Source organism: Lepidochelys kempii, chromosome 1, assembly GCF_965140265.1.
Source record: "Lepidochelys kempii isolate rLepKem1 chromosome 1, rLepKem1.hap2, whole genome shotgun sequence".
NCBI lineage: Eukaryota > Metazoa > Chordata > Testudines > Cheloniidae > Lepidochelys > Lepidochelys kempii.
The window spans coordinates 319,833,318-319,977,496 of record NC_133256.1 but is presented as its reverse complement, the minus strand read 5'-3'; positions in this window follow the sequence as shown (position 1 = coordinate 319,977,496).

Here is a 144,179-nt window from a genome sequence, read left to right as displayed (position 1 = left end):
TAAGAGTCTGGCTTGGATGGCCAAGACTGAATATATTGCAACACTGCTCTAAGCTTGTGATCAGAGAGGCAACTTAAAAGCAATGACCTAAACTGTCCAATGATGGTATGAGGTTGCCAGGTCTCAGAGTGGCTGATAAGACCAAGTGCTGTGCCCTGTTTTGTGTTTTTTCCAGCACTCAGACTGCAAGTGAGAGTCCACAACAGAGACAGAAGCTCAATTTTCTATCTTTGCTGTTTTTTCCCCTCCTCAGTTGTGTTTACATGTCTTGTTTTGTCCTAGGGGGAAACGGGATTGGAGTTTAATAACAGCAGCAGCAATACCAGTCCATCTCAACTAACTTCTTTTCTTTTCCTCCAAATGACAGTGACCGCCTTTAAGACCATTTCTTCCTTTCTAAAAACTCTCACAGGTAACAGGAAAGGGAACCAGGGATGCTGTTAAAATGAAAGGGTTAATCTAATACTTTGCATTTCAAATGCTTTAGCTGTTTTTCCTTCTTTTTTATATCTTTAATAATGGGTTAAAAGGACTTTCAATGGTGTGTATGACATAGTAATCAGGCTTAGGTCTCTGGGTATGTCTACACTACACTACAAACCTAATTTGGTCTATATTAGGTCGACTTAAAACCACCACAGCAGTTACTGCAGTGGTGCATGTCTACACTACACTCTTTGGGTCAGTGATGTGTATCATCATCAGGAGTTCTTCCACTGACCTCAGAGGGGCAGTGTGGGGAATTGAGAGCCTGGTCTCTCAGCTCTGCCGGCAGTTCCCTGCTGAGAATCTGGCTGCATCACAGGCTCCAGGGCTCCCCCTGTGGCTTCTCGCCTCCCTGTTCCCCAGGGCTTTTGATCTACTTTTTGGGGCCGAAGGTGAACTTGATGGCTCCACTCTCAATCAGTAAAAACAGGGGTGACTGGCTGGCACGTGGGAGCAATGGTATGATTGGAAAATCTGGCCACAACAGTGATAAACCGCAGCTGATGATCTCTCTCTCTCTCTCAAACATCATGTTCATGAAATACATGTGCATCCTACTTCTGTAGGGAATATTACAGAATCACAGAATCACAGAATATCAGGATTGGAAGGGACCTCAGGAGGTCATCTAGTCCAACCCCCTGCTCAAAGCAGGATCAATCCACAATTTTTTTGCCCCAGATCCCTAAATGGCCCCCTCAAGGATTGGACTGACAACCCTGGGTGTAGCAGGCCAATGCTCAGTATAACCACTGAGTTATCCCTCCCCCATTAGCCAGCATTCACATCTATGAGAGCAAGAACAAGCATACCAACAGCAGTGAGATCTGTTCATCCTTCAACCACCTTCTCCACCTAGCATGGATGGGAAGTGGGCTGCCTCATGGAATCCCTGCATGCTATTAAATTGTCTCTTTCTCTGCATGTATAAAGTTATATATTGGGGAGCCTTCCTCACCATGGCATTAAGAAAGTCATCTAACTAGTGAGAGACAGCTGACTTGTCTGCTTCCAGTGATGTCTCCAATGATCCTCTAGGAGGACTCAGTAGCTGGTATGCTCAAGGCAGTGATGACCTTACTGCAACCGATAGGATGTGACTCCTGTGTGTGTGACCTTCTTCAGCTCGGCTCATCACACAATGGAGTAAGCATTTACTGGGATGAAATGTTCCTCACTGAAGGCAAGAATGGGGCTCCTTGGTTTATAGATGCTGTTTGGAGGACATTGGTGCCTTTCTGCCTATGCACAAAGATTAAAATTTACCCTCATCTAGAAATGACAGACCCAATTCTCTCTCCCATCCTTGCCTTTGTGAATCTCCTGACTCTTCCTGCCCTGACTTAGCTGTAAAGCCACTTGATCAGCTGTTTTTATTATTATTTTATTTTATTTATTTGCATTGTGGGAGCCCAGTATGGACCAGAGCCCTATTGTGCATGGAATTGTACAAACACATCATAAAAAGATGGTCCCTGCCACAAAAAGCTTATAATTTCTGTATACGGCAAGCAACAAGGCAAGAAAATTATCTTTGCTGTGGCATGTTGAAAGAATACAAGTGGAACAAGATGGGATTTGTCAAGGCCAGAGAAGAGGATGTTGCAATATTTGAGATGTGAGATAATGAGAGCCTGGACAATTTTTAACTGTGTGGATGGAGAGGAAAGCCTGAATCTTAGAGATGTTGTGCAGGAAGAACTTGCAAGATTTAGATATAGTGAGGGTGTGATGATCTAAAGCAGTTGTTCCCAAACTTGTTCCGCCGCTTGTTCGGCAAAAGCCCCTAGCGGGTCGGGCTGGTTTGTTTACCTGCCCCGTCCGCAGGTTCGGCCGATCGCAGCTCCCAGTGGCCCGTGGTTCGCTGCTCCAGGCCATCGGGAGCTGCTGGAAGTGGTGGCCAGTACATCCCTTGGCCCGCGCTGCTTCCAGCAGCTCCCATTGTCCTGGAGCAGCAAACCGCGGCCACTGGGAACCGTGATCGGCCGAAGCTGTGGTAGGTAAACAAATCGGCCCAGCCTGCCAGGGGCTTTCTCTGCACAAGCGGCGGAACAAGTTTAGGAACCACTGATCTGAAGAGAAGGCTGAAGTGAAGACAATGCCCAGATTATTGGCCTGAATGAAAGGGAAGATGGCGGTGTTGACCATGGTTACTGAGAAGGGGTGAATTGTGGAAGGTCTTAGCTGAAAAGATTAAGAGCTGTGTTTTAGAGCTGTTTGTTCCCACTCTCTCTCTGGGTATCAGAAGCACTTCTGCTTTTCTGTTCATCCTCCCATTTTCTCTGCAGCACTTGTACTCGTGGGGGTGAGTGGGGCTTTTGATCAATTTGGGGAGGTGTTGCTTCATCTGTGTTGTGCTGTGCAACTAATGAGTGGCTGGTGCCTGTGTAGATTACGCTGCACCAAATTTCTTAGGAATGCCACTTACACAATTAAGTTAAGAGCCTCTGGCTGACCATGTGGAGGCCCAGGAGCAATTTTGAAAACCCTGATTAACTGCCAGCCCCTTACCCCTATAGTAGACTTGTCCTCAGTGAGTGCTCAGGCCTCAGAGTACTCCAGAGAATTTCAGCACAACTGAAAAGCTTCAGTGAAAATCCCTTTGGTACCCAAAGCTGTGCCCAGGCTCATTGGGAATGCAGAGCAGATCGCTGGTACTCCTGCAAGCTTCTGAAAACACTGGTAGCAGTATAGACACAGCCATTCGGAAAGAGAGGTATAGGCTGCATTTGTCCCCAGCGCCCCCCACCCCCGCCACCCTTTCATTCTCAGACCCTGCCAGAGCAGACATGTGTCTGACCAAGTGAAGAAAACAGGGAGTTGCAAGTGCTGGTGCGGAGCTGGGCTTCTGCAATCTTCCTGCATGCTGCGCTCATATCCCCATGAGATCAGCAGCAGCAGAAGGGGTGAGAGGCTCAGATTCCAAGCTAAGCGAACCTAACATTTCCATTAATACGACAAACTTAAATAATTACAGAGAAGCTCAATTAACATATTATAGCTAATAAAAAAGAATCTGTTACAACAGAAAAATGACCCTGAACTTGTTTTGGCACTTTTTTCACCACTTAACCTATACCATCAAAATGTAATGGTATTAAAATCCTGCATTTACGAGCAAAATTGCACAGTTTCTTACTGGCCCTGACACTTAAAAGCCATATTGCTGCAAAGATGTGATTTCTAGAATTTCTCACTGTTGATATCACCAGTTCAGCTCCATCACTGGAAGCATTAGTGTACACAGGACTCAAAGCATTCACTGGTGTTGGAAGCTCTGTGTTGGCTGTACCCTGTTCACAACAAGGTCTGCTTAAAATTCCAGCAGCCTCGGGGGCTATGCCTATGCTAATGTTTCCACCTCTCTACCATTTGGTTACTCGACCACTGGTGGCAAGAGTGGGGAATTTTTTTTAGCAAATTGTATCCTCAAGGTCAAAGAATGCCAAGTACCATTTATATAGTGACTATAGGCCTGTTTCAATTCTACATTTCATAAAATAGGGGGTATTCATCTCTAAACGTATCCAGGTCACTTATATTAGTGTTCCTGGGAATTATTGACATATATCCGAGGAAGAATATCCCTTACAATTTTCAAAGATATAAAGGGCAGGTAGGGGCCCTGCTCTCACTGAAAGTCAAATGCATAACACCCATTGGTCTCTTTGAAAATCTCCCAAAATGTCTTTAACAAATAATACAGCTCCACTTGTGATAGTTACTCCTCCTTTCCTGTAAGTAGAATATTTGTTGTTGATTTAATATTTGGAATTCTCCTCATATTTCTATGCGAGTAACTACAAATGCCCTTGTAAATGTTAATATAGGACAGAATATACGATCATCAAACTAAATATTTTCAACTCTACAGATGACACACAAAAGTTAATGTACAATATCAAGACTTAGATCTTCTCCCCATTGAAATCATACAAATTTGCTATTGACTTCAGTGGAGTTGGTGGTCCCAGTGGATTCAGTATGTGAAGATATGAGATGTCATGAATTTGTATTTCAAAATAGACTTTGTTCTCCTGAAATGGCAACCAGATCATAGAATCATAGAATATCAGGGTTGGAAGGGACCTCAGGAGGTCATCTAGTCCAACCTCCTGCTCAAAGCAGGACCAATCCCCAATTAAATCATCCCAGCCAGGGCTTTGTCAAGCCTGATCTTAAAAACTTCTAAGGAAGGAGATTCCACCACCTCCCTAGGTAACGCATTCCAGTGTTTCACCACCCTCCTAGTGAAAAAGTTTTTCCTAATATCCAAGCTAAACCTCCCCCACTGCAACTTGAGACCATTACTCCTTCTCCTGTCCTCTTCTACCACTGAGAATAGTCTAGAACCATCCTCTCTGGAACCACCTCTCAGGTAGTTGAAAGCAGCTATCAAATCCCCCCTCATTCTTCTCTTCCGCAGACTAAACAATCCCAGTTCCCTCAGCCTCTCCTCATAAGTCATGTGTTCCAGACCCCTAATAATTTTTGTTGCCCTTTGCTGGACTCTCTCCAATTTATCCACATCCTTCTTGTAATGTGGGGCCCAAAACTGGACACCGTACTCCAGATGAGGCCTCACCAATGTCGAATAGAGGGGAACGATCACGTCCCTCGATCTGCTCGCTATGCCCCTACTTATACATCCCAAAATGCCATTGGCCTTCTTGGCAACAAGGGCACACTGCTGACTCATATCCAGCTTCTCGTCCACTGTCACCCCTAGGTCCTTTTCCGCAGAACTGCTGCCTAGCCATTCGGTCCCTAGTCTGTAGCTGTGCATTGGGTTCTTCCGTCCTAAGTGCAGGACCCTGCACTTATCCTTATTGAACCTCATCAGATTTCTTTTGGCCCAATCCTCCAATTTGTCTAGGTCCCTCTGTATCCTATCCCTCCCCTCCAGCGTATCTACCACTCCTCCTAGTTTACTATCATCCGCAAATTTGCTGAGAGTGCAATCCACACCACCCTCCAGATCATTTATGAAGATATTAAACAAAACCGGCCCCAGGACCGACCCCTGGGGCTCTCCACTTGACACCGGCTGCCAACTAGACATGGAGCCATTGATCACTACCCGTTGAGCCTGACAATCTAGCCAACTTTCTACCCACCTTGTAGTGCATTCATCCAGCCCGTACTTCTTTAACTTGCTGACAAGAATACTGTGGGAGACCGTGTCGAAAGCTTTGCTAAAGTCAAGAAACAATACATCCAGTGCTTTCCCTTCATCCACAGAACCAGTAATCTCATCATAGAAGGCGATTAGATTAGTCAGGCATGACCTTCCCTTGGTGAATCCATGCTGGCTGTTCCTGATCACTTTCCTCTCATGTATGTGCTTCAGGTTTGATTCTTTGAGGACCTGCTCCATGATTTTTCCAGGGACTGAGGTGAGGCTGACTGGCCTGTAGTTCCCAGGATCCTCCTTCTTCCCTTTTTTAAAGATTGGCACTACATTAGCCTTTTTCCAGTCATCTGGGACTTCCCCCGTTCACCACTAGTTTTCAAAGATTATGGTCAATGGCTCTGCAATCACAGCCGCCAATTCCTTTAGAACTCTCGGATGCAACTCGTCCGGCCCCATGGACTTCTGCACGTCCAGCTTTTCTAAATAGTCCCTAACCACCTTTTTCTCCACAGAGGGCTGGCCATCTACTCCCCATGTTGTGATGCCCAGCGCAGCAGTCTGGGAGCTGACCTTGTTAGTGAAGACAGAGGCCAAAAAAGCATTGAGTACATTAGCTTTTTCCACATCCTCTGTCACTAGGTTGCCTCCCTCATTCAGTAAGGGGCCCACACTTTCCTTGGCTTTCTTCTTGTTACCAACATACCTGAAGAAACCCTTCTTGTTACTCTTGACATCTCTTGCTAGCTGCAGCTCCAGGTGTGATTTGGCCCTCCTGATTTCATTCCTACATGCCTGAGAAATATTTTTATCCTCTTCCCTGACCATATGTCCAACCTTCCACTTCTTGTAAGCTTCTTTTTTATGTTTAAGATCCGCTAGGATTTCACCGTTAAGCCAAGCTGATCGCCTGCCATATTTACTATTCTTTCGACTCATCGGGATGGTTTGTCCCTGTAACCTCAACAGGGATTCCTTGAAATACAGCCAGCTCTCCTGGACTCCTTTCCCCTTCATGTTAGTCCCCCAGGGGATCCTACCTATCCATTCCCTGAGGGAGTCGAAGTCTGCTTTCCTGAAGTCCAGGGTCCGTATCCTGCTGCTTACCTTTCTTCCCTGTGTGAGGACCCTGAACTCAACCAACTCATGGTCACTGCCTCCCACCCATCCACTTTTGCTGCCCCCACTAATTCTTCCCAGTTTGTGAGTAGCAGGTCAAGAAAAGCTCCCCCCCAGTTGCACCAGGAAATTGTCCCCTACGCTTTCCAAAAACTTCCTGGATTGTCTATGCACCGCTGTATTGCTCTCTCAGCAGATATCAGGAAAATTAAAGTCACCCATGAGAACCAGGGCGTGCGATCTAGTAGCTTCTGCGAGTTGCCGGAAGAAAGCCTCATCCACCTCATCCCCCTGGTCCGGTGGTCTATAGCAGACTCCCACCACTGCATCACTCTTGTTGCTCACACTTCTAAACTTAATCCAGAGACACTCAGGTTTTTCTGCAGTTTCGTACCGGAGCTCTGAGCAGTCATACTGCTCCCTTAGATACAGTGCTACTCCCCCACCTTTTCTGCCCTGCCTGTCCTTCCTGAACAGTTTATAACCATCCATGACAGTACTCCAGTCATGTGAGTTATCCCACCAAGTCTCTGTTATTCCAGTCATGTCATAATTCCTTGACATCACCAGGACCTCCAGTTCTCCCTGCTTGTTTCCAAGGCTTTGTGCATTCGTATATAAGCACTTGAGATAACCTGCTGATCGCCCCTCATTCTCAGTATGAGGCAGGAGCCCTCCCCTCACAGACGTTCCTGCCTGCGCTTCCTCCCGGTATCCTGCTTTCCCACTTACCTCAGGGCTTTGGTCTCCTTCCCCTGGTAAACCTAGTTTAAAGCCCTCCTCACTAGGTTAGCCAGCCTGCTCGCAAAGATGCTCTTCCCTCTCTTCGTAAGATGGAGCCCGTCTCTGCCCAGCACTCCTCCTTCATGGAACACCATCCCATGGTCAAAGAATCCAAAGCCTTCTCTCCGACACCACCTGCGTAGCCATTCGTTGACTTCCACGATTCGACAGTCCCTACCCAGGCCTTTTCCTTCCACGGGGAGGATGGACGAGAACACCCTTTGCGCCTCAAACTCTTTTATCCTTCTTCCCAGAGCCACATAGTCCGCAGTGATCTGCTCAAGGTCATTCTTGGCAGTATCATTGGTGCCCACGTGGAGAAGCAGGAAGGGGTAGCGATCCGAGGGCTTGATGATTCTTGGCAGTCTCTCCGTCACATCGTGAATCTTAGCCCCTGGCAAGCAGCAGACTTCTCGGTTTTCCCGGTCAGGGCGGCAGATAGATGACTCAGTCCCCCGGAGGAGAGAGTCCCCGACCACCACCACCCGCCTCCTTCTCTTGGGTGCAGTGGTCGTGGAACCCCCAATCTCAGGACAGTGCATCTCATGCCTTCCAACCAGCGGAGTCTCCTTCTGCTTTCTCCCCCCAGACATATCGTCTGGTGCACTCTCCGCAATGGTACCTGTGGAGAGAACATGAAAGCGGTTAGTTACCTGTGTCTGCATTGCTGGAACCCAGACATTCCCCCTTCTTCTTCTGGAGGTCAAGCTTCTTCACTGGCCTCTTGGCTCCGCTGTGCAACCTGCTCTAAATCTTTAGAGCTTTGTGCCCGTAGAAGCATATCCTGACTTTTGTCCAGAAAATCCTCAGATTCTTGTATGCAACGCAGGGTCGTTATCTGTTGAAACAGCTGATAACCATGGTCGTGCTTTTATAGGCATCTTCTAAAGAGAATAGATAGTATTTTAAAAAGTTTTCAATTTTATAGCCTGAACAGAAATTAATTGACTAGACAAAACTGGTTTCATGAACACCCTTTGTTTTCCATTGTATTCTAGTCCGATCCTGGCTCTCTGATGAAGTCTTCATTGTTGAAAAGGTATGCTGCTGAGGCTGAGAGTTTGAGTGCTGATGTACAGAAAGGAAGTAGCTTTATTTAGAACAGCATCAAAGAAGTTGAACAGAGAACTGTGTTCTCTATAAATTTTACTAAGCCTCTGTGGTGTATTGAAAACTGCATTAAAATGGTAAGCGATCACTTTAAATCCTATGGGGGTTTTCCTGATCTTGCTTGCAGGCTCTGGGGGGCTCTGTAGGAAAGTGCGTAATCTGGGGGGTCTCAGCAGTCAGTGTGCAAAGAACCAGCATAAAGGAAGGTAGGGTAAGTTGTGCTTCTCTGCCAAAGGGGAGGTCTACACTGCAGTTGGAACCGTGCCTCTCAGCCTGAGTAGACAGACTCGCACTAGTTTTGCTTGAGCTAGCACGCTAAAATTATACATTGCATCTTTGGAGGGGGAGGAAGGGGAGGACTTGGGCTCGCCCTCAAGTCCAAGCCTGCCCCTCCCCTGGTCTGAGCTTGGGTGGCTAGCTTGAGCCACTACCTGTGCTGCAATGTCCATGCTGATATTTTTAGTGTGCTAGCTTGAGGGACGCTAGTGCAAGTCTGTGTAGCCAGACTGGGAAGCTTGCTCTCAGCTGCAGTGTAGGTGTAGTACAGTGAACCCACAGGGAGCAGCTTGCTTTGTCTCTCTCTGCATTGTGGGTCTCATGTGTCACAGTTCAGAATTCCACGCAATAAAGCAGTGTTACGTTGCAGCCTTCCAACAAGAGTATTTTGTGGCTTTCTCTAACTTCTCTGCATGTCTGCTGTGAACATAACATGTCCCAATGTGCCTCCTCTCTCATTTTTACTGAGCCTGACATTGTGCAAACAGATGTTTTCACTACAATCTGGGCTGCAACTGAAGGCAGGGCTTATTTGCAGTATAATCATTTAAAATTATATTTGAAGCGTTACACACTTTTTCCTTACAGTGATTTTTTTTTCTGTTTAGTTTTGCTTAGAGCATTTTTTTTAACAAGCTACTGTAGAATCTTTCAACAAGCTTGCAAGCTCAATAGCTTTTTGTAATAGATTGGGTCACTGCTGATATTTGATTTAACGCACAATCTCTTTCCAAAAATTTCAGCAGCCTACGGTCCTGCAAACGTTTCAGCATGTGAAACTTTAAACATATGAGCTCTATTGAAGCCAGTGCATTTACTCACTCAAATATGCTTTGCAGGTTTGAGGGCTTGGTTCTCAAGGGCTGCAACAAGTACTTTGCTTTCCTGCTCACCTGAGAAATACATGTAGTTGTTTTTTTTAAAAAAAATTGTCGTTTAAGAGAATTTTAGGTGATTTTTTCCAGAATATTAATTTGACCCTCATCATTTAATTTGTTGGTTTTAATTTATATTTTTAAAAATTTGGGAAGAAAATCATTTTCTATTTTTGAGACTGGGTTTATAGTCAGGTATCTTTTAATTGCTCTCTAATTGATAGTTTCAAAAATAGAGATAAAAATCCATAATCTGCAGAGCTATATTTCTATTTTCCAGTTTCTGTTAAAAAAATCTCTGAGAAACATTTAAAATAATATCTAGATCTGGAAAAAGAATTAAAAGTGTGCTTCTGTGAAATCTGCAGCACGATTCTGGATAAAAGTATAATTACATAAAACTAATGCATGAGAAAGAGAGCCAATTACCAGTCTAACTCCTATAATTATACATATGATAAATATCACTCCTTCTCTTGGCATGTCAAAAAGGTGACTCACGAGGTACAACAACCACCTGCTTTTATAAATGGAAATAATGCAGTGTTGTAGGCAATAGATGACTTATTTTTATTTATGTAGAAGGTTTTTTAATACCATTCATCAGCCTTTGTATTGAAATGTTCCACAGTTATTAGAATTGTGATGCACATATAAGTTTCATGCTCACCACTTACCACATGCTTCTTCCTTTTAACACTGATCACCCCCACTCCACTCAGGTTTCAGTTTTATTCTGATTTTTATGTGTACTTTTTCTGGCAGTAATATGCTCCAGTGCCAAGTTTAACAGTGGCAGGGTACCTGCTCAGCTCCATAGTTGCATTCCGTTCTGTGTTTTCTTCCAGTATTGCAATGATCTTAAAGTTTCTGCAACTGCCAAATTGCGAGCAAGCCCAGAGGATGATGTGATGCTCATGTGTGTCCATCAGCCACAGAAACGGTGGCCTTGGAAGTCTAATTTTAATCCTTGGACTGTATCTTTAATCAGCAGTTGAATAGCATGGGGGAATTACTACATTGAAGAGAGGTAAGATGGTTTGTTACATTCCTGGACTACCCATGCTGGTGGTATTTCAAAGTGCTGCTGAGCAGACACCTGCTTAGTTAGCTGTTAATATGACCTTCTTACTTTCTTTAACATTAAAGGTTAGCACTTCAAGAGGCAAGGCTGTGGAGACTGGAGTTTTGAAAGAGTGTCCTACCATGTACATTACCCTGCAATGTTGTACAAGGTCATTTGTTTGAGGTACTGTGGTAAATATAGTGGATAGCTCCTTTGTGGTTGGGATAGCAACCAGAGCACAGTTGCTTTATATAAGGAGGGCAGATATAACACTCAGTCCCGCAAAAAGCTGGGCACTCTAGCGCTGATCCATCAAAGAACTTAAGCATATGTTCAACTTTAAGCATGTGAATAAATTCCCTTGACTTCAAAGGCACTATGGAGAGGCTTAAAATTTAACAATTTCTTAAGTGCTTTGGTGGATCAGGACTTACGTACTTAGCATCTTGCAAAATTGATTCCTAAAAATCTACCACTAACAGTACAAAAGAAAAGTTAAGGGTAGGGATTCTAATGAATCTTGAATCTGGAGAAGAAAGACCGGAAAAAAAAAGAAAAGAAAAAAAGAGGAACAGTCAAATTGGGTAAAAAGATCCTCCCTCTTAAAAAGGAAGAAAAATGTAAACTTGGTTCTAAAATTAGTATGAAGCCAATGGAGATCTTGCAGGGTGTATGTATATATTTGTGGAAAGACAATATGGGGATATTTATGAATTTAAAAGAGACGTGAGACAAATCTGAAGTTTTAAAAGCAAACTCACACTAAACCTAAAAATGTGAAGGAGAGTAGCATCTATGCTATGTGTAACATGGAAACCAGATTGGAAATTATCAGGAAGAGCACTAAAAGAGAGGAATAGAAAGGAGTGCTGAATCTAGTGTGGAATGTGCTACAAAATGAAACATCTTTAAAAAATATAATGAAGAAAAGTTTCAAATTCTTCTTACTTACCAATCAAGAAAGGAGCAAAGAGTGTGACATTAGGTGACAGAAGATGGCATGATCAGAGGAAAGAAGGTAACACCTGTGTAAGCAGAGTCAGGATGAGCTCTACCCTGACATCTGGTGATGAGTTATGGTGGGTTGTGGAAAAGAACTTCAGGGGCTGATGTCATTTGCATAGGCACACCCACCCCGCCTAGATGGTCACTTTGGCTGTTGTGGGATCCCCAGTTTCTCTCTTACTGGGGCAGGAAGAATAAAGTGTTGTTATCCTGATTATGTGAATCAAGGACAGTGGAACTGTACTTGGATTTTTGTTATGATGGAGGGACTCGCCATCAACTAAGTAGCACTCACTAGGCAAGGGACATGGGTTCCAAAACTCAGTGAATGGAGAGAAGCATTTGTATCTTGTGGTATGGGCTCCTTCTGAGGGCCCTAAATACCAACTGCACCTCCTCCTCTCTCCACTGTGTAATAGCAGAGCTAATTTTGATTCCACTAGGAGTCTGGTAACAGATTGCAGAGCTGAATTCACTTTGGGCCAGTGGTGCACCAGCACTAGGGCTCCCCTACTATGAGCTGAAATCACTGAGTACTGTGTTAAGTAGTAGGGGGCCTGAAGATATATTGGTGAGCGGCTTGCAGGATGGCTACCAGAGAGGAGCAGCTGGCGGAGCGGCTCGCAGGATGACTGGTGGAGAGGAGTGACTGGCGGTGAAGGCAGCAGCAGAAATCCACAGAGAGGCAGGGCAGTTGGCTGTCAGCGCATGTAAGGTGCCCCCCACCCCATTTCCACACAGGCTGGGGGAGTTAAAACTCTGCAGAAGAACTTTTGAATTCTGGACTCACCAAGGACAGAGACGGAGACTTTGGGTTGCTGGACTTTGGGGTTGTTGGACTTTTGGGACTTTGGGTGACTTTTGGGTTGCTGGACTCAAGAACCACAGGGAAAGGACGTGGCCCAATTTGCTTGGGGTGGGTTTTTGCTCATGGTTTCTGTTATGAATCCTGTTGGTGTTTTCCCAACAAAATGCCACATTGTTTCTCTCTGTTATTAAAAGGCTTTTGCTACCCTCAGACTCTGTGCTTGCGAGAGGGGAAGTATTGCCTCTTAGAGGCGCCCAGGGGTGTGGTATATATATTTGTCCCAGGTCACTGGGTGGGGGCTCGAGCCGATTTTGCATTGTGTTATTGGAACGGAACTCCTAGATACTGAACCCGGCCCTTGTTGCTGCCAACTCTGACAAACAGAAGGGTTAAACCTGTAATAGTATCTGCAGTGTAGAAGTGGGATTGCACAGACTGAAATGATTTCCTCACAAAAGGTCAGAGGGGGGATTTTTGGAGATCTCAGTGGACAATCTGTCAGCTGTTGCTTTTCAACTTTTCAGTGTATATTAAGATAAAAAGATGTGACATCATTCTATCAAGGTGACCTAGAGATAGGGAAAGTTGGACAGGTTTTGAGGCAGACATTTAAATTGTGTTTTGGGAAAGGATTAATTAGCAAATGCAGTCTTTAGCAATGCAGTTTGATGTATCAAAAGTCTTGAAGTTAACATTGCAAGGTACTGATGATGGTAATGGGTTTACTGTCTGTTTTATAGTGCCATCCACCACGGATGTATCTGAGCACCTTCCACGTAAAACTGATACCAATATCAAGGCCCCTGGTGCACTTCATGGGGAGTCCAGCATTCCTTCCTTTTCCGAGTCAAAACTCTGCTTGGGGTCCTTTTTCAAAAGCTATGTTAAGCTCAATTTCATGCAGACATTTTATTCAGATTCAGTTTGCACTGTTCCAAAGCCCCAGACATACCCTGGGGTACTTCTGGGTTCCTGGCTTCCCTTCAGACTGTCAGGTACATTATTAAGGACTGAGGGCTTCCTGGGCTTCCAGATTCCCTGAGAGCCTGCCAAGGGTGTCTACCACGGAGCTGAGGACTTTGGAAGCCCTGGAAGCTGCAGCCTGAGGGTATGGCTACACTGTAGTGTGACAAGGGCTCTGAAACATGTTTAAGCTCAACCCCCACCTCTGTCCACACACACAGTCCTCTGACATATCCCTGCATCCCCTCAGCACATGGGCTTACTGGCTCGTCCGGGTGATTAGGTATGAGTTCATGTTCTGTGACCAAGACCACCCACTTTGCAGTGAGGATGCAGCTAAAGCTCATGTTGCCAGTTTGGGACACTGACCAGACTTTTGTTATCCTGAGAAGTTCCATCGGCACTATTCAGTGGTGGGCAGACATAGCACTGGCATGAATCATGTCAATTTCAGTCAGCAGCTGCTAGAGTTTCCAGGGTCCCCAGCTCTTTTGCAGCCTGCCAAGTGGGCAGCTGGCTATGCAGAGGCACATATTTCATTTTGGGGACATCCCATTGTGTCTAGGGTGACCAGACAGCAAATGTGAAAAATCGGGACGGGGATGGGGGTGGGTAATAGGAGCCTATATAAGAAAAAGATCCAAAAATCAGGACGGTCCCTATAAAATCGGGACATTTGGTCACCCTGATTGTGTCACAAAATATTGAGGGATTCCAGTTCCATGAAAATGTTTGCTTTTTGGCTTTATTCAAGTTTATTAGTTTATTCACCAAAAAATTCAGTTGCAATTGTTTTGAAACTATTCCTGAATTTGACATGAATTTGCTGAATAATTTTTTCTCTGGAGTGGAAGTGGGGGCTAGTTTCACCAAGCTAGAGATGTGTTGTGGTGCCCACCTTATAACTTTTAGTCCAGTGGTTAGGGTGTTTGTGTGGGAGACCTAGGTTTGAATCGCTGCGGTGGAGCAGCGACTCGAACCCGGGGGTCTCCCCTCTCAGGCTATTCTGGGGTAGAGATTCTCTCACTCTCTCCTCATGAAGTTGTTCCACTTTGTATAAAATACTGGAATAGTCATTGGGTCAGTGACAGCAAGTGTGACAATGACTCTCTAGCCTCATGGTTAGGTCACTCATGTGGGATAGGGGAGACCTGGTTCAAATTGCTTCAGCAGAGTTGGGATTTGAACCTGGGGCTCCCACAGGGAGTACCTGAACCACTGGGCTAAAAATTATAAGGTAGGCACCACCACTCATCACCGGTACTTCTTCCTTTTCAGGCCAAAGGTGTGAGGGATATTCTTTAAAAAGTGGAGTTAAATCCTAGTGAGGCAAATAGAAAGGAACATAAACCCTGGCAAGGGAAGTGTAAAAATATGATAAGGAAGGCTAACAAAGAATTTGAAGAACAGTTAGCCAAGGACTCAAAAAGTAATAGCACATTTTTTTTAAGTACATCAGAAGCAGGAAGCCTGCTAAACAGTCAGTGGGGCCACTGGACGGTCAAGATGCTAAAAGAGCACTCAAGGGTGATAAGGCCATTGCGGAGAAACTAAATGAATTATTTGCATTGATTTTCACGGCTAAGGATGTGAGGGAGAGTCCCAAACCTGAGCCATTCTTTTTAGGTGATAGATCTGAGGCACTGTCCCAGATCGAGGTGCCATTAGAGGAGGGTTTGGAACAAACTGATAAATTAAACAGGAATAAGTCACCAGGACCAGATGGTATTCACCCAAGAGTTCTGAAGGAACTCAAATGTGAAATTACAGAACTACTAACTGTGGTTTGTAATCTATCATTTAAATCAGCTTCTATACCAAATGACTGGAGGATAGCTAATGTGACACCAATTTTTAAAAGGGCTCCAGAGGTGATCACAGCAATTACAGGTCAGTAAGCCTGACTTCAGGACCAGGCAAACTGGTTGAAACTATAATAAAAAATAATTGTCAGACACATAGATTAACATAATTTTTGGGGAAGAGTCAACATGTTTTTTGTAAAAGGAAATCATATGTCGCCAATCTACTAGAATTCTTTGAGGGGGTCAACAAGCATGTGGACAAGGGGAATCTAGTGCATATAGTGTACTTAGATTTTCAGAAAGCTTTTGACAAGGTTCCTCACCAAAGGTTCTTAAGCAAAGTAAGCTGTCATGGGATAAGAGAGAAGGTCCTCTCATGGATCAGTAACTGTTTAAAAGATTGGAAACAAAGAGTAGGAATAAATGGTCAGTTTTCAGAATGGAGAGAGGTAAGTAGTGGTGTCCCCTCACGGGTCTGAACTGAGACCAGACGTATTCAACATACTCATAAATGATATGGAAAAAGGGGTAAACAGTGAGGTGGCAAAATTTGCAGATGACACAAAGCTACTCAAGATAGTTAAGTCCCAAGCAGACTGCGAAGAGCTACAAAGGGATCTCACGAAACTGGGTGACTGGGCAACAAAATGGCACATGGAATTAAATGTTGATAAATGCAAAGTAATGTACATTGGAAAACATAATCCTAAATATACATATAAAATGATGGGGTTACCATTTAAGAAAGAGATCTTGAAGTCATTGTGGGAATGGGTGACAGGAGATGGATCACTTGATGATTGTGTGTTCTGTTCATTCCCTCCAGGGCACCTGGTCTTGGCAACTGTCAGAAGACTGGATACTGGGCTAGATGGACCTTTGGTCTGACCCAGTATGGCTGTTCTTATGTTCTTATATATAGCATCACAGATCCTACCACCAAATAACAGCCATCTGTTTTTACAGGGACTGCTATTGGTCATGTCTAAGTTGTCTTAGAAGCTCCAGGATTGGCCAATGGCTGAATAAGCACATCCCATAAAAGATATCCTCAGGCAGAAGAGAGTATCGTCCTGTTCCACTCCACCCTCCTTCCCTTCAGTTAATTGGCTATGTGAGGTGTTAGTCTCTTAGTTATACTGATTGCATGGCCTTATATACTGCCCATCAAGTTATTGTGGCTTTCACGGTTGGGATCATTCACTTGTGTGAATACAGGTGGACTTCGACAGTTGATAATTGTTATTTATTATTATTTGTATTAAAGTTGCACATGAAGGCCCCAGTCACAGATCAAAGCCCCATTATGCTAGGCACCACACAAGCACAGAACAAATACTTGATCCGTGACCCAAAGTGCTTACTGTCTTAATGGTTATTACACAGGAATCTTTAGGTAGTTGGTCTTGGCGGCAGAGGTTAGTCTGCTTTCAGTTGAGACAGGATTAGTGAAGGGGAGGCTGTGTGGCGGGGGGTCTCCTGATCTTGTGGACCTGAAACCTTCAGATAATATTAATTTCTGTGAATTAGTGATCATCCTTTTCTCTCAGTTAAGGGGCTGGTTTCGCAAGAAATCTCAAACTATTATTGTAACCTGCACAGGGCTGCAAAAATATTCAAACAAATATTTGTAGATTTTTTTTTAATGAATTCACCAAGCCGTAATAGTTAGCGAAAATATCTGACCACTTGAAGTATCATGCATGTCAACTTTAAAAACTCTGCAGTCCTTGTAATTAACATATGGGGAATGATTGTTATTCATATTTACTATTTGTATTATAGTAGCATCTGAAGGACCCAGCTAAGATCAGGATCCATTGAATAGGCCGAAACATATAGTAAGAGACTGTCTTTGCCTGTATGTCAGACAAAGGAAGTGTATATTATCCACTTTTTACAAATGGGAACCGAAGTACACAGGGGGAAAGTGACTTTACTAAGGCTGCATAAGTGACTGGTTTTAGAGGCAGTAGTCCTGGGAATTAACTTTCATGGGGGTAAGACTGCTGTGCTGCTCGGCCTTTTTTTCCCCTCTGAACTCTGATTGGCTGGTTGTTTTTGATCGGTTGTTTTTGATCTATTACTTGGCCAGCTCTTTTTGTGTGTGTGTGTGTGAGCTTGGTTTCTGGGGTTTGTATGAAAACATTTTTCACCCTGGACGGCAAAATGCCCTGGCTCTCCTGGTCACACAAGAACTGTGGCAAGGCCAGGTGTTGAACCCATATCTCCCATGTCCCAGGTCAGCCCCTTAACCGCACACTATCCTCCTTCTCTCTGCCTGTTCTCTCCCTTTCAGTTTAGCTCCAAGCCAGTTCTCTTCTACCTCTTTGCCTCATACTACCATCACTCATTGTTACCTGCTAGTCTATATCTGAACCGTTTAATTTTTATTAAACTATTTTTTCCCTTGGTTCAAAGACCTAGTGTTGTTCAGTTCATCTTAATTTTTTTTCACTCCATAGCAAATTGCTTTCTTGCTAAAGAAGATATTTTTTGCTTGACTGAAACCTGGCATGCTGCTTCTGATCATTTTTTCCCATTCTGAATCTACTCATCCAAATAATTCTTTTCTAGAAGAGTATCACCCGCTGGCCTTGGTGGAACGGTGATGTTAATTTTATCCCAGTTCTGGGCCATATCTCCAGCTGGTGTAAATCTTCATAGCTCCTTTAAAATCCATTGGAGCTATGATGATTTACACCAGTTGAGGAGCCCCCAACCCCTCTGTATTCACAGTTTCTTCCATTAGCTTCAGTAATTTCTGTGCACACCTTATTCTCTTGTCCTAGATTCCCACATAGCCACATTGCCCATCTACTTCTACCCTCTTTTCCTTGCTGAATTTACTGACTGCAGTATTTTTCTGAGCCTGCAGTTTTCTATTTGTTGTTTTACTCTTGCTATAGACATTAATATCCATTCTCAAGCCCCTTTTTTATTTTTCCCTTTCAAACTCCAGAAGTTTCATCCAATCTTGCAAGCCTCTTTCATAAGTGTGGCCATATTCTTGACCTTGTCACATGTTGTTTTATTTATAAGAGCACAGGAGTTGCCAAATCATAAAACAATCAATGATTCATCTGGCCTGGTAGCCTTTCAGAGAGGGCAGGAGGCTCATAGTACACTGATACAGCAGCTCAATATTATGTCACGGGAAGTAAATCCTCTTTGACCCCAGCACTGATCAGTTTATAATCTGAGAATTCATAGCCTTTATTATTTTTATCTTAACTAGTCTTCTTACCTGCATTTTCTCCTGGTTATGCATGTGTATTTGATCTTTGTTGAATCTTAGTAAGAGTTTTGCCTTTGTAACATTATGTGGCAATGAATTCCATAAATTAAATGTATGTTGTGTAAAGGATGATATTTTCAACACCAGTGAAAAGTTTACTCCTAAAATAAATCCATAATTTACCTACAAATAAACAACAACTAAAACGTGTTTATGTTGTGTTTTGCTTTAAGCAGGACCTTCCAATGAGATGCTGTTTTCCTTAGCTTTGGTGCTGCCTTTGTCCACTACTCTCAATTTCTTTAGTTTTGCTCAGATGTTAACTGTTTGCCGACCCTGCCTTTTTGTTTTTGCCAGGAGCATTGATTGATTCCATACTTCAGCCTCATCCAAATGCATCCAGCTGGAGTCGGGGTCCATAATTAGCCTGACAAAACTGCACTGCTTTGTCTCGTGTCAGTTCGGTCTCTTAGAAGCCTTTCACCAATTGCATCCCATAAAAGTCTGCTTACGAAACAGGGGAATCTCTGAAATTTCCCAAATGACAAGAGCAGTTGCTTAGGGATATATATGCCGTGTTTCTTTAAATCTATAGCAGGAAGCTATGCAGGAGGGAATATGAGGAAGGTTCTAAAGCAAAAGCTCTACAGGGAGTAGTGAGAGAGGCCATAGCTTTAGGGAGGATACTGTTTTCCTTAAGAAGACCCCTTATTCAGCGTTGGAGGTATAACCTTCTGCCAGGTGGCAGTGACCAGGGCTGGGTTCATACTATGTCTAGGGGCCTGTTCCAAACCAGATAAAACATATAGTTCCAGCTAAAACTTTATTTTCTCCCAGGTATTAGGAACTTAATATATAAATGCCCTCGTCACCTTTAAAGGTAGCTCTTCTCCATTCACAAGCCCTTGGGAATATGATACCACAAGTACTTTTTATTTGGGCAAAACACAGGTACCACCTATGTTCCAACAAATAAAAATTAGTAAAACCTAGTGTGTGGGAGCATGGCCAACTCCACAGTCCCCATTAGCAGCTGTCTGGCTTGCTGACACCCAGAACTCTTACCATACAACATCCCCTCACCTGAAATCTTCACTCACAAATCTAAATAGGCTCAGTGATACTTGAATGGGCATCGGTGTTGGTTCTTCTTCTCCTGTCCTTTCCAGTGCAGCAAAGCATGCATCACCTGGTCTAGCTTCATGAATTGGCTCCATTAGCTCATCTCTTGCCTGGCCTGGCCTCTGAGACGTTAGCTCTATCTGCTCAGCTGCTGTCTGGTCCCACAAAGTCAGTTCCATCAGCATTGGTCTGAACGGGTTTTGCAAAGTCAGCACCATCCATCTGTCACTGCCATTTCACTCGCCCTCCCTGGTGCCAGGTGAGCTTTACATACAGCACAGGATCTGTGTGGGAAACTCAGAGCAAGGCAAGATTCTAGGACAGAGCCCCAGCTTTCTTGGACAAAGCCTCTCAGCTTAGCTTGTTGAATTTGGGTTCCTGGACCCATTCAGAATCCCCTTCCTGTTAGCTCAAGTTAACAAACTTTCTACAGGGTATATGCTACCCAATGCATGTGCCCTTTCATTAACAGTTACACAAATAGACCACTATAGTTCATGAAATCAGAAAATGAACTGCAGATAATACAGCACTACACACAATATGGAAGTATGGGTAGAAAAAATGATTATTTATGTAAACTAAGCCTGCCAGTAGCTAGACTTTCCCCTTTCTCCTATAAGGGAAAGCAGAGTTCCATCCCCCTCAGCTTTCCAGCTCTGGGGCTTATAGAAGAAAGAGACTCTTTACCTTTGTCACATGAATCAGCTTTTAAGCTTTAGGAAAGTGAATCAAATTCTTCAATGGTCTCCTTTCCCTCTTGCATGCTCAGTCTGAACAAGTGAGACCCAAAACTTTCCTTCTCTGTAGTACTACAGAATGCTTTACATTGTTCCTTTACAGCATTAGTGTATGGCTGTCGTCTCTTTCCCGTAAGGAATTTGATACCCTGATACACTCAGGTCCTAGCAACAGTAGGTAGCAGAACTACTTGCCCCTCTATTACATGGACTTTGATAGCCTTCATGTACAGAAGAAGGTGGTGCTTAAACATTATCCATGCTGCTTCCATGTTTCCTACCAACCACAGCTCTATCAGAGCTTTCAGTAACTGCGTTTTACTGACTGGAAGCCAAGGTGTTGCAAACTTCAGACACCAGGTGTTGTTTTAAAACAAAACCTTGTTGATTAGAGAAGCACCCAGAGAGACCAGCTGCATACAACCGAACCGAGGAGCTCTAGCTGGCTTATTCCAGCCTGAATGAAACAGCTTCTCGTGGTCACACACAGACTCTAGAGTGCTTCTTGTGTGTTGAACTGAACGCCACTCATGATTCAGCATGATGGATAATTGCTCTCTAAATGTAGGTAGCATATGTAGACATTCATTTTGGTCACCTAATACAACTAGTGGGGAAACCTTTCCCTGTTTTGATATATCCGCTCTACCCACCTGAACACATGTGATGCTAAATTCATATTGTTATATCTTTGAAATAGAGATTGTGTAAAAAAGAAAAGTATGCTCTTTAAAGAAACACTAACCCTGTTATGTGTCTGAATGGTAGCTCATATTCGCGATTTCAATGCTTCCTAGGCTGAAGAAACAGTTTACTCTTGAATGCTCAGCAATTGTTTCAACCCTGGCAGATTAGATAAAGACAAGAGAATGGAAGGATATTAAATCCACAGAGAGCTGTGGTGAGGATTCTACGTAAATGAAAAACCCTTTATTGATAATCAATACATAGAGGATTCTGAACTCCCACATAATCAGCAACCCTTATACTCACCCTATCCATGGAATGCTAATGGAGGAGAGAATTCCTCCAAAACAGAAGTTAGACACTAAGCCTGCTATTAAAATAATTACAAATCTTTAATGCAGGGAAACAAAAAGTTGTTTTCAGTCTTTAATTTGCAGCTAAGATGCACACTATTTTCCTGTTTCCATAGTAACAGAAAATGTATGTATTTTCTTGAAGTGAGAAGGTTACTGCTTCTCAGTAAAGCAGTGAGAACCAATGAATGAAAGGATATAGGTTAAGTTATAATATTCAACATCTCATTTAATTGTAATAAAAGGATTTTTCATGTAAAAGAGCCCCTGTGTCAGACTGGCAATATGCTGCAAGATCCTGGACAAATCTTGTGGAATTAAGATGAATGTTATTGAATTAAGTTAAACACAATTGAATCAGGTTGAATACCTTTGGGGTCCATTATATTAAAATGCAATTGTGTATGTGGTGTTGTGGAATTGTATGTAACTCTTCTAGGAAGAACGGGATGCTAATGTAATTCCTCCAGTTATCAGCCCCTGTGAAGCTACCCCAGGAGAGGTTCACATAGACTGCTTCAAATTGGATTATCCAGGGATCAACAGACAGAGAAGGGATTTTTGGATAAAGAGCCTGGTTTTAAACAGGCTTAGGTTTTCTTCCTGATCCAGCAAATGAACAGGATTTCTGGTCCATAGACAGCCCCAATCTCTAGAGAAGGGTTGGGCCTAATAAAGCCCCATAAGACTCTGTTCTTGTTCTGAGCTAAAGCTGTGATGAACTTGAAACCACAAAAAAACCCCTGGGATGGGGTGTTGAAGGACTGCTTTTGCCAGAGCCCATGTTAAGTTTGGGGTGATCTCTGGTAAGCATGAAGCATGTGTGTAGGTTCTTTTATTGTTTTTAATATCTTCTCTCTCTGGAGCTTTTACTTTCAGAATAAAATAGGCTTGCATAAAAAGAGTTGTGTGGTAACCATATCTGTGGACAGTCACACTGCTAGCTGTCTCGGAAGAAAAAGCAAGAGGGCCAGCTTGGGCAGCCTGCCTCTGTTGGGAACAACACAGTATAGGCAGGGAACTGTTCAGCCTGGAGAAACCCAAGTAGGTGTTGGCCAGAGAAGCTTGAGAGTGGGTCCCCTTGCTGGACCACTGAGGGGAAATACCATGCAGTTGCCCTGAACTCTGACAGCCCCTTTCATGTTGAAAGGTTTTACAACTGTATAAATATAACAACCACTGAAATTCAGACCCCTCTAGGCAAGAGGAAGGCCCTTATGTACTCTGTTGGATCAGGCCAGAGCACTCAGCCCCTTGCAGGATTGAGCATTGTCTGTCTGACTTTCTGCTATGTGAGTCATGTGGGTTACTTGTAACAGTAGTAGGAAAAAGATTTTAGTCTAGCACTTCAGGAGTTAATCAGAACTCTCTCTAGCTGCCAGCCACTGTCAGCTGACCAGCAAAGGAGTAGGCACCAATCAGAGCCACCCATTGCGGAGAGCAGAAGGGTCTTCCTGCTACCCCGGGTTTTCAGAACCCAAAGCAGTGGTAACTTAACTGTTTCACTCCAGGCGGTGTCAGGAATAAATCAATGGGACCACAGCTATTCCATATGATGAAAGATTGATACAAGTAAGCGTGCTCTTATCTAAAACTACTATTTATTAGATTTGAGCACATACAGACATAAGCAATAGGTTTAGAACATCCCAAATAATTACCTAAAATCTGAGATGGTCTTGAGTAGTTAACAGGAAAACAATGGTTGGTCACTTCCCCACTGCAGAGTAAGGTGTCAGGAAAACGTCTCTCAGGATAGCTTCAGAGAACTTCTCCAAAGTATACTCTATTATCTAGTCTTTTTATAACTAGCTTTTTCAATACACACAGCTCATAGTGACCCCCTAACTTATCATGTGGTCATCACTTCTCCTAACTTCAATGAACTGCTTATCAGTAAAAGATTCCTAACAATGTTAGCCATAACAATCTTCTATATCAAAGCTGCCCAAACTCAAGGTCTCCATCCACTTATTTTCTTTCAGTCTCATAATTTGTTGATTCTTTTCTCCCCTCCTCCCATTCTCATTAGCAGAAACTGCAACCCTGCAGCTAGCATTTGACCTTGCCTCTAAAAGCCCTGCTTATCCAAATTAACTGTTAACTATGTGGTGTTCTATTTTATTACCCAATTAATGAAGGCTGATGCACACAATATGGCTGCAATTAGCTTGATCAAATTCTGAGGTAACACACCCCTCAGTTCTGGGGTAATGTTCCCAGCTTCAGGCCCACCCTCCGATGACATTTTCATAGCTGAACAGTTGTTGAAATTCTCTGTTTATCCTCAGCCCAGCTGTCTCTCACTGACCAGCCATCTCTCTGCTTCCCCACCTTATTGACCTTCTCATTAATGCACTGCCTTGTTACTCGGTTGGTTGGTTATCTGTACAAATTGTTTTAGAGCTTTCTTTTTCCAGTTGACTTATTGCACTATGAGTTCTTGCTAATTAATTTCTCAGCCCCACCATTCACTTGGCATTAGTGTTCAGTTACCACACTGCTTGTCTGTTTCATTCTTTGCTCCTCCCATGCATGTCCCTTCTCACACCTGTCACCTCCATCTCCCAGTTTCTTCTACCACTCTTTCCTGTTCCCACCTCTTCCTTTCTATTCCTTCTGATATTATTCCCTTCCACTGCTGTTAACTCCACAAAGCCCTATGCCCACTTCTTCCTCTGGTTCTCCCTTGGTTCTGACAGTATCTCCCGCAAACACTGGCCCATGCCTGGGCTCTCTGTCCATTTCTCAATCATCACCACTTCCTTGATCCCTTTCAGGCCTTGTCATTGCAGTGAAAAGAGGTGTGTTTTTAACGGAGTTAGCTAATCTAGTGAAGACAAAGCAGTTTGTAGTTCTCACGCAAGTTAGTGTGTCAAGGTACAGGCTAAGCTTCTCCATTGCCTTTAACTCAACTAGCAATCTTAAGTGAAAACAACAAACTACCTCATCTTCGCTAGGATTTTACCTTGAATCTGCTTACTGATCCCTGCACTCCAGAGAGACTGCTCTTCTATGCACAAAATCCTGTGCTAGGGTGATGATGGTGAGGCACCCCAGAACAGTGGTTGAAGTTGATGCTGCATTGAGATGTGTGGTACAGTTTACATATTTCAGAACTATTATTTCAGGCTGCCTGCAGACTCAGACAGACAACACTACATCAGTTACACCTGTGTCATACTTTCAAATGTATTTTTTTTAACCACAAGGGCTAGAAACATATTTTAAAATGAAAACTGACGAGACGTTGATGTTATCACCCAACAGGTGGGGCACTAGACCATAATCCAGCCTTGGTTCTGGCCCTTACAGAGCTTCATAATTCCCTACTTGTCAGGACAGTGCCATGGGTGGCTGCTGTGCACTGGTCAGTTACCAAGTTGTGGTCAGAAGACATGTAGCAGAGTCTGGGTAGAGCTGAGTTTGGATACCAGGAAATTGGGGTCAGGTACCAGGGTACAGACAGGAGGCAAGTGGCAGACTCAAGGATGAACTGAGGGCAGGAGCTGGAGTCTAAGGGTCACAGTAAGGTGAGGTGTGGAATGGAAGCGAGCAGGAGGTCTGACAACATCTGCCTGTAATGGTTACCTGGTTTATATACTGGCATGGACTGGTCAGTGGGCTATGGGAGGGCCACCACGCAGGGTGGTACTTCCTGCAGTGCCTAGCTTCACAGTTCATGCATAAACCCAACCTGAGCTCCCTGTGATGATGCAGAGGTGTACAACCGAGAACCTTCATGTCCCAGGTTTTAGCCCATCAAGTGTTCACACTACTTAACTCCTCTTGTAATTTCCCATGTTACTCCCCCTTATACTCTGGCAACAGTGCCACCTTCCATCACCTGTTCGAACACTTCTGTAAGTACCCTTGTGCTTTGTACCATGGAGATCCTCCATATTAGCCCATAAATCCGCTATCCCTTCCCCCCCCCCACAACCCCTTCCACAAGGCCCTACACCATTATATCTGTAGGATACAATAGCTGCTAAGCCAAGGTCCAATAGGGATTTCAGGTGTTTATCTTATTTATTTGCCTTACATAACTGCTTGTTCTTGTTACAAGAAAAGGAGTACTTAGAGACTAACCAATTTATTTGAGCATAAGCTTTCGTGAGCTACAGCTACAGCTCACGAAAGCTTATGCTCAAATAAATTGGTTAGTCTCTAAGGTGCCACAAGTACTCCTTATCTTTTTGCGAATACAGACTAACACGGCTGTTACTCTGAAACCTGTTCTTGTTACGGTTTTCCTGTCCTCCTGGATTTTTATTAAATTGAAATAGCATATACATTGGGTGCCTTTCTTATTTATCTAACACACAACTTGTCTTCATCATCATAATTTACTTGCTGCTGGAGGATGAGACCAATGCAGTGACATTTGCATTGTGAAGTGAACATGGGACCATAAATCATATGTGACAAAAGACATTCTGGCAAAGTTTTGGATGCTATTGACCATTGTTTCCAGGTAGATTAAATTTACTGCCCTGATATTTGAGTGACAGATACTGCAGCCTATGAAGTGAGGTGTTGACCTTGTCAGTTACGGGGGCTACATTTTGGAGGTGCTGAACTGTCGCTGCATAATGTCTCTTAAGTTATTAGACAAAAATGTGCTTTTCATTGGCATCTGATAAACGTGTTCTGTTGTTCCAACCTGTTGTATGAGTCCAGAACATATATGTTTTATAGAACTTCCAAAAGCAGAATCACACACGTCATATGATATCTCTCCCATCCCAAGATTGTTTGCTCTTGGTAAAGATCATGTTCATGTTCATGTTCTATACCTATATATGGTGTGAATGGGGTCCCATGGGGGCCATGCTGAGATTGCTCAATTAGGGCAAACTGAAAAGAATGGGGCAGACAATCCCCACAACTGGTGGTTATTCTAATAGTTAGATTCACCAAGCTAGCAACAAAACAGCTTCTACAATACCTTACTGGTTACCCAGAAGCCAGAAATACAGTTCCCTTAAAGCAACCCAGCCCTGAGCTCCCACCCAGACAGCCAAGTCAAATATGATGAGGATTACTGAAAATCTTGTTCATCATATAAAATACCAATCCCAAAAGATCAGACACATTACCCACCAGGTTAATGAATATTTCAGATCTTACCCAAGTACATGCTTACAGCCAATTCTTGTTAACTAAACTAAAATGTATTAAAAAAGAAAAGAGAGAGCTTATTGGTTAAAAGATCATTATCCATACAAGTATGATTAGATTTCTTAGGTCAGTTTCATAGTAGAGATGATTAGTTTTAGAATTACAAAAAGTCTTTTCAGAATTAGTCCATAGGTTACAGTCCAATGTCCAATATCAGGGTGATCCAGAATGGAACTGGAGACCTCAGTTTTGTGACAATTTCCCCTGATGAAGCTTAAGCAGATCTGAGATGAAAGGCTCGGGGCCCAAGAGTTATTTTTATAGGTCTCTGGTAGGCTATCCCTAGCCTCTTGACAGCATGCAGTCCTTGGGTGAACAAAAGACAATTATCCTCCTAGTTTTGAAGTAGACCTACTATTTCTAAGCATCACTGGTAATTAGCTACATAGATTAACATAAGGCAATTACCTATCTCCTGCTATTTACAGGTAGTTTACTACATATTTCAAAGGCAAATGAAGACAGTGATATCACTACATTCACAGTTCGTTTAAATGTTAACAGCTCTTTTTGATCTCTGAATTAACAGAATACAGCAATAGACAGGAACTGTTCAGTTACATTGTCAACCTCTAACAATATATGTGTAAACATATGTCTCTAAATGTTTAATCTGGGTTAATGGGCCTGCAGGTTGCCTAACCCTTTCTGGCCCGGTGTCGCATACGTTTTTTAGGATTCCCTTCAAACTCCATTGCCACAGAACAAGAAGTGGTGCTTAATGATGACCTGCTTTAGTAGCTTTCAAACAGGAATCTAAATATAGTTTTTGCAAGTCAGTGTGTGGAAGTTCAGAATGACTCCCTTGTTCCATCAGCTGAGAGCACGCATTATCACCAACTCCACAGAACACAGAATCGGAAGATTTTCAGGATCGACTGGAGGATCTGCACGAGGAGACTGTATTGAGTCAGTTCTTCAGCCCTATACCAGGAGTCTTATTAGCGTCTATGCATAGGCTGATGGAGGCTGTCCCTTTTGGGATAAATACTGCAGGACAAAGTGTACAGTTAAGACTTAGAATATGCAGCTCCTGCAGATGCTCTAAAGACAGACAATCTGTCTGCCCATATGGTAAACTTGCACCCAAGGATACAGGCAGTCAAATCCCTCTTAGGTGCCAGGTCAGGAATGTGCATTGTAAATTGTTTTCTACACTTCATCCATTTCAAATATTGGGATAAAAATTGATGATGTACAGAGTGGCGTACATTAGAGAGGTAATATTTTTTATTGAATCACCTTCGGTTGGTGAGAGAGACAAGCTTTCAAGTTTACACTGAGCTCTACAGGTCACCTCTTTCTAGGACCTATCCTGTCTGCTGATGTGTTTTTTATTTCACACTAGTTTATACTGCTCCCTACATAGTTAAAGCAGCCAGAGGCTATTTTACTTCACATGTTTTCACCTGAAGAAGAGCTCTGTGTAGGGTCAAAAGCTTGTCTCTCTTACCAACAGAAGTCGGTCCAATAAAAGATATTACTTCACCCACCTTGTTTCTCTGATATACTGGGACCAACATGGCTACAACAACATTGCATACAAGAGTGGTGTACCTGTCACATGGAAAATGGCTTAAGTAGGGCTGTTTGCTTCCAGTGAGTGTGTGAAATGAGTATGACTTGCATGCCAAGAGGCAATATGGGGGAGGGGAGGATGAAGCAGGAAAATCCACTAATGGATGTGTGTGTGTTGGGGATGATTTGCTGCCTTTTAAAAAAAAATTGCCTCTCTTTTTATTTGCTTTGGCTGCTATGCTGTCCTTTTCATTTCCTTGGTCTACAAGGGCCAGGGTGCAAAGTGCTCAGCAGTCACAACTGGCATTGGATTTTCAAAAGAGCTGAGCACCGCATAAGGACCCAACGGCCTAAATCTGGCCATTTAATTTGGTGCCTAAATATGAACTGAGATCTTCTGAAAATCTGGCTTCAACTGTAGGTGAAAATTCTTGCATAAGCTACTTGTTTGACACACTCACAAATGGCAAACCAGTATCCTTTGCCACTTATGTACATTTTCTGACTCATTTACACCCACATGTTACTTACCTGTTGTGCATGTCATTGCTTGATTTATCTCTGAGACTTCCTAGGGGAATTGTCCTTGCTTATGCCAGGTCTGAATGTGGCCCAATGTGTTTGAATTTCTCACACATGAAGAAATGGCAGAGCTAAAAAAAAACCCATACATACTACCAATGTATAGGACCGTGTGTGGGGATCACAGGCTAGGAAAGGCATGTTTATTGGCAGTACCCTTCATGGATAAAGTAGCAGCCACATGTCTGAAGGGATATGTGATGTGCATGTGGAGGAGAGAACCTTATTAACATGATGATGGTGATGTAGGTATAATTTATCAAGGAGTTTGTCACATTAGAGTCATTCACAGAGATTTTCAGGAGTTCAAGGGAGTGAGACATCCAACTCGTATTGAATTTTACTGGGAATCGGGTGCCTAACTCCCTTGGGCTCCTTTGTAAATATCTGCCAATTATTCTAATGACACTCCTCTCCCCCACCCCCAAGTTCTCTAGGGAGGAAAAGCAATCTCCTTTTTTCTCCCACTTTCCTTCCTTCTTGGGTGGAACATTTGTCATTTTTATTAATAGTTCAGCGGTGTGGGCATATTTAATATTTATGGCATGCACTTGTGTGCTGTGTTTTGTTTATGCCACGTGTATGAAGATGTGCATATATACAGTATGTGTGTTCCGTTCTGTATGCTTGTGTGACTCCAGTGAGAGTTGTTGCCAGCATGATTTGTGATCGTTTGCCTGGAGATCATCTCAATGCTGTCAGTATACATTACTGGAGGCTTGGGGGGGCTATAATTACTTTTGCCTAATGTATCTTTCTCTACCTAGGATTACAACCCAAATTGACTCCCTTCCCACTTCATTTACAGGTATAAAAACCCTAAATGAGCAGAAGTGCTCTGGTTCTGCTGCACAGTGTGAGTGGGTGGGCCATAGAAGAGCCATGCCATGGGACATAACATTGTCTGCACACTGCTTTTCTCAGAAGCTCTCTCCTTGGCAACATGTGGGCAAGACCAAAGTGCCATGTACAAAAGAAGTGCAAGAACAGCATCATTGGACTCTACTAGCAAGCTGTGGAGCACCTGCACTCGTGCTTTGCTGCTCATAGGAGAATAGATTCTATCCCCCTATGTGTTAAGCTTATTTTCTCAGGCTTTTTACAGGAGATCAGGATTTGACCCTGCCCACAGTTCTTTCTGAAATATCTCCTTCACAATCTTGCTTTCCAAACAATTCCGCTCTTCCAAGACTCATTGGGCATATATTTAAAATAATTTCAATATGTGGTAAACTAATATCTTAAGAGCAGGCTGGGAAATAGTCTATTACAGAGGATTTTAGTTGATTTGCCAAATTAATGGTTTAGCTCACCATGCGGCAGCAGATATAATTAAGTGTCAGAGACAGAGGGCTAAATACATGAATAAAATATCTTTTATTGTATCATTATACTTTTATAATAAGATTGAGTTGTCAACTTAAAATGTAATAATGTAACTAACAATATAATTTATTTCTGAATATAATGAAGATGTGCAGGAGGAGGCAGCGGGGCCTTGCAAGATTCCAGCTCTGTTGGTGAGAGTCTGCCTCATGGAACTGTAACTATGCATTTAACAGTGGAACTCCCCATTGAAATAAGGAAGGGAATTGGTGGAGATGAGGAAAAAGAAGTAAGAACAGGCATGAGGTGGGAAACAAATGGAGGAGGTGAGAATAAAAGAAAAAAAAAGACTTTGGGGAAGGAGAAGGAAGAGAAGTAGGAAAAAATTGGGATGACCTAGGAGGGGAAAATAATAGCGGGAATGGGTGGGGAGGGAAAAGAGACGGGGTTGAGTGAGTGGGAAGGGAAAGAAGAGCAGGGATGTGTTAGGCTGAGAGGAAAGGCACGGGTAAGGCAGCTGTGTGTGCACTTGGCAAAGTCAACATTCCTTAAAGACTGCCTGGCCTCCCTTTATCAGCCCCTTAGAACATAAGAACAGCCATACTGGGTCAGACCAAAAGTCCATCTAGCCCAGCATCCTGTCTTCTGACAGTGGCCAATGCCAGATGCTTCAGAGAGGATGAACAGAACAGGTAATCATCAAGTGATCCATCCCCTGTCACCCATTCCCAGCTTCTGGCAAACAGAGGCTAGGGACACCATCCCCTTAATTAGTAAGTAATGCAGAAGCCTTTGCTAGAGTGAATAAAAACCCCAACGTGTTTTCTTTCAACTTCCCTGAGCAATGCAAGAAAGTATTCTGGGTCATGAATTCCCCAGGCTTCCCGCTGTCTCAATATTCTTCCATTTCAGTTTGGGCCAGATTCTGCTGTTCTTTCTCCATAAATACCTCACTCCAGTTAATCAGTGGAATTACTTGTGGAATGAAGGTACTACTCAGTGTCAGTAAGGCTACATCCTTCAGGCTAGGTTTGCAATTTCCAGCTCATGTAGACATACATGGGCTAACACAAGCTAGCACACTACAAATAGTAATGGAGCCATGGCAGCATGGGCAGCGATGAATCGGCAGCTAAAGTACGTAGCCAGGGGGTCCAGGCAGGTTTGTTTGCGGGACATCTAGCCTGTGTTACCACTTTCCACTATCCATGATGCCATGGGTGCACTACTATTTTTAGTGTGCCAGGTCATGTCTATGTGAGTTGGGAATCACACCCTTAGCTCCAAGGGTAGACATAGCCTGAGGGGAGTTTGGGACAGGGTGCACTGGCTTGGCAAGAGTCAGCATCACCTGTCACAATGTGCATGCCAATTGATAGAATAAACGAATGTACCAAAGAGAAATCCATAATATGATACACATAACTTTGGATAGAAAAGTGACACTAAAGCTGAATAGGTTAAATATCAGGTAGAATGTCCCAGTGCTGACACCTTTTAGACTATAGAATAGCTTTCTTTGGTAAGAGGTGTCAGACTATCAATAGGAGCATTTTATAAATTAAAAGAAATAAAATAGAGAAATAGGCCCATGGTTTGAGACATTTAAACCTAGACTCCACAAGCACTGGAGACTGTACCCTAGGGAGCAATGTTGCACTTGGCAGGAGATAAAAACAATGACCTGCAAGGTCTTTCCCACCTCTGTCTCTTACACACAAAAAGGAAACCGAGCACAAAGCGTGCACGTGACTTAATGTTGCTAGTGGGAGAGCATGTTTATTGCTGCGCTCCAGACAATAATAATCCAGGACAACAGAAATATGCAGGGGATTTCTTCCAAAATTAAACAAATCAGATTGGGACTAAAATTTATAAATCAAGACTGGATGTTTTTTTTCTGAAAGATTAAACTTGAACTCATCCAGATACTGTGGCCATGATGCAGTTATTAATGGGAGAAATTCTATGGTCTCTGTTATACAAAAGGTGAGATTAGATGATCAGAATGGTCCCTTCCGGCTTTAAAATCTGTGACTGAACAACTGCACAGAATGTTTCAGTTTCTCTGTTTTGTTGTCTAGTTTGGCTGGCCCTCCTCACATATTTTATTAGCGCATTTTATTCCAAGAGAAGGTTATTCAGAAATATGTATAAGCTTATTAAATTGCTCTGCCTTTGGTCTAGCTGCAGTAAATTTCATAAAAGCCCCACAAATGCTACAAAAAGCCCTGGAGATTTATAAACTAAGACACTATGTGCAAAAATTGTGTCCATTAGCTCAATAATCAAAAGAATTTTTTACAGAATATTTAAATATCTCTATATTCAAATTGCACAGCTTTATTCCTGGGGGATGCCCATTCAAATGTATGACAAACCAAGATGCAACAAGCATCCAGTTGTGCTGTACAAATTCATGAGTTTGTAGTTTTTGCTATGACTGGGCCCAATCCTGAAAGATCCTGAGCACCACCAACTCCCTGTCAATGAGAAATGCCCTCAACCTGCTTTTAATGGGAGCTGAGGGGTATTAAGCACAGAGATGGTCAGCAATGATGCCAGCAAAGAACTTAAACATGTGCCTAACTTGAATCCCTCCAGTAGTCCCATTGATTTCAATGGGACACCTTACATGCTTCAAATCTGGCATATCCTTAAGTACATTGCTGAGCTGGGACCTTTGTTTTCCTAAGAAATCACAGCACCTATGTTTAGGAAGTCATACGCTGAGGATTAACTTTGCTATCTTTTATGACTATAATAAGCAATAAAATCCTGGGGCCAGAACCTCAGGTGGTGTAGATTGACATAGCTTCATCCACTTCAGTGGAGCTATTTTGATTTATACCAGCTTGGGATGTGGTCCCACATGACCTTCACATGGTTCCATCACGAATGGCTACAACAGTAAAGATATCCACTAGGGAGGCTATGTTAAAGTATAGTCCATTTTAGTGTGGCAAGCCGTAAAACCATTCTTGTGCACTATTCAAATTAACATACTCTGCATCTTTACGCTTCTGCATTAATAATAAAAAACCCTCCATGCCTGAGTTTTTCTTTTTTATTTAATCTGAGGCTTCTTATGAATGATTTTATTCAACACTAAATAGGAATAGCTATGTCCTGAAACTGTAACGTGCACAAAGAAAGTGATTCCACGACCTGTTAATTTAATAAAAGACTCATTTTCTGGTTTTCTCATCATAAGCTCTTTGCCCTTTGAATATCAAAGTTGCTCATTGATCACCATGGCAAAACATTACGTTTTCAGTAAAACTGATCAGTCAGGACATGTATGCAGTGTTGTCATAGTGGTGTCGGTGTCCGGACATGGGAGAGACAAGGTGGGTGAAGTAATACATTTTATTGGCCGACTTCTGTTGGTGAGAGAGACAAGCTTTCCAGAATTGCTCTATGTAAGCTCAAAACGTGCCTCTCCATTGAGAGGGCACACAGATTTTCTGCACAGTAATGTGAAAAATTCTAGACTGTGCTACAAACCACTTTATTGGCTTGGGTCTGGTTGACTTCAGTGTGGGGTTGTTGCCTAAGTTAAGAACATGTAGAATCAGATCCTCCATGCTGCAAAAGGATACACGCCTGCAACAAAATGTTAAAATGGTTTTGGTTCAACAAACATGTGGCTATAAAATGAAGGCAGCATGATGTGGCTATGCCTGTAGCACTTTGTGAATGTCCAATGAATACCATACTGGACTGATGCTAGGCAGTCCTTTACATGACATCCTTTATCAAATGGGTAAAATATAAAAGATCATTTGTAATTGGAATGTGCTCCACATGGGTCCTCACCTTAAATCTATCCAGAAACTTAAGCTGGTGTGGTGTATGGTAGGGCACCTATTAAGTGACGCCTCTTGGTGGCAGCAGGTGTTGTTATTGTTCTGTGATCTCGGCTGGCTGCCTATTGCTTTGTAGGTGCAGTTTAAGGTGCTGGTTTTGACCTACAAAACCTTAAGCAGCTTTGGACCTGTCTTGCTGAGAGAATGCCTCACTCCTGCTTCCATATTGCTGCAGTTGTAATCAGCACAGCCTCTTGAGTGTGATCCCCGTTGTTTTAAAAATGAAGAAGGTTCCTGACAGGATTCCCCATAACAGTGCCTTTCTCTCATAATGCTCTCACCACCCTCAAGGTCTGAAATAGCCCAAAGTAGCTAACCTTCTGAATGTGCTGCAAAGCCCATTTGATTGAGCAGGCATTGGGGGAGGACTGAAATAGATGAGGGTGAAATTTCTATTGGTCAGGAAAGTGCAGCGGGGAGTTTAATCTCTGTGGTTCATGTGACTGGTGATCAGAGGATCTGGGGCAGAATGAGGGAAGTGCTGCACCTTGAGATGGCTTTATGTTATTATACAAAAAAAATGTACATCAAGGGACCCCAGAGCTTGGGCACCCTTTGTTAGGGACTAGAATCTACAAAAATAAATAAGATGAACATCTTCTATAATGATTTATTAAATCAATGCATTCCTTTCAGAATACAGTTTTCAATCACACCATGTTCTACTTAGTTCTCTCGTACTTCAAGTCTAGAACTGGGCTAAGAACAACTAGCTGTTGGGGGGAGAGGAGAAAAATGCCATTTATGATTATAAATGAACAGGTTCTCAATTTTACAAAAGCTGACACTTCCAGCAGCACAGTGCCTGGGTTTATAACGAGCTCAGAAGGAAAAATGGCACTTACTGAAACACCTGCATTGACTCCTGTCACCCCTAAATTTCCTTGGAGGCATTCCATCAAAGCATTGATTAAGCCTAATCCTGTTGATTTCAATGGAACTCTACATGGGTATAAGAATGCCCATGGATGGACACCTTTGGAGAATTAGGGCCACTGTTTGTGAGATCTGATGATATTCATGCATGAAGGAATAGGGTGACAGGCCTTGGGTAAAGAATGATGACTGCTATTTATAGCTGGTTATCTCTGGGTACGCACATGAAAGAAAAAGCATCAGTAGATGAATGATAGAAAAATAGCATGTACAGGATGCTTCAATTTCTGTGATGGTGCTCTGTGGAATGTATGTTAATAATATCATGCCTCAATCTACAGTATATTACATGTAGTATGTATAGCTATGCAGTGCATAGAATACATAATTACACATAAATAAGTATATTCCCGCTTTATGTCACATAAATTAGAGTTAGTAAGACAGTATTACACTTTAATTCCTTGCCTATTGTGCTGTATGTCATGACAATTAGTAGATGATGGTACATTATTCAAGTGTAAAGTACAGTATCTGTAAATTATATTTTGTTTTCTCCTTGCAGCTGCCAGATGGTGTGGAACCACTTACACTACCTCGGAGTGCTGCTGAATTTTAAGCAGGCTTTAAGTAAGATTATGCTCAGCATTTTGTCTCCTTTGGATTCTTGGCTACATTGTCAGTCCAGTTGATCCTTGTGTGGAATAAAAGAGTTTGGTATGTTTTGTTGTCTTTGTCTCCTAGTGAATTTACTGAGAGAATGCTTTGTGTATGCTTTTCTTTCCAAAGGCACATAAAAGAAATTTCCAGATTTTACTTTTATAACAACTTTAAAATATAGAAAAGACTGTGAACTATGGTTTTTTAGCTTCTGATGCAATGCCTTGACTTGATGGTACCATACCTGGATTAGCAACTGGACCTGTTGTTCTCATTTCAGAAACAATTTGTGTCCTCTGTACATAGTAAAAACATGTGTACAGCACATAACCTATTTTGGTGTGGATTTAGTGTATCATTAAAGTGGCATCCTGTTCAAAATAGCAGGACGAGAAGAGAAGTTCACATGTTAATTCTGGTCATCATCAGTGGGCCACATCCCACACTCTTTCTGTATGTTGTGTGAAAGACCCAGACCAGTGGGGTACATGAGTCTGGTAGATGGCAAATATACTGGCCACTGGATGAATAGTTTTTTGTTCTCTGAGTGACCAGAGCAGGGGCTGCCCTAGAGCGACCAGGAACCTGCTAGAACCAATTAAGACAGGCAAGCTAGTAAGACACCTGGAGCCAATTAAGAACTTTCTAGAATAAATTATGGCAGGCAGGCTAATCAGGACACCTGGTTTAAAAAGGACCTTTTATCAGTTAGTAAGGGGGCGCACAAGGAGTGAGAAGGTGTGCTGCTGGAGGACTGAAGAGTACAAGCATGATCAGGCTTCAGGAGGAAGATCCTGCAGTGAGGATAAAGAAGGTGCTGGGGGAAGGCCCTGGGGAAGTAGCCCAGGGTGTTGTAGCTGTCACACAGCTGATACAGGGGACATTGTAGACAGCTGCTATCCACAGGGCCCTGAGCTGAAACCCAGTGTAGAGGATGGGCCCGGGTTCCCTCCATCCCCCCAACTCCTGATTGGACACAGGAGGAGTTTACCTGGTCTGTGAGAAATGCCAGAAGGGAAGGTCTAATTTGGAAAGGGATCTGGCCTGTCCCTGACCCACTAGGTGGGACACAGAGACTGCGGGGATTGTTCTCCGTTTTTCCCATGCTGGCGAGTGATGAGGCTAGCTGAGTGAACGGCAGATTTGAGCCATGAAAGTGGCTAAACTGAGGGTTGCCATGAAACTCTGAGGCGAGCAAATCCGCCAAAAAGCACAGGACCCACCAAGGCAGAGGAGGAACTTTTTCACAACTGTAATAGGAACTCTGAATGTGTATACGTAACCTTTGGGTGGTCTTGAGTTCACTTCATTTCCCATCTCCAGTGCCTTAAAAAAAAACCCAACTCCCATAGAAAGTAGCTGGAGACCCAGAGTTCAGTCTTTCTAAGGATTTTTAGCAAGGATTACACAAGGCTTAACCTCCCCACATTCAAGTCCCAAAAGGAACTAAAGAAATGAATTTAATTAAATAACTTTATAAAATCTTATTCTAAAGAAACTAATAATAATCTAATTTTACAGCATGACATGGCTATTTTATAATCCACAGCCATTACCTTCACAGTTATACATAAACACAAATAAAGAAAACGAATTAAAATCTGAACAGTTCAGTCCCCCACAGAAAGACACTGAGAGTTCCCAAAAGCTTAGGTTTTGTTCATCGAAGTCTCAGTTAAGTCTTTGATCACCAAATCTATACAGCCTGCTGAGTCTAAAACAACATCTTCCCTCCACTTGCTTGTAAGAATCTTCAGCTGGAATCCAGGCAGAGTCTTCCTCTGCTGAAATCATGCCTAGCCAGTCAGCTAACTGATTAACCAATCACTCAGTTAAGTGTATAGAGTTAAAGAAAATTTTGTTACAGGAAAATACAAAACTGAGAATAGCAAAATAGAAATGAATCTTTCCCCATTACTAGATTTAAAGAAAAGTTGGTGAATCAGAGTAGTTGAGACAATTTAACCAGACAATTTAACTAGAACAAAACATACAATTAAAATAGAAGTTATTTTTTCCCTCCCAATTTCCCCTTGCTATAATTAGCATTGCCCAAGCTTCCCTGTTAGAGGTTAACCATATCACTAATCTGCTGCAAAATGCTTCAGAGTTAGGGACAACAGCCTGCTTTCTGCTCCTGGGCTCAGCTTCTCCCAACTCACACAGGGCACATGGTCTTCTGCAAAGCAGCTGCCCTGACTGCTTGCCTTCATGGAGTCTGACCCCAGCAACAGGGAACCTACTGGACTTTCCCAAAACTACCATACCCAGTTCCAGAACCTTTTGGATGTTCAGTGCTTAATCTGCCTAGCAACAGTGACCCAGACACAACACACTCCTACCTCCCCCAAATGGGTTTCTTAAAGAGATATTGCCCTATAGGCATGTGGGTTACATATGGACCATAATATTTGCCTATGGAAAAATTATTCCATAGTTATCGGGGGGAGAGTTCAGCCATCTTCTGATATATGTAGTTCTGGGCACTGTTGCAGAAAAGTTACTGTCATAGATGTACCACTGCTCTGAACCTGTTTGCGTAGTTCTCTGTTTGGACTCAAGTGTACTAAAAGTGTGGATGTTTGTATTCTGACCTCTGCTATGAAGACTGGGATTCAATCTCACAAACTGTTTGCTCCGGTGGCTATTCCATTTGATCTTTTCTTTGCTTCAGTAGTTTCTGCTTTCTACAGAATGGGCAAAGGAGGAATTCAGATCCCAAAAGCAAGCTTCATACTCAATCGCCACTAACTACTTTATTCACCTTGTAAAGCTTTATACTCAATCACCACTTACTACTTTATTCACCTTGTCTTTTCAAACAAAAGAACTATTTTTTATTGCATTAGTAAAAGCATTGCCAGCAGATCAAGGGAAGTGATTATTCCCCTCTGTTCAGCACTGTTGAAGGGACATCTGGAGTATTGTCTCCAGTTTGGGTCCCCCCATTACAGAAGGGATGTGGACAAATTGAAGAGAGTCCAGCGGAGGGCAATAAAAATGATCAGGGGGCTGTCACATGACTTACGAGGAGAGGCTGAGGGAACTGGGCTTGTTTAGTCCGCAGAAGAGAAGAGTGAGGGGGGATTTGATAGCAGCCTTCAACTACCTGAAGGAGGGTTCCAAAGAGGATGGAGCTCGGCTGTTCTCAGTGGTAGCAGATGACAGAACAAGGAGCAATTATCTCAAGTTGCAGTGGGGGAGGTCTAGGTTGGATATTAGGAAACACTGTTTCGCTAGGTGGGTGGTAAAGCACTGGAATGGGTTACCTAGGGAGGTGGTGGAATCTCCATCTTTAGAGGTTTTTAAGGCACTGCTTGACAAAGTCTTGGCTGGGATGATTTAGTTGGTGTTGGTCCTGCTTTGAGCAGAGGATTGGACTAGATGACCTCCTGAGGTCTCTTTCATAGAATCATAGACAATTAGGTTGGGTCTATTTTCTTCTTGCATTTAAATTTTAAAGGAAAAATATTTCCTAAATTAAAAGAAATATTTTGCAGAATTTTTCAACTGGACTACTACAATTTCATGTAAAGAATGTAGGATTTTGGGTGGCATTATAAGCTTTTTTACAACTATATTTGAAAGAAGAAAAGGAGTTGTTGCCCACTTTCAGTTTCCAGCATTCTTCAGTCTGGTTACTTAAGGTCATGTTATAAGGAATAGCTGGCATTTCAAAATAAGATTCCTAAAGTGTTGAAGAACTTAACCTCCCTTACGTGGTACATTGGTACTAACAGACTTCTGTTTCACCATGGGGGAAGAAAAAAGAGGGAGGAGAAAGTGTGTCACATTACATTGACAGATTTCAGAGTAGCAGCCATGTCAGTCTGTATCTGCAAAAAGAAAAGGAGTACTTGTGGCACCTTCGAGACTAACAAATTTACATTGAGTTTATCATGGTCAATCATCCTTATGGAATGCAACACAATTTGGTCTAATCTGATATAGTGCAACTGAAGAAAGGTATTTTTATAGTGGGCAGAAGCTTGTGGGCAGGTAACAAAATCCCTGCACTGACCAGAAACTGGTTGGCACATCTGTTTCTTGATAACTTAAATGATATTGGGCAGTCTCTGGCACCTATCCCATGTTCTAATAGAGTGAAAATGGAAGAAGAGAAGAATGTAGCATAAGAAAATCCTGTTGGGCTCTAATCTTCCCTTTTGTGCCTTCTAGATTTTCTCCCTCCAGTAAATCTGTCACATCTTTGTTTAGAGACCCATAGCATCCTTTATCTCTCAGATATATTCAGAGCTGCTCGTATGCTTATTTTGATTAGACACATGCCAGGCTTCATCATTAATTAAAAAGCATCACAAGAGAAAGAGAGAGGCCTCCATAAAAATGTTTTATTGTAGGGAATTTCCTGTGGAGCTAAATAAGCCCTACAGAAGTACAATCCCTGAAAGAAAAGCTGGCTTCTTTCAACCATTATTGCTTCTTCCCCTCCTTAGAATCATAGAATATCAGGTTTGGAAGGGACCTCAGGAGGTCATCTAGTCCAACCCCCTGCTCAAAGCAGGACCAATCCCCAACTAAATCATCCCAGCCAGGGCTTTGTCAAGCCTGAGCTTAAAAATATCTAAGGAAGGAGATTCCACCACCTCCCTAGGTAACGCATTCCAGTGTTTCACCACCCTCCTAGTGAAAAAATTTTTCCTAATATCCAACCTAAAGTTCCCGCACTGCAACTTGAGACCATTTGTCAAGGTTCCTCCCCCATTCTGAACTCTAGGGTACAGATGTGTGGACCTGCATGAAAAACCTCCTAAGCTTATCTTTACCAGCTTAGGTCAAAACTTCCCCAAGGTACAAAATATTCCACCCGTTGTCCTTGGACTGGCCGCTACCACCACCAAACTAATACTGGTTACTGGGGAAGAGCTGTTTGGACGCGTCCTTCCCCCCAAAATACTTCCCAAAAACCTTGCACCGCACTTCCTGGACAAGGTTTGGTAAAAAGCCTCACCAATTTGCCTAGGTGACTACAGACCCAGACCCTTGGATCTTAAGAACAATGAACAATCCTCCCAACACTTGCACCCCCCCTTTCCTGGGAAATGTTGGATAAAAAGCCTCACCAATTTGCATAGGTGACCACAGACCCAAACCCTTGGATCTGAGAACAATGAAAAAGCATTCAGTTTCTTACAAGAAGACTTTTTATAAAAATAGAAGTAAATAGAAATGAAGAAATCCCCCCTGTAAAATCAGGATGGTAGATATCTTACAGGGTAATTAGATTCAAAAACATAGAGAACCCCTCTAGGCAAAACCTTAAGTTACAAAAAAGATACACAGACAGAAATAGTTATTCTATTCAGCACAATCCTTTTCTCAGCCATTTAAAGAAATCATAATCTAACACATACCTAGCTAGATTACTTACTAAAAGTTCTAAGACTCCATTCCTGGTCTATCCCCGGCAGAAACCAGCATATAGACAGACACACAGACCCTTTGTTTCTCTCCCACCTCCCAGCTTTTGAAAGTATCTTGTCTCCTCATTGGTCATTTTGGTCAGGTGCCAGCGAGGTTACCTTTAGCTTCTTAACCCTTTACAGGTGAGAGGAGCTTTCCCCTGGCCAGGAGGGATTTCAAGGGGGTTTACTCTTCCCTTTATATTTATGACAGGGCTTTGTCAAGCCTGAGCTTAAAAATATCTAAGGAAGGAGATTCCACCACCTCCCTAGGTAACGCATTCCAGTGTTTCACCACCCTCCTAGTGAAAATATTTGGAATTCTCCTCATATTTCTATGCGAGTAACTACAAATGCCCTTGTAAATGTTAATATAAGACAGAATATACGATCATCAAACTAAATATTTTCAACTCTACAGATGACACACAAAAGTAAATGTACAATATCAAGACTTAGATCTTCTCCCCATTGAAATCATACAAATTTGCTATTGACTTCAGTGGAGTTGGTGGTCCCAGTGGATTCAGTATGTGAAGATATGAGATGTCATGAATTTTTAATTTAAAATAGACTTTGTTCTCCTGAAATGGCAACCAGATCATAGAATCATAGAATATCAGGGTTGGAAGGGATCTCAGGAGGTCATCTAGTCCAACCTCCTGCTCAAAGCAGGACCAATCCCCAATTAAATCATCCCAGCCAGGGCTTTGTCAAGCCTGATCTTAAAAACTTCTAAGGAAGGAGATTCCACCACCTCCCTAGGTAACGCATTCCAGTGTTTCACCACCCTCCTAGTGAAAAAGTTTTTCCTAATATCCAAGCTAAACCTCCCCCACTGCAACTTGAGACCATTACTCCTTCTCCTGTCCTCTTCTACCACTGAGAATAGTCTAGAACCATCCTCTCTGGAACCACCTCTCAGGTAGTTGAAAGCAGCTATCAAATCCCCCCTCATTCTTCTCTTCCGCAGACTAAACAATCCCAGTTCCCTCAGCCTCTCTCCATAACTCATGTGTTCCAGACCCCTAATAATTTTTGTTGCCCTTTGCTGGACTCTCTCCAATTTATCCACATCCCTCTTGTAGTGTGGGGCCCAAAACTGGACACAGTACTCCAGATGAGGCCTCACCAATGTCGAATAGAGGGGGACGATCACGTCCCTCGATCTGCTGGCAATGCCCCTACTTATACATCCCAAAATGCCATTGGCCTTCTTGGCAACAAGGGCACACTGTTGACTCATATCCAGCTTCTCGTCTACTGTAAGCCCTAGGCCCTTTTCTGCCGAACTGCTGCCGAGCCATTTGGTCCCTAGTCTGTAGCGGTGCATGGGGTTCTTCCATCCTAAGTGCAGGACTCTGCATTTGTCCTTGTTGAACCTCATCATATTTCTTTTGGCCCAATCCTCTAATTTGTCTAGGTACCTCTGTATCCTATTCCTACCCTCCAGCATATTTACCTCTCCTCCCAGTTTAGTGTCATCTGCAAACTTGCTGAGGGTGCAATCCACACCATCCTCCAGATCATTTAGGAAGATATTGAAGAAAACCACTTTATCAAGCACTCCACTTGATAGCTGCTGCCAACTAGACATGGAGCCATTGATCACTACCCATTGAGCCCGCCAATCTAACCAACTTTCTATCCACCTTATAGTCCATTCATCCAGCCCATACTTCTTTAACTTGCTGGCAAGAATAATTTGGGAGACCGTGTCAAAAGCTTTGCTAAAGTCAAGGAACAACATGTCCACTGCTTTCTCCTCATCCAGAGAGCCAGTTATCTCTTCATAGAAGGCAATTAGATTAGTCAGGCATGACTTGCCCTTGGTGAATCCATGCTGACTGTTCCTGATCACTTTCCTCTCCTCCAAGTGCTTCAGAATTGATTCCTTGAGGACCTGCTCCATGATTTTTCCAGGGACTGAGGTCAGGCTGACTGGCCTGTAGTTCCCAGGATCCTCCTCCTTCCCTTTTTTAAAGATGGGCACTACATTAGCCTTTTTCCAGTTGTCCGGGACTTCCCCCGATCGCCATGAGTTTTCACAGTTAATGGCCAATGGCTCTGAAATCACATCCGCCAACTCCTTTAGCGCTCTTGGATGCAGTATATCCGACCCCATGGACTTGTGCTCGTCCAGCTTTTCCAAATAGTCCCGAACCACTTCTTTCTCCACAGAGGGCTGGTCACCTCCTCCCCATGCTGTGCTGCCCAGTGCAGTAGTCTGGGAGCTGACCTTGTTCGTGAAGACAGAGGCAAAAAAAGCATTGAGTACATTAGCTTTTTCCACATCCTCTGTCACTGGGTTGCCTCCATCATTCAGTAAGGGACCCACACTTTCCTTGACTTTCTTCTTGTTGCTAACATACTTGAAGAAACCCTTCTTGTTATTCTTAACATCTCTTGCTAGCTGCAACTCCAGGTGTGATTTTGCCTTCCTGATTTCACTCTTGCATCCCCGAGCAATATTTTTATACTCTTCCCTGGTCATTTGTCCAATCTTCCACTTCTTGTAAGCTTTTTTGTGTTCAAGATCAGCAAGGATTTCAGTGTTAAGCCAAGCTGGTTGCCTGCCATATTTACTATTCTTTCTACACATCGGGATGGTTTGTCCCTGTAACCTCAATAAAGATTCTTTAAAATACAGGCAGCTCTCCTGGACTCCTTTCCCCCTCATGTTATTCTCCCAGGGGATCCTGCCCATCAGTTCCCTGAGGGAGTCAAAGTCTGCTTTTCTGAAGTCCTGGGTCCATATTCTGTTGCTCTCCTTTCTTCCCTGTGTCAGGATCCCGAACTCAACCATCTCATGGTCACTGCCTCCCAGGTTCCCATCCACTTTAGCTTCCCCTACTAATTCTTTCCGGTTTGTGAGCAGCAGGTCAAGAAGAGCTCTGCCCCTAGTTGCACCAGGAAGTTGTCCCCTACCCTTTCCAAAAACTTCTTAGATTGTCTGTGCACCGCTGTATTGCTCTCCCAGCAGATATCAGGGTGATTGAAGTCTCCCATGAGAACCAGGGCCTGCGATCTAGTAACTTCCGTGAGTTGCCGGAAGAAAGTCTCGTCCACTTCATCCCCCTGGTCCGGTGGTCTATAGCAGACTCCCACAACAACATCACCCTTGTTGCTCACACTTCTAAACTTAATCCAGAGACACTCAGGTTTTTCTGCAGTTTCATACCGGAGCTCTGCGCAGTCATACTGCTCCCTTACATACAGTGCAACTCCCCCACCTTTTCTGCCCTGCCTGTCCTTCCTGAACAGCTTATATCCATCCATGACAGTACTCCAGTCATGTGAGTTATCCCACCAAGTCTCTGTTATTCCAATCACATCATAATTCCTTGACTGTGCCAGGACTTCCAGTTCTCCCTGCTTGTTTCCCAGGCTTCTTGCATTTGTGTATAGGCACTTGAGATAACTCGCTGATCGTCCCTCTTTCTCAGTATGAGGCAGGACCCCTGCCCTCTCGCGTGCTCCTGCATCCTCCTAGTATCCCACTTCCCCACTTACCTGAGGGCTTTGGTCTCCTTCCCCTGGTGAACCTAGTTTAAAGCCCTCCTCACTAGATTCTCTCTGTATGTGTTAATTCTCAAAGCTAAACACCATCTGCACCTCCTCTGTATTCATCAGCCAGTCCTCTCTATGATCTGCACCTCCTCTGTATGTTTGTCAGTCACAAGGGTTGGAAGAAGGAGGTGGTTAAAACACATGTAAATTCCCTCCTCTCTACCCCAAAAATGTACTGTGATAGGCTAACTAGTTGTCATGTCCTTGTTAAAGCTGCTTTTGCCCAGTCGTTTCCCCCTATTTCTCATTTTTCAAATTATATCATGATTCTTTTTTAAACCCTGTAGTTTTGCACCAGCCGTGTTAATGAAGAGTGAAAGCTTTTTCACAATGGTAGGAACATAGTTTGGCTCAATGTAATGTCTTTTCCAGGGAAAATAAAATCAACACCTCCAAACATTAACTCAACTTGAAAAGAGCAAAGTGATTCTTGCGGCTCTGAGTAAAATGGCACTTTTTATAATTGATGCTAACATCACCTTACAGTTATTCAGCACTTTTCATTCTGATGAATCCCAAGGTTTCTTATTGTCTGTATATACCAAGATTATTTCACCTATCACTGAAATGCAGCTGTCTCAAGTATAGAATGTGGTAATTATTGTGCAACCATAACAGTATACAGCAATGTTTTAGTGAGGCAGTAACAAAATAATGTATCTAGATTAACTAGGTAGGAATTTAGTTAGAATGTAATGAATTTAGGCACCGGTTCTACAGCTGCATCCCGCACACCATCAATTACAAGATTGGCGCTTTAGTTCAGATGAGGCCTGAGCTTGTTCTCTCCTGTGAGAGATAATCCCTCCAGCAGCAGTTTGCCCCAGCACCATGCACAAACATTAAGTATTCACATTCATTCATTCAGGAATGTATTAATACACATTCATTCTCGGGTATATTCCCATCTTAGTTTGTTTGCATTAGTTTTGGTTTATGCATATGGGATAGCTCCTGAAGATCTTACTCTTTTTTTACACTAATTTGAATCTCTCAAATCTCTCATTTGGAATTGCAGGTGCTCAACATCTCTGAAACTCAGGCTACCTATTTAGGTGCCCAAATATGACTCAAGTTGCATAAATTTACTTTACCCACCTATGTACTTTTAGGCCTGGATTCTTTGGAAATGGCGGGGCAACATGGAGTCTAACATCAGATGTCCTTAAATTGTGTAATCCCAGAGGATCCTACAGCTAATATTTTCTGATGAAGTCTGAGAATTCCTTTTCAAAATATTCTCATAAAGCTAATATACATACAAATAAACACATCCTGGTTTAAATAATAACAGCAAAAGTTATAATAATAATGTTTGGCCCATATTCTTGGTCACATGAAAATTCTGTAATCCTTTCTACAACTCAGAGTTGCGTAAAATTGAGATCCCTGAGAATCTTTTATGTGGCCTATGGGAGAAGTATGACATTGTAAGTATATTATATATCCAACAAATATTTTAACCCTGATGGTGATTTTGACAGGGTGGCTAGGAAAAGACGCAGCTGACAAGGCTCTTGGCCATGAATGATAGGACAGTTTCTATACTAAGAAGACACTTTTGTGCATCTTTCAGGTTTGTACTCTATTAGTGTTTCTGAACTGACAGATTTGCCAAAGCCCATTGTACAGTCTCTCTCCTCACAACCTCAAACTAATTTGTCTGCAGTGATACATAAAAAGACAGTGCAGCTCATCAATCTAATCTGTGAATTATTTCATGTGTTGGTACAGGTGACAAAATTCTTGCTGAAGTGCAAAATTCTTCTACAAGAATTATCACTCTCTATTGAATCCTACACAAGGTCATTAATTTGCACAATCCAAGCTTGTTTAATCAAAGAATTTTTTTTGCAACATTAAAAGACCATTAATAATTTATTAGCAGCCCAAACAAAACACAAACAAAAACTAAACCAAAACAAAAATACTCTCCACCCTTCCCCACAGCAAGATTTCTCTTTTTGTTTTATTAAGGCCACATCACAATAGAATCTGAGCTCCTCCAATGTATTTAAAATCAGAAATAACAATAAATCTCCCCCTTGGTTCCTTTCCAGCCTGTAGGAGTAATAGTTAGATTAATTGATTGGTATGTGTGAGAAGACCTTATTGAGGGGAAGTTAAGTCTACGAGACGAGTTTTGCTTTTACTTCAGAAAGGAGGAAGTCCATAGTGATTCTTGACTCTTGTAAGAGTGAGATCTACAGACTTGGATCAGCCTATGGGAAAGTTCTGTCTCCTGTGCTCACATAGCTCCCCTCTTTTTCAACATATTCTAGTGGGAAGTTCATGGTCATGCATTGAGAAGTGAGATTCCAGGGATCGGAATATCAGGACAGAAACCTTCACTGGGAGACAGCATAAACTGCAAGGACATTAGGGCAAGGTGCTCATGGTGACCTGTGTTGCTGAGCAGACTGGCTTCTACATGTTGTGACAACTGGAGCTGTTTCAGCATGGGCAGCTTCATTCCTAGACATAAGTAGCAATAATCAGAAATCGGTAATGCTTACATGCCAGTGTCGGATCTGTGTCCGATAGAATGAGAAACAATCTTCTTCCCAGTCATAGATGAAAAGAAATGTTTGCTGTTATGGCTTTTGGAGTATCCAAGAGTATTGGGTAATCCACAGAGCCCGAGGCTGTGGAGTGACCAAACAACCTGGGAGCAGATGTTCTTGATACTTGGGAATGCTATGAAGCAGGCAAATTCTTCAGTGTGCTTCCCAGTCTTGCCTGGATTCAAAAGTTAGCCAGTCTTTATCGAGGTATTGTTTTCAGGTTGCATTAGGAGAGCAGCAAGATGAGGCTGTATATATTTGATGTAAAGGGTTGTATATAGCTAGTTGTCACCTGCCTTTTGCTAGCATTTCACTAAGGTTGTGTCTGACCATCTCTCCCAACAGCTTTCTGTATATATTGAGTAATATGAAGGAAAGGACTGAGCTATGTTTGCTGAGGGATCTGGAGGTGGAAAAACAGCTCTTCATAACAACTGACTGGATTTGGTTTGAGCGGATGGATCTGAGCCATTTCAACATATTTTCATTTAGGCGATGGTTTCTGTACATTTACAGAAATTTACCCATGAAATACATTTTAAAAAATGTGTGTCAGGAGGTCTTTTTAAATATTTAATGATCTAATTAAACTTTATTAATGCAAGGTCCTTTCTTTTTTTTCAGAGAGCAAATTGACAAGGATTTTCCGCCCTCCAATTTTTATTAGAAAACATGTTTGTTACAATTATTTGTTATACATATTCATAAATGCTGCATGAATATATATTGTTTAAAATATAAATTATTCGAGCTGTAATGATGATCTACCAGTTCCATGAGTGCACAAGTACGTGGTGATAATGCCTCTGCAGGAAATCATTGGGCCTTTCTGACCACTTTGTCAAAAGGGGCAATTATTTCAACCAAAACTGAAAGCTAAAGGTACACTAGCTACATGGCCACAGCCACCCATAGATAAGTAGGTGTTATCATAATTGTTTTGTGGAAGGGGAAAAGAAGGCACAGAGAATTTAAGTAACTTGTTAGGGAGTGGGAGGTCTTGTGGATTACACATAGAATACTTCCGAGTTATAAACTGGGCTCTAATGCAGACTTGCTTTGTAGTTTTGGGCATGCCACTTTACTTCTCTGAACCTCAGTTTCTTCATCTGTACAATGGAAGTAATGGTATTTACCTACTAAATAGTGTTTACAATGAGCTATATAAGTGAAGAGTACTATTGAGACCATCAACAGCAAAAGTGGTAATAGATTGATAGGGTTTATGGCCAAAAGAGACCATTATGATGATCTAATCTGACCCCCTTTATAACAGAGGACATGGAATTTCACCTGTGATTTCTGCATCAAATACATAACTTCTGGTTGAGCTATAGCATATCTTTTAGAAAGACATCCAGTCCCCATTTAAAGACTTTAGGTGATGGTGATGGTGAATGCACTTCATTCCTAGGTAAATTGTTACAATGGTTAATAAAAAAGTTAGTCAAAAAAGTCTGATTTTTTGTTTCCTGGGGAGTTCTGCAACTTCACCTTCCCCCCCCCCACCGCCCCAGTTCTGAAATGGAATGAAAGCAAAAAAAAATTGAAATTTTCATTGAAACAAAATTTCTATTTTTGGGAGGGTTGATCAAAATATTTCATTTCAATAACAGTGAAATGTTTTGTTCTGATTTTGACTTTATTATAAAATAAAATATATTATATAAAATTAAAAAAAAAAGAAATGGTCATTTCAAAAGAGAAATTTGAAAATTTCCATTTTGAATAGGCTGACCTTATCTAAACATTTTTAATGAATTTTTGAATATTTTGTTTTCAATAATTTTCAGGACCTCCCCCCTCCAAACTTCTCAAACATTTCAATAGGGTCAAAATTGGTGAACAAAAGTTTTCATCAGTGTTTATGTGGCTGTTATAAGAACTGCCCAAGGCCTTGATCCTTCAAGGGATCCCTGGGAAGGAGACCCTTATGCCTGTGTGGATTCCTCTGAAAATCTGGACCCCAAATCTGTCCTAAGCTTTACATTTTCTAGAGGGGCCCTGTCCAGGTTTTCAGGCTCAGAGTTTCAGGTTTTCCAGATACGCCTCAACACTTTTGGATTCTCTGAGTATCTTCTGGTTTGAGTTTTAACAGATTATAAAATAAATGATCAAATAATTTAAAAAATAAAATAAAATTAGCTCAGGGTGAAAGCAAGGACACCAAATTCCAGTTTAAAGGGAAATTTATGTATTTGTTCATATTATAATTGATTGAAGTCAGGATTTATAATGGAAGTGTCATCTTAACCATAAACATATCATAGCCACTCTGACATATACTGATAAGATTGAATAGGTATAGTATATTTTTAGTAACATTAATTTAACCTGGAAAAGTGTTAATTCTTTACATGAACATTTTATGTGCTGTTTTATAATTGAGCACTGTGATTACCACAGCATCCATTATCTGATTATCTGGAGATCTGTTTTTGCTTTATCCATCACAGATACAATACTAAATTATGAAGGCAGAGCAGCACTGAGCAGGAGATGATAGCAATTTCTGGAGGCATTACTCCTTGGTAAGGACAAATGCCTACTGTGTACCCACATGAGAGTGGTGAGCAGCAGGACTTGCTGCACCTGTAGAAAATCCATCTTCAGCTGGCACAGCATTCTTGCCACTGTATTCTCAATCTCAGGGGAAGCAGAGCCCTGGCATTTCCCACCCAGACATATGCCTTCTTTGAGGACTAGCCAGCACCTGCTTGCAATTGCTAGTGCCCAGAGTCAAGTACAGCTAACGATTACATGCTTATATGGAGGGGCTCACTGTACCCTATCCCCACACTGCCATATCAATGAAGAGAAAGGTATACTTTGGCCTGCATGGCAGAAGACTCCTGCATCCATAGGTGATGACTCCATGGGTGTGTACATGGCTGGAGCATGCACAGAAAAAAATTAGTGGGTGCTTAGCATCAACTGGCAGCCAGATTCCCCCTCTTTCCCAGCACCTACCGCCCACAATGATCAGCTGTTCCTCAGCATGCAGGAGGTGCTGGGGGAGAAGGGGGAAGGAGTAGGGATGGGGTGCACTTGGGGGAGGGGGTAGAACTGGGCAGGAAGAGGTGGGGTGGGGACATGGGAGAAGGGGTGGGGTGGAGGCATGGCCTGAAGCAGGGAGGGGGTGAGGGCTTGGAGGAAGGAGGTGGTGGGGGCAGGTTTGGGGTGGGGCAGGGAGTTGAGCACGGGGACTTGTCACGGGGTTCACTCACCTCTAGGACAGCTCCTCCTGGCTGCTCTGGGGGAAGGGAATCCTCCCCTTCCAGGGCTGCAAAGTCCTTTTGGAAGTCTTCTGTGCCACTTCCCCAGTGACAGGTAAGGGAACTCAGGCCCACCCTCTGCTCCAGTCCAGGGACCCTGTGCCTAGCAACTGTGGTCTGCTTTCTCCCAGAATCTGTTGCTCTTCCCCGGACTCCTTCCTACATCTCCTGGCTCTCCGCACTCTCTGGGTTTACCAGGCCAGACTCCCTCCTCCCAGGGAGTAACTGCAGGCTATTTAACTCCTTAGTCCCAAACACACCTTGCTTCTCCCAGGGAGTGACTGTAGACTACTTCCCCTGCAGCCCCCTTTCTTTCCTTCTTTTCTTTTTTCTCTTTTTTTATGGTGAAGCAGACTTGACGGAATAGTCTATAGCCACCACCAACTATAATTCCTCAGTACTTATTGGTTTATATCCTCTCACTCTGCCCTGCGTCTTTTAGGTAATATAACAGAATCTTTTTAATAATGCTTCATTTCCTCAGTGCTTTTACTAAATCACATAATTCAATTTTTTTAACCTTAAGACGTTTGAATTCCTCAGAAAGCTTTCCCCTTCCAGACCCATAAAAGATGATCAGTTGTTTCTTCCATCTTACAGAGTGCACATAGTCCATCTTCGTGTCTTTTTATTTGAAGCAGTGGCCAATAGTACTCCAAACAAAAGCACTTCATTAGCCTATCCAGGCCCTGAAATATGTTATCATCCTGAACTCTAGGGCACAATTCAAAAAATCTTCTTCCACTCTTTTCATTAATCCAACTTCTTTGCCATTCCTCTTTTAAATTTTCCAGTACTAGACTTTTGATTTCCTGTTTACTCCAGAGTATCTCTGTGTCAACCCTTCCATTTCTTACAACATTTTCAGCTGATGTTTGCCATTTAGTTCTCTGTTGTGCCAATATGTGCTGGGATCCTAGCAAATGCCACATGTGTCCCCATCTGTATTCACTCTGTTATTAGAAATATAACTTCATTGATTAAATCACTTCTACATACTGAGATACCATGAGATTGAATAAAAAAAAATGACCCGTGTGGCTGGGCTTACATCCCAGATCCAATTTAATGCTTGCATTATTGCTACTAGTTCAGCTATCATGATAGCTATATAGTCAGATATTTTTTAGATGTCCTAATTCCCAATTTTGGTATACAATATGCCATCCCTACTCTTCCTGTTTTTTTTTCTTTTTTGGACCCATCTGTGTGTATTGGACAAAGCCAACTCCACTTTTCATCTACATACTGATAGACTTCATTTTTAATCCCTACTGTCTCCTTTTTACCTGCAAATTTATAAAATAAATTTAAATCCCCCACGTTTGGACATGAGACTTTCCATCCATAACTAATTTCCCCATAAATGAATGTTTTGACTTTGTTCAGCTTTTCCTTGTCTTTCAACTCCTGCATCAACATCTTAACTTGAATGGCACGTTCTGACATTGTGTGCTATAGTTTGCCTATCGAATTCTCATAAATTTGTTTAGCACATTCATCATTGCAGTTCCCATTAACTTTGGACCAGAAAATTATGTTCAGTAGTTTAATTCATAGTGTAACTGGCATTTAACTAGAAGCTACCTGTAGTGTGCCTATAGGTGTTGTAATAAATACAACCAGTTCATACCCAGTTCATAGTGCTTGGGCTTGTATTAAATCTAATTTTTTACATTCTAATTTTGATGCTGAATCAAAAGCTTGGCAGCCATAGTCTATAACTGTCAGATTAAGGCTCTGTATATCATCAGCTGTGTTTTCTTATCTGCCCCCTAATTAGTCCCAGCAAGACTTTTAAGCATCCTTCCTGTACATAGTTTATATGATCTTCACAAAGTAATTACCCCTAAGAATTTGAACCTTTTAACTATACCTATTTGTTCTCCATACAGATGCAATTTACATTGCTTTGTAACATTCCTTTTTGTAAAGATCAATTCTTTGGTTTTTAACGGAGAACTTGAAACCCCATACATTTTCCCACTCAGGTCTTTTGTAACACTTCGTTGATTCTCTTTTCTGCCACCTCAACATTCCTGCTCCTAAGCCACAGAGCACAATTATCTGTGAACAGAGTGACACCTACCCCAGCACTTGTTTGTTTTGGGAGATCGTTTATCAAAATAATAAGGTTGGGCTGATAACACTTCGCTGTGGTGTACCATTTTTAATATTATATATATGTGCCATAACTTTCCCAACTCTTATGTGCCCAGTCCTTTTACTTCCTGCAGCTCCCTTTGGCTGCGAATGGTGAACCGTGGCCACTGGGAGCTGCGGGTGGCCGTGCCTACAGATGGTCAATGTAAACAAACTGTATCGTGGCCCGCCAGCAGATTACCCTGTTGGGCCGCATGTGGCCTGCGGGCTGGAGGTTGCCCACCAGTGCACTAGATTGTTTTCATCTATGAACTTTTCTAAGCACATGCAATTTTATCAGTTGTCTTACTTCATCACAATTTATTATGACTATTTAGGTCACTGCATATAATATATGGTTTTTTAGCACTCTTCACTATTTCTTGTAGCTCCAAACTTTCTAATTTCCAACATGCCATAGTCAGCACATGATTCTTTCTCTTATTGAGAGCTGGAAACTCCCTAGAAGTGGGTGGGGTCATCAGCACTCGGACCATGGCCCTATCCCTCACTCCACACCAAGGTCAAACCCCTGCTCAGCCTCTTTCCTGAGGCCCTGCCTCCACTCCACCTATTCCCCCGAAACCCTGCCCTCACTCCACCTCTTCCTGCCCCACTCTGCTCCCTCCCCTGATGCCTCCACACCCACCGCTTGCTCCTCTCCACCCCTCCCCACTCTGTCACTTGACCTTAAGGCTGGAAAAAAGTGATGGGGCCATGGCCTCCTGGCCCGCCCTCTTCCGGTGCCCCTAGCTGAGTTGTTCTGGAATCAACAGGAGGAGGAGTCCCACAGTTGGGCCAGCCAGTGAGAGGCTGTGCTTGCTGATGCCAGACCAACTCAACTAAGGGGTGCTGGAACGGGGGGGACCAGGAGGCAATGTCCCATTACTTTTAAAAGTGGGAGGCCTATGCCCTCCCACTTTTTTCCAGCCTTAAGGGCAAGCGACAGAGTGGGCAGGGCTGGAGAGGAGTGAGTGGCGGGAAGGAGGTCTTGTGGGAGGGATGGAGAGGAGCAGATGGGGGGGACTTGGAGGAATAGGTGGCGCGGGGGCGGGAAGAGGCAGAGTGAGGATGGGACCTCGTGGGAGGAGTTGGAGTGGGGGCAGGGCCTCCGGGGAAAGAGGCCAAGAGGGAGTGGGGCATTGGGCAGAGCATGGGTGTGGGGCACAGTCTAGTTGCCAGTGGCCCCCCTACTACTAGGGAGCTTCTGGTCGTGGTGCTCCAAAGGCGGTGGGCTGGCATGCCTCCAAAAGGAGATGACTCATGCCGCATCCAGCTTTTCTTTCTCCTGCATTGCCAGCCTTTTTTGGGAAGGCTATATGCACCGTCCATGCCACATGGGTTATAGATATAAATCCTTAAAGAAATATTACTCTTCTGTATTGGGATCTCAACAGTATTATATTCTAGACTTACTTCTTCATTTTCTATAGCTATGTAGTTTAATAGTTCCCTTATGAAAGTACAAATACCACCTCCTCTTCCTAGTTTCCAGTCTTGCCTAAAGGCAATATACCCTGGAATTTTAAAAGCAAGCTTTTCAACCAACCATGTTTCCTGGATACGTATGACATCTGGTTTAACTTTCATTTCCAGAATATTTGCTTTTAGTTCTTGACCATGTTCTGTCAGATTGTGAGCATTCCAACAAAAGATTGAGATCACCATATGGGTCATATTTCACTATTGACTTCGTTCAAAATTGCATGAATATAGTCCATTGACAAGTTGCTAATAAACAAGTATTTTTTTGCTGTCATTGCTATAATTTTCATTTTTTTCTGTTTTTTTCCCCAGTTTCCGATATACAATTAAATGCAATAAACCTTTCTTTTTTCATTACTAGTAGATCATGATCTATTCCTTCCTAAGTGTTTTTCATATTTTTTATAGAATGAGCCTGTGTCTATGGTTCCCCTTTTCCTGTGCTGATATTCTCTTCCTTCTGCATCTGATGCTTTGAGAGCTTTTGCATAAGATATGCTATTAACAGTTTTTGTCTTTTGTATCTCTTTAGCTTGCCTTGCTGCATACACCCTCTATATGCTGGACTGTGATTACACTGCAGTTACTACATTTTACCTCTGTCCCTTCTATATAATTTTCATAGCAATTCTATCCCCTACATTTACCGCATCTTGTTTTCCCTTTAATAACAGTTGCTACATACCCATACAATTGGCACTTATTAACACCTTAAGGGCGGGGTGGGGGTGGGGGTTATGGCTTGGTTCTGAATATCTGAGATCCTAGTGTTACTTTCTCAGGTAGGGTCCCTCCCTTACATGTAATCAATACAGTTGCTGATGGCTTGCTTTTTCCTCCTCATTTACGAATTAGTCACTTGCTAACACTTTTATCTTCTCCTGTGCTTTTTGTTATCTTATCATTGGTCAGCTCTAGTGGTAGTCCAGGTATTACCCCCTTTATTTCAGTCAAATACTTGGGTAGTTGGAAACTTATTCTAACATTTCCTGGCATTTTAGTTTTTAGCAGTTTATCAGCTCGCTCTTTGTTTTTATATTCATCTCACAGTGTCCTAGCTCTTACAACATTCCCCATGCTTTTTTATATCCAGTCAGCTAATTTCAGAGGGTTAACATCACCTGATCTTATTTCTTTGGCTAGGGAGATTACAATTATAATATTTTGGTTTATTTACTTCCTCAGCTTTGCTTTTTTGCTGATATCAACATCATCTGATTCTGATTCTACTCTCCCCACTATTCTCTTTATGCTGCCAACTTCCTGGCTTTATATCAGCCCCGCTTAGTCCTCCTCAGCTGGGCTCCATCATCAATCAGCCTTCTTCTTTGAGTGATGGTCCCTACTGTAATCCACTGAGGGTTTCTGCATGCATGCCAGGCATCCAGAACTGGAGAATTTGAAAGTAGTAGTGACAGTTGGTCCATGCATGTGCACTTGCTTTGCTTCATGGTTTTGTCCAACGCAATAAAGAGCAGGGTCAGGGCGGACTGACTAGTCCTTCAATTTCTTCTCACCGCTGCTTGGTCCAAGTTGGATATACTAGTGTCCTCTTCTCTCAGACACACTTTAAAAAAAACTGATTTAGAATTGTACATAATTAGTTTTATTCTAGTTTTTGTTGCCTTTACTGTAGTTTTAGTGGTTAGTAGTATGATGTTAACTGGCTGGGATTACAATTTAACTTGGAAAAGTGGCTACTGCACATGTAGATTAGTTGTTTCCATAAGGATTTTTGCTGCAAATTTTAGAAATATTCTGAATATATACGGTAGTACATAATTTGACTGTGACGGCTTCAGTGGAGTTGTTATATTCCATCACATCCATAATGCCAATTTTTAAAACTCTTTTAAAAAGGATATACACAATAGAGACCATGAGGTGAATAATACATCTTTTCACAAGTTCCTGAATGACATTTGCATAATTTCATTTTTAAAAGTCCATAAATACATATTTATGTGCAAGTCCTTGACGTTATGATCTGCACATAGCAGCTCCCAGGCACCCTAATGAGGATTAAAGACATTAAAACTCAGGGCACTGCTGTGGGAAAAATAAAAATGAACATATACAATAACCACAAAACTACAACATGAAGGAACAAAAACCAGATACGTTTAAAATTAATACTGACACTTTGTTCTGAATCCACCCTACTGTGTCAAGGAATTGCTGAACAGTGGGTATTTTAGTCATTGTTTTTCAAACTGAATTTCATTCTCATGAATGGTGATAGATTGACAAGACTGGAATGCTAGGGTTTTTTTTCCCTTCAATAACCTACACCGCAGATGCGTCTTGTCACCCAATCCTCTGAAGTGCAGAGCACCCTCCAGTGTCAGTGAACTGAATAGGAGCTGTCAAGGTTCCTCCCCCACTCTGAACTCTAGGGTACAGATGTGGGGACCTGCATGAAAAACCTCCTAAGCTTATCTTTACCAGCTTAGGTCAAAACTTCCCCAAGGTACAAAATATTCCATCCGTTGTCCTTGGACTGGCCGCTACCACCACCAAACTAATACTGGTTACTGGGGAAGAGCTGTTTGGACGCGTCCTTCCCCCCAAAATACTTCCCAAAACCTTGCACCCCACTTCCTGGACAAGGTTTGGTAAAAAGCCTCACCAATTTGCCTAGGTGACTACAGACCCAGACCCTTGGATCTTAAGAACAATGAACAATCCTCCCAACAATTGCACCCCCCATTTCCTGGGAAATGTTGGATAAAAAGCCTCACCAATTTGCATAGGTGACCACAGACCCAAACCCTTGGATCTGAGAACAATGAAAAAGCATTCAGTTTTTTTACAAGAAGACTTTTAATAAAAAATAGAAGGAAATAGAAATAAAGAAATCCCCCCTGTAAAATCAGGATGGTAGATATCTTACAGCGTAATTAGATTCAAAAACATAGAGAACCCCTCTAGGCAAAACCTTAAGTTACAAAAAAGATACACAGACAGAAATAGTTATTCTATTCAGCACAATTTTTTTCTCAGCCATTTAAAGAAATCATAATCTAACACATACCTAGCTAGATTACTTACTAAAAGTTCTAAGACTCCATTCCTGGTCTATCCCCGGCAGAAACCAGCATATAGACAGACACACAGACCCTTTGTTTCTCTCCCACCTCCCAGCTTTTGAAAGTATCTTGTCTCCTCATTGGTCATTTTGGTCAGGTGCCAGCGAGGTTACCTTTAGCTTCTTAACCCTTTACAGGTGAGAGGAGCTTTCCCCTGGCCAGGAGGGATTTCAAAGGGGTCTACCCTTCCCTTTATATTTATGACACGCCCCCCAAATCTCAGCTAGGGTGAAACACTGGCTGGGATTTCTTCCTGGAGCTCTAGGAAAAACAGAGTTAATAAGACACATGCATCTCTAAATATACTACCAAGTACATAAAGACTAACAATATTTTCCACATCTCAAGGACGATTTTAACCAGTTGATTCTGGGAAACTTTCACGGGAGAGTGCATCAGCCACTTTGTTAGAAGCTCCTGAGATGTGTTGGATGTCAAAATCAAAATCTTGGAGAGCTAAACTCCACCGAAGAAGTTTTTTGTTAGTTTCCTTGACGGTGTGAAGCCACTTCAGTGCAGCATGGTCGGTTTGCAGGTGGAAACGCCGTCCCCAAACATATGGGCGTAGCTTTTCCAGAGCATAGACAATGGCGTAACATTCTTTTTCAGTGACTGACCAGTTGCTTTCCCTCTCAGACAGTTTTTTGCTGAGAAACACTACAGGGTGGAATTCTTGATCAGGTCCTTTCTGCATTAAAACTGCTCCCACACCACGCTCGGACGCATCTGTGGTTACTAGGAACGGTTTGTCAAAGTCTGGGGCCCTTAGTACAGGGTCAGACATGAGTGTCGCTTTAAGCTTGTTAAAGGCCTTCTGACACTTTTCGGTCCACTGAACAGCATTTGGCTGTTTCTTTTTGGTTAGGTCTGTCAGTGGGGCAGCGATTTGGCTGTAGTGCGGTACAAATCGTCTGTAATAACCGGCCAAGCCTAAGAAGGATTGAACCTGTTTCTTTGACTTTGGGACAGGCCACTTTTGGATAGCATCCACTTTGGCCTGTAGGGGGCTGATAGTTCCTTGACCCACCTGGTGTCCAAGGTAAGTCACTCTGTTTAGGCCTATTTGACACTTCTTAGCCTTAACAGTTAGTCCTGCCTCCCTTATGCGCTCAAGGACTTTTTGTAGATGTTCCAGGTGGTTTGCCCAGGAATCCGAAAATATGGCCACTTCGTCAAGGTAGGCGACTGCATATTCTCCTAATCCCGCTAGGAGACCATCTACAAGTCTTTGGAAAGTGGCGGGTGCATTTCGCAGCCCGAAAGGGAGTACATTAAATTCATACAGCCCAAGATGTGTGATGAAGGCTGACCTTTCCTTGGCAGATTCATCTAGCGGTACCTGCCAGTACCCCTTGGTTAAGTCCAAGGTAGAGATGAACTGGGCCCGTCCCAGTTTCTCTAATAGTTCATCTGTGCGTGGCATTGGATAGTTGTCTGGGCGAGTTACAGCATTTAGCTTACGGTAGTCCACGCAAAAATGTATTTCCCCATCTGGTTTGGGAACTAGAACCACTGGAGATGCCCATGCACTTTCAGAGGGGCGGATTACACCCATCTGTAACATATCCTGGATCTCCCGTTCTATAGCAGTTTTAGCTTGAGGAGACACCCGGTAAGGTTGGACCCTAATTGGGTGAGCATTACCTGTGTCAATGGAGTGGTATGCCCGTTCAGTCAGTCCTGGGGTGGCTGAGAACGTTGGCGCGTAGCTAGTGCACAGCTCCTGGATCTGCTGTCGCTGCATACGCCCAAGGGTCATGGAGAGGTTCACCTCTTCCACACCACCACCACATTTCCCTTCGTAGTAGACACCTTCAGGCCACTCAGCGTCGTCTCCTCCCTGGGCTGTAAACTGACAAACCTTTAATTCTCTGGAATAAAAGGGCTTTAGAGAATTAATATGGTACACCTTAGGCTTTCGGTTGGAGGTGGGGAATGCTATGAGATAATTAACAGCTCCCAGGTGCTTCTGGACCATGAATGGCCCTTCCCACGATGCTTCCATTTTATGGGCCTGGAGCGCCTTTAAGACCATGACCTGGTCTCCTACTTTGAAGGAACGCTCTCTGGCATGTTTATCATACCAGGCTTTTTGCTCTTTTTGAGCATCCTGTAAGTTTTCCCTAGCAAGGGCTAAAGAGGTTCGGAGGGTGTTTTGTAGGTTGGTTACAAAGTCCAGAATGTTAGTTCCTGGAGAAGGTGTAAATCCCTCCCATTGCTGCTTCACCAACTGCAATGGCCCCTTAACCTCACGGCCATATACAAGTTCAAATGGGGAAAACCCTAAACTAGGATGTGGTACAGCTCTGTAGGCAAAGAGCAACTGCTGCAATACTAGGTCCCAATCATTGGAGTGCTCATTTACGAATTTACGTATCATGGCCCCCAAAGTTCCATTAAACTTCTCCACCATGCCATTTGTTTGATGATGGTAAGGAGTGGCAACCAAGTGATTTACCCCATGAGCTTCCCAAAGGTTTTTCATAGTTCCTGCCAGGGAATTAGTCCCTGCATCTGTGAGGATGTCGGAGGGCCAACCTACCCTGGCAAAAATGTCTGCTAGTGCCTGGCATACACTTTTAGCCCTGGTGTTGCTTAGAGCTACTGCTTCCGGCCATCGGGTGGCAAAATCCATGAAAGTCAGTATGTACTGCTTTCCTCTGGGTGTCTTTTTCGGAAAAGGCCCCAGAATATCCACAGCTACTCGCTGAAATGGAACTTCAATGATGGGGAGTGGTTGTAGAGGGGCTTTGACCTGGTCTTGGGGTTTTCCCACTCTTTGGCACACCTCACAAGACTGGACATAGGTAGAAACATCCTTGCCCATTCCCTCCCAGTGGAATGACCCCCCCAAACGGTCTTTGGTCCTGTTCACCCCAGCATGGCCACTAGGGTGATCGTGGGCTAAGCTCAAGAGCTTGGCCCGGTATTTAGTTGGAACTACCAACTGTCTCTGAGGATGCCAGTCTTCCTGGTGTCCCCCAGAAAGAGTTTCCTTGTATAAAAGTCCTCTTTCTATAACAAACCTGGATCGATTAGAAGAGCTGAGAGGCGGTGGGTTGCTCCATGCCGCCGTCCAAGCTCTCTGGAGGCTTTCATCTGCTTCCTGTTCGGTCTGGAACTGTTCCCTTGATGCTGGAGACATCAGTTCCTCATGGGATTGTGGACCTAGCCTTGGTCCCTCTGGAAGCGATATAGGGGATGGAGCTGTTTCTGTTGACTGTGTACCGCTCTCCGCTGGTGCACTATGTTGGGATTCAGGCTCCGGCTGAGCCTCTTGTGTAGGGTTATCGGCTGCTGCCAGTTCAGGTTCGGTGGGGCCCTCTGGTGTTGAGGTTGCAAGTACTGGATTCAGTGCTGACACGGGGTCTGGTGTTGGTTGTTCGGCTGGTTCCGGTTCTGGGACTGGTTCCGTCTGGGTCTCTGGGACTGGATCCACTACTGCTGTTGCAGACATTGGCCTGGGGTCCAGGTCCATCACCTCTGACCGGGTCCTGATAGAAGTTTCCGGAACAGAGCTAGGCCTCACGGCTTGTTTAGCCTGGCTGTGGGTGACCGTTCCCACCCTCTTGGCCTGCTTCACATGCTTGGCCAAGTCTTCCCCCAACAGCATGGGGATGGGATAATCATCATAGACTGCAAAAGTCCACATTCCTGACCAGCCCTTGTACTGGACAGGCAACTTGGCTGTAGGCAAATTGAAAGAGTTGGACTTGAAGGGTTGAATCGTCACTTGGATTTCTGGGTTGATTAAATTGGGGTCCACTAAGGAAGCATGGATAGCTGACACTTGTGCTCTGGAGTCCCTACACGCGGTGACCTTCTTCCCACCCACACTCACAGTTTCCCTCCGCTCCAAGGGTATCTGGGAGGTATCTGGGCCTGTGGACCTCTGGTATGATTCCGGTGCAATGAACTGTAATCTGTTGGGGTTCTTGGGGCAGTTGGCCTTTACATGCCCCAGCTCGTTACATTTAAAACATCGTCCAGCTGACGGGTCACTGGGGCGAGGAGGGTTGCTGGAGAACGGGGTGGTGGGACGATAAGGGGTCTGGAGGGTTCTTTGGGAGGTAGGTGGGGCTTTGGGCGGCCCCCGGTAATAGGGTGTGGTCTGGGGTGGTCCCTTCTGGTCTCCGCTCCAACTGCGACCAGTTTTCTTCTTCTCTGCCACCTCCACCCATCTGGCTCCAATCTCTCCTGCCTCGATTACAGTTTTGGGTTTCCCATCTAGGATGTATCTTTCTATTTCCTCAGGAACACCCTCTAAGAATTGTTCCATTTGCATTAGGAAGGGCAAATTTACTGGAGAGTCAACACTTGCTCCTGATATCCAGGCATCCCAATGTTTCACAATGTGGTAGGCATGTCGGGTAAATGACATGTCTGGTTTCCACCTTAGGGCTCTGAACCTCCGACGAGACTGCTCGGGTGTTATCCCCATTCTGACTCTCGCCTTGGATTTAAACAGTTCATACTTGTTCATGTGTTCTTTAGGCATTTCAGCTGCCACCTCAGCTAAGGGTCCACTGAGCTGCGGCCTCAGCTCTACCATGTATTGGTCAGTAGAGATGTTGTACCCAAGGCAGGCCCTTTCGAAGTTTTCTAAGAAGGCCTCAGTATCATCACCTGCCTTGTAGGTGGGGAACTTTCTGGGATGGGAAGTGGTACTTGGAGAAGGATTGCTAGGGTTTGTTGGGATATTCCGCTGAGCCTTTATCTTCTCCACCTCCTCCACATGCTTCCTCTCTTTTTCCTTCTCCTCCAGTTCTTTGGCCCTTGCTTCCATTTCTTTGTCCCTTGCTTCCATTTTCAGCCGCATGAGTTCTATCTGTCTTTCATGTTCCCTTTGTTTTTCCGCAGCCTGAAATCTGGCTAGTTCCAGGCTTTGTAGAGCCGTGGATTTTGTCATTCTAACCTCTCTGTTTTTAACTAACTTTACACCCAAGGTTTAGAAATAAACAAACAAAACTTGGCTGTAAAATTTTGCTGTGCTGGAATAGAATACCTATTCTCTGATAGTGATTGTCAGCCTACAGAAAAAGACAATTCCCTTGTCTCTGCTCTGGGCCCAAATCAAAGCAAAAAACCTCCAACTACTTGGAAACCTGCTTACCAGCAGCCCAAAGGAAAAAAAAAATTCCTTTTCAAACCTGTGCTCCTTGTAAAACAAAAAAATCAAAATCCTAAAAAAAAAAAACCCTGCCACTTTTGTCTCCAGGCAAATGGGTAGAACACACACCCCCTATTTACTTTTAGGAAGAAAAGAAAAAAAAAACTCTGGGTTGGAAGACTGTGAATTTCCCTGCAGGAGTTAAGTACCCTGCCTCCAGGCAAAGAAAACCTGCAATTCACAAAGATAATCCCCTTTTGTCTCTGCTTGGCCACAAAGCAGAGAAAAACCAAGCTGCTTTCAGTTTCAGCTGCTTTCTGGACTTCCTTTCCAAAGGAAAAAAAAAATTTCCTTTTTAAAATCTGTATTTCTAGTTCAAAAAATCTCAACTGGATCTCAAAATGATTTCAGGTTAATCCCACCACTATGCCACCATGTCAAGGTTCCTCCCCCACTCTGAACTCTAGGGTACAGATGTGGGGACCTGCATGAAAAACCTCCTAAGCTTATCTTTACCAGCTTAGGTCAAAACTTCCCCAAGGTACAAAATATTCCACCCGTTGTCCTTGGACTGGCCGCTACCACCACCAAACTAATACTGGTTACTGGGGAAGAGCTGTTTGGACGCGTCCTTCCCCCCAAAATACTTCCCAAAACCTTGCACCCCACTTCCTGGACAAGGTTTGGTAAAAAGCCTCACCAATTTGCCTAGGTGACTACAGACCCAGACCCTTGGATCTTAAGAACAATGAACAATCCTCTCAACACTTGCACCCCCCATTTCCTGGGAAATGTTGGATAAAAAGCCTCACCAATTTGCATAGGTGACCACAGACCCAAACCCTTGGATCTGAGAACAATGAAAAAGCATTCAGTTTTTTTACAAGAAGACTTTTAATAAAAAATAGAAGGAAATAGAAATAAAGAAATCCCCCCTGTAAAATCAGGATGGTAGATATCTTACAGCGTAATTAGATTAAAAAACATAGAGAACCCCTCTAGGCAAAACCTTAAGTTACAAAAAAGATACACAGACAGAAATAGTTATTCTATTCAGCACAATTCTTTTCTCAGCCATTTAAAGAAATCATAATCTAACACATACCTAGCTAGATTACTTACTAAAAGTTCTAAGACTCCATTCCTGGTCTATCCCCGGCAAAGACCCAGCATACAGACAGACACAGACCCTTTGTTTCTCTCCCTCCTCCCAGCTTTTGAAAGTATCTTGTCTCCTCATTGGTCATTTTGGTCAGGTGCCAGCGAGGTTACCTTTAGCTTCTTAACCCTTTACAGGTGAGAGGAGCTTTCCCCTGGCCAGGAGGGATTTCAAAGGGGTTTACCCTTCCTTTTATATTTATGACAGGAGCATTCAACACTTCATGGGATTGACTCCAAAGAAAGCAGTGGGAGAGGCTTCCTCTACACTGACCTTTAATTATTTCTCAACCCTGTTGCATAGGAACCAACTCTAGGGTAGGAGTGGGTAGTTCGGTTTCCATGCCTGTTCAGCCATTCTTTTATCTGCTGATGCTGCCAAAACAGTGGCCTGTTAGTACATTTTATCCTGTAGGAATATGGCCACCAGGGACTGGCCTGACACCATGAAATCATTTCACATAGGCCTTGATACAGATAATACCAATGTCTTTTTCGCATGAGTGACCTGGATCAGATTTGAATCAGTGGTTATGAACTAAAGGCTCTATTTCTCCTTACCAATCCCCTCAATCATCCAGTCCTTCTCTGAGTGGCTGATTCTTGTGTCTTTAAATCTTCCTATTCACTTTAGTGGTGGTGTTGACTGAGTAAGGAGCGCAGAACGGGTCCCCGGTGATAAACATGTTGTATTCATGACGGTCCCCTGTGGGAGAGCAGCCAGCACAAGTTTACTCCAGCATGTTTAAAATTCTAATGTTATTGTTGTTAACCACAGAATTTTGTAAAATTGCAACAAAAATTCAACTTCTGTAAATGTATTGTTTTTGCTGCTCTCATTTACAAGCTCAAAAATTGGCCCATTTTACTGAAACCCCCCCACCAAATTTGGCAGATCACTCGATAAAAGTCCCATTTCCAAAGTTAAGGCCCTAGTACTGCAGTGAGCTCCATGCAGACATGAACGGGTCCGCTTTGCTGAGCTCATGGTAGGATCAGGACCTAAAAATGGATGCAATCTGAGTGAAAGGTAGCTCCCAAATTAAAATTCATCATTTTGTGTGTTTGAATTAGGAAATGCTGTGTAAAAGCCATGTGTCAATTTCACAGAAAAATAAAATGTGTGGTGAAATCGCCCAAAACAAGACTGCAGAATTTGTCAAGTGAAATTGCACAGAGAAAAATGCATTCGTTTTTCTACAGCTCTTAACCATATATAAAATGCATGTTTGAGATATGAGGATAGTAGCTTATTCTGGCTGCTTTGCACTGCTACCTTGAAAAAACCTTCCTTCTCATTAATAGATATTTTAAAATGAATTGACTCGTGTAAGCAAAACATAACATTTCAGTCTGCATCTGAAAAAGTGACCATAATAATTATTAACATATGAATATAATGTAACAAAATTCTTCTGACAGTGTCCCTTGGAACCTACAAGAAACTCCTTTACTTGTTTCTTGTCTAAGAGAGAGCAACTATTTTCTAGTCCATTCAACTCTTCCTCTTATACAGCAATGAGGAATTGGGAAAGTGGCAGCTGGCTAGAAGACAGGATCTCCTTCTTTAGGTATAATTTGGGAGATACACATCTCCAAGGAGGGAAACTACCTAATGCTGGGGCGAGGACCAAAGATTAGCAGGCCATAGTACTGACAAGTAAATAATCAGCTTAAATTATTATGGGTTATTTGGATCAAGGCTGGTGTAAGTACTACAGTATCTGTGATTGGTAGGATCTGAAGGGATTTCTTTTTCTGTTCCATGTCCAATGTAGCTTCTGTTATAACATTTTTTCTTTTTCCTGGTTTTAATTCTCTCAAAGGTAAACAGATTTAAATTATTTTTAAATTGTGCATTCAAGCTATATAGATCTCATTTTACCTCCTCCTGAGAGATTATAGAAACCAGATGCTGCTTCCTTCATATGAATTTGGAACAAGAAAGCTCTATATGAAAATACTACAGGGACATATTACAATACAAACCCTGTCTGGGATATCGGAAGATGTGAGGTGAATTGCTTCAAATGGATCTTATTGATTCTACTCTGCAGTGATGGTGCATACCTGAAGGTGGAAGCCTCATTTAAACACATTGGCACTGCAGTAATTACATGAACTCTTGGACAATTTACAGAACAGACTAATTCTGTTCTTTAGAAAACAGTGAATTTCTTTCTTAAACATGAAACATGTTAGTAGCAAAACAGCTCATTTATGATAATGAAATGAAAAATACCATGTGGCACCCTTGGAGTCCAGATTATGCTACAGCAAGTTATTGTTTTTATGAATATGGATGATGCTCTGCAGATAGAATACTTTCCCAATCGAAGAAAAGGGTGAATTAATTTCTCATTCTCTGTTAAAAAGGATTATTTAAACCCTAAGTCCTTCCACTGAATCTTGGGTATAGTATTTGAGTGCTAGAGCCTTCCTGATTCTTACCAGATGCAGGAAGATACTCTTGCCAGGCTGTGGATGGAGATGACTGCCTAGGTTGTACAGTGAGTGAGAGGGTCTGCCCAGTAAATTATTTGCTCCAGCAAAGTCAGAATCTGCTTCTTAAAATCATGCCCTAAATGTGGTCACTGCCTTGTGAGCTTGTTTCCAAGTGCAATTCTAGGTGTTGGTTTTCATCCCTTTTATGGTTTTGGCGCTATGTACTTACAGACAGTCAATCTCTCTCTCTCCCTCTCCTTAAGTATAACCAGTTTCATTTGGGGACAGAGCTCTTACTGGAGAGTCCTTGACTCTGGAACTGACCTGAATCTCAGTAACTGATATGTTAACTAACTCTGTTATGAGAGCATCATGACATGTAACCTGCTAAACTAGATCACTGGTGGTTAAAACTATGAGAATATTTTAAACTCAGTTGAAATAGGTAGGTTTTCTGAAAGTTAGTGACAAGTCATATATTGCCCAGAGTAAGGTTTCATTTATACACGTTGTATTTAGTCTTACAATAACTATGAACAAATGGCCAGATACGCTTTTTTCAATCTGCAGCCTGTATCAAAGAGCTATTTATTCACAACACAGCAATCATAGATCTGGTTTCCTTAGTGATTTCCCTTGTGTGCATGAACCCTGGTTTCAGCTGAGATTCTTTTTACTGTTAGATCAAATTGTTTCTTCTTTGGGGAAGATGCGTGGACTTAAGTGACAGAATAATATGGTTGATGAAATTGTTTGATGCAGAAGTGCTTTTGTGGTTGATTGGAAGATGCAGCTTGGATTGAGGAACTGTATATTTATTTTATTGTGCTAAAAATTATGAACTAAATTATCCTTCAGTTTTTATGTGCAGAGACAGGATGGAATGTGTGTAGATATTAACAAGAAGTCTCTTGTAGTGTGTTTGGGGAAGAGGAGTGTAATCAGATAGTGATCAGAACAAACAAAACATAAAGCTCACACTTTTGCCAATTCCTAGGGATTTTCTCTACCTGGCTCCCTAACTATAGTTTATTGTGCATCGGAGAGAGGGCCTCAAATCCTTTTATATTATAGCCTGCATCAGTGTGAATAGGAGCCACCTGATCAGCCTTAAGAAGCAGTCATAAAAATTAACCCAGCATCTGTATTCATTATTCAAGCACCTGAAATCAATATGGCTCAACAGAAGTGCCCTGCATTTCTATGCAGGATTCTTTCCCCCCCAATACAGTAAGCCTAAGTGGAATCATTTCTTTCCCACTTCCACTGGCTCCAGATCTGCAGAAGGCTTTCTGTGTGAAGAGCAGACATCTGGGATTCTGTGGACTCAGGGGACATGGCCAAGCACAGGGATATGGAAATGGAGAAAGGCCATTCTACTCCCCTGCTAACCCAATGTGGTTTCCATTGACTCCCTCACAGTATTAACTCCTAGAAAAATCTCTTCACATTTTCTAAGACTAGGGAGATGGTGGAAGCCTAGGGGAATGAACGTGGATCGTCCCTCTGTGTGGATGGTCTGAGATCTGTAGAATTTCCCGAGAGATGTTGAGTTAGTCATAGTGTCAGAAAGCTAAGTCCCTGCTTACTCTGCAGGGCTATGCAAACCTTGCTCTATCTTATCTTGTTAGGAGCTTCATGGGTGGCATTCTGAGTTTTTCCCTGAGTTGTGGCTTTCCGGTCGGTTTTTACACCAGAAAGCACCATATACACACCTATGGTGCTGAATAAATAATAACAATAATCTGTCCCTGTGATTTCTGGATCTGTATTCTTAGCTTTTATATGCATATATGTATTATTTGTATTATGATAGTGTTGGATGAGGCTCAGGCTTGATTGTGCTAGGTGCAAGAGCATGAGTGTAACACACTGGTGGGGCTACACAGTGCTGCGATCCACTCTGTTACCACCATGCCTGAGCAAGGGTGAGCTTTGCTGGCAGTTAGACTGTGTGTCAACTTCCTGCCACACCAGTCTGTCTTTCAACTCCTCAATGATCTCCTAGCCCAAACCTCCCCTAGCAGGTAACAATCAGTGAACTCCAGCCCCCAAGCATCTCAGAAATGTTTCTCTGCAATCCACGACAAAGGAGCAGGGATTAAGTGATACCAAGTAAACGAGCTAAAGGTAGAGATGGTTACAAGCAAATAAAAGTGGAATCACACATCTTACAGTCTAAAACTTTGTCTAGCAAGATATGGTCTTTGTTCAAGATGGTGTCTCTTTGCCACAGTCTCCTTTCCAGCTTTAGACTGGCTGATTTGGCTTGGACCCATCACAGAGATTAGGAGTACTTGTGGCACCTTAGAGACTAACCAATTTATTTGAGCATGAGCTTTCGTGAGCTACACCTCACTTCATCGGACGCTGTAGCTCACGAAAGCTCATGCTCAAATAAATTGGTTAGTCTCTAAGGTGCCACAAGTACTCCTTTTCTTTTTGCGAATACAGACTAACACGGCTGTTACTCTGAAACCTATCACAGAGATTACGTCACTTGGTTTCTTTGTCTCTTAAGATGAAGGATAAAGACGGAGTCTCTCTCTCTGTTCCTTATATTTCCCAAGGGATTGCTTTTGTCTTACAAGTCAGGAAAGTCTCCTGGGGATTCAATCTCCTGTGTGTCTCTAGGGTTCAGCAGCCACGTTAATTCTCCATTTCTTTTGTGCAGGACCAGGAAAACCCCCTGATGGTTTAGCACAATACCTTTGTATGCTACTAAGATAAAAATGTAAAATGTAAGATGTAAAACCCCATTCCTTTGTATATCGTCTTTACCTAGGGTAGAGTACCTGTCTTATCTTAAACATGTTCTTTTCATATCATACAGATGAACTCATAACTTCAAATATAAGGATGACACGTGCATTTTAAAATGATATTATTAATCATAGTGCTATCCGTTTTCATAGAATACCTCCCAAGGCATATTTTATACAAATATCATTGCAGTAGTGTGTAGGGTGTTGGGGGAAAAAGGGTGCCTAGGGCCACAATGAGTCACGGAAGCCGTGGGTTTTCAGGAGGGATTGGAAGGTTTGACGGTAGTGGCTTTGTTTATGTTGGTTCAGAAATGGCATCGTTCCAGGTGTAACAGGCAACATGGAAGAAAGCATGGGGGTGTTTGTGGGAGAAGCTGACAAATAGGCCATCAAGGTGGCATCATTGTATGGTGCAAGAGGTTCACCTCTGACGACCCACACAACCTCTCTCCATGCATGGTGTATGCTTAGAAACAGATAACAGAATTGTCCAAATGTTCAGATAATTACTTTAATTCCAGTTCCCGCTCATCTTTTTAGCAACGTTTCTGTATTCAACTGCGTGCCATAAGACATCCTGAAGAGTTTTAGAAACCTAAACAGCAATGCAACACTTTATACATAGGCCATCTTTGCCCTGTTTTTATCAACATTAACACTTGATTTAGTTGCCCACTCTTGTGTGATTGTAAATATACCATTACCTTTTATTTAAATACTACTTGACTCTGTTAAAGAAATGAAATACATATGATAGACACAGAGCTATATAGGAAAGGAACTGAGAGGTTAGTTCTTATGTGAAAAAAATATTCAAAATGTTAGAAATCTGAGATGCCTCATGGGTTAACTTAGGAATTGATCATTTTAATGCATGGGAGGACTGAGGGTGGTTTGGGACCTATTTTTTACCTGCAAGATACAAGTAACTCCTCCTTAAGTCTCATATATTGCAGGAAGAGAATCATGGCCCTGGTGTTTAGCCCCTTGAGTAGCTGAAGATGTATAGTGCAGTTTGGTATCTAGAACTTACAGAGCTATATTGAAAGCAAGGCTTGCTACAGCTCATTGTGGTAATTAGTTGGTAATCATTTTGACAGTAATGTAGCCCCTAGATCAGGGATCGGCAACCTTTGGCACGCGGCCTGTCAGGGAAATCCGCTGGTGGGCCAGGATAGTTTGTTTACCTGCAGCGTCCACAGGTTCTGCTGATCGCAGCTCCCACTGGCTGCAATTTGCTGGTCCAGGCCAATGGGGGCTGTGGGAAGCGGCACAGGCCGAGGGATATGCTGGCCGCTGCTTCCCGCAGCCCCCATTGGCTTGAAACAGCGAACCGGGGCCAGTGGGAGCTGTGATCAGCTGAACCTGCGGATGCTGTAAGTAAACAAGCTGTTCTGGCCTGCCAGTGGATTTCCCTGATGGGCCGCGTGCCAAAGATTGCCGATCCATGCCCTAGATATTTCAGAGAGGTGCATTTTTTAATGGATTAATGTTAGCATAAAGTCAGCATTATGCTATTCGTTTCTTTTAAAATCCGCAACCAGGAAAGGGAAACGTAATAGACACCAGCAGTTAGCAAATAGCTTGCCATAGGGGAGGTGTCTCACAATGTGTAGGATAGATTTTGCCTATTTTGTTCAAGATTCAATACAATGTGATCTTTATTCACTGCTTAAAAGTGGCTCTGAAGATATTGTTCTGCCTCGAATGTTACCCATTGCTCCTAGTTGCTAGCTAATGACCCAATACAAAGCTAGCATGGTGAATTGTAACCCTCTGAGAAAGCATTCCTTAATGATAGAATTACCAGATTTAATGGAGCTATGACTAGTATAAATGCAGCCACCATAGCATCATAGTTAATTTTTTAAAATTACATTTGTAGTGCAATTAAATTAAGATATTGGCCAATCTCTAATGGGTGTTGAATGTTTTCCACCACTGAGCAAACAGATTTTCTCTGCTCTGCTTATCATATTTTTGAGCAGTGCTTTCCTTGAAAGGGTCCCCTACCAGCTGTGAACTTACAGTTTGTTATTTGATGTCTGAAGGTATAATGTTTTGGTTAACTGGCTGTTAATTATGTTAATGGATGCTATGGAAGGGATTATTATGAAATGTAGTTAATGGTCCTGTGCTGTGCAAAAATGTTGCCTTAGTATCTAGAAGAAAAGCTATGAAGGAATCATCTTAGCATGACTCAGATAAGGATTTAGTGCAAAAGGTGAAAAATGCCTAACCAGGTATCTGTGCAGATCTTAAACTTTAAAGAAAGATGAGGTAAAGGTTTAAAGTTACATATTTTCAACTGGGACATTATACTTGCAATGTTTAGTCATTACCTTGAGCCTCTTGTAATGTAATGTTTCATCCCAATTGTTACTTAGATGCTCAGATACCACAGCATCTGTGGGCATGGTGTAAGAACTGGACTAGATTAGAAATAACGAGAATGAAAGATCCCTGATGAAAAGTCACGTGATGAGATGTTGCGCTCTAAGACATAACACAAGCAGATATTGCATGATGAATAATATGCAATTAAAGTTGTATAGATGTAAAGCTAGATTCAGTGGAACAAATTATACAGAAAATGAAAGAGAACATCCTATTGCAATAGAGACTGAAATTGTTAGCTATTGTCTGTTATGCAAGACAAAGTAGCTAAGAAAGTAAAAGTGTTTGCTCCATAAATGAGAGGCAGTACAATAGTTACTTTCTGTCTTTCATTTCATCAGGACTAAAACTACTCACAGAAATCAAAGGAGCCTTTGCAGCAGTGATCTATAATTACATTTACTGGGTGTATAGTGTAAGGCTCAAATATGGCTACATGACACCACTGTTGCTGTTTTAGCACTCTTTCAGCTACAGAGTGAAATGGCTCCTTGTGGGGAAAAAATTGCACAGCTGCAATAAAGAAGACGACTAGAATATTCAGCTAACCTTTGATGTATGGGAATAAATATAACACTAGGGACTAATTCAGTTCTCATTTACACCTTTGCTTATCTGGAGTAAGTGCATTGATGCTAATTGATTTATATTGCTGCATGAGAGTAGAATTTGTCCTTTGTTTCTAAACTAAGTAATTTCTTTTATAATAAAGTTCAAACATTATATATCTAATATATTCTTACACTTATTTGCAGGTATGTGTTCAATGTTAGGGTCTGGGGCATTGGTAGGAAGTAAAATGCAAGGGCCAGTGTAGGACAGTGGATGTGGCCATGGGCAGTGATGAGATGATTCTACAAGGAAATGGTATTGGTTTAAAAAAAATGTAATCAAAATTTCATCAATTGGAAAAGCAAACGCCACTTCACTTGGGGCTAAAACAGGAGAAATTTAATTCAAATCAGTGAAATAGCAGCAGAATATATCACAGTTTTCATTTATTCAAAAATATCACTATGCCATCACCACCACTAGGATTGACACATTGATGTAAAAAAGAATACACTTTGAGCAAGACTTCCTGGAAGGAAATGTTTTCAGGAGTCTCATGAACAAAATGGTGTGCAGATTTTCCTCTCTTGCTGTTTTCCTCCATGATTTATACTGTACAGAGCAATGGGAGACAGTAAACTAATTTCAAAAACATTATGCATTGCACACTACAGAATGACATATAACTTTCTTTATTACAAAAACACTGGGAACATATTAGTGTTGCTCTGAAGAATACCACTCACTTAGAAATGCACAGAAAATTATTCAAGGACTTCAGCAATCTGTTAATGCACTGTTCAGAGAGCAAAAAGTATCCAATATCTGCACTCCTGCCAGTGCCATGAAGATGGCAATTAAAATGTAAATGCATATAAAACCAAATGTGATGCACTCTTAATGGGGAGCAAGCATAGCACAGTGCACATCTATTACTATTATTATTTCTTTGTTTTAATCTTTGTTTAAGTACTAGTCTCTTTATAATCCCACGGTGATATAAAGGGACTAGAAGGGAGTAGAGAATCTGGCTCATACGATCTGCCACCTGGAATTTGCAGTCTAAATAGGCGGATTGACTACTTAAAACTCACTGGGACACCCAGAGGATGATGCTAACTCAATAAAGCATTAGTGATAGCCGTCCAATGACAACAGTTTTGCTGGCAGGTGGCTATCATGACCATATTTGCAATAGACCTTGATTAGAAGCTTAGCTTTGGAGGTAGATAAGAGAATGTAGAAATGTTATAAGTACCACAAAATGTCACATCTGAAATTTTTAAAATGAGATTTTAGGACTATTTAGGAAATAGCGCATTGTCAACTGCATCTGTGTGGAACGATGATGGACAGCTTGTCACCAGCTACAAAAAAGCTTGGTTCATAGTTCCCCTTAATTTCAGTAGTACTATAAGCCAAGCTTTTACAAAACGGGTGCCTTATGCGCAGGCTACTAAATCTCTATTTAGGCACCTAAATAAATTGCCTGAACAGTCATGAGCATAGCCCCCCACTACAGTAATTGGGAGTTGTGCCACTGACATAACTAAGACTAAGGTTTGTCCCAATTGGAGCGTGGGTGTGCAGGTAATGAAGGCTGTGTTCCCAACTTTCTAACTATAAGGATAACTAAGCACTGGAACAAGTTACCTAGGAAAGTTGTGGATTCCACATCATTGGAGGTGTTTAACAACAGATCTGACCAACATCTGTCATGGATATTGTAGATATACTTCATCTTGCCTCAGCACAAGGGGATGGATTAGATGACCTATTGAGATCCCTTCCTGCCCTAGAATTCTATAATTCTATGGTTTTATGAAGGAGGAAGGAAAGACTCCTTCCCTGAATGAGACACTGAGTATTTTGGTATGAGTGGCACCAGTTGTTAATGTCTCTTTTTCACAGGCCTCAAAACTCAGTACCATCCTGCAATTATAGTATTATATTTTAGCTAAATTACCAAATCTCTAGGGCCAAATCTCAGTTTTACCTCTGCCTGGTATCAGGGCTCATAACTGATGGAACACTACTCCTACACAAAGGTATCCATAAAGATACTTGGAATTCTCCAGAAGGAGTCACTAGGAACCAGATTGACCATCTATATATTGGAAGGAAATTTAGAAAAACTCATCAGGACATACGCACATATATAGGAGGTGATGAGAGAAGTGACCACAATTTATGTGTGGCCAGACTCAAGATCAAACTTAAGAAAAACAACTCCCCAAATGCACCAAGAAAACTGACAAACAAAGGCTAATAGACACAACATTATAGAAATAATTTCAAATTGAATGTATGAACAGATTTCAGGTGCTAAAAGACTTAGATTCACCATAAGAAGTTAACATTGACATGTTAACATGGTCCTTTCTGTGTGATAATATCATAGATGCTGCAATAACTGAAGTTGGTTTCTAGACAAGCAAAACTAATGCCTGGATAAGTGTGCACATGTGGAACTGTGTGAGAGAAAGAAAAGAAGCAGAGCAATTGTCAGCTCCTCAAAAACATCTCCAGAAAGAGGAGCAACAAAAAAGTCTGTATAAAATAAAAGAACAAGCAGTAAAAGGAAGCTTGAGAAGAGAAAATACATGGATAACATCACCAAAGAAGCTGAAGCAGCTGCCAAAAGAGTGATGTAAAACACTTTATCAACTCAGCAAGTTTCTAACTGGCAAAAGTTTATACCAGCCAGGGGACCTATTAAGAATAAACAAGAAAAGATCTTCACAGAAAAAAACAGAGGGTGATGGGCAGAGCATGTTCAGTGGTGCTAAACCACCACAAAAAAACTATAGACTCTGACAGATTTAAACACCCAGAATTAGATAGACTAACATCTCACACCACAAACAAAGAAGTGAAAGATGCAATAAAAAAGTGAGGAAATGGCATTATAGTCAAAATACCAGGGAAAGTTGACCTGAGCAACTGCAATAACTGGGGAGACATTTTACCCATTTCAGTGCCAGGCGAAGTCTTCTGCACTATAATCTTAAACAGAATGAAGGAAACAGTTGAGACAAAACTTAAAGGTAGAGCAGGGTGGATTTTGACCCGGAAGACCATGTGTTGACCAGAGTTTTACTCTAAGAATAATCATTGAGGAGACCTTTGAATTGCAAAAGCCATTCATCATAAACATCATAGATTTTAAGAAAACATTTGACAGCCTTCAATTGTGAACTCTGGAATATCTCAAAATATGATGGAATGCCAATAAAATAATTATCATCAAGCTGCAGCTTACACAGGTGAAGTAAATGAACAGCTGAGTGAATGTCTTACCATAGACACTAGTGTCCAGCAAGGATGTATTCCCTCACTTCTTCTGTTTGGCATTGCCATTGACTTCATTATGAGAACAAGTTTAGACAGATGCAACAGAGAATTCACATAGCTTAATAGTACTCTAGAAGATTTAGATTTTTACTGATATCAGAGGTGATATCAGGGGAGAGGGGACATGGGGTCACGTGCACCTCCCACTCCTTCTATAAGGTTTTACATATATATATATGTAAAATTTTTTTTTGGAAGGAATGGGTTCAAAATTGTGCCCATCCTCCACTATCAACAGTTAGGTGTTGCCTCTGGCTGATGACATAGCTCAGTTACTATGCTAGCAAAGACCAAAACACTGTCCAGCATCACAAAAAAGACATGGTTAATGATTAGTTAGGGGGGGGAAATTAATGAGAACCCCAACAACTCTCAACTCAAGCATTACGTTAGAAGGCAATGAAGTAAAAGGTGAGTCAATTCACATACCTTGGCAGTACTTTGCAAGACAGAAGTTGATGTGGAAAAAGCTGAAGTACTCTGTCTTCACAGACAAGATCAGCTCCCAGACTGCTGCACTGGGCTTCACAGTATGAGAAGAGGTGAGCAGCCCTCAGTGGTGAAAGAACAGGTTAAGGAGTATTTAGAAAAGCTGGACATGCACAAGTCCATGGGGCCGGATGCAATGCATGTGAGGGTGCTGAGGAAGTTGGCTGATGTGATTGCAGAGCCATTGGCCATTATATTTGAAAACTCGTGGTTATTGTGGGGAGGTCCCGGACAACTGAAAAAAGGCAAATATAGTGCCCCTCTTTTAAAAAGGAAAGAAGGAGAATTAGGGGAATTACAAGACCGGTCACCCTCACCTTTGTCCCTGGAAAAATCATGGAGAAGGTCCTGAAGGAATCCATTTTGAAGCACTTGGAGGACAGGAAGGTGATCAGGAACAATCAACATGGATTCACCAAGGGCAAGTCATGCCTGACCAAACTGGTTGCCTTCTATGATGATATAACTGGCTCTGTGGATATGGGGAAAGTGGTGGATGTGATATATATTAACTTTAGCAAAGTTTTTGATATGGTTTCCCACAGTATTCTTACCAGCAAGTTAAAAAGTCTGGATTGGATGAATGGACAATAAGGTGGATAGAAAGCTGGCTAGATCATCAGGCTTAACGGGTTGTGACCAACAGCTCAATGTTTAGTTGACAGCCGGTATCAAGCAGAGTGCCCCAGACCTTAGTCCTGGGGGTGGTTTTGTTCAACATCTTCATTAATGATCCAGATGATGGGATGGATTGCACCCTCAGCAAGTTTGTGGATGACAAGAAGCTGTGGGGAGAGGTAGATATGCTGGAGGGTAGGGTTAGGGTCCAGAGTGACCTAGACAAATTGGAGGATTGGGCCAAAGAAATCCGATGAGGTTCAACGAGGACAAGTGCGCAGTCCTACACTTAGGACGAAAGAATCCCATGCACTGCTACAGGCTGGGGATCAACTGGCTAAGCAGCAGTTCTGAAGAAAAGAACCTGGGGATTACAGTGGATGAGAAGCTGTATATGAGTCAGCAGTGTGCCCTTGTTGCCAAGAAGGCTAATGGCATATTGAGCTGCATTAGTAGGAGCATTGCCAGCGGATCAAGGGAAGTGATTATTCCCCTCTATTTGGCACTGGGGAGGCCACATCTGGAGTATTGCATCCAGTTTTGGGGCCCCCACTACAGAAAGGATGTTGACAAATTGTAGAGAGTCCAGCAGAGGGCAACGAAAATGATCAGGGGGCTGGAGCACATGACTTACAAGGCGAGGCTGAGGAAACTGGGATTGTTTAGTCTACAGAAGAGAAGAGCGAGGGGGGATTTGATAGCATCCTTCAATTACCTGAAGGGGGGTTTCAAAGAGGATGGAGCTCGGCTGTTCTCAGTGGTGGCAGATGATAGAACAAGGAGCAGTGGTCTCAAATTGCAGTGGGGGAGGTCTAGGTTGGATATTAGGAAACAATATTTTACTAGGAGGGTGGTGAAGCACTGAAATGGGTTAGCTAGGGAGGTGGTAGAATCTCCATCCTTAGCAGTTTTTAAGGCCTGGCTTGACAAAGTCCTGGCTGGGATGATTTAGTTGGGGTTGGGCCTGTTTCGAGCCAGGGGTTGGACTAGATGACCTCCTGAGGTCTCTTCCAACCCATGTCTTCTATGATTCTATGATGTCCAGATGCAAATAACGTCATTAATTGACAAGACAGCAGCTATGTTCACTAGCTTAAACAAGATTTGCTCATAGAAAAATCTACAATTTAAAGATCAAACTATGATTCTTCAACTCAGATTTTACTTCTACCTTAACATTTAGATTTGAAAGCTGGAAATCCACCAAAAGTGTGCCAAAATGTCTTCAAAAGCCAATGCCTTAGAAAAATATTAGGCATTGCATGGAATTAATGTATAACAAATGCTGAGATTCACACAGAGTTCAACAACTTCTTATCTCCAAAATTTTCCAGGAAAAAACAAACAAGGAAGAATCTGGGACATTGTGTTAAGAATGAAGCCACAGTATCTGCCATGGCAGACATACCATTGGGCAGCTGGAGGAGCACATAAAAGGGACTGATCCAAAGAACTAGGGTGGGTAAAAATTAATGATCTTTTAAAAAAATTATCAGATTATTTAAATCGGATTTTTTTTGATAAAATGCTTTTTGAGGAAAAAAGCTATCTAAAGATAGTTTTAATTAAGATACATTATAGCTCAAAGCTATCTCATCATGGAATAGGGATTATACATTCTAATTCTATAGTATGAGACAATATAGTCATGTAATGTTTAAGAAAAGTTTTGTAAATGAATTCCAATAGTTCAAGGATTAGGGAACCAAATTTATGGGGTTTCAGGGGTTTCTGTATAGATTATTTAGGTTAATCTTTCTAGCTACCCAATGGGACTCAGTGCTCAGTCTAGAAGATACCATCAGAGATGCTTAGTTTTGCAGTCGCAAACTGTGAATTTGTGTCTCCAGAGATAACATGCTTGTTAACAGCAAAAATGTTTTAAAATAAATCAATAATATATAGAGGTGAGAAATAACAGACCTCGACCCTATTGTCCCTCTGTAAATTTGTGTACACAAAGTCAATCCCATACCTCTCTCTAAAAGTGCAAAGTTTCCAAAAGTTCAATGAATAGAGGAATGGGGCGGAATAGATCTGTACAAAGGAGAAGAAGTCTGGAGATAAATGTGAGTAGGGAGGGACAGGCAGTAGAAACAAAAGTGAAACTTTTTGAGCAGCATATTCCAGAAGTCTTGAGGTCTTTCTGAGTGTAGCCTTCATTGATTTGAGATCTACCGTACCATTCTTTCACTAGAAGGGAAAACCTATAATGGTAGGTTCCTGTAAAAGAGACCCAGTTTGGGAATATTTTAATGAAGTTCCTCTACCTGTGGATAAGACAGGCAAGGATGCAAAATGCAAACAGTGCAACAAAGAAATGCAAGGCCTGGTTGCCTGAATGAAACAACATCATGAGAAGTGTTCCTTCAAGTTGCAGTGGGGGAGGTTTAGATTGGATATTAGGAAAAACTTTTTCACTAAGAGGGTGGTGAAACACTGGAATGCGTTACCTAGGGAGGTGGTAGAATCTCCTTCCTTAGAGGTTTTTAAGGTCAGGCTTGACAAAGCCCTGGCTGGGATGATTTAACTGGGAATTGGTCCTGCTTTGAGCAGGGGGTTGGACTAGATGACCTTCTGGGGTCCCTTCCAACCCTGATATTCTATGATTCTATGATTCTCAGGAGGAAGCTGTGTTGAAAATGATGAAAGAAACATGTCTGAACATGCAGGATCTTCAGGTTGGTAAAATTTTTTAATTTCATACTTCTTTCTTAAGGACTGCCTGTCTTCCTTCTGGACTATTCTTGAATTCTCATGTTTGAGCAAAAAATATAGTTGTTACTCTGTGGTACTATCATTTTAGATGCAGTTATGATAAAAAAAATAGCTGAAATAGGCAGATCTTCTTTTTACAATTTCAGCTTTAAAGTAGTACTGAGTGTCAGTAAATGCAATGAGTAATACTAAATGAGCAGTATGGTAATAATAATTAAATAACTGCATTGACTTATTTTGTTTAGGAGAATCCATCCTCAACATACAGGATTCTGAAGACTATCCATCTTCAAGATCACCATCATTTTCTATAATTTCAGAGTGATCCACCAATGATAGCTTTTCAGTTACATCATGTATGTCATATAGCCACAGTATATCACCTGTAGCAAAAAGAAAAAAAAAATCTCTGTGACGTTGCACTCCATTTGCTTTATGAAAATATGCTTCGAATGTGAATATAATGTAACTGGAATACACTTCATGCAAAAGGCCTCTTGTAAGGTCTCTCATTACAAAAGGCCTCTCATTACAAAACTTATAATCTACTGAGTGTATTCATCCTATTTGTATGAATGTATCATTCTTGTATCTGAAGCTAGAAATATGAAGTATTACTCTGAAGTCCTATTGTAATTATGCAAAGTGTGGGCCATTAATGATGGTTTAAAATCTTGATGGCTCCTGTTAACCAGGACAATTGGTTGTATTGTAAATGGCTGTTTACTTGTAAGCCTTCCTGTGTTTATGTGAGTCAGGCCGGAAAGAATGGAGGCTTGGGGTCTCACAAGACAGGTGACCATGTCACCTGATACTGGAATCCATCTTAAATCTGGGGTTTTGCCATTTAGAAGGTGGGGTGGGGACCCAGAGAGACAACAGATTTCTGCCTTGTGCCAAAGCCATAAAACAGGGGTGGAACAGAACAAAGGGGGCTGTAGTCATGAGAAATCCCCTAGTTACCGCCTGAGCGGGAACGAACAAGAACTGTACCAGGGGAAAGAATTGGGCCCAGACTAGGAAGGAGTCTAGTCTGTGAAAGAAGTTTATTGGAACATCTCTGAGGGTGAGATTCTTGTATTCAGCTTAGACTTGCGTGTTTTGTTTTATTTTGCATGGTAACTTACTTTGTTCTGTCTGTTATTACTTGAAACCACTTAAATCCTACTTTTTATACTTAATAAAATCACTTATGCATCCGATGAAGTGAGCTGTAGCTCACGAAAGCTTATGCTCAAATAAATTGGTTAGTCTGTAAGGTGCCACACGTTCTCCTTTTCTTTTTGCGAATACAGACTAACACGGCTGTTACTCTGAAACCAGTAAACCCAGAGTAAGTGATTAATACCTGGGGGGAGCAAACAGCTGTGCATATCTCTCTATCAGTGTTATAGAGGGTGGACAATTGATGAGTTTACTCTGTGTAAGCTTTATACAGAGTAAAATGGATTTATTTGGGGTTTGGATCCCATTGGGAATTGGGTGTCTGGGTGCTGGAGATAGGAAACCTGCTGAGCAGCTTTGGTTAAAGTCTGCAGCTTTGGGGGTGTGGTCCAGACCCTGGGTCTGTGTTGCAGCAGGGTAGCAGGTCTGGATCAACAATACAGGGTTCTGGAGTCCCAAGCTGGCAGGGAAAATGGGCTCAGAGGTAATTCCAGCACATCTGGTGACCGTCCCAAGGGGGTCTCTGTGACTGAACCCGTCTCAATCTCCATCGTCCAGAAACAACCATAGATAAGTTTGTGATAAGAATCAGCAGATTACAAAAAGAGGTAATTGATGAAAATGTTCCCCTATTTGTTTATGCAGCAAACTCTCCTTTCTGTATGATTGAGAACCCACACTTCTTTAACATTGTTCAGTCATTAAGACTAGGATACAGTCCACCCAACAGTGCAGATATCGCAGGCAAATTGCTGGATAAAGTGTATGGAAGAGAAATTGAGCAGTGTGCAAAAGGTCTAGAGGGTAAAATTGTTAACCTGAGTCTTAATGGGTGGAGCAATGTCCACAATGATCCTGTTGTATGTGCTTGTGTGACAACAGAAGAAGGGACTGTCTTCCTTACAGAAACTTGATATATCAGGAAATGCACACACAGCAGCATACTTACGAGTAGAAGAAAAAGCTATAACAAATTGTGAAAAAATTTCAAATGTCTAGTATGCAGCTTGCCCACAGACAATGCTGCAAATGTATTCAAGATGAGAGGAAATTATTTAGAAGAGAGTCCCAAGCTAATAACATATGGTTGCAGTGCTCATTTGATGCATCTCCTAGACAAAAACTTCAGTGTTCCAGAAATAAAGACTAATGTTGTAGAAATTGCAAAATACTTCCGTAACAACCACTTTGCAGCAGCTGCTCTGAAAAAAGTGGGAGGAACCAAGCTAACTCTCCCACAAGATGTGCAATGGAACTCAGTAGTGGACTGTTTTGAGCTCTTTATCAAGAACTGGCCTAATCTGATGAAAATTTGTGAACAAAATCGTGAAAAAATAAATGGCACTGTCACAGCCAAAGTTCTCAACATTGGGCTTAAGAGAAATGTTGAACACATGCTGTGTACCCTGAAGCCTACTTCTGTAGCCTTGAACAAAATGCAGGGAAATAGCTATTTTATTAAAAAGAAAAGGAGTACTTGTGGCACCTTAGAGACTAACAAATTTATTTGAGCATAAGCTTTCATGAGCTAGAGCTCACTTCATCGGATAAGCTTATGCTCAAATAAATTTGTTAGTCTCTAAGGTGCCACAAGTACTCTTTTTCTTTTTTTGCGAATACAGACTAACACAGCTGCTACTCTGAAACCAGCTATTTTATCGATGACGCTGTTGAAATTTGGAAATAACATCATCACACCATAATACCAACTATAATAACTTCAGGGAGAAGGGTGAACCATTCAAAATATATGTTTGATGATGTTTTAAAGAAAGTTACAGCAGTGAACTGGTGGAAGTCACTTAAGCACTTGGATTCAGAGACTGTTGAAGTGATAATCTCACTTTTAACAGCAATAGCTTCTTCTGCCAGTCTGGAAAGAATATTTTCTTCCTTTGGACTATTCATTCCAAATTGAGAAATGGTTTGGGACCTAAAAAAAGCAGGAAAGCTTGTTTTCTTTTCCAGACTATGAATAAACAGAAAATGAAGGTGAAGATGACCGAGTTAGCTGCAGAAGCCAATATTTTAAGTTTCTCATGTTGACCTGGCTGATACATTTTTGTTTTTGTTTTTTTAAATATTTCATTTAACTATTTTAGTAAAAACAATTTTAACAAAAACAAACCTGATTTTAAAAAACTTGAATGTTTAACTAAATTTAAAAATTCATATGCTTGTTTTGTTTAATTATTATGTTTGCTTTTGAAGAAAAAAATTCAGAATACATAACATTGTTGTTTTAGTTAAAGAAAACAATTTAAATATCTGTCTGATGATGTTCTCCTCCTAATACAGCATGGCAAGAAAATCGTCCAAATATTAATGATTAACCTGTTGAATTGGAGATAGTTCACCTCCCAATGACTTCATAAATATCTGCTTCAATTGCCATTGGTAAATGAAATAACCAAACAATCATTCATTTTCTGATATAGCTGTAAAACTAATCTGAAAAGTTTTCAAAATAAATCACTTTAAAAATGTATAGTGTGTACCTTCTAAAACTGAAACCTACATCCATCTCTGAGTTGTGAAGAATATGTATTAAGGTTATAACAACCAACAAGAATGCACTTTTATGTAGAAATCCATGATTAAATTGAGTCTTCCTGACAAGTGATTTAAATCAAATCCACCCTGCAAAGAGCCCCTCTGTCAAATAATATTCAGGGAGGGAGAACTTATGACACTGAATGTAGAGAACATGCAAAGAGAGGACCAGAAGGCACAGGATAGCAAAGCCTTGTTCACACCCTAAGGAACATTTGATGGCATGGGAAGGATTCAGATTCAGAACTCCGCTGCTGCTGCGTGGCCTATTATGCCCTGCTACAGCTTTTAAAGATATTTCCTGAGGGTAGTCAGTTTATGATGTCTCTTCTCTGCCTTGCCTCTAAACCAGGAACATTATGGCTGTGTCTACACTTGCCAATTTTAGTGCAAAAAGTCTGGGTTTTGGGCAAAAAACCACGCTAGCGTCTTTACTGGAAATCCACATTTTGTTTCAGCACAAAAATAAAACCACCCCTAACAAGAGTCTTTTTGCGCTGATGCGCCGATGAAGATTCTTGATTGCTTTTATGGGTCTAATTGCCCTCCAGAGCTGTCCCACAATGCAAAGCAGGAGTGTGAAACTCAGCAGTCCTGCCTGCAGGTATGTGCCCCTCCCCTTTAGCTCCATTCTGACAGCCAGTGCTGTCACTGTTCCGGGACACAAAAGAAATCGTTATTGTGGAATGCTCCTGCTGCCTCCCACAATGGGAACAGAGGCAGGCAGGCAGACAGAATGTGCTGTGCAGAGTCAGGGAGGGAGGTGGGGCCTGAGGTTGGGGTCTCCCGCTCCCACTGCCTCAGGACTGGTTGCTTCTGGCAGCTGTCTCACAAGCACATATCCACCCGTGCCACAATAATGCTTTGCTTTGTGTCCCAGAGCAGTGCATAGTGGGATAGCTACCACAGTGTGCTCCTCTCCTCTGCGATGCAAGTGCTGCATATGTAAACATGCTCTGACACCAGTGGAAACAATGTGAAAACAAACCAGCGCTTTTCTATCACCGACAAAATTGTCAGCAAAAAAACTGCAAGTGTAGACATAGGCCTACTTCTGTTCAACACATCCTAGTGCTGCTGTTTTCAGGTCCCTGATGAGATTTTAAGCATTTTCCTTTGTGTGACACCATCGTTTACAGAAGGGCCTTATCAATCTGTAATAAAAATGAAAATTTTGTTTGCCAGATAAAAAGAAAACAAATCATAGTTCCCCAGCACTATCCTTAAGTGCTTGATTTATGGAGAATATATCTTATTTTAATTATACCAAAAGAGGAAAATAAATACCCTGGGGGTTTCTGAAAAGATAATAGCATTATTACCCCATTCATATAACAGGGCATGGCCACTCTTAAAAAAATATGCATCTAAAAATGTGTATTATCACAATGTGTGACAAACATGACAGCTTGATAACAAACAGGATGATAGTAACTGGCATTTTGTTTGAAAAATTACATACAATACAATCCTGTGGAGGAATTATTCAAAGGTTTATTTGGAATGTGCTCTGAGATATATGCTAGACAGAGGTTTTCAGCCTGGAGGTCATGAACTGCATGGTATAACAGATGTCAAGGGTCATAAACACCCTAGCCTTTCCATACTGCAAATTAGAGAATTGTCCTGGCTAAATGGTGGTTAGATGGTGGTCCCATGAGGGCCCCAGTATGGAAAAGGGGGTCATGGTAATGGAAAAGGCTGAGAACGACTGTGTTCACTTTCTCATAAGAACGATGACAGAATCTGGAGCAGAAGTATAGTCAATATTGGTTTTCTTAGTACTCGCTTAATATATTTCAGACTGAAGTACTTTATCTTGAAAGTTTAAATAATTATCTATGAAGAAGCTATTGTTCCGGCTGATTTAATGTATTTATTGCTATGTTTTAAAAATAGCACTTAAGTCTAGATCCCAAAGATTTTGTTGTTGTGCTTGTTGTGCCTTCATATTAAATGAATCGTCCCTTCCCTGCGAGATGTTACCCTTTTTGCAGAAGGTGCATTTTGCAAAAGGAAACATTTATAAAGCGAGAACTAGGAATCCCATTTAGGTGACTGCTTGTTTGAGAGCAAGTTTGAAAGAAATTGTATGCCATCGGGAACCATAATGCCACTTTTTATCAAGGCAAAGCAGTTTCATGATGAAACACAGAACTGATTTAAATGTTTTAGATTCCTGAAGATAAGGTTATTGTGCAGGTCGTATTTCAGTTAAATATTTATTTCTCAGTAAAGCTAAAGAAAATGTTATGTACAGAAATAAGAGAGTTGTACATTCAGACAAATGATGGTGAAATTCCCCAGACACTGTAGAGCTGCAGCTACAATGTTGCCTTGCCAGAAACCTTGGAAATCTCAGATGCCTCGTGGCTTGAGAAATAAGGAGAAGTCAATATTGAGTATTTGTATCATACTGTACTATGCTTTTAAAGTTACCAAATGTAGATGGAAGAATGTCTAAACATAGTAACTATAATACATCATACAAAGCTCAGGCTGTGGCTGGCAATTGATGGTTTGGTAGTTTATAGCTCAGGAAAAAGCCAAGAATAGTAAAGTCACTAACCTCAGCCTTGCTCACTATTGTGAGGACTAAGAATGCTTGGAACAAAGTTAGTTCATGGGCTTCTTTGGGGAGTAGTTGAGCGATCATATTAATTTTTAAATATATTTATTAAGTCACACAATAATTTTCCACAATAATAATAAATAGAACAGTCATTGTAGGAAAATCATACATAAAAAAACGCTCTGACTGAAAACACCTTTGCTTTAAATGATTGCAAAGCTGTAGTTTGGTATTTGATATCTAAAAATATAATGTGACAAACTGGCAACTTAGAATGTCCACAAATATTTTCAGGAAGCATTATATACTGCGAGTAATGGGTATGTGTTGAGAAGTACATTGTGTGCCTCTCCTCTACCTACTTAAGAGAAAATATGGAACATGCAAGTTGAAAACTCCAGCTGATTCCAGAATGATTTTTGAATTGCCATTAAAACTGTATCAGTTATTTAACCATTTCACCACCTAATCTACTTGCTACTTGTTTTATTAAAGGAATGCAATGATTCTGAGGACTAATGTCGCTCATACACCTGTAACTCAGCTGCGAACCAGCTGAGCAGCGAACAGCAGAGTGGCTAACAGAGGGAGTTTGCCTGGGATCTGCCTGAGAGGTGGTATGCTAAGGGCTGCATTAAGGAGGCTGTGTTGTGTAAATTGGGAGTGCTTTGTTCCAGGTGAGCCTTGAGTGGGCCTGACTGTATAAAAAGCCAGACAGCTGCAAACCAGCTGAGCAGCAAACAGCAGAGCGGCTAACAGAGGACGTTTGCCTGGGAGTTCGCTCGGGGAGAGCCCGCTTAGGCTTACATCTTGCTGGCTTCTCTGAGTAGTTACTACAACTCCTGAGGAAGCTCGTAGAAAGGAGGTAATATGGACGGGGGGTGTTCAGCTTTTGTGACCTGCACTGGATGTGCCATGTTTGTCTTTCTTCCACAGGACAGAAGCGACTTTCTCTGTACAAAGTGCAAGCTGGTCTCCATATTGGAAGAGAAGGTTCCAGGTCCGGAGCAACAGGTATTGACCCTGTGTTGCATAAGAGAAACTGAAGATTTCCTGGACAGATGTCAGGATATGCTTCTCCAGGCACAACATTCTGAAGATTCAGAGCAGGCTGCGCAGCGGGGACAGGAGGACGGGGAAGAAATTTGGCAGCATGTGACCTCCAGAAGAAGAAAGGGGAGCGTCCATGTACCAGCAACACAGATACAAGTAAGTAACCGTTTTCATGTTCTCTCCACAGGTACTAATGCAGAGAGTGGACTAGATGATACATCTGAGGGAAGGGAACTGAAGGAGACTCTGCCAATTGGAAGGCATGAGACGCACTGTCCTAGGGTTGGGGGTTCCATGACCACCGCTCACAAGAGAAGGAGGCAGGTGGTGGTGGTCGGGGACTCTCTCCTCAGGGGGACTGAGTCATCTATCTGCTGCCCCGACCAGGAAAACCGAGAAGTCTGCTGCTTGCCAGGAGCAAGGATTCATGATGTGACGGAGAGACTCATCAAGCCCTCGGATCGCTACCCCTTCCTGCTTCTCCACGTGGGCACCAATGATACTGCCAAGAATGACCTTGAGCGGATCACTGCGGACTACATGGCTCTGGGAAGAAGGATAAAGGAGTTTGAGGTTCAAGTAGTCTTCTCATCCATCCTCCCCATAGAAGAAAAAGGCCTGGGTAGAGACCGTCAAATCATGGAAGTCAACGAATGGCTATGCAGGTGGTGTCGGAGAGAGGGCTTTGGATTCTTGGAACATGGGATGGTGTTCCAAAAAGGAGGCGTGCTAGGCAGAGACGGGCTCCACCTAAAGAAGAGAGAGAAGAGCATCTTCGCAAGCTGGCTGGCTAACCTAGTGAGGAGGGCTTTAAACTAGGTTCACCGGGGGAAGGAGACCAAAGCCCTGAGGTAAGTGGGGAAGTGGGATACTGGGAGGAAGCACGAGCAGGAGCGCGCGAGAGGGCAGGCCTCCTGACTCATAATGAGAAAGAGGGATGATCAGCGAGTTATCTCAAGCACCTATACACAAATGCAAGAAGCCTGGGAAACCAGCAGGGAGAACTGGAAGTCCTGGCACAGTCAAGGAATTATGATGTGATTGGAATAACAGAGACTTGGTGGGATAACTCACATGACTGGAGTACTGTCATGGATGGATATAAACTGTTCAGGAAGGACAGGCAGGGCAGAAAAGGCGGGGGAGTTGCACTGTATGTAAGGGAGCAGTATGACTGCTCAGAGCTCAAGTATGAAACTGCAGAAAAACCTGAGTGTCTCTGGATTAAGTTTAGAAGTGTGAGCAACAAGGGTGATGTCGTGGTGGGAGTCTGCTATAGACCACCGGACCAAGGGGATGAGATGGACGAGGCTTTCTTCTGGCAACTCACGGAAGTTACTAGATCGCAGGCCCTGGTTCTCATGGGAGACTTCAAACACCCTGATATCTGCTGGGAGAGCAATACAGCGGTGCACAGACAATCCAGGAAGTTTTTGGAAAGTGTAGGGGACAATTTCCTGGTGCAAGTGCTGGAGGAACCAACTTGGGGCAGAGCTCTTCTTGACCTGCTGCTCACAAACCGGGAAGAATTAATAAGGGAAGCTAAAGTGGATGGGAACCTGGGAGGCAGTGACCATGAGATGGTCGAGTTCAGGATCCTGACACAGGGAAAAAAGGAGAGCAGCAGAATACGGACCCTGGACTTCAGAAAAGCAGACTTTGACTCCCTCAGGGAACTGATGGGCAGGATCCCCTGGGAGAATAACATGAGGGGGAAAGGAGTCCAGGAGAGCTGCCTGTATTTTAAAGAATCTTTATTGAGGTTACAGGGACAAACCATCCCGATGTGTAGAAAGAATAGTAAATATGGCAGGCAACCAGCTTGGCTTAACACTGAAATCCTTGCTGATCTTGAACACAAAAAAGCTTACAAGAAGTGGAAGATTGGACAAATGACCAGGGAAGAGTATAAAAATATTGCTCGGGGATGCAAGAGTGAAATCAGGAAGGCAAAATCACACCTGGAGTTGCAGCTAGCAAGAGATGTTAAGAATAACAAGAAGGGTTTCTTCAAGTATGTTAGCAACAAGAAGAAAGTCAAGGAAAGTGTGGGTCCCTTACTGAATGATGGAGGCAACCCAGTGACAGAGGATGTGGAAAAAGCTAATGTACTCAATGCTTTTTTTGCCTCTGTCTTCACGAACAAGGTCAGCTCCCAGACTACTGCACTGGGCAGCACAGCATGGGGAGGAGGTGACCAGCCCTCTGTGGAGAAAGAAGTGGTTCGGGACTATTTGGAAAAGCTGGACGAGCACAAGTCCATGGGGCCGGATATACTGCATCCAAGAGCGCTAAAGGAGTTGGCAGATGTGATTGCAGAGCCATTGGCCATTATCTTTGAAAACTCATGGCGATCGGGGGAAGTCCCGGACAATTGGAAAAAGGCTAATGTAGTGCCCATCTTTAAAAAAGGGAAGGAGGAGGATCCTGGGAACTACAGGCCAGTCAGCCTGACCTCAGTCCCTGGAAAAATCATGGAGCAGGTCCTCAAGGAATCAATTCTGAAGCACTTGGAGGAGAGGAAAGTGATCAGGAACAGTTAGCATGGATTCACCAAGGGCAAGTCATGCCTGACTAATCTAATTGCCTTCTATGAAGAGATAACTGGCTCTCTGGATGAGGAGAAAGCAGTGGACATGTTGTTCCTTGACTTTAGCAAAGCTTTTGACACGGTCTCCCAAAGTATTCTTGCCAGCAAGTTAAGGAAGTATGGGCTGGATGAATGGACTATAAGGTGGATAGAAAGTTGGTTAGATTGTCGGGCTCAATGGGTAGTGATCAATGGCTCCATGTCTAGTTGACAGTCGGTATCAAGTGCTTGATAAAGTGGTTTTGTTCAATATCTTCCTAAATGATCTGGAGGATGGTGTGGATTGCACCCTCAGCAAGTTTGCAGATGACACTAAATTGGGAGGAGAGGTAGATACGCTGGAGGGTAGGGATAGGATACAGAGGGCCCTAGACAAATTAGAGGATTGGGCCAAAAGAAATCTGATGAGGTTCAACAAGGACAAGTGCAGAGTCCTGCACTTAGGATGGAAGAATCCCCTGCACCGCTACAGACTAGGGACCGAATGGCTCGGCAGCAGTTCGGCAGAAAAGGACCTAGGGGTGACAGTGGACGAGAAGCTCTATATGAGTCAGCAGTGTGCCCTTGTTGCCAAGAAAGGCCAATGGCATTTTGGGATGTATATGTAGGATCATTGCCAGCACATCGACGGATGTGATCGTTCCCCTCTATTCGACATTGGTGAGGCCTCATCTGGAGTCCTGTGTCCAGTTTTGGGCCCCACTCTACAAGAAGGATATGGAAAAATTGGAAAGAGTCCAGCGGAGGGCAACAAAAATGATTAGGGGACTGGAACACATGAGTTATGAGGAGAGGCTGAGGGAACTGGGATTGTTTAGTATGTGGAAGAGAAGAATGAGGGGGGATTTGATAGCTGCTTTCAACTACCTGGAAAGGGGTTCCAAAGAGGATGGATCTAGACTGTTCTCAGTGGTAGCAGATGACAGAACAAGGAGTAATGGTCTCAAGTTGCAGTGGGGGAGGTTTAGGTTGGATATTAGGATAACATTTTTCACTTGGAGGGTGGTGAAACACTGGAATGCGTTACCTAGGGAGGTGGTGGAAACTCCTCCCTTAGATATTTTTAAGCTCAGGCTTGACAAAGCCCTGGCTGGGATGATTTAGTTGGGGATTGGTCCTGCTTTGAGCAGGGGGTTGGACTAGATGACCTCCTGAGGTCCCTTCCAACCCCGATATTCTATGATTCTATGAACTCTGTTCCATTTAAAATGTATATTATTTTGTCTCCCACAGACTTTGTACTTTTTAAATAGCACGAAGGTTATCTCTGTTTTCCCAGATTATGGGCTAAATCCCTGCTAGTCTTGCCTAGGGTAAAGTGGGTGGACCTAGAGAATGTTCCGGTTCGACTCTTGAGGACAATGGGGTGGAATCCCTTGGAAATATAGCCAGCCAGTTTGTTGGTTAGTCAGATGCTGCATTCTCTTCATGCCTGCAGCATCTGGCAGCACATGCTAGGAGAAGTGCATGCACCTTTCACCAGCAGGTGTGAGGAGGAACCATAACGTGCTCCTCCCAGTACTCTCTACCTGCACCCGCCTTGTTCAGTCTCAGGCCTCTATTTCTCTCCCCTACTAGTAGCCCAGAGTGGAACAAGGGTATGATTTGGTCCAATATAATAGGAAAATTATTCCCATAATGCACTCATGTTGATGAATGATTTGTATTGCTGTCATATATACAGTATATTGCTGTCAGTTCAAGGAATAACACTGATGTCAAGATTTTGTGGTGTGGAAACAATTGCTTGGCAATGCATGCACCAGTCCCATCCCAATGCCAAGATGGCTTACTGTCCAGTTGTCATATTTATAAGGAATGAGTTATTTGCTAAATTTTTGCATTGGTAATTACAGTTAGAAAACTTAGACTGCCAGGGCCTATAAGATGAGGAAAGAGATTTTTCATTACAGTATTTTAGTGTAATTGTTCTTATACACATGCCTGGGTACGTTTCACTGTATGGCCCAAATTTTCAGAAATGATTGTATGTAAAAATGCATGTCTGATTTACAAATGCAGTTATGGTGACTGATAGAATGGGTGAATGAACAACTGGTCATTTGCATAAGCAATTGAGGTGATTGAATATACAAATTCACATTTTTTTGGCACATACAAATAGGTGCATGTTTCCCTGGAAACCTGGGCCTATATGTGCTACTTGAAGATTTAACCAAATAGCTTGTAATATTAAACTAAATGTGATAAAGTAGGGGGGAAAAGAAAAGGATGTAAATGGATATGCATAGATTTACATAAGGAGAGAATGTTGCTACACTTTATTATCACTTGTAATATTACTGCATCTGAATAAAATCAGTAGATCATCTCCAGACACTGGTAAAGTTCATCACTGTGCACTTTCATATTTTACAGCAGCTACTGATTTGTTAAGAAGACTGTGTTAAACTGAAATAAAATTAAATTAAATAAAGAAAACATCTTATACATTTATTAAAATAGTTTTGTTACTCTTCATATCAGGGGTCAGCAATCTTCGGCACGTGGCCCATCAGGATAATACGCTGGCAGGCTGTGAAACAGTTTGTTTACATTGATCGTCTGGAGACACACTCCCCACCCCCAAACCCTCGCAGCTCCCAGTGCCCATGGTTTTCTGTTCCCGGTTAATGGGAGTTGCGGGAAGCAGTGGCCAGCACATTCCTGTGGTCCACTGCAGGTATGTTAGCAACAAGAAAAAGGTCACGGAAAGTGTGGGATCCTTAATAAATGGGGGATCCTTAATAAATGGGGGAGGCAACCTAGTGATAGATGATGTGGGAAAATCTGAAGTACTCAATGCTTTTTTTGCCTTGGTCTTCACAGATGAGATCAGCTCCCACACTGCTGTCCTGGGCAACACAGTATGGGGAGGAGGTGAGCAGCCCTCAGTGGTGAAAGAACAGGTTAAGGACTATGTAGAAAAGCTGGACATGCACAAGTCCATGGGTCCAGATTTAATGCATCCGAGGGTGCTGAGGAAATCGGCTGATGTGATTCTATGGGGACTGGAACACATGAGTTATGAGGAGAGGCTGAGGGAGCTGGGATTGTTTAGCCTGCAGAAGAGAAGAATGAGGGGGGATTTGATAGCTGCTTTCAACTACCTGAAAGGGGGTTCCAAAGAGGATGGCTCTAGACTGTTCTCAATGGTAGCAGATGACAGAACGAGGAGTAATGGTCTCAAGTTGCAGTGGGGGAGGTTTAGATTGGATATTAGGAAAAACTTTTTCACTAAGAGGGTGGTGAAACACTGGAATGCGTTACCTAGGGAGGTGGTAGAATCTCCTTCCTTAGAGGTTTTTAAGGTCAGGCTTGACAAAGCCCTGGCTGGGATGATTTAACTGGGAATTGGTCCTGCTTCGAGCAGGGGGTTGGACTAGATGACCTTCTGGGGTCCCTTCCAACCCTGATATTCTATGATTCTATGATTGCAGAGCCATTGCCCATTATCTTTGGAAACTCGTGGTTATCGGGGGGAGGTCCCGGACAACTGAAAAAAGGCAAATATAGTGCCCCTCTTTTAAAAAGGGAAGAAGGAGAATTAGGGGAATTACAAGACCGGTCGCCCTCACCTTTGACCCTGGAAAATCATGGAGAAGGTCCTGAAGGAATCCATTTTGAAGCACTTGGAGGACAGGAAGGTGATCAGGAACAATCAACATGGATTCACCAAGGGCAAGTCATGCCTGACTAATCTAATTGCCTTCTATGATGAGATAACTGGCTCTGCGGATATGGGGAAAGTGGTGGATGTGATACAACTTGACTTTAGCAAAGCTTTTGATACGGTCTCCCACAGTATTCTTACCAGCAAGTTTAAAAGTCTGGATTGGATGAATGGACTATAAGGTGGATAGAAAGCTGGCTAGATTGTCGGGCTCAAAGGGTAGTGATCAACAGCTTGATGTCTAGTTGGCAGCCGGTATCAAGCGCAGCGCCCAAGAGATTGGTCCTGGGGCCGGTTTTGTTCAACATCTTTATTAATGATCTGGATGATGGGACAGATTGCACCCTCAGGAAGTTTGCGGATGACAAGCTCTGGGGGAGAGGTAGATACGCTGGAGGGTAGGGATAGGGTCCAGAGTGACCTAGACAAATTGGAGGATTGGGCAAAAAGAAATCTGATGAGGTTCAACAAGGACAAGTGCACAGTCCTGCACTTAGGATGGAAGAATCCCATGCACTGCTACAGGCTGGGAACCGACTGGCTAAGCAGCAGTCCTGAAGAAAAGGACCCGGGGATTACAGTGGATGAGAAGCTGTATATGAGTCAGCAGTGTGCCCTTGTTGCCAAGAAGGCTAATGGTATATTGGACTGTATTAGTAGGAGCATTGCCAGCAGATTGAGGGAAGTGATTATTCCCCTCTATTTGGCACTGGGGAGGCCACATCTGGAGTATTGCTTCCAGTTTTGGGGCCCCCACTACAGAAAGGATGTGGACAAATTGAAGAGAGTCCAGTGGCAATGATCAGGGGGTTGGGGCACATGACTTACAAAGAGCGGCTGAGGGAATTGTGTTGCGGTTCAATGGCAAGACAGGACAAAGCTTTAAGCAAGCAAGCAAGCTGGTCTGCTAGAATCATAGAATCATAGAATATCAGGGTTGGAAGGGACCTCAGGAGGTCATCTAGTCCAACCCCCTGCTCAAAAGCAGGACCCATACCCAATTAAATCATCCCAGCCAGGGCTTTGTCAAGCCTGACCTTAAAAACGTCTAAGGAAGGAGATTCCACCACCTCCCTAGGCAACGCATTCCAGTGTTTCACCACCCTCCCAGTGAAAAAGTTTTTCCTAATATCCAACCTAAACCTCCCCCACTGCAACTTGAGACCATTACTCCTTCTCCTGTCCTCTTCCACCAGTGAGAATAGTCTAGCACCATCCTCCCTGGAACTACCTCTCAGGTAGTTGAAAGCAGCTATCAAATCCCCCCTCATTCTTCTCTTCTGCAGACTAAACAATCCCAGTTCCCTCAGCCTCTCCTCATAACTCATGTGTTCCAGACCCCTAATCATTTTTGTTGCCCTTTGCTGGACTCTCTCCAATTTATCCACATCCTTCTTGTAGTGTGGGGCCCAAAACTGGACACAGTACTCCAGATGAGGCCTCACCAATGTTGAATAGAGGGGGACGATCACGTCCCTCGATCTGCTCGCTATGCCCCTACTTATACATCCCAAAATGCCATTGGCCTTCTTGGCAACAAGGGCACACTGCTGACTCATATCCAGCTTCTCGTCCACTGTCACCCCTAGGTCCTTTTCCGCAGAACTGCTGCCTAGCCATTTGGTCCCTAGTCTGTAGCTGTGCATTGGTTTCTTCCGTCCTAAGTGCAGGACCCTGCACTTATCCTTATTGAACCTCATCAGATTTCTTTTGGCCCAATCCTCCAATTTGTCTAGGTCCCTCTGTATCCTATCCCTGCCCTCCAGCATATCTACCACTCCTCCCAGTTTAGTATCATCCGCAAATTTGCTGAGAGTGCAATCCACACCATCCTCCAGATCATTTATGAAGATATTGAACAAAACCGGCCCCAGGACCGACCCCTGGGGCCCTCCACTTGACACCGGCTGCCAACTAGACATGGAGCCATTGATCACTACCCGTTGAGCCCGACAATCTAGCCAACTTTCTACCCACCTTATAGTGCATTCATCCAGCCCATACTTCCTTAACTTGCTGAGAAGAATACTGTGGGAGACCGTGTCAAAAGCTTTGCTAAAGTCAAGAAACAATACATCCACTGCTTTCCCTTCATCCACAGAACCAGTAATCTCATCATAGAAGGCGATTAGATTAGTCAGGCATGACCTTCCCTTGGTGAATCCATGCTGGCTGTTCCTGATCACTTTCCTCTCATGTAAGTGCTTCAGGATTGATTCTTTGAGGACCTGCTCCATGATTTTTCCGGGGACTGAAGTGAGGCTGACTGGCCTGTAGTTCCCAGGATCCTCCTCCTTCCCTTTTTTAAAGATTGGCACTACATTAGCCTTTTTCCAGTCATCCGGGACTTCCCCCGTTCGCCACGAGTTTTCAAAGATAATGGCCAATGGCTCTGCAATCACAGCCGCCAGTTCCTTTAGCACTCTCGGATGCAACTCATCTGGCCCCACGGACTTGTGCACGTCCAGTTTTTCTAAATAGTCCCTAACCACCTCTTTCTCCACAGAGGGCTGGCCCCCATGTTGTGATGCCCAGCACAGCAGTCTGGGAGCTGACCTTCTTAGTGAAAACAGAGGCAAAAAAAGCATTGAGTACATTAGCTTTTTCCACATCCTCTGTCACTAGGTTGCCTCCCTCATTCATTAAGGGACCCACACTTTCCTTGGCTTTCTTCTTGTTGCCAACATACCTGAAGAAACCCTTCTTGTTACTCTTAACATCTCTCGCTAGCTGCAGCTCCAGGTGCGATTTGGCCCTCCTAATTTCATTCCTACATGCCCGAGCAATATTTTTATACTCTTCCCTGGTCATATGTCCAACCTTCCACTTCTTGTAAGCTTCTTTTTTATGCTTAAGATCTGCTAGGATTTCACCATTAAGCCAAGCTGGTCGCCTGCCATACTTACTATTCTTTCGACACATCAGGATGGTTTGTCCCTGTAACCTCAACAGGGATTCCTTTAAATACAGCCAGCTCTCCTGGACTCCTTTCCCCTTCATGTTAGTCCCCCAGGGGATCCTACCCATCCGTTCCCTGAGGGAGTCAAAGTCTGCTTTCCTGAAGTCCAGGGTCCGTATCCTGCTGCTTACCTTTCTTCCCTGTTTCAGGATCCTGAACTCAACCAACTCATGGTCACTGCCTCCCAGATTCCCATCCACTTTTGCTTCCCCTACTAATTCTTCCAGGTTTGTGAGCAGCAGGTCAAGAAAAACTCCCCCCCAGTTGGCTCCTCTAGCACTTGCACCAGGAAATTGTCCCCTACTCTTTCCAAAAACTTCCTGGATTGTCTATGCACTGCTGTACTGCTCTCCCAGCAGATATCAGGAAAATTAAAGTCACCCATGAGAACCAGGGCATGCGATCTAGTAGCTTCCGTGAGCTGCCGGAAGAAAGCCTCATCCACCTCATCCCCCTGGTCCGGTGGTCTATAGCAGACTCCCACCACTACATCACTCCTGTTGCTCACACTTCTAAACTTAATCCAGAGACACTCAGGTTTTTCTGCAGTATCGTACCAGAGCTCTGAGCAGTCATACTGCTCCCTTACATACAGTGCTACTCCCCCACCTTTTCTGTCCTGCCTATCTTTCCTGAACAGTTTATAACCATCCATGACAGTACTCCAGTCATGTGAGTTATCCCACCAAGTCTCTGTTATTCCAATCACGTCATAATTCCTTGACATCACCAGGACCTCCAGTTCTCCCTGCTTGTTTCCAAGGTTTTGTGCATTCGTATATAAGCACTTGAGATAACCTGCTGATCGCCCCTCATTCTCAGTATGAGGCAGGAGCCCTCCCCTCACAGACATTCCTAACGGGCTTCTGCCTGTCAGCTTTCCATCCTCCCTTTTATTTCTCTCCCCCCTGCGCATTACATACTCTGACCGCAAAAGGCATCAACCAAGGAAATAATATGACTTTGATTAATATTCTTATTTACCAGCCTCTATCTACTACAATCCTTGTTCTCAGGCCTTGAGCCCAGTCCAAGGAAGCTTCCCACAGTTCATGTCCTCTGACGACTTCCCATGGTCCATGTCCTTGGATGGAGCAGTGTGTGCACTGCTCCTACACAACACTCAGAGTGTGCCCTGAATGTTTCCAGGTGCATGAACTCTACATGAACCCTTCAGAATTGGGCTTGTTTAATCTGCAGAAGAGAAGAGTGAGGGGGGATTTGATAGCAGCCTTCATCTACCTGAATGGTAGGTTCCAATAGGGGTTCCAAAGAGGGTGGAGCTTGGCTGTTCTCAGTGGTGGCAGATGACAGAACAAGGAGCAATGGTCTCAAGTTGCAGTGGGGGAGGTCTAGGTTGGATATTAGGAAAAACTATTTTACTCGGAGGGTGGTGAAGCGCTGGAATGGGTTACCTAGGGAGGTGGTGGAATCTCCATCCTTAGAGGTTTTTAAGACCCGGCTTGACAAAGTCCTGGCTGGGATGATTTAGTTGGGGTTGGTCCTGCTTTGAGCAGGGAGTTGGACTAGATGACCTCCTGAGGTCTCTTCCAACCCTAATCTTCTATGATTCTTCTTCAGCAACAAAGAAGATGTGAATGACAATGGAGAGCATGAGAAGAATTTGTTTCAATTGGGATGCAACATGTTTGAAGAAACTAGGGGGGAGTAGGGAAGAAATAATTCTTTCTGTGAAATATTGCGAGTAGTATGTGAATTATTGTCCATTATTCACTCAGCAGAGATCTCCAGCTAACTTACAACCATTGCCAATAAACAAGTATTTCTAAATCTCTTGTCACTACATTATGTTACTGTAAATAAACACTGAGAAGAACTTATTCACCATTTTATCAGCAGAAGGCATTCTAAAGAAGGAAAAGGCAGCAGAGGCCAACATGATCGCATCATAAGAATTTATATAACTATTAGTGCTGAAACCTGAATTCCATCTCCTTTTCAGAATGTTTGATCCTAGTGCTATGAAAGAGAGTACAGTATAGTGCTGATCAGCCTACAGGGGAATAAACCTAAGCACTCCCAAAACCTTACAAAGGACTCTCAAATGCTCAGGCAGATACTGTAAAATCTTATAAAGTATACGCGAGCAAACTTTGTAGCCCTAGTTCACTGGGCATATGGTTGCAAAGATAGAGGTTAAAATGTAGACAGGATTTATGTAATTTTACCACCAGTCATCTAAATCTAATCTAAGAAAACATTTCAGTATAAAAATTTCTATTTGAGAGTCGGAAGGACAAAACACTTCCTATTTCCTATTGCAAAAGACTGACTTGCAGCATATAGGCTGTCGAAAACCACATTCCAGCTGTCACGGCCATACCACTGTATATAAACCAGCCTGTTGCTGGAAAATGAATGGAGATTAGAGCTGGTTGGAAATTTCCACTGCCACCCCAAAAAGGTTGATGAAAATGAAAATAAATGTTTTCATCAGAACTTCCTTTGGCAAAATTCAACTTTCAGAGAGAGAAAGAGGAAAGAAAAAAAAAAGAAACCCCAAAATGTTCTTGCTTGGGGGAAACTCTTCCTTGGAATGAGGTTCAATATCTGCAATCCTTTTTGTGTATTTGAAAGACACCACAACTAATTATAAAGGGGCTTACAAAGATCATGATTAGTGTCCCCAAATAACAAAATAAGACTCAGTTGGGAGAGATGTAAGCTAATACAATTAGGGAAAGCAATTTGAAGAACACATACTCAGTGGTACGGAGAAAGCAGTAAAGCTGAAAAAGAGCTAGGGGTGACACTGGACAGCAAATTGGACATGAATTAGCAGTTTGATACAGCAGCAAAATAAGCCAATGCAATTTGGACTATTCATATGAAGGCATCACATCCTGGAAAAAAGTGGTAATATTTAATTAACCAAATTCATCCTTTGTGCAACTTTTCACTTCAGTGGGGTTACACCAGGGATGGGCCTGTCACTTTGTGTGTATACAACTCTAGTGTGACTGTTGTAGAAATGAGGCCTAATCATTGGATGTGGCCATGTAACTTGTCCAAATGTGATGGAAGGAATTGGTAAAAGAGGCAGGGGTGAAGTGGCAGGGGTGACAGTCTGTATTCTTATGTCCACCCCTTTTTCAAGACTATGATAAATTTTGTACAAAATATGCCATGTAAGGTATCATCTAAACATTGTCCTGGTAAAATATGTGTGGCAACATAAAGTTATAAGATTCTACTGTATAATGTTACTAGGACATATCCAAATCTGGGGAAGCAGCCACAAACCAGTTCCTCAAAGACAAAAGGTTAACCAATGCCGCTAATGGACTATTAGGTGTTTAAGCTGCCATTCTTTGGCAGGAAAAACAGTGCAAGTGAGAAATTTACCTCTTGGCAAAGAAACAGCTGGAGGTTCTACTTCCCACAGATGTTCTGACCCTGGAACCCCAGCTGGAGATGATTCTCAAAGAAGAGGAAAAGTATAAAGAATGGGGAACAGATGCCCCAAGTTATTTCTCCCCTTTTCTCTACCCACGACAGCCACAATATCTGAGGAACAAAGAAACAGCTTAGGACTGAGGGAGGGATCCTGTCCGAAAGGATTTCAGCCAGTAAGACTTCTGAAACATGTGGTGAGAGAAACTTCTTCTTTAAATTCACTTAGCTTGTTAATTTAGGTATTAGTTGCGTTTACTTTTATTTTCTTGTAACCAATTCTGACTTTCATGCCTCGTTACTTGTAATCACTTAAAATCTATCTGTCTTTAGTTAACAAACTTGTTTTATTGCTTTTTCTAAACCAGTGTGCTTGGATTGATGTGTTTGGGAAACTCAATTTGAGATAACAGGATCTGTGTATATCATCTTCTATTAATAAAATGATGGACTTTATATGAGCTTGTGTTGTCCAAAAGAGAGCTGTGTAGTAAAAGCAGCACAATTCTGGGGGAAAGTCTGGGACTGGGAATTTGTTAGTATTACTTTGCAGTGTAATTCAAGAGTGACTGGCCATAGCATTCATACATTATAGCTGGGAGTAATTTACATGTTGGAGGCTGTGTGTGGGCAGACCAGGAGTGATTGATTACTGTCACAATGAAGCAGGGGAAAAGGCACCCCAGGCTGGAGAATTGTGGGGACACAGCTGTTCAACAGTCCAGATTGTAATATCACACAGGAACCTATTGCTTTCACACCCATGCCAGGGTGCCTCCCTTTGGAATCTCTGGGTGAAATCCTGGCACCATGGAAGTTAATTGGGACACGATTTTACCCTTTGTCTTAAGCGGAGCCCTGCAGTTGGAACTTAGTTAACAATGGTTTTGATGGTTTGTGAGAGGGAATAGAATCGAGCTCACTCTCCCTAGCCTATATTGCCTGTGTAGGGATGACAGGGGTTAAACTTTTATGTTGAAACTGTGATGGGGCTGAGTGGCCCTGCACTGGTATCGCAGGGGTTAACCCTTCCTTCCTGGTAGAGGAAGCTCCATCCCAGAAGCCCTGCTGGGCTTGCTCCAACTGGAGAATAGGTATAAAAGCCTGCAAAGGTGCTCAGTCTGGGCTGACTACCGGAGGAGAAGGAAGCACACTGCCAGCTCCTGAGGAGGGACAGCCAAAGCTCCCAGATCCAGGGGCCAACCAAGCCGGGATGCACTCGACAACCCAGACAGAGGTCTCAGTAGGAGGGGATGGACTGGAGGACACACTTCCCCCTCTCCCCAGGGTTGAGAAGACGACATTGAGGGTAGGAAGTGACCCAGGGGCATTTTAGAGACCGGCAGCGTTAAAGCTGCACTGATGCGCAACATGTTGCAGGTGGATCCTCACTGAGCTAAGTGCGTGGGGAAACCCCGCCGATAGGAGAGCCCTGGGTCGGGACCCGGTAGAGAGGGTGGGCCCGGGTCCCCCTGCCCTTTCCCCCACCATTGGGATACAGTTCCCCACCTGAGAGGGAGTTATATGGACTCTGGCCGTTGGGCCACACTGCCCCGATGTGTGGAGCGAGTTATCTAGACTCTGACTGCTAGGCCGCACCCCCGCTTGCGAGGGGGATGGTATAGACTCCGGCCTCTGGGCCGCACCACCCCGCTTGCGAGGGGGATGGTATAGACTCCAGCCACTAGGCCTCTCTGCTCCAACGTGGGGAGCGATTTATGTGGACGCTGGCCACTGGGTCACACTGCCCGATACTCAGGGCGACACACGGACTCAAGCCATTAGGTCCCGCTACCCCGACTAAGGGGCGGGCACAGGGAAACCAGCCATTGGGCCACGTTGGAACACCCTTACAGGACGGGCGTGGGAAAGTAAGAGCGGCGAGTCCCCGACACCCCATCCACCCCTGCCACAAAGGGGCGCTGCGGTGCCGGACCCATCACAGTAACTATAAAGTAAGCAGATAGTTCACAAAATACCCACAAGGAGCTAATGTTTTGAGTAAACAGGGTGACATCAACATGTGAAATAACACTCTTTCAGTGGTGGTTTTGGAAATTGAAGCCATTCATTGTAAAGCACAAACCAATATTACCTGAGCCAAAGAGCCAGGTATATTAACTCAAAGGCTATAGTGGACGCCAACCTATGTGAACTAGCCACTAAAGGGGGACAGAGAGCCCCACGCTGCTAGCATATGCTACAGATCCAAAGTAGTGTTTAGATTAGAAGCCCACTTTAAACCAGAATCAAAGCCATAGATTGCAAAACATTGTGGAGCAAAAGGTGCTATATCAATGTAAGTTCCTATTAACTAGCAATTTTGTAAACTATTCAGCCCCTTTGCCTCAAACTGTTAAGTTTAAACATTAAGCAGGAGTTGTTTTAATGCTTCATAATACAACTCATGCAATAGTGGTTAGTATGCACTGTGTGCATAGAGGAGACACAGTGAGCGAAATTTAAATGGCCTCAGTACAAAACAAATGGGGAACATAAGGCTTTTGAGTCAGACATTTCACTGTTAGTCTCTAAGGTGCCACAAGTCCTCCTTTTCTTTTTTCAGATACAGACTAACATGGCTGCTACTCTGAAACCTGCCTCTTATTGTTCTAGCCTTTCCCTTCTTTTATTTTAGACAGTTGAAGTTTATCCTTATAATTTCAAAGCTTCTGTATTTAGCTACTAAGCAGCTGGTGCTATTTGTTCTGTGTGATTTAATTTATTTATTACCCTATGTTCAAAAGGCACATAACTCTATCTCCTAACGATTTTACTGCATTCTCTTTACATTTAAACAATTGATCAGTTGTTTTGGTACATTGTCTTTTGGTTTTCTTTGAAAGAGCAATTAAACTTCAATGCATTTTTTCCTAAAGAAGGAATTTAATCAAAGTGAAGGATAGATATAAGTAATGCTATACTTACAATCACTTACCACAAAATATTATGGTTCAATAAAAGCTGCGATTTGACTTTGTTCTTTGGCTAAGCAATTTTAAAAGGTTGCAATTGCTGTTGCTATGTCGCATCTAATCTGTAATCCAGAGAACATGTCAATATACATTAAAATAAAATGTGTTTATGTAAATTGCTCCCCCCATGTTTAGCTTTAGGTAACAATTATAATTTTGGTATCCATATTTTATTGTGATGTATAAGCAGGAATGAAAGAATCATACACACAGAAGAACAACAGATTCTATCACCCCAGCACTTGATTTCTGATTCTTTTGTAAGAGATTAAAAATATCTTTTTCGTATCCACTTTCCTTTTGCTGTCTTTTTACATTGAAGCTGTAAGTCTGTCTATTGAGGAAATGTTGTTAGATCAAAATGTTGTCTTTTGATCTTCATGAAAGTTAGCTGTGGAAGAGGGAAATGACTTTACCACAGAGAAATTGGAATAAGAAGTGAACAATGGCTGGGTAACATTACCTTTTTCTATGTATTTCTTTCCCTATTGAAGGAGAAGAACAGAGCTCCTTAATAAAGATGCTATTGCTTGCAAGATCTTCTATCTTCAATGAACTTTGAGGGGAAAGAATCAGCAGTCATCTCATACTTGCAAACTTTATAGCCTTTGGTGCAAAATCTCAAATAGCGGTTGTGCATTGCTACCACTGGATCATAATTGTCTTGCTGATGTACTCGTTTATCTCTTAGCCAACACCTAAAATAATCCATTTGGAGGCCACTGTCTACATTTACTAGCTGGCAGATGGGACAAGCACTAGCCGAATAACAAAATCAAACTAAGTTTTGATATTGTAAGGGAAGAAAAGTTTCCGGTTTATACAATGGATTAATTCACTGCTAATTTGTCAGGTTTCTTTTTTGTCAAAATGCAAGAGAGGTGGCTGCTCTGCTTTTTTCCTGTTCTAAAGTTTCCAAGCTTCATACTCCAAGTATGAAGATTAAAGAGCCATATTGCACTCTGGGAACCTAGAAGCAAGCTGATGTTATAGCCCTCTGTGTTAGTGCAATTAGGGGCTGAATTTAAGAGAAAATCTATAGGTACTTAACATTCCATCTCCCTAAAAGTTCAGCTCTGATTTTTTGGAGAAAGCAATTGACAGCACACATTTGCCTCCCTGCAATTCCTCTGATGTTTCAACATGGATGATGAGCGGGGTGGGATCAGGGGGAGTCAGGTAAGTATTATTTCGGTTCAGCACATGGGGAACTGATGCAGAAAGGTTATGTGACCAGAACCACAGAGGAGGTGGTGTCAGAGAAGGAAATAGTGTGCAAGAGTCCTTTTCACTCTGTCTTTGTTACATTAGGTCATGCCACATTTCACTCTGAGAGCCAGAGATTGCACAGGTTACTTAATAGAGGAGCCATCTCTGCAGCAGGCAAATTACACCTTCCTGTTCCAGCCTGACCCACTGACTGGGGGAGTGCAGCTTAGTTCTTTGCTGCAGTTCCCCAGTATCCCAGCTGGTACAGGTACTGAATTAATGCATCTCCTGAATTAATGCATCTAACTATGCTGCCTTCAGAATCACAGCCAAACACATTTGAGAAAGTGTGGGGTCCCCTGAGCAAAGGGAATTTGTGGATACCTTGTGCATTTTGTGGCTGGTGGTCTTTTCTGACAGTCTGCCCTGAGTCAGACACTCTCAGTTGTGAGCCACTCCAGACAGCATGACAATTTATATTAATGAAAATTAATTACTGGCAGTGCTCAAGCAACTCCCTCACCCAATTCAGGAAGACAAGAAGAATCATCTCTCCAAAAATTGTTATAAAGAATCAACAATTTCTTTAATAACTATTTACTCTATAGAGTCTCTTTAAGAATTACTGAATTTTAAAAAGACTGTTTTGAGAATTAAAATCTTTCTATAAGGAACAGGACTTTTTGGACTTACTGAAAGCAGAATTTCATTTCCTCTTGAATTCTAATAAAACTAGAATGAGATCTCAGAAATAGACTGAATAAAAAGAAAAAGTTAAAACTCTAACTTTAAAGATGTTCTGAGAATCTCTCATCACAAAGACATATTAATGTCCAGAAAGAATTACAGGTTTTGCCCATATATGCATTAACAAATACATATTCATAAAATGAAGACATTCCTAAGAACAGTCCATAAAGTACTGAGCCAATAATGGACCATAGCAGCCAATTTGAACCTAAACAAGCCTGAAAGAGGTGTGGTTTCCTATAATTATATGGAAATAGGAAAGAGCAGAGTATAGAAAAACTCTGAATTGAGCATACCTCTCTCACACACTCCCTGCACAACACCACACATCACTCATCAACATATCCTATCCATATTTACAAGAAAACTACTACAGACAGCTAAGAAAAACAGAGAAGACTCCAGAAGAAACCAGCCCCAAGAAAACCGCCCCAAGACTTCAACGTGGAGTGATGAAAGGAAGTTAACTAAGACACTGCCAAGGGATTAGATTTAAAACTCTCATAATGATTCAGTCGGGAGATGGAAGTGCTGCTGTAATTTAAAGAACTATAGTTGCTTCTGTCAGTCACCAAATACTTACACCAGGTATTCCTGGAGAGGAGACAGGGGTGAAACACTGATAAATAGAGAAATACTGGGATTTAATTGGATTGAATATTCTTAATGTTCGTACTTAGTCCGTCTCAAGACAGCTTCTTAGATGGCTTCTTCTAAGTAGCTGATTTAATATTTTCTTTGATTTTATAGGGTTTACTTATGATTACATACTTTGCCCAATAATAAACTTTTACGTTACCAATGAAATACCAAATAGACTCCACCTGCCCTTATGTTGCCAAATACGTTAGTCTGAACTTACCAAACGCAGAATGTCCCAAGGGCAGTCCACACTCAAAGGTGTAATCTCTGTTAAAAAAAAGTCTAGAGAGAGACATACAGAAGAGAGAATAATGGAATTAACCAGGTTATCATTTGTGTTGTTTTGTTTAATACTTTCTTTTCCAATGAAATCCCTATGGTTAGCAATTCTGATTATTTTGCTTATTTTTAATCTTTAAGGTATGTAAAAAAAAAAGAGTGGGAGTTACACTCCTGAGTTGGCAGCACGAGAAACAATTACTAAGAGCATGTCTACCATGACTTGTTTCTCTAACTTAAATATTGTTTATAATTTTAAAAATACAATTACTTGACATCCAACAATTTAAAATTAGCTCTTTCTACTCCACATAACTCATTTCACAGAGCCATGGAACAACAATCTAATTTTAACAGAGTTCAGTTACTCTTGACTGGGGCTGGATTCAAACCAGCAACCTCAATGTGAACAGCTACTGGAGCCATTCAGACTCCTAATTTCCATATGTAGATCTCTTCATCAATATGATTTAAGGTATCTGACTATGACATAGCAAATGAAATGCTCTTATTTATTCACATGGAATAGAGTATGCTTTGCTCCACGCAAGCATTCTAACACACTCTGCTCAGAACTGGAGCGCAAACTGTCTTCCTTCTAATTTAAACATCAAGGCAAATAATTTCCTACCTCAGAAAAGGCAAATCATTTGAGGATAATCTCAAATGGTCGTTAAAAGAGTTTTAATCAACATCTTAGAATTTTTTTTCGTTCGGTTGCTCCTTGTTGGCTGTGCCCAATTAAGCATGGTAATGTGGGTTTACCGCTGCCATCTACTGGATGGCATGTGTCATATTGGTTTAGGAAAATTAAAAGGGTGGAATGAGGTTATGACATTGGAGATGAAGGGTGGGAAATTAAGGAGCCTGTAGAAATAGGGAGCTGTGACCATTGGTGCCCTGGGAATTAGGCTAGCCAAATGGCTGTACAATGTCCTTAGGAGAGATGAAGACATTGTTACCTGTGAAAATATCATACAGCCAAAAATGTCAATACTACCTCATCCACAAACTACTGACATCCATGTACCATCAGCTAGCACCAGCTTGTCATTCAAAAGTCCCATAGCTCTTTGCGTATCTAATCTCTAATGCATGCATTACCTTGCTGAAATTGTGAATAAGACACCAAAATTATAAATGATATTTTTAAATTTTTTTCTTTCCACTTTTTTTATTAGAAATTATACCATGAGGAAGAGAGAAAAAATTGCAGGATTGAGGTCATTAATCCCTTATGTGGTTTTAGTTTTTAAAAGTAAATAAGAAATTGAAGGCAATAAAAGGAATTTGAGATACCAAATGGTACATTTCAGTTTAAAATGGTGGTGGTGTCTCAGACCTGAGCAGGATAGAAAGAGAGCCATAATGCCAAGTAGTCAAAAGATCCAGATTTTCAAAAGTGTTCAGCAGCTAACAGTTTCAATTATGATACTTATGACCAGATTTCAAAAGAGCTCAGCACCCAATGAGCACCAAGTATGCTGAGCTCTTTTGAAAATCTAGACCAGTTCTGGATGATGAATTCTTCTGAAAATACTGGTGTGTGTGTGTGTGGACTGGGACATCCATACTTCCTCTCTTGTGGGTGGGGAGAGGGCTTTGACTGAGAGGAGCCAAGATGTAAGCCTGAAGGTAGGAAAGCATACTTACTCCCTTAATGTGTGTCTGGGGGAGGGAGGAGAGGACGTACTCCCTGTATGTTGCCTTGGTGGTATTCTGTTTCCTGGTTAAGCACCTCAATGACTGGTGTGGGGTTCTTTGGACTTTTCCTTGGGCTATTTGAAAGTAATTTAATATTAGTTTTTAAAAAGGTATTTTTTTTTACTGCCATCCCACTAACCATTTTTTAAAAATGTCTGTAAGTAGTCTTGATTCCAGCATCTAGGCTTTGCAGTCTGGTTGAACCTGGAGAATTTTTAAAGAAATTGATGACAAATTGTTCATCATGGTGTTTTTCCAGTGTCTACCAGCCTAGTTTAAAGACTTCATATCTACTGGGGCCAAATTCATTATTAATTCCACTGACTTCAAATACCAGCAAAGATGAATTTGATCCATTGTCCTTAAAATTAATCAATTCTTTATTAGAATTGAAATGTCATCCGTTTTTCTTTTAAGAGACTATTTCTGAAGCAAGAATGCAGCCAAAAAGCAATTAATTTCCCCATATGGTATCTCTTCCAGCATTAACCATTGCATCAGGTTTTCATTGGGAATGTGGGTGTAACATCATGCCTTATATTTACCTGATATCTAAACATCTAATATTGCCTAAACTGTGGACACACATAGAGGCCAAAGCATACCTTTTAAATAGTTAACATTTTTCCTTTATGAATAGTATGTAAAAACCCCTCCTGACTTGCACACTAAAACCACTGGCATAATATGACCATTTAAATTGCTTAGTGATGCGTAGCATCCTCCTAGAGCAGCAGGTGCTCCAGTCTCTGCAGTATCACAAGTAATAATTGAATCAAACAAGCTTTTTATCAGACATCCTAAAGGGTAACCTGCTTCGAAGAATGTTCATCCTGCCACTGTGATAGATGAATATTCTGTTCTATAAAAGTCCAATGTAAAGAGAAATAATCTTGAAACCATGGCATTTCACAAACACAGTACTTGTATTATCCCAAGAGCAAACAGAGTTTAAGTTTAAATGATGGTTGCTAGTGCAAACCTGCTTAAAGTTTTTTCTGAGAAAATCATCCCCTAGCAATGTTTAGTGAAACTGCCTTAAAACATCAAGTACTTAGGGGTAAAATTATTCTTGTTACATGGAAAAGTTGTTTAAATGTGGCATTTCCTCCAGTTGCATGAAACAACCAGGGTGTTATTAATTGCTTACATGTTAAGGAGACTGGCAGTTTGGTTCCTTCTAGTAAATAATAAAATGTACCTTATGGATTCAGTACAGAATTCATCTAAGCTTGTGGAACTGTATTAATTCAGTATATCATTGTTATAAAAACTGCTTTGTGTAGTTAGTTAATGTAATAAAGGGTAATTTAGTGCTCTTATTTTCAAATAATGTTTTTGTGCAACGTTCATTCACGTTTCTCTTTGTTTTATGTTTGCAATTAATGTAAAACAATATTTTTCTGTTGGGGAAAAATTCATTTAACTGTACTGAAGAAATGTTCTAAGGTGGATAATAATAAAAAATAATTCCTCTACTCTCTCGAGATCTTTCGGACCGTTCAGGCAATGAAGTCAATGGTTTTGGTTAGTGGGTTCTTTCCCTAGAGTTGTCGTCTGCCCCGGAAATTGATGGGATAGGCCTACTCATACCCCACTGCACAGAGGTAGAAGTTTTCTTTAGCCAATATGTGACAATCTAAGGCGCAGATTCAGTAAAGCACTGAGGTACTAACTTAACTTTAAGCATATGCCATAAGTCCATCCCTATTCAGTACCGAATTTTAAGCACATGCTTAAGTCTCATTGGAGTTAATTGGATCTGAGTATGTGCTTGAAGTTAACCCCAGTCCTAAATTCTTTGCTGAACAGGGATCCAGGTCTTTCCACGTTTTGGAGCATTGCCCCCTAAGTGTTACACTGTATGTTCTACATTGAATGCTATTCCACTCTGAAGAAAGCATGCTGGGGGAATAGGGAGATGAATATACACGTAGCAGCCTAGCATGGCAGAACCTGACAACATGCATGTGGCAAGCGTAGTAGCTGAGTATTGTGTAGATCTGCTGGAGCAAAGTATTTCTGATGCAGCAATCACAGAAGCATGTGACAGACAGGGATCACAGTTAAAAGTAATCAGCATGAACAGGGGAACCCTGAAGGGTCTTACATTATGAGCCAGATTTTTCACTTGCGTAAATTAGCATAACTGCTTTAATGCCATATGCTTCCCTCCAGTGAGTCCAAGAGAAGCTGAGTCTTCTGTTAATTTTCTTGTGGTTTTACAGGGATGATGATTCCCCCTCCCTCCCCCCCATGTTTTTTGTGTTGTGGCATAATGACTGACTGCCTAGCACCTGCATCACCCACTGCATTGTCATGGAGTATGCCACATTGTTCCACTTTTGTAACACTCCTTAAGAATTTCCCCTACCCTTATTTGGTGTGGTGTATTTTGGGCTTACATTGCACTGGTGAGCATGATGCGGATTAATACTAGTCAGGATTTTTTTTTGTTGAAACAGGTTTTTGTCAGAAAATGCAGATTTGTTGAAACCAAAACTTTTCATGGGATTGTATCAGTTTTGTTTGATGAAATTTCATCAGCAAGGTTTGGATGGATGGTCAAATTAAGAGAGGCAGACACCTCCCATTCCATAATAGCTTGATGGTTTGGGCATCTGGCTGGGATATGGGCAATCAGGTTCAAGACCCTGTTAAGAATCAAGTAGATCCAGGATTTGACCCTGGGTCTCCCATGTGAATGCCCTAACCATCAATCTGCTATTTTGGGATGGGTCTTTCTCAGTCTTGACTGTTGGAGCTGTTCCACTTTGTATAAATAGTGGTTGGGTTAGTGACAGTGAGATTGACTCTGTAGCCTGGTGGTTAGGGCAGTCAGCTGGGATGCTGGAGATGCAGGGGCTTGAATGTGGTATTCCCATATCCTGGGGTGTGCCCCCAACCACCAGGCTATAGTCTGTGTGCCTTGCTTTCTCTCTCTTGTGTTTTTCATGGAAAATTTCAACAGGACTTGGTTTCATTTTGATGCAAATTGAGAAAATATTTAAAATCTCAATTTTTTTTTGGTGGGACAGGAAAACCATTTCCTGCCCAATTCTAATGCAGACAATACTTCTCCTTACAATGTAATTATGAGCACAGGGTCTATCCTTGTGCACTCAGTTACACTATTGGCAGTGTCCTGGACACCTAAAGTATTTTGACCTCTACATTTGCAGGTCAGAGAGCAAAGGAAATTGCTACTATCACAACACATCCGTTAATTTATAATTAGTAATGTTTAAATTGGAAGATTATTGTTGGAAGTACAGTGCAGCCTTTTGTGATCAATCTGTTTTTAAGGGATTTGGTGGACAGGTTATTAAAATAACTAGAACTTGCTGTCAGGAAGTTTCTCTTGACTATTCAAATGATTACTTCTAGCAATTACATTTTTTCAGCAGTGTTACACCGAGTACTACTTTTAATGCTTTAAGCCAGACACTAGAGTTAATTCAGACTATAGGTTGGTTTGCTTCAGGGGATCTCTTGGGTTTCCTGCTTTCCAAAGAGGTGCTTACCTACAAGGGTCAATGCTGAATCTTCACTTTTATGGAGAAATTTCAAATCTCTTCATTTTCCTAAGGGCTCACTCACAACTCAAATATTTTTTGGATTGCCTTCGCACCACTGGTGGAATTCACAAAACTTTTTATAGATAAATTCCAAAGTCTAATCAATCCATTGAATTATATAGTTGTTCCTTGCATTTTTTCCATACAACTTCCCCCTCTATTTCAAATACCAGCATTTTGGGGTATTTTTGCTGTTAAGTGGACTTGTCTGCTCTGATTTTGTACCATAGTTTCTCCCTTTGGTGCTGCAGTGATGAGCTCGCATCCTCTTTGCAGAGACTGAATATGTCACTTAGACAGCTGAAGTCGTATGCTTCATGCAGGAAGAAACAATTAAAAATTAAGGCAATCAAAATCACTAGTTGCTTTTGAAAATTTAAGCCTGGCCAATACCTTGCTTGGACACAATAATGATCGTCAGTGTTTCTTTCATTTTAAATCACCACAGTACCTTGTGGCACATAATGCAGCTTTTAAGGTGAGACCAATGGTCCATCTAGCCCAGTATCCTGTCTCTGACAGTGGTCAATGCCAAGTACTTCAGAGGGAATGAACAGAACAGGTCAATTTATCAAGTGATCCACACCTGTCACACAGTCCAAGCTACTAGCAGTCAGAGGTTAGGGACAGCTGGACTATGGCGTTCCATTCCTGGCTATCTTGGCTAGTACCATTGATGGACCTAACCTCCATGAACTTTTCTAATTCTTTTTGAACCCAGTTATATTTTTTGACCTTCACAACATCTCATGGTAACAAGTTCCACAGATTGTTTTGTTTGTTTTGAACCTGCTGCCTATTAATTTTGTTAGGTGACCCTTGGTTCTTGTGTTATGTGCAGGGGTAAATAACACTTCCCTATTCACTTTCTCCATACTATTCATGATTCACAGACATTTATCAGCACCCCCCACCCCCAGACTTCTCTTTTCTAAAATGAACGGTCCCACTCTTTTTAATCTGTCTTGGTATGGAACCTGTTTCATAACCCTAATAATTTTTGTAGCTCTTCTCTGCATCTTTTTGAGATGGGGTGACCAGAACTACATGCAGTATTCAAGGTGTGGACAGACCCTGATTTATATAGTGGCATTTGGATATTTTCTTTTTTTTAATCTATCCCTTTCCTAATGATTCCAAACATTCTGTTAGCTTTCTTAACTGCCGCAGCACAGAGAACTACTCATGATGACTTCAAGATCTCTTTCTTGAGTGGTAACAGCTAATTTGGACACCATTATTTTGTATGTATACAGTTGGGATTATTTTTTCCAATGTGCATTACTTTGCACTTATCACCATTGACTTTCATGTGTCATTTTGTCACCCAGTCACCCAATTTAGTGAGATCCCTTTATAAATCTTAGAAGCCCTTTGGATTAAACTATTTTGTATCATCTGCAAATTTTGCCACCTCACTGTTCACCCCTCTTTTCCAGATTGCAGATGACACTAAACTGGGGGGAGAGGTAGATATCCTGGAGGGTAGGGATAGGGTCCAGAGTGACCTAGACACATTGAAGGATTGGGCCAAAAGAAATCTGACAAGGTTCAACAAGGACAAGTGCAGAGTCCTGCACTTAGGATGGAAGAATCCCATGCACTGCTACAGGCTGAGGACCAACTGGCTAAGCGGCAGCTCTGCAGAAAAGGACCTGGGGATTACAGTGGACAAGAAGCTGGATATGAGTCAATGGTGTGCCCTTGTTGCCAAGAAGGCTAATGACATATTGGGATGCATTAGTAGGAGCATTGCCAGCAGATAGAGGGAAGTGATTATTCTGCTCTATTTGGCACTGGGGAGGCCACATCTGGAGTATTGCGTCCAGTTTTGGGCTTCCCACTACAGAAGGGATGTGGACAAATTGGAGAGAGTCCGGCGGAGAGCAATGAAAATGATTAGGGGGCTGGAGCACATGACTTATGAGGAGAGACTGAGGGAACTGGGCTTATTTAGTCTGCAGAAGAGAAGAGTGAGGGGGGATTTGATAGCATCTTTCAACTACCTAAAGGGGCGTTCCAAAGAGGATGGAGCTTGGCTGTTCTCAGTGGTGGCAGATGGCAGAACAAGGAGCAACGGTTTCAAGTTGCAGTGGGGGGAGGTCTAGGTTGGATATTTCACTAGGATGGTGGTGAAGCATTGGAATAGGTTATCTAAGGAGGTGGTGGAATCTCCATCCTTAGAGGTCTTTAAGTCCCAGCTTGACAAAGCCCTGGCTGGGATGATTTAGTTGGGGTTGGTCCTGCTTTGAGCAGGGGGTTGGACTATTTGACCTCCTGAGATCTCTTCCAACCCTAATCTTCTATGATTCTATGATTTTCATAGATTTAAGGAAAAAAGGGACAATTAGAGCACCAAGTCTGGCCTCCTGAATACCACAGGCTATATAATTTCATGCAGTTACCCCTATATTGAACCCAATAACTTGTGTAATTCCACTAGACTACCTCAGAACATGTGGACTATCTTCATATATTAAGTGATAAATGCATTATAGAGAAATAAGTAGACATGAATTTTCTTATGTTTACTTTTACATGACCAGACATTCTTGTTCAAAATTTCCCCTCCGTGATGCTCTCTTAAGTTAATTAGGTTGCATAGATTTGACTAACAATAGAATTTGGCTCTCCATGTCTTAAAATAGACCCAAAGTATATTATAATCTTAATGAAATGACAGAGGAAGGAAGAATACTGTGTATTGTGAAAGATTTAATTTCTGCTTGTGGAGTGAGGGAGCAAACTCTGCCCTTAGATGTACATACAGACTCCCATTGAAAACAATGAGAGCTATAGGTGTATATATGAGGTCAAAATATGACCATAAGAGAATGACAAAAGTCTTGGACAGATTTAAGTAGTAAGTATAAAATTGTTATGAATTCTCTTTGGCTGGATGTAGTAAGAGGGAAATAGAAATATGTCCCACAATAATTTATAGGTTTGGAAAGATTAATGAGGAAAAGGTGGAGATATACAAGGGAGATAAAAAGGAACCTTATCTAGGGAAACCAGACACAGAGACTAAAGATAATTTGAAAACTTAAATATTTAATGAGGAAGCAGAGGATAGCTAATGCTAAAGTGAAGGGTGGGTACAACTGAAGAAAAGTAGCCATGAGTTAAAGAAGAGATTGAAGATATCCAGAATTGTAGAGAATCTGTAACAGAAAAGAAAAGGAATTCAGAAAGAGGGATGTAGCTCTAAGAAAGTTCCTAGGATTGATTTAAAAAGTATTGACGTGAGAGAGAAATTTCAGAAAGCCCGACTGTCTGAAGAATGAAACAGAAAGAGGAAATACTGAATAGAATATGGTCTTAGGGAAGTGGGGAGAGGTATAGTGAACACACAATACAGAACCAGAGTCTGTATGGGCAGAGATCCTAGAGTCCAAGAGGAAACAGGATCTTTATCATTGTGCAGATGACGTGTGATCAACTGTTAGAAAGCTTGCTGCTATTTTCTAGATTGAATGCATAAGATGACATTCAAAGTGTTAATTAAAAAGCAACAGAGAAATGTCCCAAAGCAATTGGAATATCTGAAGAGACAGGCTAAGATAATATGGAGGAAAGAAAAAATAATATCTTGTTGTACCAGAGAGAGAGAGAGAGAGAGATTTTGTGTCTTTCTCCCAGTCCAGGCTTTGCACCTTCATTCATGCCATCTTCCATACATTTCTATTATAGTGACCTTCTCTTTATCCCATCACGAACTCCCAGTGCAATAGATAACAATACTAACACAATTCTTCAATGAATAAGCAGGGGAATATCAAATAAAAATAGGGATTGGATATTACTTCTGAATATGGCATTAGTGAGATGTATGGGATATTGTGTCCACTTCTGGTGTTCATACTTTAAAAAGGATGTTGACAAATTGGAAAGGTTCAAAGAGGTACAAGACTAATATGAAGTCTGGGAAACCTGCCTGACAGTGAGAGACCAGAAAAGCTCACTCTATTTAATTTATCCACAAGAAGGTTAAGAGGTGACTTGATCATGGTTTACAAGTACCTACATGGGGAAGAGATTTCTGGTAGAGAAGGGCTCTTTGAGTTAGTCAACAAAAACATGACATGATCAAATGGCTGGAAGCTGAAGCTAGACAAATTTAGACTAGAAACAAGATGCACATTTTAAATAGTGAGGTTAATTAACCATTGGAACAATTTACTTAGCGGTGGATTACCTGTCCCCTGAATTACTTATATCCAGACTAGATATTGCTCCAAAAGCTATGCTCTAGGTTGACACAAATATTATTGGGTGAGGGTCTGTGTCCTGTGTTAAGCAGGAGGTCAGACTCAATTATCACAATGGTCCCTTCTGATCTTAAAATCTAGGAATATTTCTTAAAAATACACCTCTTTTGTGAAGATTTTCAACCCTGATCTCTTCCAGGACAGTTTCTATGCTGCATTATGTTTGAAGTGGTATTCATTTTTGTATGCCAGAGGTAAGATTAAAAGAACAGGCGTATTTGTGGCACCTTAGAAACTAACAAATTTATTTGCACATAAGCTTTCGTGGGCTACAGCTCACTTCATCAGATGTAACTCTTTGGTGTTGGGACCCTGGTATTTTATTTTGTTTGTTTGTTCTCTCTGTGGCACCCATCACAGTATTATCTGAGCTTGGAGAAGCACTGTGTACACTTCTGGCATGCTATAAATAAAAATAGCAAAAGACAAAGTAGTAATCAATTTTGGAATATTAAAGCTTCAAATATCTTCTGTTTCTTGTAACAAAATGGGACAGAGACTGTCATCCTTGCACACATGGAGTAGTATCATATGTCACAAATAATCCTATTTTCTTCAACAGCACTACTCATGGAGTAAGGTGTCAGTCATAGTATAAGCCTAAAATGATTACAGCACAAATCTCTTTGCGTATACACGATTTCAGCTAGACTTTAGGCATAGCTCCACTAAAATACTATTATTTGTAAGACTTCGCTGTGTTGGCTAATTGTGCCTTCCCTTAAGTCATGAGGTGCTCCAGGAGCATTCAAGGGCAATTTCTTTCCCTCTGTTATCTTTGAGGGCATTTGCTGATCCTAGCTGATTTTACTGTTGCCTTTGAGGCTGAGGAGCTTTGAATTCAATTTGATTTGGCAAAATCCATGGCTGTTGTTATTAACATGGCACCAACCTGATTCTTTTATTGACCAACAAGCTGTTTTTGAATTTTCTTCCATGAGTTATACTCTAGGATACCCAAGGCATTCTCCTTTTGGCTCACTGTTATTCCTTAAATATACACTGCTGCTTGGGGATCTGATTCATTCAATGTTATATGAATTTTCATATGTAATGTTTGCAGATGACTCATGCAGTATTTATATTTCATTGGACTGCACTGCAAGGTCAGCAATGCTCTTTTGGAGATGTTTCTCAGATTCTTAAATTGGATGCATTGCCAAATTATGCAGCTAACTATTTGGAGGGGGAATTCTTAGGATTCCTGGAAGCATTTTACTTACTTTACATTCTATTTTAACCTGGCTCGCCTGACATTTGCTCTCACAAAATTTAGGTCCTTCATCTCTAGGGCTTATCTTTCAGGCTTATGTTTATTAGGAACATTTTTTCCAGTTTAAAAATATAGCCCATCCTGACTTTTCTTGGACACACTCACTTGAAGATGCTCTAGCAGTGTGTAGTCTTTTGACAGTGTCACTCATTTGTCTACATGCTACACGGTCGAATTTGGGGTAGTGAGGATGCAATTCGACGGTATTGGCCTCCAGGAGCTATCCCAGAATGCTCCATTGTGATCACTCTGGACAGCATTCTCAACTCAGATGCACTGGCCAGGTAGACAGGAAAAGCCCCGCAGACTTTTGAATTTCATTTCCTGTTTGGCCAGCGTGGCACAAGTGACCATGCAGAGCTCATCAGCAGAGGTAACCATTGAGTCCCAGAATCGCAAAAGAGCTCCAGCATGGACCGAAAGGGAGGCTATATCACGGACCCGCAGTAGTGCAGTGTGAAACTTAAGAAGCTCAGGCAAGCCTACCAAAAAACCAGAGGCAAACAGCCACACCGTGTCAGAGCCCCAGACGTGCTGCTTCTATGATGAGCTGCATGCAATTCTGCGGGGTGGGGGGGGGCTACCACTGCCTCATCCCTGTAAATGGACTCCTTCAAGGGGGAAGTCTCACGCAACAGGGATCAAGATTTAGGGGATGAGGAGATGATGAGGATGAAACTGTTCTCCCCAACAGCCAGGAACTGTTTATCATCCTGGATCCAATACTCCCCCAACCCTCCCAAGGTGGGCTCCCGGACCTTGAAGGCAGAGAAGGCACCTCTGGTGAGTGTACCTTTTTAAATACAATACATGGTTTAAAAGCAAGCATGTTTAATGATTAATTTGCCCTGAAGACTTGGGATGCATTCACGGCCAGTACAGCTACTGGAAAAGTCTGTTAATGTGTCTGGGGATGGAGTGGACATCCTCCAGAGACATCTCAGTGAAGCTCTCCTGGAGGTATTCCCAAAGTCTTTGCAAAAGGTTTCTTGGGAGGGCAGCCTTATTCCGTCCTCCATGCTAGACACTTTACCATGCCAGGCCAGTAACACATAGTCTGGAATCATTGCATAACAAAGCATGGCAGCGTATGGTCCCGGTGTTTGCTGGCATTCAAGCAACATCCATTCTTTATCTCTCTGTGTTAGCCTCAGGAGAGTGATATCATTCATGGTCACATGGTTGAAATAGGGGAATTTTGTTAAGGGGACATTCAGAGATGGCCATTCCTGCTGGGCTGTTTGCCTGTGGCTGAAAAGAAATCGTCCGCGCTGTTAGCCACACAGTGTGGGGAGGGGTGAAGTGACTATCCCAGAGAATTGGGTATGCGGGGGTGGGGTTTAGTTGGGTTAACCCAAAAACTCCAGCCCCTCCTTTTAAATGGCCAACCCATTTTAAATGGCCAACCCAATGGGTGCTTGGTATGGGAAATGATGGCGCTGCTGTCTGAAACCATTCCCACATGTTATGAAAGTTAAAGAAACCAAAAGACTGTGGTTTACCATGGCTGCCTGCAAGCCAAATTCTGTTGCCTGCTGGCCCTGCATGTGTGATCTCTTACACCAAACCAGCAGGCCCTCAATATAAGAGGCAAAATGTGACCTTGTACCAAAAGCAGATGTACTATGTAATGTTAACAGCTTGGTTCACCGTGAAAGAATCTACTCATTGTTCTCTAAAATGTGTCTTTTTAAATACTACTCTCCCTTTTTTTCCCTCCCACAGCTGCAAATGTTTCAACGTTCCCCCTATCATCTCCATCTCAGAGGCTAGTGCAGATAAGAAGGCGAAAAAACCGCACTTGCGATGAAATGTTCTCTGAGCTCATGCAGTCCTCCCGCACTGAAAGAGCTCAGCAAAATGCATGGAGGCAGACAATGTCAGAGTCCAGGAAAGCACAAAATGAACACGAGGACAGGAGGGGTGCGCGAGAGGAGAGGTGGCGGCAGCGTGATGAGAGGAAGCAGGATGCAATGCTGAGGCTACTGAAGGATCAAACTGATATGTTCCGGCGTATGGTTGAGCTGCAGGAAAGGCAGCAAGAGCACAGACCGCTGCTGCAGCCCCTGTGTAACCGCCCGCCCTCCTCCCCAAGTTCCATAGCCTCCTCACCCTGCCCAAGAAGGCGGGGGGCAGGGGCGCTCCGGGCACCCAACCACTCCACTCCAGAGGACTGCCCAAGCAACAGAAAGCTGGCATTCAATAAGTTTTGAAGTGCAGTGTGGCCTTGTCCTTCCTTCCTCCACCACCCCTTCTGGGCTACCTTGGCAGTTAGCCCCCTATTTGTGTGACAAATTAATAAAGAATACATGAATTTGAAACAACAATGACTTTATTGCCTCTGCAAGCAGTGATTGAAGCTTGGAAGTCGGCTGCCTTACAGGGAAATAGAGTGAACCAAGGGGGCAGATTTTCATCAAGGAGAAACAAACAGAACTCTCACACCGTAGCCTGGCCAGTCATGAAACTGGTTTTCAAAGTTTCTCTGATGTGCAGTGCCCTGCTGTGCTCTTCTAACCGCCCTGGTGTCTGGCTGTGCGTAATCAGCGGCCAGGTGATTTGCCTCAACCTCCCACCCCGCCATAAACGTCTCCCTCTTACTCTCACAGATATTGTGGAGAGCACAGCAAGCAGTAATAACAGTGGGAATATTGGTTTTGCTGAGGTCTAACCGAGTCAGTAAACTGCACCAGCATGCTTTTAAACATCCAAATGCACATTCTACCACCATTCTGCACTTGCTCAGCCTGTAGTTGAACAGCTCCTGACTACTGTCCAGGGTGCCTGTGTATGGCTTCATGAGCCATGGCATTAAGGGGTAGGCTGGGTCCCCAAGGATAACTATAGGCATTTCAACATCCCCAACGGTTATTTTCTGGTCTGGAAAGTAAGTCCTTTGCTGCAGCTGTTCAGACTGACCAGAGTTCCTGAAGATGCGAGCGTCATGTACCTTTCCCGGCCATCCCATGTTGATGTTGGTGAAACGTCCCTTGTGATCCACCAGTGCTTGCAGCACCATTGAAAAGTACTCCTTTCAGTTTATGTACTGGCTGTCCAGGTGGTCCGGTGCCAAGGTAGGGATATGCGTTCCGTCTATCGCCCCACCACAGTTAGGGAATCCCATTGCAGCAAAGCCATCCACTATGACCTGCACATTTCCCAGAATCACTATCCTTGATTACAGCAGCTCAGTGATTGTGTTGGCTACTTGGATCACAGCAGTCCCCACAGTAGATTTGCCCACTCCAAATTGATTCACGACTGTCCGGTAGCTGTCTGGCGTTGCAAGTTTCGAGAGGGCTATTTCCACTCACCTGTGAACTGTTAGGGCTGTTCTGATCTTGGTATTCTTGTGCTTCATGGCAGGGGAAAGCAAGTCACAAAGTTCCATGAAAGTGCCCTTACACATGTGAAAGATTTGCAGCCACTGGGAATCATCCCAGACCTCCAACACTATGCGGTCCCACCAGTCTGTGCTTGTTTCCCGGGCCCAGAATCGGCATTCCACAGCATGAGCCTGCTCCATTGCCACCAGGATGTCCAAATTGCTGGGGCCTGTACTTTGAGAGAAGTCTGTGTCTCCGTCCTCACCACTCTCATCACCGTGCTGCCGTTGCCTCCTCACCTGCCTTTGCAGGTTCTGGTTCTGAACATACTGCAGGATAATGCGCGAGGTGTTTACAATGCTCATAACTGCCGCAATGATCAGAGCGGGCTCCATGCTTGCCGTGGTATGGCGTCTGCAGGAGAGCAGAGCTGCAGCGGAAATGGTGGCTGACGACAGATGCCACGAGAATAGATATTTATAGAGAATTATGAGAGGACCTGCAAGGTGGATTCATGAGAGCAGAGTTGCAGCGGAAGCGGTGGCTGGATGACCAGTTTTGCAGACCTACTGCACCGTCTGCTGCCAGCAGCACCAGGACACAACAGCGGCAGTGTCGGTGAGTGGAGCTGAGTGGGCTGCACGTTTGCCATGGTATGGCGAGACAAGAGCAGGAGAGCAGAGTTGCAGCGGAAGTGGAGGATGATGATGGTCATATAGAGGACCTGCGAGGTGGATTCATGGCACCAGGAGATCAGAGTTGCAGTGGAAGCAGTGGTTTGATGATGATGGTTAGCAGTCCTACTGCACCATCTGCTGAAAGCAGTATGGTGTCCGCACAGAAAAAAGGCGTGAAACAATTGTCTGCTGTTGCTTTCACAGAGGGAGGGGCGACTGATTACATGTACCCAAAACCAACTGCGACAATGTTTTTGACCCATCAGGCATTGGGAGCTTAATCCAGAATTCCAATGTGCAGCGGAGACTGCGGGAACTATGGAATAGCTACCCACAGTGCAATGCTCCAAAAGTCGACGCTAGCCTTGGTACTGTGGACGCACTCCGCCAACTTAATGTGTTTAGTGGGGGGACACACAATCGACTGCATAAAATCGCTTCCTAAAAAATCGACTTCTATAAATTCAACCTAATTCCGTAGTGTAGACATACCCTTAGTATAAATTGAGATACAACTGGTAGATGCAACCACCAGATTGGGCTGCACAAGGAAACAAGGAGGCAGCACTGGGCAGCAGGATAGTCTCTTCTTCTCTTCTGCAGTGTTATGAGTCGTGTTCTTTTTTTTTTTTTTTTTTACTGATTCTGCTGTATGAGCCTGAGACCTGAACATATGGGCTACGCCTACTTTGGCTGCCCTACGGGGAACAGTGGGAGCAGAAGAAAGGAAGGTGTGTAGCTTTGCAGTTAACATCCCCTGTTTTACATGCATCCACTAGCGCATGCTTACAGTAGAGACACTGGGAAGATCCATGGTCATACAGCTATCCCTGCCTCCCTCTGCTCTTCTGTCTTTTCCCCTGCCCTAGTATTGTGCTGTTCCATGTACATATGCCAGAAGATGTGTACCCGAGAGCCCTATTCAAGTCTATCTCTACCAGTAATTGATCTGAAAATGTGCTGCACTATATACAGGAAGTGTTAAGCGCTATTAGTAAGCAGATAGCACAGGTTTAAAGGGAGACTCCAGAGATTTTTCAAAAATTCTAGAAATCAGATAATCTTGTACTAATAGCAACTAAACTGCTTGCCGATGTATTTGGAGGAAGTGACAATAAAACATAGAATGAAAGAAAATGCACTTACTGAATAGAAAGAGTCATAGATTTGGAAATCTTTCCAAATCTCTGAAAGCAATTTTCAGGTACCGGGGTTGAACTGGCTAGGTCACAAGCCTGGGAGCTATGCTACAAAACCAGGCCACAGCTGGCATACTTCCTTCTCAAGCCAGGAAGAAAACCACCTTCCCCTCTACCTCCTCCACCAAAGACCCTGAGCAAGGGATGGTTCAGAGCCACAATGCTTTAAGAGTGCCTTAGGAGATATAATGACAGGTTTCAGAGTAGCAGCTGGGTTAGTCTGTATTCGTAAAAATGGAAAGGAGTACTTGTGGCACCTTAGAGACGAACAAATTTATTTGAGCATAAGCTTTTGTGAGTTACAGCATCCGATGAAGTGAGCTGTAGCTCACGAAAGCTTATGCTCAAAAAATTTGTTCATCTCTAAGGTGCCACAAGTACTCCTTTTCTTTTAGGAGATATAATTCCTCAAGGACTAAAGAGCAGACTCTATCATCCATGGGAAGTGCCAGGGGCCTGACTCCTGCCCTATCCTCTTTGGGGTACTTTATGAGCCTGTGTTTGGCAGGAAGGAAAAACTGTCCTCATCTTTGATCCTGGCCATTGCAGGGGGCACTTGCTTCTGCCTAGCTTGTGCAACCATATAGGGCCAGGGTACAGTAGAAGCTAAAGTCTGAGAGACCACTTTAACTCTTTGCGGTTGCTGCTGATCTCAGCTTGTAAGTGGCAAATAGCATTATTTTCTACCCCTGCTGGTTCATAAGATACCCATACCCTGAAAATGGGCCATTGCCCTCAGATCAGCCAAAATTCAGAGCATTTGCAGGTCAGGCTATGATCCTGTCCTGGGCTACTGTGTTTCTCTCAGGCAAGGTACAATGTTACAGAGACGGATTGTTTCTACCTCATGACAGTGTGCAGCACTGTTTTAATATCATTTATCTTTACTATTATTTTCTTGCAGATTTTAAAACTAAGACAGATAGGCTATCCTCCCCCACCAAATAATGTGCACTAACATTGCTTTATCCTTTACCTTACACCCCCAACAATCTACTGTGTTCCATCTTTGTATGCACCTGCCATCAGTTAAACTAAGGCTGCAGAGGTAGATTTTCAAAGGCACAAGCGGGAGTTGGCAATTGATCTCTTGTTGAAAGTCAGTAAGAGCTGGGCACATAACTCCCATTTGTACCTTTGAATATCGACCTTGTAAAATTTATTATTGATAATTATTTATTATTTGTATTGTGGTAGTGCCTAGAGCCCCAGTCCTTTAGCAGGAACCCATTGTGATAGGTGCTGTACAAACACAGAACAAAAAGACAATTGGCAGAGAGCCAACTGGTGTAGTTTAACAGTCAGAGGACTGGTCTACACCAGAAGCTTAGGTCAACCTAGCTACATTGCTCAGGGCTTTGCGACATAGTTAGGTTGACCAAGAGATTCTCAAACTGTGGTCCACGGATCACCAGTGGTACGTGAGCTCCATTCAGGTGGTGTAGCCAGACAGCCAGCCCCCCCCCCCTCAGACCAGCATTGCTGGAAACACAGGAGGAAGCTGGAACAGGACACTTAACATATATTCCAGCACAGCCTTTGAAGCTGTGAAAAGCACAGGTGTGCTGCTACAATGTACCTCTGGGAACAAATACAACGATTAAGCTCACAGCAGGCAGAGGCCCTGTGACAGACATGGCTCTTAGCCCCTACTAAATAGCGTGATGCACATACACCAACATCCTAGGTGGGAAAATATTTACCCTGATAAAAGAAATGTCCAGTAGTCGAAACTTATTGTTTCTCTCCCTTGCAAGTGTAAACTACTCTTGCGAAAGCTGGCGTCACCCAGACAGACCAGCCTCAATTTGGCATAAGAAAGGAGAAAGAGAATAAAGGAGTACAGAGGTATAAGTAGGGGACCTACAGCACCATGATTTTTGAGTGCTTTTCACTATCTATCTGCTGGTCAGATAAGTGACAGCCTCCCAAGGCTTCTGCAGCTAAGAGGGTCCCTAAGCCTTGTCCCTTATTCGTCTTTCCGCGGAATTGAGTGACCGATCCTGGCTTGGCACCGCTGGAATCGAGAGATGCAAGGAGGGTAAGAAGCACCCACACCTGATCTCCTATCTTTAGTGTACACATATTTTGAAATAGAGCTCTATACTTTGTTTTCCTTCTTTGGGATTGTGGCTTCAGTTTTGTAACTTGTTTGTGTGTGTAACATCTCTACATTTAAATAAGTAGGCACTAGCAATTTTGTAACCACATGATTAGAATCTAGCTTAATAAATTTTGGTAACCATTTGTGCATAAGCCTGACTTGTTTTCTCTGGTTTACTGTAAAGCAGCCAACACAATTAAAGAACCTCAGCTGTTTTGGCTCTAAAGCCTGGCCATTAGGTGAGAGTACTAAGAGCCTAGCGTTGAGTTGTGCCGCCTCCACGGGGCAAACTCTTGGGGCACCTGTCAGTCAATCCTGGCTGCCCGCTGCGAAGGAGCTCTGAGCTCTAGCAGTTAAAGTCACGGGTGTGGAGAGGCTCTTAGTGCTGCCATTGGGGCACCTGTCAGTCAGTATTGACTGCCCACTGCGAAGGAGCTCTGAGCTCTAGCAGTTAAAGTCATGGGTGGTTAGGACCTTGGGGCATCCGTCAGCCTAGCCCGGGCTGCCCGCCGTGAAGGGACAGTGCGTCCTAGTGGTTAAAGTCACGGATGGTATAAACGGGCATAGCTGGCACCTCACCAAACATCCTTGGCCGTCGGCTAACAGGTGGTCCGTGGATAGTTTCCTCTAAGGTGCGCACCTGTGCAGCTGCACACGAGAGAATGAAGGGCCACCCACCTAATTACTGGAGCCAGGCAGGCATGGCTCCATTAATTAGGTGCCTGGACCCTGGAGAAGATGCACATGTAAGGTGAGGTGGTGGCCTTGAGGGAAATAAGTGGGGTAGGTGGGAGGGGGGAGTGGGGTGAGAAGAGGGGGTAGGGGAATTTGGGACATGCAGGGCTGCAGTGGCCAGGGAAAGAGGTGACTTTCCCAAGCTCCAGGGCTGCGGCTTCCGGGGAGAGACCCCTCTCCTTCCCAGCTCCAGCGGGGGAGAGAGGGCAGATTCAGGGCATTAGAAAGGTAAGACTACTGATATTAAAATATGAGTTTTATTTGTAGAACAAAAAAGTTAATTATTTTTAAGGTTTTTTTTTTATATAGTGCTTTTATCCACAGCGCTTTACAATAGCTAGCTAATGGTACAAACATTTGGAAAGATCATTAAGTGATCCACTGAGACCCTCAGCAATTTTCAAGTGGTCTTTGAAAAAAAAAGTTTGAGAACCATTGGGTTGACCAAACCCCCAGTGTAGACCCACCTAGATTGATGGAAGACTTCTACTGCTGATCTAGCTACTGCTTCTTGAGGCGGAAGAGTTAGTACAGCAATAGAAGAACCGCTACTCTACAGCAGTGTAGCTGCTGGTGTGTTGCTGTAGAGAATGTGGTGTAGACACACTTTGAGATAAGTTGTTACACAGTGAATGTGTGACTAAATGAAGTTGAAGTGAATACAGTTGTTCCTACTTGTGCCAAGGCTGAAGTTGGTCTCATGTTTCCAAATAGATGAAAATGTGTGTGTTTAAAATGCTGAAAAACTATTAAAATGTTCAAGGAACAGTAAGAGCTGGAAGCAAAACTGTTTTTAGACAACCTTAACAATGCTATCTTCTGGTACAATGGTGAGATCATGCCTCTGTTTATAATTCCAAGATACTGATTCTCTCTCCACATCAGTTTTAGACGGGTGTAACTTCATTGATTGCAGCGGGGTTTACTCCTGATTTACAGCAATGTAGGTGAGAGGAGATTCAGGCACCATTTGGAAAAACAGAATTTCTGTAACCAACTGAAGCTACGTTCTCTTCAAACAAATATGCCTACCACTTTAGTCCTGTTTCTTACATATAAATAAGAATTTCTCGTCTACTAGCACAGAACATTTTAACCATATTTGTGCTAATCAAAGCTACTGATGTCAGAAAATCTGTTCTGCTCTTCATGAGGCTCCTTTGTTTTAAACACAGAGACATTTTTTATTGCAGTCTTCTCAGCTTTATTAAAAATGTTATTAATATTCTTGCAGCACAAAGGAGCAATGGAAAAGAGCTTTACACTCTTGGGTAAGTGTTCCATTATTTAAAATGTAAATAAGGCAGGCTGCAAAAAGTTAACCATCATAATGGGAAAAAAAATAACCTAGTTCTCCAACAGAGATGGTCTCATCACAGATATCTAATTCATGCATTTGAAATAGTTTGACAGCCCTACCTCTATAATCTCAGCAATAGAAAATGGTATTTTGTTCACATATGAAATCTTTCATTAAAGGGTCTGTCTATTTCCTCCCTAATTTTCTTTCTGTCTTGCTCCTTTGGTTTAAAAAATCTTTATGAGAAATTCTCCAACTCAGGCTGTAAAGTCACTTTATTTTCACAGACTAATTCTGCTGGTATCAGAAAGTTGTCAGAAGAACCTGCCAGACATTTTAAGATTATAGCTCCTTAACATGTACAAGGACTAATATAAAATGGATGCCAAGGGAATGAATCTCTATGTGGGATCGGATAGCTATAATGCTCATGAACATTGCATTGTCAGAGTTATGCTGAAGCATGTAATGTATATTTCATTCTTTCTTAAGTGGAATGCAATATATATTACCAACACTTTCTGAAAAACTCCACATTGTTTTGTATCCACAGGAGACACGGTGATGTGTAATTCTCTATGTTTTATGGCATACCACCAGCAGGCTTAAAAATACCATGTCCTGTGCTGTGTGTTGTTGCTGTGGCTAAAGTCATCAGTTACTCAGGGGAACAGCTATTTTTAAAAAAACCCAAACTTAAAAGCAGCGCAGAACGTCACAATTCCACCTGTCATTCAGGGGATATTGCACTGAATTATACCAAGCCTCTAAAGCCCAAGGGGACTTTTAAGGTTCCATAACTCTAACACCATAGATGTGTTTTTTGTATATTAATTTTTGAACTATATATTGATGATGTAGTCAGCTTTTGAACTACCAAATGTTTTGTTGAAAAATTCCCAACCAGCTGTAGTGACATAGCCGAGTATAGGGTATGGCCTTTGCTGATATCCCACTGCAGCCTCATAGTCCTTCAAGTCTGCTCATCTTTGAACCTGTCTGCCATTTCTTGCTTGTGTCATCACTGTTGGTGGGGGACCAGCTTCTGCACTGTTTCTACCTTCAGCCTGTTGGGTGTGTCCTGTTGGTCCTCTGTGTTGTTTGCTTCTCCTGACTCTCCTACACCAGACCACATGATGGGTGACTTTTTTTCTATGCCCTCTTGGTCCTGGCCTTGGCCCCATCTGTCTGGGTATGCCGGCTGCCTGCCACAACTTCGCAGTTGCCTTTGGTTTTGTCTCCATTTCTCCTAAGAGTCTGTAGTTACCTCATATGACTTGTGTCCCAATGCAGATTGGACTGTTGTCTTTTGCCATTGCTTTGTATGGCTATTTGTATGGCTATTTGGTTGGTGTCAGGCTTAGGGGCTCATCAATTGAAAGCAAGAGAGGAGGAGAGAAACCAGGGTGTGTTGTTTGATCACAGGATGACTATGAGCTACCAATTTGATATGGCTGCAAAAAAGGCAAATGCAATCTTAGGATATATCAGATGAGGTATTTCCAGTAGAGATAGAGAAGTATTAATGTCACTGTACAAGGCACTGATAAGACCTTATCTGGAATCCTGTTCTGGTCACCCATGTTTAAGAAAAATGAATTCAAACGGGTACAGACACAGAGAAGAGCTATTAGTATGATCAGGGGAATGGATGGCCTATCTTATCAGAGAAGACTGGCTTGTTTAGCCTACCAAAATGAAGTCTGAGAGGGAATATGACTGGTGTCTATAAATACATCGGGGGTAAACACCGAGTGGGTGAAGAGTTATTTAAGGTGAAGGACAATGTTGGCACAAGAACAAATGGATATAAACTGCCCATGAAAAAATTCAGGCTGGATATTAGAAGAAGAGTTTTGATCATCAAAAGAATGAGGTTCTGGAACAGCTTTCCAATAGGCGTTTTGATGTGGTGCCCATGCAGATATTCTGGTCCCCACTCTTCTCCCGCAGGGTCCCCAGGCGTCCCTCAGTTAGGGACTTTCCCCCTTCTCTTACCCACAAAGTGCAGGAGTCATTGCTGCCAGGAGCGGAGCTCTCAGTTGGCTCCCCTGTGCTCTACTGTACAGCAACAGACTCTCCAGGTTGCAGCACCATCTCACTGAAATTTGGGCCAGCAGCCCCTCTGTCTATACAGAGGGTTGCGGGATCACATTTCAATGATGTTGTGACCATGCCACTAGAGTGATGCTCTGGACTGCTCCAACAGCAGCCATACTGATTTAGCCTGGGACCACTGCTTAATAGTGGTTGCACCATGGCCACCCCCCAGCTCCATGACCTGTGGAACTTTAAGCAAGTGAAAAATCTTGTAGGGGTGTTCACCCTCCCAGCTCCCCCGAATTGGCACCACTGGAATTGTGGGGGGAAACCAATTAGTTTTAAGAGAGAATTGGAGAAATTTTCGAGTGGGATGGTATGATAGGGTTGCTTGTGATAGTGGAGGAGAGGGCTTGGTAGCTCTGAGGGTCCCTTCTGGTTCATGTTGGATGTTCCTAAAATATCATGCTTCAGAGCTTCAGCTGGTCACTTTCAGGGGTCAGGAGTGGAATGTATTCTTTTTTTTTTTAATGCTCCTTCCTTTGAAGCATCGGGGTGGTCACGTCGGAGATGGGGCATGGATGGAGTGGGCTGGTGCTCTGAGCTGACACCCAGCATCCTCTCTCTCAGGTGCTTGGCTGGCTGCCTCTTGCTTGCAGGTGCAGGGAAGAGTCTAACTGTTCACCATATGTGGGTCAGGAAGGAAATTCCCCCTATGTCAGATTGCCAGTGACCTTGAGGTTTTTCATATTCCTCTTCAGCATGGGGTTTGGGTCACTTGCCAGGTTCCTCTAGGTACATCTCACATAATCAGCTTCCTGCCATTGCAGGGGCCTTAGGCATTGGTGAACCTATGTCTCACCTATTCTCGGGTATGTAATAGTTTAGTCTTCTGTGGACTGTAATAACCTGATCTAATTTCACTTGTTGGGTTTAGTGGGTGGGTGGTGGGTGGTGTTGGTGGCCTGTGATATACAGGAGTGATCCCTTTTGGCCTTAAATTCTATGACCTTTTCATCTTGTATAGTGGCCTCTGGTCCTTGGTTCCTTTGTTGTAGTGGGCTTCCGGCCTTGCTTGGCATTCTATTACTGCTTCTATGTCCTGTGCATTGTTTCTCCCTGGGCTGCAGCAGACTATCCCTCATAGAAAGCAGAATCTTGGTTCTCTGACCCATCAATCTCTGTAATAGAGAACTATCTAGTCACTAGGAAAGTATACTGAGATGGTCCAATACTGAGAAGGGATCCATCCCTTCCAGTCTGTTTACCTTGCCATCAGTCTCTTGGCTGTCTTAACTCCAGCTCTGCCTTCCTGTTGCTTTGTGGGAACACAGAGGAAAATGTCTTGTGCTCAGATTCCCAGTTGGTTCTCAATCATTTGAATTCTGCTGTTGTGTGCTGTGGGACATTGTCTTAGCAAAGCAAAGTGTCCGGTATGCAAAATGCACCTTCGGTTCCGATTACCGTTCTTGTCTGAGTGTGCTTCAGATAGTCCATCTCCCAGAAACTGGAGTAGTAATCTACAATGATTCATGTAATTAAAAATGAACAGATCTGTTCTGACCTTTCCAAGGGTGATGCTGTAGGTTCTCCTTCCATTCTTAATCATTATACTCTTTGTGGAGCACCTTGCACTGTTCCATGTATGCTCTCCTTTGGGCATTCATGCCTGGCCAGTAGATGCACTCCCTGGCTCGTTTCAGGCACGTCTCTATGCCCAGGTGTGAAGTGCGTATCTATAACCCACTAAACTTTGATTATACAAATACCCACTATAATGCTGTTTTACGGCTGGAATAGTGAGCAGGTTCATCTGTTTTGAAAGCAGAACTCCCATCTGTGGATAATAACACATAAGATGAATATATGAATGTGAACAGTTGTGGAAGCCCATACCCTGACTTCCTTCACTTTGGAATAAAGACACCACAATGTACTAAAGCTGCTCAAACTGAAAAATCTTTAGGTCTATAAGAGGACAATTTAAGGGCAAACTAAGACTCCTCATAAATCTAAACACAGTCTTATAATTACAAAAATACAGCAAATACTACATATCAACAACAAAAAATTAGTATCAGATATACAGATTTCTTCAGTGCCAAATGGTACACAGGCCACAAATCTTCTGCATTTAAAACATACACTATTGACTTGGCATTAATGTCACTACACTGCCCTGAGCTGAACAAGCAGCAAACACCGAGTTCTTCAAATAGGCTGGCATCCTTCTGCTTGTGTTATCCCCTTGCTACAATTAGTAAAAATGAATATCAGCCTTCAGGGCAGAGCTTTTCACCCTGACACCCTGGGTGGTACTATTTCCTGACATACTTGGTAGTCACTTGAGTGCACTCAGCAGTGGCTTCTTCATGATGTTTTCTAATGGCTTGTGATTAGGCTGAATGTCCACCTTGTATCCGAAAGTGAACTGATGGAACTGTTCCATTCCAAAAAGCACAGCCAGTAGCCCTGAGCATCTCCACTTTCTGTGTCCTTCAAGTCTCTGCTAGCAAATGCTATGGTCTTCTGGATTTGCATCAGTGTTAATCTTCCCCCCAAGTTCCATGCCAGATGCTAAAGAGAGAATGGGAATTATTGTCCCAACAACAACATTATGCCAATGAGATCACACATGTCAGTTCTACTAAAGGTCACAATGGTTTCTTTCAATAATTGTTTTCGTCCTGCCTGAGACCCTGTTCTTGTATCCTTAGATACAAGATACACACACGCTGCTGCAAGTGCATTGGTGGAGAATGGCAAGAGCATTTCTCCTACCCTCCATTACCAACTTGGGCCCTGACCTTCTTTATGATAAGCACTGCCACACCTGCATTTGGGACACGGGTTATAGATGTATTTATAGTTGGATACATCTAGGCAGATGTACAGCATAGTGATTTGAGGATTTCTGTTTTGTATTTATTTCAATATTTATTAGGATGGAAGTGTGGAGCATTGTTGAAGAGACTGTGTAAAGAAATAGGATTTGAAATAGAAAAGGGAGGTCATGCCGAGTGCACGATGGTGAACATTCTAACCACCAGGGGGCAGCATGGTAGAAAGCAGTTTCACATTTGGTAGAGGATAGTCATAAGCAAGACCATTAAAAGAAGTACAGTTAAAATATCTGCTTTCCTGATCATTATTTTGTGGTGCATGTGGCAACTTGCTGTACAAAGCACAGTACAGCTATATACTGCATCATATTTAACATAGTGCAAAGTATTTGATGTTCTCTCCTGGTGGTGAGAAGATCACAGTTACTCGAACAGTGCTACGTAGTTCACAAGCTACAGAACTGTGTGCCATGGGAATATTAATGACTGCTAATAATCCTGTTGGACCAATCATATGAGAGTACTCAGGAACTGGACACTCACATTTTTGTGAACAGCACCAGAAAAGAAACGACCACTTCATCTACCAGGGCAATACAATAGTTAAGTATTTTCTTCTTTTGCTGTGTCTTAAAAAGGTTTTAGTTCACAATTGCTTTTAGGATGGAGATGTTATAAAGACCTAAACTACACTGCTTTATGTATATATTTTTTCGACTATATCTTCAAAATACCTCTTTGGCTTTATCTGATATGAATTGTATCTGGCTATTTTAATTTGGGAAAAATTTAGCTGTATTGAACCATCTTTTTAGAGTTTACTTATAGACATACACAATTATCTTTAAAAATCCAGTAATCGTGGTTTAAATAAAAAAAGTTTAACTTTCCTTTTTTCTGTGCTTGCATCCCTTCTGTTAGTTTTCCATGAATGTTCCTAGCAAATTAGATTACTGGCAAGAATTACTGTGGGTATTTCCACTGGACACCCAAGTCTGAGAATTATGCTCCTCTAATAAGGGAATGGAACTAATTTAATATAAACTTCATGACTAATCAATAAGGATATATTTCAGATATAGAATATTTACAAAAAAATTACTCTTAATCTGTAGACAAAGAAGTATGGGAGTGCAGAGAGAAACAGACAAAAAGTTTTTTTAAATTGGAAATAAAGGATGTAAATATGTATCAAAACCCTTTATAGGACAATGAAATGTTAAAACCCACAAATGTCTGAAGGTTAGGATATTCAAAGGCAATGTTACACTTATTTTAAAAACTTCTCAAATGTATTTCATTGTCCACATATCACAATAGATACTTCTCACATATCAGTTGTCATCTTTAAAGTTTAGTTGTCATGTAACATGTCTTCACACATCTCATTTATTGTCCAGTACACTATTAATGAAAGGACAATATATGAGGTTTAATAAGAAAGAGATATCTGAATTCATCTAATTAAATGGATGAAAAACAAAGAGCAGGTTAGCATAATATATGTTAATATATGCTAACATCTTGAACTATACCCACAACAATACAAAGGTTAAAACGATAAAATGTGAGTGCCTAAAATTAGGTACCTATATTCTTATTTAGCCACCCCTATAACTGACCTGATTTTCAGAGAAGCTCAGCTCACTGCGGGCTGCAAAGTCTCAAATGGGACTGTGATTATGCCACACCTCTCAAAATCAGGTCAATTAAATATGGAACTAGTTGACTAACTTCAGGTACACAGGTTTTCAAACTTTTGGCCAAAGGTCTTTGGTGTTAAATGCCTATTCCATCAAGTCGACTGAGATCACTGTTGCTATTCATTGCATAATGCAAATTGTCCCAAGAAAGATATTTAATGCTACTGATTGGAAAGGTTGCCCATTAAACTAGAATAATATGACAAGTAATGGACTCTACAGAGCAAAACTGTGGCACAATTCAAGACATGAGCGCATACCAAAGAGATGCCTCATTTTTTATGTAATGACAAATTAAAAAGAGTATCATTTCATCTAACAACATTAAATAGTTTTGTTAGTATAGGAAATATTATGGGCTTGATTCTGCTGCTATTAAAGTAAAGCATAAAACTCCCATTGGCCTAAATTAGGCAGGATTGCGCCCAATTGATGAGTATACAAAGAATACTAGATAATGTATATGAGATATGTTAATGTTGACATTTAATACCACTGAGTGAGAGAAAAAAGCTTTATGATTTGCAGTGTTCTTTTAGGTGAGTTAGTCCCAGGATATGAGAGAGATAAGGTAGGTGAGGTTATATCTTTTATTGGACCATCTTCTTTTGGTGCAAGGGACAAGCTTTTGAGCTTCACAGAGCTCTTCCTCAAGTCTGGAGGAGGTAACTAGAGGGTCCAAGCTAAAAGCAGCTAAAATTTATTCTTTAGGCAATCTCTCAAGCTTTATGATGGACATTATACATTGACAATAATAATAAGATAATTCTTTGTTAGACTTAGAGCCCTGTGAAATTCATGCATCTTACACCAACTGCATGAGTGCTGTGCAACATCTTAGATCGCATATACAGATACAAGCTTTAAAGTTTTCTATGCAATTACAAAAAGAAAAGGAGGACTTGTGGCACCTCAGAGACTAACAAATTTATTTGAGCATAAGCTTTCTTGAGCTACAGCTCACTTCATCGGATGCATGCAGATGAAATGAGCTGTAGCTCACGAAAGCTCATGCTCAAATAAATTTTGTTAGTCTCTAAGGTGCCACAAGTACTCCTTTTCTTTCTGTGGATACAGATTAACACGGCTGCTACTCTGAAATCTATTCAATTACAGTTATAGGGAGATGTCTAAATCTCACTATGCACTTAATAAGGTCTATGAAGTAACATTCATGAAAACCACACAGGGCTTGATCTTGTATTTCTTGCATTTCCCAAAGTGCCATTGTTCTCACCTGATTCAGATGCTTTCCCTTGATTACAATTAACTTCACTAAAATGCACAAGACCTAATCCTCTCTCGGGCTATGTGTACACTACAGTTTATGTTAGCATAATTTAAGACACTCAGGGGGGTGAAAGCACCTAGAAAAGCTTACACTATTTCAACCTTAAATGTTTGAAAGTTTAATTGGTTCTACCGATATTTTCCATTCATAGATTCATAGATATTTAGGTCAGAAGGGACCATTATGATCATCTAGTCTGACCTCCTGCACAACACAGGCCACAGAATTTCACTCCTGCGAAAAACCTCTCACCTATGTCTGAGCTATTGAAGTCCTCAAATCATGGTTTAAAGACTTCAAGGAGCAGAGAATCCTCCAGCAAGTGGCTAGAAAATGAAAGAGGTGTAAGGGCTTTTAAAATGGCAGAACTATTTTAAGAGTGGTCACTGTATTCACATACCTTAACATGGATTTTTGTGCTTACCTTTATGCTTTCAAGTTTGGATATTTTGCTCAGGCAATCTGCAGAGAAGTCCACAAGGGTAGAAAAGTTAGCTGCTTATTAACCAATATTTATATTAAGGGTGCTTCCGGTGGTTTGTACAGTATAACTGAAGACCTGCTCATTTTTAAGCATTTTATACATAATAATCTGGAATGTCTGAGGTCAGATCTGTAAGCTAATTCTTCTCTAAGGCCTTGACATGATAGGAGCCATTAGTCTTTCATGTCAATAATCCACTTTGATAACTCCATAATTACATAATTAAATGAGGTAGTGAATATTAGGCCTTTTAAAAACTTCCTAATTACACGTTGTATTAACTTATTTGTTCCTATTTGCTCAGAAAGAGCCATTACAGGTTATTGAGTAAGGACTTAATTAGAGGATATCTAAAACTTGTAACTTCTATCTGGAAAAAATAGTCTGATAACATTAAGGATTTCAGCCTGGTACAAACAAAGGAATTTGTGAGGAGATTTTTACCGTTTGTATAAAACGGTAGAAGGAAGCCAGGCACAAGAGGGGCAGGAGGACGTTCCAGGCAGAAACTCTGGGTATGTCTATTCTGGAACAGTTACAGAGTCACAGTGGTTGTGCTGCTGTGGTGCTTCAGAGAGGACACTACCTATGTTGACAGGAGAAATTCTCCCATCGGCATAGATAATCCGCCTCCCTGAGAGGTGGTAGCAGAAAGCCTGCCAAACAATCAGTGAGGCCACTGGATGATTGAGGTGCTAAAAGAGCACTCAAGGAAGACAAGGCTGTTGTGGAGAAGCTAAATGAATTCTTTACATCAGTCTTCACTGCAGAGGATGTGAGGGAGATTCCCCTCTCTGAGCCATTCTTTTTATCTGACAAATCTGGGGAACTGTCCAAAATTGAGGCGTTGATAGAGGAAGTTTTAGAACAAATTCATAGATTAAACTGTAATAAGTCACCAGGTCCAGATGGTATCCACACAAGAATTCTGAAGGCACTCAGATATGAAAAGGCAGAACTACTAACTATGGCACATAATGTATCACTTGAATCAGCCTCTGTACCAGATGATAGGAGGAAAGCTAATGTGATGCCAATTTTAAAAAAAGGCTCCAGTAAGCCTAACTTCAGTACCAGGCAAATTGGTTGAAACTGTAGTAAAGAACAGAATTATCAGACACATAGATGAACACAATTTGTTGAGGAAGAGTCAACATGGCTTTTGTAAAGAGACATCATGCTTCACCAATCTGTTAGAATTTTTGAGGGGTCAACAAACTTATTGACAAGGGTGATCCAGTGGATAAGCAATCAAGGGGAGCTAGTGAACAGGGGACCTCAAACAGGAGGTTGTCAGAAGGAATTGTAACATAATCACTGTGGTAAAGAAGGTCCTTAACACCAGTGTCGATGCTGCTCCTGTCTCCTCCCCCTGCACCTGTATCCAGACAGAGAACCTAACCATGGATGCCTCTACCCAGATCCTGGTGTAGATTTGCAGAAACTGTGACCTGCATTTTCCACTCTCAGAAATCCAGGCTGGTGGGACCATCCAGCGTGAAATGTGTCTTCTAGTGGAATCTCTCGGGAAGCATGTGGGAGAGCTACAGGAGGAGGTGGCTAGGCTGAGGAGCATCCATACATGTGTGGAATTCATTGAGAGTATTCATATGGAGAGGTCCAAGACTGAGGAAGCTATCCAGCTACAGTGGACTGTGTCACTCCACTGGGGGAGGAGGATATGGCTCAGTCACACGGCAGACACTGGCTGCTGGTTACTTCTGGCAGTAGGCGGTGCTGCACCCCTATTCCTAACCCACCTATCAAGTGGTGAAGAACCATTATGCTGCCCTGACAATGAGCGATCAGGAATTTCCCCCCAAGGTGGAGGAGGAGAAGCCATATACCCCCAAGGCTTGGAGGATCACAGCCACCACTCCCAAGAGGAAACATATGGTGGTGGTGGTTGGTGACCCTCTTCTGAGGGGAACAGAAGCACCCATCTGTCGTCCTGCCATGGCATCCCGGAAGGTATGCTGCCTGCCAGGGGCCCATATCGGAAGGTTTGTTAAGGATCATCCGACCCTCTGACTCCTGACCCATACTACTCATCCATGTGAGCACTAATGATATGGCAAGATATGACCCTGAGCAGTCCTAAGAGTCTTATTCCAGTGCTAAGAGTCTATGATTCTATGATATAATATACTTGGACTTTCAGAAAGCCTTTGAGAAGGTCCCTCACCAAAGGAGTGTTATTTACTCCTTCACATAACACAAGAACCAGGGGTCATCCAATGAAATTAATGGACAGCAGATTTAAATCAAACAAAAGGAAATACTTCTTCATACAATTCAGTCAACTATGGAACTTGTTGCAAAGGCCAAAACTATTACTGGATTCAATGAAGAATCTGGTAAGTTCATGGAGAATAGGTCCACCAACGGCTATTAGTCAAAATTGTCAGGGATGCAACCCCATGCTCTGGGGGTCCTAAAACCTCTAACTGCTAGATGCTGGGACTGGATGATGAGATGGATCACTTGATAATTTCCCCATTCTGTTCATTCCCTTGGAAGTATCTGGCATTGACTGCTGTTGGAAGACAAGTTGATGGACCATTGGTCTGATCCAGTATGGCCATACTTATCTTCTTATGTTCTAGGTCAATGGAAGAATTCTTCCATTCACCTAGCACTGCCTACACTGGGGGTTAGGTCAGAAGAGTTACATCTCTCCGGGGTGTGGCTTTTTCCCTCCTTTTAGAGAAGTTATTGTCTACACTGAAGTGCTGCAGTGGTGCAGCTGTACCACTAGATCATTTCAATTTGAGACAAGCCCTGAGAGAGACGGAGGCAAAAAGTAAGAAAGGTAACCAGCAGCCTACAAGCATGATGTGTGACTCTGGAAAAAGTGTGTTTTGGGGTCTGGTGTTGGCTAAAGAGTCTTGGGGCTCTAAGCTAAGAAACTATTCTTTTGTTTCTGGTTCCTTCTCCATTTAGAGAATCAGGACCCTGTTCGTTCCTTGAAAATGAACAAGATTGCCTAAAACAAAATCCCAGACTGTATCATCAGTTTCTACCCTGAACTGTAACTTCAACTAACTGCTTGGGTCAGAAAGGGGCAACAATACTATTTCTTTCATTATAATAAAGTTCATTGTTCAACAGTATAACTATGTGATTATTTTGTTTGTTGTCGTTGCATGTCACCCACGCACACATGCAGCAGCTCATAGCCTTTTGTTGAGTAGGGGCTTGGGATGGGTGATTGGAGGTACACAATAGGAGAGTTGAGAGAGGGAGGGGGCAGAAAAAGTAAAATGTGAAAAAAGGGAAAAGTGAGCCAGTTATCTGATGTATAAGCATTCCTCCACAGGTGCCTTGACATGAATGGCCGATTCCCAACTAGCTCAGACCCTTCATGTTGGCCAAGTTGTGCTTGGTGCCAGTCCAGAGGCAGGGCTGCGGGAGGCACAGAGGTGATTTTAACACATCTTTGTGCTGGCCCCATCTGCTGTTCTGGGAGCTGGTGATTACTGATGTGTAGAGATGCCTCAATCATATCCACTTTTCAGAGCAGGTTCAAAGCTGGTGGAGGGTTGCTACAGTGGCTCTGTACCACCCAGAAATTCCTCTCATAAGAATGACCATGCTACGTCAGACCAAAGGTCCATCAAGACAGTATCCTGTCTAATAACAGTGGCCAATGCCAGGTGATCCAGAGAGAATGAACAGAACAGGTAATCATCAAGTGATCTATCCCATGTCACCCATTCCAAGCTTCTGGCAAACAGGCTAGGGACACTATCCCTGCCCATCCTGGCTAATAGCCATTGATGGACCTATGCTCCATGAAATTATCTAGTTCTTTTTTGAACTCTGTTATAGTCTTGGTCTTCACAACATCCTCTGGCAACTCATCCTCCATGGGTTGACTGTGTTTTAAGAAATACTTCCTTTTGTTTGTTTTAAACCTGCTGCCTATTAATTTTATTTGGTGACCCCTAGTTCTTGTGTTAACCCCTAGTTCTTGTGATTGTTTCCATAGAGACAATCCCCTCAGGGCCATTTGAAGTAGGGTTACAGCTACTTTACCAGCTAGAGCAAAGCATAGCATCTGGAGGACACTGGAGAGTCAGGCCTACTGATTCGCAACCAATTTTCAGGCAGATAGCTATTTTGCTGCAGACTTGCTAACACGAGATCATTTTTGCAAGGATTTTGATATGCAGCCAGTTCCCCAGTATAGTTATTCATGCATAAACAACTTGCAATTAAACTTAAAATAACTTTATGGTTAGATTTAAAAACACGCAAACAAACAATAAAAATTGTTCTATATATTCATTCTAAGTGCCTAGGAAGTTTGAAATAATAAAAGACATTTATTATGGGTTATAGGTGATTTCCCAAAATATTATTAGACACATTTTTTTCAGAAGTCCAAAACATGTTAATTTTGCAGAGCCTTGTAACTCAGAAATGTCTTGACTTATTTTGCTTCAACATTTCCACAACAAAAATAAATCATTGCTTGGCCTGAGGCAAAGCATGAGGATTTTCAGACCAAGTGTTCAAAATAAAACCTGAAACTACATAATACTCACTTGGTTTGGGATTTTATTACATACTTGGAACTCAGACCAAGTTTCTTAAAAAGTTCACTAAGTTTCATGAAATCTGTGCCAATTTATAGTTTCACCTGAATTGTGCAGGATGACCTGATTTTTCATATGATACTAGATAAAATGCAGCAATTCTAACTTTTAATTTTTTTTTTATTCACTGAAGCTCAAAAAGCAAAGAAAAATGAAGGTTGTAAAACTACATGGATAGAAGCCAAAGGTATGTTCCCACATACCCTTGCAAAGTAAAATCTTTGAGACTAATAACTAGCTGGTACATGGTGATTTTTAGGACTGTACAATGGAAAAGACCAACCATTAATAACTTAAGTTGAATTAACAAATCCTGGCATACAGGAAAACAAAAATAGATTTTGGAGGTTAAAAATGGGAAAACCTACAAAATCTGGACCAAAATCTGGACCAGGAGTTTTTAAGGTGATAACATTTAGGCATCTGGGGATTTTCTTCAGGCCCATCTTTCTTTGCAATAAGTAATTACTCTAACCCTCTGTCCCCATCCAAAAATATAGCCGAGGAAATTAGCAAACAAAATCAGACCCTTCATACTCTTTTAATGTAGGCTTTTTTGTTTTGTTAGACAATGGGTAAATATAAATCATGTCGCTAAGATATTGCTTAGACATATTTCAGACATAAATATAATGTAGGAGGTCAGCTTTGTCTGCCTCAGACACTCCAAACAGATGAGAGGATTATTCTCACTCTTGTTCATCTGTCAAAATGCATTCTTCTTACATTTAGAAAGCTTACTTATCATACTTCAGTGTGTAGTTCTCAGTATTGCTCCTTCTTTTGTTACTACTTTGATATGGGAATTTCATCTGGAGCCTGGAATTGCATCTCCTGAACTGACACTCTTTCAGTAGCTGGTTTGTAGCTACTGTGGTTTAGTCAGATCTATGCTTTCAGGTTTTAAGCGGAAGGGTGTCTTTTATTATATACTCCAATAAACATAATTGAACTGCATATACTATGGCTGTTAGAAATTCTATTATCTTATTAAGTACTATTATTGTTTGTCTCCTTGGAGTCCCACTCACTCAATTCCTGCATGACTGACAACTGTTTGGCATTTTTGGTAGTTTTTAAAAAATATTAATTCTCCATCTATTAGCATTGTATATCAATGATGAGGTAGACTGTAAAGAAATAAGAAGTGATGGAATGGATAAGACCGAGTCTGTCTGGGCAAAAATCACATTGGGGAAGAAAGCTACTAGAGACTCCCCTGGGATAGTGCTTGGGGTGTGCTATAGACTGCCGGGATCTGATCTGGATATGGATAGAGACCTATTTAATGTTTTTAATGAAGTAAATACTAATGGGAATTGTGTGATCATGGGAGACTTTAACATCCCAGATATAGACTGGAGGACAAGTGCTAGTAATAATAATAGGACTCAGATTTTCCTGGATACGATAGCTGATGGATTCCTTCACCAAGTAGTTGCTGAACCAACAAGAGGGGATGCCATTTTAGATTTGGTTTCGGTGAGTAGTGAGGACCTCATAGAAGAAATGGTTGTAGGGGACAACCTTGGTTCGAGCGATCATAGGCTAATTCAGTTCAAACTAAATGGAAGGATAAACAAAAATAGATGTGTGACTCGGCTTTTGATTTCAAAAGAGCTAACTTTAAAAAATTAAGGAAATTAGTTAAGGAAGTGGATTGGACTGAAGAACTTGTGGATCTAAAGGTGGAGGAGGGCTGTAATTACATCAAGTCAAAGTTGCAGAAACTATCAGAAGCCTGCGTCCCAAGAAAGGGGAAAAAATTCATAGGCAGGAGTTGTAGACCAAGCTCGATGAGCAAGCGTCTTAGAGAGGTGATTAAGAAAAAGTAGAATGCCTACAAGGAGTGGAAGATGGGAGGGATTAGCAAGGAAAGCTACCATATTGAGGTCAGAACATGTAGAGATAAAGTGAGAAAGGCTAAAAGCCATGTAAAGTTGGACCTTGCAAAGGGAATTCAAACCAATAGTAAAAGGTTCTATAGCCATATAAATAAGAAGAAAACAAAGAAAGGAGAAGTGGGACCACTAAACACCGAGGATGGAGTGGAGGTTAAGGATAATCTAGGCGTGGCCCAATATCTGAACAAATACTTTGCCTCAGTCTTTAATGAGGAGCTTAGGGATAATGGTAGGATGACAAATGGGAAGGAGGATATGGAGGTACATATTATCACATCCGAGGTAGAAGCCAAACTTGAACAGCTTAATGGGACTAAATCAGGAGGACCAGATAATCTTCATCCAAGAATATTAAAGGAACTGGCACATGAAATTGCAAGCCCATTAGCAAAAATTTTTAATGAATCTGTAAACTCAGGGGTTGTACCATATGACTAGAGAATTGCTAACATAGCTCCTATTTTTAAGAAAGGGAAAAAAAAAGTGATCCAGGTAACTATAGGCCTGTTAGTTTGACATCTGTAGTATGCAAGGTCTTGGAAAAATTTTTGAAGGAGAAAGTAGTAAAGGACATTGAGGTCAATGGTTTTAAAAAAATACAACATGGTTTTACAAAAGGTAGATTGTGTCAAACCAACTGATCTCCTTCTTTGAGAAGGTAACACATTTTTTAGTCAAAGGAAATGCAATGGATCTAATTTACCTCGATTTCAGTAAGGCATTTGATACGGTTCCACATGGGAAATTATTAGCTAAATTGGAAAAGATGGAGATCAATATGAAAATTGAAAGGTGGATAAGGAACTGGTTAAAGGGAAGACTACAATGAGTCACACTGAAAGGTGAACTGTCAGACTGGAAGGAGGTTACTAATGGAGTTCCTCAGGGATCGGTTTTGGGACCAATCTTATTTAATCTTTTTATTACTGACCTTGGCACAAAAAGTGGGAGTGTGCTAATAAAGTTTGCGGATCACACAAAGCTGGGAGGTATTGCCAAAACACGGAAGGACTGGGATATCATACAGGAAGATCTGGATGACCTTGTAAAGTGGAGTAATAGTAATAGGATGAAATTTAATAGTGAAAAGTGCAAGGTCATGCATTTAGGGATTAATAACAAGAATTTTTGTTATAAACTGGGGATGCAAAACTTGGAAGTAACAGAGGAGGAGAAGGACCTCGGAGTGTTGGTTGATCACAGGATGACTAGGAGCCACCAATGTGATATGGCCATGAAAAAAGCTAATGAGGTCTTGGGATGCATCAGATGAGGTATTTCCAGTAGAGATAAGGAGATGTTAGTACCATTATACAAGGCAGTAGTGAGACCTCATCTGGAATATTGTGTGCAGTTCTGGTCTCCCATATTTAAGAAAGATGAATTCAAACGGGAACAGGTACAGAGAAGGGCTACTAGGATGATCTGAGGAATGGAAAACCTGTCTTATGAAAGGAGACTCAAAGAGTTTGGCTTGTTTATCCTTACCAAAAGAAGGCTGAGAGGAGATTTGATTGGTCTCTGTAAATATATCAGAGGGATAAATGCCATGGAGGGAGAAGAATTATTTAAGCTCAGTACCTATGTGGACACAAGAACAAATGGATATAAACTGGTCATCAGGAAGTTTAGACTTGAAATTAGACGAAGGTTTCTAACCATCAGAGGAGTGAAGTTCTGGAACAGTCTTCCAAGGGAAGCAGTGGGGGCAAAAGACATATCTGGCTTCAAGACTAAGCTTGATAAGTTTATGGAAGGGATGATATGATGGGATAGCCTAATTTTGGCAATTAATTGATCTTCAACTATTAGCGGTAGATATGCCCAATGGCCTGTGATGGGATGTTAGATGGGGTGGGATCTGAGTTACTACAGAGAATGCTTTCCTAGGTGTCTGGCTGGTGAGTCTTCCCCACATGCTCAGGGTTTAGCTGATTGCCATATTTGGGGTCGGGAAGGAATTTTCCTCCAGGGCAGATTGACAGAGGCCATGAGGGTTTTTCGCCTTCCTCTGCAGCGTGCGGCACAGGTCACTTGCTGGAGGATTCTCTGCACCTTGAAGTCTTTAAACCACGATTTGAGGACTTCAATAGCCCAGACACAGGTTAGAGGTTTGTTACAGGAGTGAGTGGGTGAGATTCTGTGGCCTGCATTGTGCAGGAGGTCAGACTAGATGATTACAATGGTCCCTTCTGACCTTAAAGTCAATGATTCTATAAGGGGCTTACAACTCTGGGACTACCAGCGCATGAATTTGGCTCCTGCTCTTTGCAGATAGCAGCTGCAATGACGGTAGCCCAGCTAGGGCTAGGGCCACAGCAATTCAGGCAATTGGATGATGGCATTCAAATACATACAGGAAGTACGTGAGATCCCAGGTAGAAAATCAGAGCAAATTTTCTTGTATTTCCACTTTCAGGATTATGCACATGGACCAAGTGAGTGGTGTTGTGGACTTGCAGGCACAGTATTGTATACTGGGTGCACTGGCAGGGCCTTCAGATCATTGGGCAGTTCACAGCTGGGTTTTGGGAGTGAGGCAATCCTGAGCTGGCATGAAAAGAAGGGTGATGTACCATGTACACTGTTTGGTAGCCTGGGAGTGGACACTGGAGGCAAATATAGTTCACCTTGATTTTAAAAAAAAGGAAGGGATCTGTGAATATCTGGGGTCCAGAGGGGTCCGTGGGAAGAGGCAGCCAAGCATTTTGCTGGTGCCTCCTTTTGGCATAAAATGGACTGGAGTAAGGGTGGGTTGGGGCTTCTATGTCTTGTACAACAGGGAGCTGACCCCCTTGTTTTTGTAGCCCCATTTAAGAGAGCTGAAGAAGGGTGCTTGGGACTCTTACATCGGGAGCACCAGACAGCCGACACCCCCTCCCAAACTGTCTAATTTGTTTCTGGGTACAGGCAGATATTTTAAAGGAATAAAGTTGCAGCCTAATTAAACCATAGCCTTTAAGAAACAAGTGCCAGCAGAAACCAGATACAAAAATTGTAAGTGGGAGAGTAATCGTGGAGTAGTTCCTGGGGATGGGGTCTTGTGGAATTGTTAGTTGTTTTGAAGCTTGCATTTTACAAAAAGGCTAAGTCCAACCGTTTTCTGTCTTAGGGCCTAACCTACGAGGCACTTACAACTTCCATTATAGTCAATGGAAGTAGAGGGTGCTCAGAATTGCTCATGATCAGGTCGCTATAGGGTGGAGTGCTCTGTTATTAATTCATCTGCAGTGTTATGGCATGCAAGTTGTCATATATAATGCATTATTACAGTGCTATTTGATGTACTGTATTATGCAGCATATCAGTTTTGAAATGGAATTTAGTCTGTCAGCATAATCCTTCCCACTGAACTCAAATAAAACTGCACCAACCTTGGATCAAGGTGGCTTAGGGAACTTATGTGGTTTTAATGCCTCTGTCATGTTCTGTTTGTATTTATTGAGCCTTTCACACTTGGATTCTATGAGATCTATTCTTCACACATGTGTATAAGCCCCTTTTGTGTCAACAGGAGTAAAGTATGCATACACAGAAAAATCTCTCTGTGGATCTTTAATTCCTCTGTTTATTCTGTGCCATTACATGCCTTGATCTCCCTTCACATTTCCTGTTGTCCACACATGTTTTATGAGTTATTTGCAGCATCTTGCTTCAGAAGGTGTTGTCACAATTTCCACTTATTATCACTTATTTTTAGTTGCATAGCATCTCACAGAAATTTCAACTGCACAACCCCCATGAAGGTATTACATGATGAGATATTTTTGCTTTATCCCTGGCTATTTTCTGTGTACTGGTGGAGTTGCCCAGGCTTATTGTACTTGGCAACTTAGGAATAGTTCTAGGCTCCCCATGCCAACATGGCAGTAGATGGCCTATCAGGAGCCATCTCAAGTGACTTCAGGATCTACAGCACTATCTATCTATATCTTGTTTTTGTAAGATTACACATTTGTCATAGTCAAAACATCTGTAGTGTGAGGTCAGAGCTCTGCTTTGCTCCTTTTGGGCTAGAGAACCTATTCCATTGGTGCACTTGTGGACACTGTACATAATGTAATTTTTTTGTTCTGTCCTTGAGCTCAGCCAGCTCATCGTTCTGCCTTCTTCAGCTGGCTATTCAGACCTTGGGGAACATATAATACTTTCATTTAACTGAGAGTTTTTGATAACTGGGTTTTGGACAATCAAGATAACACCATATATGTTTGCATTAATAAAAATGCTTACAGCAATCTCTCCTCAATTTCTGTTGTATTTTTTCCCATTACTGTAGAGGCATATACCACTGGGGTTTCACCTTGCAAAATGACAGCTTCAAATCTTTCTGCAGTTGCATTGACTAAACGCTTGTTATTCTTGCTAGCCTGTTTGGGGTTTTCATTCTTCCCTGAAAAGTGCAAGCAGCATTTGCCACTGTCATATTTCCTATCACTGCAATGCGTTTTCATTTTCTCTGAGTCTAAGGGATCATTTTTACTGAGGGAACTATGGCACCATGTGCTACAGGAGGCTTCCTGACCTGAGAGTTCAGATTGTTGCAACCAATTCCCCTGTTTCTCCTCTGAAGTGAC